The sequence below is a fragment of the Theobroma cacao genome, chromosome 9 (assembly GCF_053813885.1).
Source record: "Theobroma cacao isolate CCN51 chromosome 9, ASM5381388v1, whole genome shotgun sequence".
Classification (NCBI taxonomy): Eukaryota; Viridiplantae; Streptophyta; class Magnoliopsida; order Malvales; family Malvaceae; genus Theobroma; species Theobroma cacao.
The window spans coordinates 46,245,188-46,349,123 of NC_142647.1; the positions used below are offsets into that span (position 1 = coordinate 46,245,188).

Below are 103,936 nucleotides of genomic sequence, written 5' to 3' on the forward strand. Positions count from 1 at the left end.
AATGAGTATCTTTCTATTTTGACTACTTTTATGTTCCCTAAAGTTGGATGTGGTGGTAAAAAGAAAGAAAATGTGTTGCATGGGAGAAACCAAAGCTGGGGCAGTTGAAATTTAACGTTAACAGAGTGGCTCAAGGTTGTCTTGGACCGATTGAAATTGAGGGCATTTTGAGGAATGAGAAGGGAGAGGTGTTAATTACCTTCTCCAAACTGATTGGTATAGCTAATTCTACTACAGTTGAAGTTCTCGTTGTGAATGAGGCCTTCTTGATCTTCTCAGCCTCGAGATAGAAAGAAAGCCACTCCTTGTTGATTGAAAATGATGTGTGCAACATTGTTAGATGGATTAAAGATCTTGCGAATGTGCCTTGGAGGTTGAGATTTTGGATGATTCAAAAAAAAAAAGGTTAAAGGAGATAAGTGCAAAATGGGAAATCAGACATTCACTGAAAGAGGCAAACCAATAAGCCAATTCATTAGCTAAAGCTGCCATCCATCTTCAAAGTGAGATATTAAGAGTGTACTAACTTCCTTTTTTAATCTTGATTGTGGAGGTGAGGTTCAGTTATAGCTAACCTCTGTTTTCAGTTTGATTGGGGGTTATAGTTGTTAATAAGTCCTAATTCTCTTAGTCTGTCTAGGTCACCTAGGATGTGGGGATGCATAGTCAAGTTCGTGGGTGCTTGCAATATCCTGGGATTTTTTTTTTTTGTTTCTAGGAGGGGTGAATACAGTGGCTTTTTTTAGGGGTTTTACTTTTTTTGGTTTTTGATATGTACAGGGGACATTTCTCTTTGGCCTTTTGAAGAAGTTTTGGAAAAATATATCAGATAAAATGGATTGATATATGAACCAAAGCTTTCTACCCTAATGTTTCTGTGTAATGGTGGAGGGGTTTATTCCCCTTCATGATGAATAAATTCGATGCTATTGCTATTCAAAAAATTTTTAGTTTTTCAAACAAAATTACATGGTTTATTGAATACTCTTCCGTTAATGCTCGTTCCTTACCTATCCTTCACTAGGTATTATGTACTCACCTTTTTTAAAAATCTCATGTATTTGTTTTTAGATCTCGAGTCAGACAGAGCTTAACTTTTAGGTGGAACTTCTTTTGGGAAACTTTGGTAGGTATTTAAAAGCATTCACTAGCTGCACCAATATCATACCAAATGGGCTTTGTTGTCTTGTTCTGTTTTGTCTAATTGTAATGTCACTTTTTGTTGTTCATAGACATAGGCACCAATATGTGTAGATGTGATGAAAAGTTATTAAGTTACAGTGTGAATATGTGGAATATTAGTGTGATACTTGGATATGATGAATGGAATATAAAACATGTATTTAAGATATGAACGTTGGATTTGTACAGATGAGTAGATATGAATTTCATGTGAAATATGTACAGGTTTGAAGGCTTCTGTGGGCCTTGTGGGCTATGTCCATTGGGCCTTTGCGTCAGTCACAGTCCGGTATCGAGGTGTGACAAAATCAGGGCTTTAAGTCCCCCTTTACCTACTCGTGAAAACTGTCCACATTGCCGGATATAAATTAGGGCTTTAAGTCCTCCTCTATAATGAAATATCAATAATCAATAATCACTACTTTGTGCACAAAAACCACTAACTTGGTGTGGTAATAGGTCTTACCCTCAAGTGTCTCAATTATATTAAGAGAAAAATCAATTTAATTTCCATGTATTCCCAAAGAGTGATAAAACTGTAAGAAATATATTCATAAATCATATGTTTATGCACAAACATATTTCGGGGTATGGCATATTTATCAAAACAACATGCTTAGTGAAAATAGCAAGTTAAAACATTATATTCCATGAGTCAAATAATGGCCATTCTCAGCCTAATGCATCACACAAGCTTGCAAGGCTGATTTGAATTGAAAACTTTGTTAAAGGCTTGTTTCGCCATCTTTAAAACACATAGCTACCTATATATTTAGTTTATAGAAAATGGTTTCAAAAATCCAAGTCACGATCACAATTAACTTCGAAAATTCCTATCAACTTATGCTTTTCACAATTTTATTTCCAAACATCAAGGGTAACATATATAGATAGTATATTCCAAGAGATATAATTTGGAATTTAGCGTCCACTCACCTTTATCAGTGGGATTTCTCACCACAACTTCCTCTAACTCAATTCAATGCTCTTAAATATTTTCAACACTCTTTTAGTCAAGGTTATGAAGCAACCTGAATCTTGGACAGCCAATGCTTCAAGATTTACACATGATCTAAACTCATTCCACCTTTTTGACTCCCATTTCACTACACATAACTTTCCTAGCAACAAATATAAACACATATCAAAATTTTCAGAATCTCTTTAACACATTAACCTCATTTTAATTTCAGCGTTTTCAGATAAATTTCTAGCTATAAATTTCTAGCTTTATGTTCTAATTCCAATTATCACTCTGGCATGACTATCACATATCAATCTTTCATATTTAACTCATAACTTACCTAGTATGCCACTAGTCACAAATCTAGAACCACCTAGCACAACTCCTCCATCACTAGCTCTTGGAGCTTCAACGAGACCTAAAGCAATAAATTACGTAATTAATTTCTAACGCTCCTTTTCAGCATATCATTTACACTTAGATACTTATCAATGGTTCACTATCTATCTTCTAGCACTAGGCCTATATTTATCTAGCTTTTGCATCACCCATGCATAGCTCACATACTTGATTCCAATTCATATTTTAACACTTCAATTACAATCAAGATCTACCATCGTTTACTCAATCTCTCTCAAACGACTTAATTTGAAAGTAGCTGAGTAAACGTCAATTACACGTTATAATGTCAAACCTCTTAATTCAAGGCACAGTTTTGACAACAAAATTTTATATATATATTAAACCAGTCTCCATAACACAATTTAATTAATAATTCTTCAACATCAATAAACAATCTCATCAACACAATCTAAAAAAAAATCTGTTCAACCTCAACAACACGATTCGACAATTAATTTTCCAACCTCAATCCACAATTTCAACAATACATTTCAACCATTCCTTACCTCAATAAACAATTGAAATTAACAACCAACCAAAACTCTCAACCTATGGAGCATAACCGAGCTGCAAGCACAAAGACAAATTTTAAACCAGTTAAATTATAGCTAACAGCTCAACAAACTCAATCTCATCTAAACTCCACTTACCATTACTCAAACTAGTCTAGAAATATATAATATATATTGTTTTGTGGAGTAAGGAGGAAGACTTAAGGTTGGTCTTATGGTTTGGAGGAGGTTTGTATAAAAAACTGTTGTGCAAGTGTGTTTATCTTAGTGAACCCGAGGAGAACAAGCTTGTAAAAGTAATCTATCAAAGGAATCCGTGGAGGACTAAGCTTGGAGAAGCCAGTTTATTTGAAGAACTAAGCTTTGAAGGTGAAGGATTTGTTGTGGCTTGCTGGAATAAAGAAAGGAGAATGAAAGGAATGCTGAAAGAAAGAAAGAAAGAAGAAGAGAAAAAAAAAAGAAGCATGCAAGAACGGTGGAGGCGGGTGACCCCCCACGGGTGGACAACCTTGGGTTGTCAGCCCATGGACTATTTGCACATTGCCCCCTCCATTCTTATTTATTTTTTATATATATATGTATATATGTCATTGTTAATCGGGCCTTGAGCATTTCATTTGTTTAATTTAATCCCCCAAGCTTTATTTTTCTTACAATTTAATCCTCAAGCATATTTTTTTTCCTTTCCATTTAATGTACTAAAGATCAAATTGAGATTATTTGACTCCAAGAAATTTAAATTTGACTCTTATAAAATTCTTCTAAGTGTTAATTTATTCACTCACTTTGGAATTAACCCAATCTTCTAATCAAGAATCTGAATTTGTATAACACATATATATTTGGTTCATTATCCTTATCACTCTAATTTATTTCTGACCTTTCAACAATTTCCTTATGTCACCGACAGCTTCTTTCTCATAATTCCTCTTAATAATTTTAGTTTATAACTCTTCTACCTTATCTTATCTTCATCTTATTTCCCGTCCCTAGTTGTAGGTCTTGAGTGGTTCTAACATTCTGAGGAGGGGGATGTTACATTTATACTTTGTATGTCTGTTTAAGTTTTTGCAAGGTGCTGATTTTCAGTATGTTATACCAATTGAAAGGCAACAATTCTGTGTTTTTCTGGTCATGGTGTAAGGCTGCATGAGATATATCATTCTGCTGGAATGCAACTTCTGGGGCTGGTCTTAGGACTTCTATCAATGTTATCTGGGTTAAGCAGAGTATATTGTGTGAGCCCCTTCCGTTAATCTTATTGAAACTCAAGCTGAGCTGAGATTCTTCAATCTATGCAAAGGACTAACTCATTGTATTAACTTATTAATTATATATTGAGCCATAACTTGACCATGGAAGCTTTCGAATACAGCAGTTACCGCTTGATAGAAGCTGAACAATATTTTAGTAGTAATTTCTTTGCCAATCAAATTGCTGCTTTAGTCTGCTACTTCGTTAATTTTCCCAGGAAAATATTCCATTCTACACTTTTCCTGTTCTTGAGGCCCCTCTGTCTACAGTGGGGCATGGTCTTTGTAAATCTAAACAAAGGAAAAGGAAATTATTTTGAGTAACCAGGATTCTCGAGAGAAGATGTACATAGTTTATTAATTGTAGGGAATTTGGATCCCTAGCTTTCTTGATAAGCTTCATCAGTCAATGAATGTACCAAAATGTAGCAATACTAACGAAACTGGTAGAATTCTGTCCAAGTGTGTTAAAATGGTATTTATACTATAAATTCAATTAATAAATTAATCTTCAGTATTGGATTAATTTTTCAGTTTATCCATATATGGTGTTGAACAAGATAATGGAGTTACTGGTTTTGGTATTAGAGATGAGCACAACAAAGAGATCACTGTTCAAACCAGGAACCTAACTAATTAACTTCCCATACATGATTGATCAGTTCGAATGAATTAAGGTATGCCAAATTTATTACATAAAAAAGTTCAAAAAAAAGAAATCTAGGAGTACTGAATATCAAATTGTAGATTTACTTAAACACAGGAAATATAGGAAATTATCTCTCCCCTAACAAAATCTTTTTGTAATGATCCTAACGAAAATTTCAAACAAAAGAATTTATCAGCTCAAAGATATGATCTTAAATTTAAATTTTCAACCCTTCCCCAACCTCAAGTCTCAACCTAAATATATACAAGACAATAGAGAAGAGAATCTCACCGAAGAAAAAAAAAGTTATTGAAGGATTACTATAATCGACATGGGTCTAAACATTGTCATTTTCAGTCTCTTTGTTTCAGCTACACTTCTTCTTGTGTCATCAGGTCATGCTGCTGATGATAGCGAGAGAAAGGTGATGCAATCTTTTATGTTTCTGTCTCCTTGAATTTTGATATCTTACGTTTATGGTGTGGAATTTTTCCTTTTAAAGCTCTTTGTCTTGGATATTTAGACTTAACAAAGTTAATTTGTTTTCTTTATCTATGAACATATGCAACAGGCTTATATCGTTTATATGGGAAATGCTTTGGAAAGCAAAAGTCTAGCCGTGGAGCATCACCATTGCTTGCTTTCTGGAGTTACTCAAGAGTAAGTGATGACAAAAGTTTTGTTTCCACTTGAAAGCACAAAACTGTATATCTCTAATTTCTTACTTCATCTTCATTAGTGAGGAAGTTGCTCGACAGTCCATAATTCACAGCTATGGGAAAAGTTTCAATGGATTTGCTGCATATTTGACGCCAGATGAAGCTGCAAGACTACAAGGTTAATTTATACCAGATTTAGATTGCATATGAGAGATATAGTATTTGCAGGTTCCTGCTTTCCTGACCATATGAGTTTTTAACTAATTCTTTTGTTACATCGTTTTCAGAGAATGAAAATGTGGTTTCCGTGTTTCCAAACAGTTTCAGACAGCTTCAAACAACAAGATCATGGGATTTTCTAGGCATGCCTTTATCTGTTAAAAGAAATACCCCAAAAGAGAGTGATATAATTGTTGGTGTGCTAGACACAGGTATCGTTTGAGCATTTGAAGATGGATGCTTGAATCTTTCCTTTCTTGTTATCATGATTCTTTTGGACTAATAATTAATATGTGATTAATCAGCAAATTCTTCCGGATTTTCCAGGAATTTATATTGATGCTCCAAGCTTTGATGACAAAGGATTTGGACCACCTCCATCAAAATGGAAAGGCGTCTGCCAGACAGGAGGCAACTTTACTGGCTGCAACAAGTAACTAAATAAATTCTCTCTTCTTTCTTTTTCTATATATATATTTTTAAATTAATTTATTGAACAAATCAGATTTGACCTAACAATTATGATTTTATTTAAAATAATTGAGATCCAAAATTCCCTTATACCTCCCATACATACCAAAAGTTACCATTTACAATGTGTTGTGTTTCTAATATGAGACCTCTGCAATGGAAATCTCCAAATCTAACCATTCTTTATCTTTTCTTAATGTGCATCTCTCGATCACAGCAAGGTTATAGGAGCAAGAGCTTATAGCATTGGGGAAGCTACCAATGTATCAGCTGCTGATGACGTAGGCCATGGTTCTCACACTGCGTCGATAGTAGCAGGCGTTCCGGTAAAGGATGCAAGTCTCTTTGGTATAGGACAAGGCACAGTTCGAGGAGGGGTTCCCTCAGCACGCATTGCTGTCTATAGGATCTGTAATGATATTGGCTGTAGCGATATTAAGATCCTTGCTGCATTTGATGATGCCATTGACGATGGTGTTGACATAATATCAATGTCCGTTGGTGGGTCCGCCAGAGATTATCACTCTGACTCGATCGCAATTGGTTCGTTTCATGCCATGAAGAAAGGTGTCTTGACAAGCTGTGCCGCGGGAAACGATGGGCCGGATTTGGCTAGCTTAGCTAATGGGGCTCCTTGGATTTTGACTGTTGGTGCTACTGCTACGGACAGATTGTTTAAGACCCCAATTGAAATTGGCAAGGACATGAAAACTTTGGTAAGCATTATCTTTCTCACAATGCTTTGCATTCAAGTTCTGATCTTTATCCAAGAAAAGCTCAGGTTGCATGTTCAAATCCAACATTAGATTCCCACGTGTTTGGTTACTCATTTAATTTTGTGCAGTCAGGGCATTTTGAACATAACAAGCAATAATAAATGTCTATATAATTAGTTGTTAGTTATTACCTAGAAACCATTTGCGAGTAGCAAAATAAAAGTGCTCATGCTCTTATGATGTTGATAACGTATTGATCATTGTCTCTAAACTTTTCGGTGCTTTGCGTTAACAGGGAGTTTCTTTGAATACCTTCAACCTCGAGAAAATGTACCCTTTAACTAGTGGAGCAAAAGCAGCAAAAGCGAATAAAAAAGACACTTACTGGTAAGAATATCCATATCCAAAATCCCCATTTTTGTATCAGACGGAATTGGTGTATATTATTTACATAAGTGGCTCTAATAAAATGAGACTTTTGCAGTTCATGTGAAGCTAGTCTTTTAGATGCAAACAAGGTCAAGGGAAAAATAGTGTACTGCGATGGAGGACTCCAGGATTCTATAATCAAGGATTTGGGCGGAATAGGTGCAGTCATGAGTTGCTCACCTAACAGTTTAATCGGTGGAACTTCCTACGTTCTCCCCGGCGCATGTGTGAGTAGAGATACAGCACTCCAGATTTTACAATATCTCAACTCAACCAAGTAAGTTTTGTATGTAATGTTAATTTCAAGAAACTCATCACATAGATTTGTCATTTCTGTTATAAATGAGTAATCATCGCATTTCTGCAAATTAAAAACAAAAAATGCATGCAGAAATCCTCAGGGTGTGATACACAAGACAATACCAGTCGATACTACTGCACCTTTTGCAGCTTCCTTTTCATCTAGAGGGCCTTACTATACGTCCCTCTCTTTCTTAAAGGTACTATGCTTATGTGCGTGTGTGCGCCTATATGTATGTATGTATATATATATATATATATATATATATATATATGTTTAATTGAGCAGTATAGTTACATTTGCTTTTTGAAAGGCAGTATAGTTACATTTTAAAACAATAAAAGTTGACCTGTTTGTAATTAGTTCTCAAGCATTTTTGCTTTTTGTTAATGTTTGTATAGCCGGATATTGTTGCACCTGGAGTTGATATCCTAGCTGCTTACTCGAAACTCAAGTCTGTCACCGGGTCTGAAGGCGACGATCGTTTCAATGCGTTCTATATTATGTCTGGAACATCAATGGCTTGCCCGCATGCTAGTGCAGCTGCTGCCTATGTCAAGTCATTCCATCCTGAATGGTCTATCAGTGCAATCAAATCTGCTCTGATGACAACAGGTTAGTCTCTTCAAATATTCATGTTATCAGCATTGGACTTGTTCCTTAAACTTTTGGGAAAATAATTTTGAATTCATTTTTGACATAAAATTCATATATTGATTAGCTAACCGTACGGCATATATTTCTTCTTAAATTAATCAGCATCTGAAATGAAAGTTGGAGACAAATTTGTTGAGTTTGCCTATGGATCTGGCCAAATTGATCCTCAAAGGGCTGTCGATCCTGGCTTGGTATATGAACTGTCCGAAATTGACTACATCCGGTACTTATGCAAGGAAGGCTACTCGGGAACACGTCTAGGGTTGATCATCGATGAAGATGTTAATTGCTCAAGCATCCCCAAGTTTGGAGGCCAAGATGTTCTAAACTACCCATCCATGGCTTTGGTGCATGAGGACCCTGCGCCAAATATTTCAGCTGTTTTCAATCGAATTGTTACAAATGTAGGAGATGGAAATTCTACATACAAGGCAATCGTGAAGGGTCCGGCGGGTCTCAACATCACGGTTTCCCCTGACACGCTAGTGTTTAATAAAGTGAATGAGCGGAAATCTTTTACAGTTGAGTTGAAAGGGCCACCATTAAAGGGTAATTTTACTATTTTATCAGCATCCCTGGAATGGACTGACTCGGTTCGCAGGGTGAGGAGCCCCATCGTCATTTATCCTAACTCCTTGATAGTACGCAAGGATGACTACCCCTGAAATATTAGGCCTGATGTAAGTTTCTCGAGTTTATGTTTGATTCTCAGCTCTGCTTCAGTTATTGAGCAAGGTTGCTACTAAAACGTTCTTTATTGGTTCTAATTCGTGAACATTGACAGTGGTAGGCAAATTGTTCTTATGTTTCATTTATTTGTAATTAATTTTTATGATTTTAATAAGAGAAAATTAGTTGTATAAATTAAGGGCGTGTTTGGTTATGGAAACATTTTGTCATTTTATTTTATTTTTAATTTTTATATAAAATAGCATATATTTATTATTTTATTTTATTTTCTAAATCTCTATATGATTTTCTTGAAATCTAAATCCCTTAACATTTCACAACAGTCTTGTGTGAGCATTTCAATTTCTAATCCTAATTCTTAGCCAATATTCCCTTAACATATTTCATATACAGAACCACTTATCAAGCCCATCACTTTCATTGGGCTTCAAGCTTTGGGCCTGGTTTAGAGCCCAGTCAGCGCATAGAGGGAGAAAATTATATTCATGCATAAACTTAAATTTTTAAATTCCAATAATATTTTTCACTTAGAATTTAATTATTTTTTCGAATTATTATTTTATACATTTTTATGAAGCTTTAATGAAGCCTTTAAAATTTATATGCTAAGTTAAAATATTACTATATGTTTTTTATTTATCATATTAGCTTTATTAATTTTCTCTTTTCATTATTTGTAATTTTTTAAAAAAAGAGCGTCATTTCACAGTGGCATAGATGTTATAATAAAGAATTGTAGGGGTTCAAACATGAACATCTTTACGTTCCGACTTAAGACCGACCAAGACCATCACTGAAGCCCGTTTGTTCCATTCGCCGGTTCATTGTCTTCCCAACTGTCGGTTCACTTCACCATATGAGCAGTCAGTTCATGCAGGAAACCGTTCTTAGCAATGGCAGTGCCCATCCAGAAAGTTCTCCTTACTGGGTTCATTCACTCCATGCATTCTGAGGTGACCCATTTTCTTTCTTATACTTTTGTAGCAATTTTACTGCAACTTGGATTTTGAATTTTTCATGGTTTAACTCTGTTGTTTGATATTCTTGTTTGGTTTATGGGGACTTGATTGTGATTCTCTTATAGATTGTAATATCATCAGTAAGTTTGAACGAAATTGGTTAAGTACTTGCTTTTCTTTTTCTTTTCCCAAATGTGATATAAATGAATATGTAAGTGTTCAAAGTTCTTTATAAGCAGTCTTGTTTTAAACAAAATGCTAACCGTTTAATCATACAATTTTGTATCTTTGTAATAATTTCAGGAAATCGTTGATGACCAATTCTATCAGCCGCAGGCCATCAAGGACCCCGCCTGTTTATATTGTTGGAGAAGAGGCTGCATCATTAGTCTCAGGTTTGGAAACAGGATGTTATGACGCAGTGCGTGTTAATGCATTCCAAGTTTTTTTATTGGAATATTACTTCTTGTCTAGTGTCATGTGAACAGTTGCCTGACGACTTGTCTATAAATCTTGTTCTTTAAAGTTGAAAATGTACTGGGTGCCATAAGGTTTAAACTCCTTCATCTAAAATTTTAATTTCTAGACAATGAAGTGGTAATGAAGACTAAGGTTCAAGTGATTATGAACAACGTTTCTATGTTGTAAGAGTTTTCTGTTACAACTGCAAAATAGGAGCACATACCTTTTCAGAATTTCACCAAACTGAATTTGTCAATAAAGAATTCTTTGAGCTGGCATTGTGAGTCATTTTGTACAAACCTCTGAATTGATTATCCTAAATTTAGGGGTTTCCTGTAACAAAATATTGGGAGGTTCATACTTAATCCACAGGAGGCACATTTGAGTGGGTTACAACTTCTCTTTTTGTTTTACAGATCTTTCTTTCTTTTCACAGAAGGAAGAAAAATGTAACAATTTGCTGTTACCACCTAGTTTTCTGCATACCATGAATGGTTGTTAATTTCATTCAAGTGGTCAAGCTTGCTGAGTGTTTCTGAAGTTGGCAAAAGTTTTATGTTCCAAATATGATGTGTGTAGCAGTTATGATCTCAAGCTGCTTTCCACATGGATTGGCTGTCTTCCTGCTGCTGCTGCTGCTGCTGCTTGAAAAATCTGATTTCTCAATATTGAATCATTTCTTTGGAGCACCCTGCTCCAGGTGTTTCGTTAAGAGCCACCAAAAAGCTTATATCTTTCCAGCTTCAAAAAGTGTTTAAATAATTGTAGTAGATTCCCAAAGGAAACGATAATAATAACATTAGAAACTTGAATTTGTAATTGTTACATGAAAATTTCTGTAATACTAAAGGACATTAACATCTTTATAAAGAAACTCAAATGTATAAAGGAAAGTGGACATTAACATCTTTATAGAAACCGATGTCACCTTCACTATCTTGTGTGTAAATAAATTCGAATGTAGAGATGTATATCCACACCTTAAACTGAAAATACACATGGATGTTTACACTTTGTATGTCCATTTAAGTTTTTGCAAGTTGCTGATTTTCAACATGTTATACCAACTGAAGGGCAGCAATTCTGTGTTTTCCCGGTCATGGTGTAAGGCTGCATGAGATATATCATTCTGGTAGAATTCAACTTCTGGGGTAGGTCTTAGGACTTGTATCAATGTTATCTTGGTTAAGCTGAGTGTTGCGTGAGCCCCTTCCATCAATCTTATTGAAACTCTAGCTGAGCTGAGGTTCTTCAATCTCTGCAAAGGACTAACTCATTATATACTAGCTTAAGTTGGTTTATTGTCCAAAGTGAGCTTCCATTAGTCCAGTTAAGAGTGGCGGATAGGCTCCTGGGGAACTTGATTAGTTTTGGTCAATAAGATGTTTAAAATACAAATCTGTATTATGCTATTTTGTCTAATACAGCTACAATAAATAAGCCAACTGTATATGGACTGTTATAGTACTAGATTAAAATAATGGGACCCAGTTGACAGCCTAGTTATATCTTCAATTTGGACATGTGGCATGGACCTACAATACCACCTTATGTGTCAATAAGGTGAAAAGTGGACCCACAATGCCTGTCATCATGCAAAGCAGGATTGGATGGGAAATGCTTTATGGGGTGAGAAGTTTTGGAAGTTCCATTGGCAATCTAAAGTTGTCCTGGCGTATTTGTAGTGGATTCAGAGTTAGAGACATCTCCATTTGGTTAACTTATTATATTTTGAGTTGTATGTACTCAGTTATGAGTTAGAAACATGATCAATTCCTGGATGTGTTTGGATTTCTTGGTTTTGGTGTATGTTTCCTGATTAGCAAGGAGAAATAGTTCATTCTGTGTTGTGTGCTATAGTTGTTTATTCTCATGTGCACCATAGTGGTGTATGATCTCTGAAAAGGCTTGGCTCTCGATTTACCAGTTAATAATTTCAAAGTATCTCCATAGTTAAATGTTATTCAAATACCTTTTGATTGACAGTTCAGGTGTTTTCTCACTAATCTAAAAAAGATGTAATTTAGTGCAGGAACTCTTGCTGAAAGAGGACAAAGAGATTTTCTTGACATTTGTCATTAACAGAGACATAAGTGTTGTAGGTGTTATCATCGAAACACCATGCTAAACCCGTGGTGTCTGACACATCCTTTTTGTTTGCAACACATTTTGCTTGTTAAGTTGTCATTTGAAGGGAATACATCTCATGCAAAGTTCTTTTCTTCTCATCTTAGATTAAAAGATTCCTTCAAGTTTTGGTTCTGTTCATCTAATAGTATTCATTAAGATTGAAAATGGCTTTGTCTATTGTCAGAGGACTGTTGCAACAATATGTGCAGTCATTGTTCAATGAGGTGCAGATATAAATGAGCTCGATCTTAATTTCTCTTCTTCTTCTTCTTTCATTTTTTCTGTTTTGTGATATCTTTTGTGCTATGGGTCCCCTTTGGCTCTAATTTGCTATCTATGCCAGGGGCTTTTGGTATAAGAACTGCCATTTGATCTTTAATCAGATGTCTCTAAGCATGTATAGTTAAAATTTTATGCATAATATTTTATTTTTGAATTGTTTCTTTCAAATTGTTTTCATGCTGTTTGAATTGTAGCTTCTATGACACAGTGATGTTCTTGTTCAAGCATTTCTGGCATTTATGTAGTAACTTAGTATTGAATCTGTGTGGATTCTCATGTTGTTCTTTGCAGGGGATCATAAATGATCAGTTTTCTCATATTCAGCATTTGAAAATGGTTGGAAGGGCTGATCATTTTGTGCAGTTGATCAATACATACTGCCTCAATGTGGAAACCATTTTATCAAAACTTGAAAGCTACATGTATCTTTGTTCATGGAGCTAAAATATTTGTACTGAAAAAGCTAATTTTCATTTTTTTGGATTATCTTAATGGGTCTACGTATTTGCAGTGATCTCCCTAATGTTGATTTTTCTAACTTGGCTGCTCTGGCTACAGAAATAGAGGAGAGAAGCTCCTGGTAATGTTGACCTTAATTTTCATTAAGTTCATTGGATAATCTCACTGATTTAGTTCATTTCATATTGAATGATTTTTGGAAGGAAAATTTAATTGAAAGTTTCATCCTGATGGTGCTTGTCTTTAAAAAATCAAAGGACTAAATGAGTTCTTCATTGTATGCTATGTAACAGTATTAAAATCCACGTTGGACTTGAAATAGTGTGTTCTTATTGAAAAAAGAGCACATGCATTTATAGGTCAAGGCATGTGTTTTAGGCATGGGTTTGCCAAGGTTCCAGGTATTGTGAAGATGCACAACCAACACAACAGTAGAATCAACCCCCACCCCTTCCTTTTTTTTTTTTTTTTTTTTTGTTCTCATCTCCTGTGTGTATAATGAACAAAGCATGCAGCATATCTCCCCTGAAATAGGATGTTGAATTAAATAGAAGCATCCGAATATGCCAAAAGAAAATTCAAATGATGACTTCCAGATAAGTATATATAGCTAGCATGGGTTTTCTTACGTAATGATATATGTCATTAGACTACATGGTCGGAAGACCCGTTGGCAGAGAGAGAAACAGGAAGGTGATGAAAAGATCGGCAGTTTGTTATCATAAGAATCTTGTGATGCATCATTTTATGCCGCTTTATCTTTTTAAGAAAAATACTTATCTCTAAAATAATATTTATATTGTATTCTGATGAAATTTATGTTATGATATTGTTATGTAGTTTAGTCTTAATCTATCCAACCATCATTCACTGATTACTGATTGGATAGTTCTAACCCCCTACTTGCACAAAATTTATTTAAACAGTATTGGTGCTGAGCATGTGAGACTCGCATGCTTGGATCTTATGCGGGCTTGTGATCAGATGCAAAAGCAGAAGTATGAAACTTTCTTGTATGCACTTTCTCATTAATATTTTATCTACTTATGTTGCCATGTCAGAGTATTTTCATATGTATTCATCAATCCTGGGCTATAACCATGCTTTTACTGTTTTGGCATAGCCAATCTTATTAAGTGAAGCGGAAGGTTTTCTCACACATCCATTAACCTACCAAGTTCATTCAGTTGTTATCCCTGTATCATCTATTAATGTTTTAAAGATTGTTTGTTATTCTCCTTTTTTTCTATCTTCTTTTCTATTTAAACTTGTGTCATGTGTTCTATAAGATGCTTTTCTGTTTTATTTTATTGAAAACATCCTTGTTTCAGCTTCTGTCAGGCCTTGAGTTGGACAAAGAATGAATTCGCTCATACCTGTAACAAGTTGCAGGTCCTTGTCCAGGTATAGACTCACATTTAATTCATGTGACAGTTACATGAATTAGTAAGGACGTTATAATATCTTAGGTAATGAAAATAAACCACGCAAAATTGTAGCATAAGTTCAAAGCCAATATAGCTGTTTTGTAATCTCTTGTGTCATTGTGGTAATGCCTTTGTGTTCTAAATGGTTGCTTTTACCATGGGGAATTCCTCCTGGGATGGAATATCACTGATAAAGATTTGAGCCATAACTTGATCATGGAAGCTTTTGATTACAGCATTTAATGCTTCATAGATGCTGAACTAATATTTGAGTGATTTTAGTAGTTATTTCTTTGACAATCAAATTGCTGCTTTATTTTGCTGCTTTGTAAATTTTCTCAGGAAATTCTATTCTACACTTTTTCTTCTCTTGAGGCCCCTCTGCCTACAGTGGGGCACAGTCTTTGTAAATCTAAACAAAGGAAAAGAAAATTTATTTTGAGTAACTACCAGGATTCTCGAGAAAAGATGCAAATAGTTTATTACTTGTAGGGAATTTGGATCCCTAGCTTTCTTGATAAGCTTCATTGGTCAATGAATGTACCAAGATGTAGCAATACTAATTAAACTGGTAGAATTATTTCCAAGTGTGTCAATCTCTTAGCAAATTATGTACTGTAAGTAGTGAAGCATACCTCTTATTTCTTTCTCTGATTTCCCGTCTTTAATTATTGTTTGTCCCCATATAATGACATTAAATTGGGTGAACTAATTTATTGATGCTAATAAATTTCTTAGAAGGACATAGATTCCTGTATTTATTTATTCCTTCTGATACTTGTTATTGAAGATTTTATTCTTAGGAAAGCTGTTACATTTTAGACTCAGTTATCCACAAAGAGTAATGGTGACTAGTTAGTGACTAGTTAGATATCATATGTACTTATGGATTAACTGTAAAATATTGATTATTAGAGGCTCATCATATCATACTGAGTGTGCATGGCTAAAAAATTACACAGCTTATCATCATCATATAGCCTTGACATTTGAACTTAATTCAGCATATTTATGAGACTACTGCATGTGAAGGTTGTTTATGAGATTTGTAGCAGTATAATAATTGTCTGGTATTGATTGAAGACTATCAAACTCCTTTTCTCTTTTATAGTGGTTGTTAAATCTTTCTGCCTTGGCTGCATCGAATGCAGATGGAGCGGAAGATTATGAGGCTCGAAGCAAAACAGCAAAAATAGAATGCTATCAAGTAGTATTCTTGAATGTGCAATGAATCTTAGTGATTTCCTTGGGAAAGTGGTACTATTTACAAAACTACAACCAACAATCTAATAGTAACACTTTTATATTTCTCATTTAAAATAGTAATCAGTTTACAATTCTAGCACCTGCTGGTTCATGTATTTGGTCTGCTGTTTATACTTAAAACACTACTAAGGAGCAAATGCTTAAATCAATTGCTTGTCCTGAAAGACCAAATGTGCATATTTTTCTAAACATGGATATATTTTCCTATTGGCATCATGACATAACTTTTCCTGATTAACATACCATTGTAATCTTTTTCACAAATAACTTCATTAAAATCCCTGTCATCCCTGCCAGAAAAATACCAGGAAAACTTGTATCCTTCATAGTAAACTGATATGTTTTGATGCATGGTATTTTATTATATTTTATTTTTCTTGCCATGTTCTATGGCCTCTAATGATGCATGTGATGTCACTTCATCCTAGTAAACTTTCTTTTTCCACCTTTTTGTTTGGCCGATGTTGCAGGCTATTTTGCTTCTTTATTATACAATTAGAATGAGAAACTTGTATAAACGTCTTCGGTTGTTGTTGGTATAAAATTGAGGCAGGAGATTTCTCTAACCAGAGAACACTCTTTCATGAACTTTCATTCTAGCCTAAGACTTGTAAGCTAAAACAGACATGATAGTTTGCACCGTGGTAAGAGAAATGAGGAAGATGGCAGAAGAAAGTGATATGAATGACCATGGACTGCTAAAATAAGTTCGCATCATAGTTGCCCAGTTGCTGCTACGGTAGGCTTCGGCATCTCTGATCTGCTTGGAGAGATAACAATGCCTAATATTGAAGTCGATATTTTTCCCAAGGTGGTTGAGGAAATTAGCCACATACTGGTTGTCTTGGGAAAATCTTGTGGTGATTCCATCGGAACAGAGAAACGCAACATCTCTAGGTTGGTTGATGAGGCAATTCACGAAAGACACATAATCTGTGAAGTATTTGGAGCTATTTTCTAGACATTGTTCCAGGGCAACCCAGTTGATAAGGACAGTGCTGGTGAAGTCGTTGATAGTAATGGATGGGATCTCAATCACCCTATTTCTGAAATCAACTTCCAGGAAGCTATAAGAATTTTTTGGCTTGAATTTTATTCCTGATGGCCTAAGCTGAGTGGCACACTGTATAGACTGATCTGATGGACGATATTCTTGTTGAACCGGATAACTAGCAACTGGTTTTGGTGGCAGGATACTCAAGCGGAGCAGAACAAGAAAATGCTTGGCATTCAGGTCCTCGCCCTTGTTAATCGATTCCCAACGATTTGGAAAAACAAGGTTGAAAACTTTCAGGGCCATTGTAGGTAGAGAATCTATCCTTCCTATTTCATGACCATGGGACCCTGTAAACAATGAGTCCAGAACAAAGAGAGGAAGTTGGTTCTCCAGTTTAAGTAGGTCCCTAATCAGAACAGGGATCAGCCATGCCCTTGTGAATATGGGGTCATCATCGTCAAATACATCTCCAGCGCTACCAAGATGACATGACTTCAATTAGAAAGCAACCACCGAGTAGCATTATTTCCAAGAAGTCAAGCATTGGCATGATGACTACTTCTGAGTGACATTCTCTCGTTTTCTCTTCCAGTGCCCTTAAAACTTCAAGATAGTCCCTTAATTCCATTCCAAAAGCCCTAGTTCTAGAGAGAAATTTTTCAAGAAAGGACCATTTATGCTCTTCAAACTCCTGTAAATGTTCATTTCCACGATGGTAACGCCCTATTGGTACAAGCTCAGGCTGTTGCGCATTGTCATTGACTCCCACAAGCTTATAAGGAATTCTAAAGATGGAATTTGATAAATTCCTTCTTCCCCTTTGTATTGCTACTCCACGCCTTTCTAAGAGACTGCGCAAAATAAAAGTTAATGAGTAATCCATTGTAGTTTCAGCTCTATTTTAGTTTCATCTAGCTCAGTTTCCTCTTCCCAGTAGCTTTCACTTGCTTCGGTGGTTTCATGCTTTATTGTCACACTTGCTTGACCACTGTTAGCTTCTCTTTTCTTCTCTTCCAGTTGGTCAGAACTTGCCCCATTTTGTAAAATCCTTCTTGGTTGAGCACTCCTGGCATCCTTTTTAGTTTCACCAGTTTCAATGGCACGGTGCCACTTTTCAAAAAAAAAAAAAAAAAAAGGCACGGTGCCCTGTATCCCGTCTTGTCGCCGGTCAGATGCAGGTGAAGGAGAGAAACACCTGGCATGATCAAAGGGAAGGAAACTTAAGCGAAACAGATCAAGTAAATGCTTCCCCTCGAAATTTCTGCTCTTATTAATGGTTTCCGAGGCCGTTGGAAAGGATAGACCAAAATCTTTCAATGCTAGTATCGGTGAAGTGTATGTACCTTCTCCATCATCACATTGGGACCATGGAAACAATGATTGGAGAAGGAAGTGAGGAAGTTGGTTGTCCTCCCTAAGAAGGTCTCTTATGAGAACTCGTATCAACCATGGCCTTGGGAAGATGGAATCATCCAGGTCAACAACGTTTTCATTGCATCCGAGATGCCGCAAGAGTTCAACAACAAAGCAGCCATCGAGAAGCATCATTTCAAGAAAATCATAACTTGAAATGAGGACGTCATTCGAGTAGAACATTTTGGTTCTACTTTGCAACGTCCACATGGTATGGAGACAGCTGCTTAAATCCTTTCCAATTGGACGCAAGAATTTCTCGAGGAAGGACCATTTTTGCTCTACAAATCCAAGCAGATAATCTTTGCCTCGATGGTAAGGCCCTATTGAAACAACCTCCGGTTGCTCACCTTGGTAGTGATTTTCCTGGATACATTAGGGAACTCTGAACATGACAATGGAGGAACTCCTATTTTCTCCTCCTCTTGCCTGCTGATGTCTATTATTTCTTGGCAGACTCTCAATGAGAGTCAAATAGCGTTCAAATAAAGTTTCCTTAGTGTAAATACTTGATTTTGATTCATATTTATTTTTAAAAAAATTATTTATAATATAATATTATATAAAAAATAATAAAAATAATTATTATAAGTAAATATAATTTTATGCAGAACAATTAAAATAAGTAAAGTATTATTTCATGTAAAATAATTAAAATAAGTGAAGCATTAATCTATGTGAAACAATTAATATTATTAAATAATCACTTCATACGGATAGTAGTGAAAGCAACTCGAAATAAGTAACAAGATTTAGAGGTTACTTTCATCTTATGATATTTCAAAGAATTTAATTTAGTGGTTTAGATATAGAGGTAATTAAAAAATTTTTTTCTTAACTTTTTTTTGAAGTATAAGTGTTTCTCTCTCTTATCTTATTCTCTTATATCATTTCACATACACTTTTTTCTCTTTTATCTATTCACGTATACCTTTTTTTCGTAATTATTTCAACATTTACATAATAAGTTTCTAACCATTACTCAATATTAACTCTTAATAATGATTACTTAACATTAAAACTCTTCTTAATATCATTCAATATTTACCCTCTTGAGTAATCGATACTTCAGTATTATTTATCTTCATATGGTTGTAGAATAGATAGAGAAAAAATGGATTGAAAGGTCCAAAATTATACCAATGGAATTGCATAATACTCCTCCCGTCAGCTTCCAGAAACTCTGAAAGATATGTTACCATCAGGAAATGACTTTAGCTTTGGCCATGATGCACTTGCTTGGCCTTGGCTTGAAGCAATCTCCTGATTTTCTTTTTGGGTTATCGTTAGTTTCTTCAATTTCAATAGCATGATACTCCATTTTTTTTTTGTGTTTTGTTATTCCATGAGGCAGAAGTTCATATGAAACAAGGAGCTTAAATACATATCTGAAATTTTCATTTGCCTTGCCTTGTTATTTCATTATAACCTTAATGCCAAGTCCAATTGCTTCAACCTGGCTTGACCAAACTATATGATAAGTTGAGTGACTGAGAGGGAGGACCAAGGAAGAAATTATGAAACTTGTGGGCAATGAATACACGGAAAATATAGTGTCATAAGATAGGGAAAATCAGGTTTAAGTCGTCCACTGATGATTGGGCGTTCATAGGATTGAGGAAGGAAGCTGCATGCCTCTTCTGTTTAGGTATAGATGTCCAATTTTAGTTATCTATTAATTTTGAAGTATTAGGTGTTTGTCAAAGCAGCACGAAAGCATTCAGTGGCTTTTCAAGTGTAAAAACGTCCAAGGAGTTTCAAGCGTAAAAGCACCTAAAGGATTCCGAGCACAAAAGCATCAAGAGATTACAATCATCACCTAAGAGATTCTAAGTGCATAAGCACCTTAGGGCATTTTAAGTGCAACACCTAAGAGCATTCTAATCGTGAAAACATTCAATATCACGATTCTTACATATACGTGAATCTCATATAATCAAGATAATGCTCCATCGGGTTAAGCTATAAAATCTCACGTTAAAAATAAACTCTTATAGGAGGATGTTATGCTATTAAAGAAAATTTTATATTAATTTTAGAGAAAAAAAGGGCATAATAGTCTTTTCAGTCTATTCAAATAAATCGAAAAAAAAACCCTTATCCGTGTGGTCTGGCTCCGACAATTTCGCCAGTCTTTTGAGTTTTAACTCCTTTTACCAGGAATGGCCTCATCTATCGTCTTCACCGGTCTCCACCTTTTCAAATCCAAAAAATCCATCAAACTCACCACTTCAACTCGGTTCTCCGACTCCAGACAACAACTCAGCCCCAACTCAGTGAAATGTTGCTCAACAACAACCACAGCAACAACGGAGGAGGATACTACTCGGCGGGTCACGGTGAAGAACGGGAACGATTCGCTCGACATATGTAGGGTCCTAAACGGCATGTGGCAGACCAGTGGCGGTTGGGGCAGAATCGACCGAGACGACGCCGTCGAAGCTATGCTTCGCCACGCTGACGCTGGTCTCTCCACCTTCGACATGGCCGACCACTGTACATTCATCTCTTTATTTTTTTTGTAAACGTGGCATCTTTTTATTGGTTGGTTTCATTAATTTTCGTGACCACACGCCAAGATAGACTGGTAACATCCATGTTTGGTTTTACTGAAATGCCCTTATTGAAGGCATTTTTAGGAGAAAAGAATAAACTTTTTTAAGTAAATTTTGTGGAAAAATACAATATTGACATAAATTTTTTTAAAAAAATTGGTGATTTCAGTTATTAACAAATCTGCGTAGAAGGGTATTTTGGTAAACTCCTGAAAGGACAAAAGGTTAACTAAAGGCAATGCTCATATTATATAAAATTAAAAATAAATCCTATCAATATCTGAAAAACATTTGGAATGGCAAAATTCTTACAGAGTTCTTTAACCAACTTCACATTGAATTCAGTTAAATGGGAAACGAAAACTGGCCATACTGCAATTAGAAAATCCAATCCAATCCAAATTCAGTGTGTCATTACTGAAGATAACAGAAATAGCATAGTTAAGAATGGGAATGATTCACTGGAAATATGTAAGGTTGTGAATGGGATGTGGCAGACAAGTGGGGGTTGGGGTAGAATTGATCGAAACAATGCTGTCGATGCTATGCTTCGATATGCTGATGCTGGACTTACCACTTTTGATATGGCTGATATATGTAATCCAATTATTGCCTTTTGCAAATCAATGTCTTACTTTGAAATGTCTGTGCGCCTGAGCCTGTGTATGTGTGCATGAGCATGCTTGTTGCTACATTTGTTGCACCTGCTCTGGTAAAGTAGGAAACTTTATAATGTGGAAATGATTGTTTGAGAAATTTAGGATACCCGAATTGCTAGGGGTAAAGTTGTTTGAATGAGTCTAGACAAGTTTAGTTGATTGAGGAACTATTCTTCGTTTAGTATTGGAAGTGAGTGGAAGGTCTTTATGCGAATTTTAATAATTGAAGTTTCTTGCATTTTTTTGCAGTTTATGTGAGTTGTCTTGGTCTTTTATTATGTGGGATTTTTCTTTTTCTTTCATTATTGAGCTCCTTGGATTTTCCAGATGGACCTGCGGAAGATCTTTATGGCATCTTTATCAATAGAGTTCGTCGAGAGCGTCCACCAGAGTACTTGGATAAGGTTAGAGGGTGAGTTATGCCATATCAGATATCAGTACATGTGTTCTTGTGCTAGATTTTGGTTGACATTAGCTTTGTTTGCCACTACACTAGTTTACTGTATGTGCTAGTCTACTTCATAAGTTATTTAATAAACTTTAATTAAAGAAAAAAGTTTGGGAAGAGTAATTTTTTTTGCTTTTCCTTGCCCTGTTGTATTATTGATGCAGTCTCACTAAATGGGTGCCTCCACCGGTAAAGATGACAAGTAGCTATGTCAGGGAGAGCATCAATGTTTCACGAAAGAGGATGGATGTGCCTTCCTTGGACATGCTTCAGTTTCACTGGTACTAATAAGTAGTGCAATCTGTTACACTCTCTGTCAACTTAGAGTAATAAGGCCTTTCATTAAAACTTGATACAGTGATGCAATCTCGACTCTTAATTTCATGGAGAACCATACAGCTTTAGATAGGGAGTTAGAAGCTTCTAAAATCTTTCTGGTTTTTATTTGTTCTGATAAGGAGTGACATTAGGTAAAACCTCATTATATTTGTTACAGAATATATTCTAGAATTCATCAATGTTGTCTAAAAAGGAAGATAGAGTTGGCTGAAAGTATTTGCTTAATTTACCTTATTCTTGTTCCAAGTATATTCTCTCTTAAGAGTACTATGTATTATGTTCTAGTATTATCATGTTTCATATAGCATTCACTTTTAAATTATGTTCATGCACCTTGAACATCAACAAATCCTCTGTTGATTCTTGAAGATTTTGTTTTTGTTTGATAACGGAACTATACAAAAAAAGGCTACCTCATTAGCTTTATTTATTTATTTATTTTTTGCTCAAACCTCATTAGCTTTATGCTGGCAAGATGGGATTTTGTGTGTTTCATTCATAGGTATCAGCTAGTTTTTACCATGTTGTTTTGTTTTTTTCATTTTCTTCATATGCAACCAAAAAGCTCTTCCATTATTTAATCACACTGACCTTGTTGAACTTCATATGCATATAATTTTCTGTATCCTATTTGAAACAGGTGGGATTATTCCAATCCTGGCTACCTTGATGCACTAAAACATCTTACTGATCTGAAAGAAGAAGGTTAGAATTCATTCTTTGTTATTTTAGCTTTGGTATTCAATATTTTGCACTTCTTGATTTGATCAAACTACTTCACTGAGCATGTGCAGGGAAAATTAGAACTGTTGCTTTGACAAATTTTGATACTGAAAGGCTGCAAATAATACTAGAGAATGGAATTCCTGTTGTTAGTAATCAGGTATATATTTATTTTTTTGGACAGGCAGTAATGAAGTCATTAATTTTATTGCTTTTCTTGGCTAATCTATATTGTCTGTGATGTTGCTGATGATATATCTGAGTGGTTTCCATCAGGTGCAACATTCAATTGTTGACATGCGCCCTCAGCAAAAAATGGCAGAGCTTTGTCAGCTTACAGGAGTCAAACTCATAACGTCTCTCTCTCTCTCTCTCTCTCTCTCTCTCCAAATTGTACCACCACACACATCTTCTCTGCCTTTAGCTCAGGCATTGCAGTTCTCAAAGAGATAGAACCAGCCAACCAGGATAGTTTTCGAATGACAAGTAGCGAATTTGAGGCCAAAATATATTCTCAGTCAATATGGCCTTCTTAGATGATGCCAAATTTCTTGCTCATTCTGATTTTATGTTCACTGATCCCTGTTAGATGACAAGGCATTGCTCTACCTTATTACTGAATTTGATGAGGGTTTCAAATGCAGGTATGGAACAGTAATGGGTGGTCTATTATCTGAGAAGTTCCTTGACACCAACATAGCCATTCCCTTTTCTGGACCGCCATTAAATACCCCCTCTCTCCAGAAGTACAAAAGGGTACAAATTATTTTTCCTTTTTTCCCCTATTCTTCTTTTTCTCTGTTCTGAAGATTGAATTTCTAAATCTTAAATTCAATGAAAAGTTACCAAATTGGAAATTGTCGAATGCTGTAAACCCATTTACAAATTAGGGATCTATCTAGAAGCACCTAAAATGTTGGGAATTTTGTGAAAACTGGAGAACAAATCCTTTAAATAATTGGACGTTTCACTTTATTACGTTGTGCAATAACTTGAGGATGAAGCTAATTGTGGAGAAGAAAATTTTTTTTAAGAAAGCATATGCGTAAGTTGTCTTCTTTGTGTCATTTCTTGTCAAGATTTCATCTGGTTTGCAAACAGTTTGCAATCATAAAAAAACTATCTTGGTCGTAATTTATCTCTTGTGAGGGTGAACATTTGATATTCTTTTGCCTTTTTCTTTTCTATTTTAATCTGAATGTGGCAGATGGTTGATGCTTGGGGAGGATGGAGTTTATTCCAAACTTTACTTCAGACTTTGAACAAGGTAGCGTCTAAGCATGGAGTCTCAATCCCAACTGTTGCTGTTACATATATACTAGATCAGGTAATTACATGGTTTCTTCTTTTTACTCTTTTCTTCTGAGTTGCGGTGACTTATGATATATTCAAATATCTGTTTGATTTACTGAATGTCAGCCAGCAGTAGCAGGATCAATGATAGGTGTCAGACTTGGTTTGTCAGAACATATCCTAGACTCCAATGCTATCTTTTCACTTGTTCTTGATGAGGAAGATGTCAACAGCATACAGGAAGTTTCAGAAAGAGGGAAAGATCTGCTTGGAGTGATTGGGGATTGTGGAGATGAGTACCGGCGTGCATGAGATTCACGCTTAGTTGAGAAAAGAAGTTCTAAATTCATACCTTCTTATGAAAACAGATTGTAGTATATCTACCGCATAAAGCAGTTTCCAGGTCAGACTTATTGGAACATATGGAGAGCAGTTGCCGGGGGTCCATCCACATGTAATCAAGTCAAATATTGCAGTTTTTGTCTCTGATTAAATTCATCCTTTCATTACCAAAGTGAAAATCAGTTTGCAACTTTTACCCGTCTCTTGCTGCTGTCATCTGCTGTAATATGAATTCCACCGTTGTATGCACATCACTTCAATACATTATCTCTTGTCATTAAGAAATTCTATTCAGCCCTCATCTAAATCTCAACTTCAAAGCTTTTGGTGTGTTTCAATGAGGAATTTGTATTACATTGTATGAAATTAAAGTTACATTCCAATACAATTCTGTCATACTATTCAATGAATGAGTGGTGTTATTTGTGCATTGATCACAAGACCAAGAAGATGCCTATATATATATATAAGAATGTAATATTACAGTTGTATATTTCGTTGATAGCTGCTACCATGAATCTCGACAACTGCATCTTCCATCTCTGAAGTGGTGAAAAGTGAAAGTGTCCTTGACAACCAATTCTCGATCTACAAAGGTTGACATGAACTTGCATGCTGAATGACAAGTACCACACATCCTAACACTCTTAACCACCCTTATAGGCATTCCATGGGGTAATGATACGAGCCCAAATGCAATGGCCTTCATCTCAGTATGAGCAAGACCCACACCATCATATTCTTCCTCTTCTGCATCATGCAGCAAATGGTTTCTATCTGCTACATATCCCAACTCCTCCATCTCTCTTTCTAGTTCAGCTATTTTGTCAGAGACTTCTTCAGTTGGATTTTGGTCTGAGACAAATTCATATATTTTGTTTTGCACTTCTATCCAACTAGAAGTTGGCCCTATTCTTTTAGTTTTAACTTCCGTCTTCGATGCATCTTTCCATTTACCAAACATCACCAGGACCTTCTTAAGCAGTAGCCTTGCAAAGCAGTCACTTGAATCTAGTTCTAATAGCTTCTCTAAAGCAAATTTTGCCACCTCCATATTTCCAATAATTCGGGCAGATGAAAGAAGAGTTCTCCAAATCATTGTGCCTACTTTATTCGGAATATTCTCATTGATAAAGTTCTCAACTTCTTCTAGCATTCCAGCTCGTGCAAAAGCTTCAACAATGCAGGAATAATGCTCTTCTGATGGCTCAACTCCATAAATCACTTCCATGGACATTAATAAACTATGTGCCTCATCGACCCGACCCATTTGGGCACAAGCCTTCAAGACTGATTTTAAAGTAATTCGGTCCACTGATTTATTCCTTCTTCTCATATCATTAAACAAAGCCAGAGCTTCGGATGGATGGCCATGCTCCACTTTTGCAGAGATGATAGATGTCCAAGAAAGAGAACTCTTCTCCGGCATCAACTCAAAGACCAAATCTGCCTCTGCAATTTGTCCACATCCAGAATACATCTGAATGAGACCACTGCCACTTGTAGGATGTGAGAGAAGACCCCTTTTGGTCATGTAAGCCTGAGCTTGCATTCCCATTTGCAAAAGCACTGGGCTGGCACAGGAGCTGAAAATATCACAAACAGTGATTGGCTCAATACACCCAGAGCACGATTGAATCCTCCTGAGAAGTTTGTGAATCGTTTCATAGTCATTTGCCCTGAGGCAGGCCTGTATCAATAAATTCCACGATATCTCAGCATCCAAAATCAAGGAACATAGCTTGAGTGCTTGTTGATGATCTGATAATTCTGAATAGAGATTAATGAGCATGTTAACAACAGAAGCATTTGATCCATAACAAGTTTTGAGTATCTTTCCATGTAATTCTCTTCCCTTCCTAAGATCACCTAAAGCCATACTAGCTAAAATAACAGAAGTAAAGGTGAACTCATTTGCTTCAATACCATTAATCTGCATTTTTTGGAAACACGCTAGTGCTTCCACAAACCAACTGTTCCAAGAAAGTCCAGAAATTAAAGCTGAGCACATTGCAGTGCCAGGGTTTTCTACTCTTTCAAAAACCCTTAAAGCAGCCTCTGGCATCCCACACTTGGAATACATATCAATCAATGAGCTTATAACATATGGATCAGAATCTACAGCAAGTTTCTTGGCCAGGGAGTGGAATAGTTTCCCAGTATCAAGATTTGATAACATAGAGCACCATTTTAGCATGCTTGCAATAATAAACCCATTAGATTCTCCTCTTTCTAAGCCAACATACAACTTTAGAGGAACTTGTTTGCAGTGATCTGAGCTCTCGTGCTTAATGCACTCAATATACATATCCAAAAGTGAGCACATTGCATAGTTATTGAATACTAAACCTGTCCTAACTATATATCCATGAACCTGCCTGCCATAATCCATGTCATGTAAACTAGAAATTGCCTTGAGAATACTTGTTATAGTGAAATCATCACAATAACAAACTTCATCCATCAAAAGTCTAAAACTCCTAAGAGCTTCAAGGTAATGAAAACTATGTACATAACCCATAATTAATGTGTTCCAAGAAACCAAATCTTTCTCATACATCTGATCAAAAACTCGTCTGAATCCCTTCAAATTCTTACATTTTGCATAAAAATCCATCAAACTATTGTCCAGAAACAAACAACCCCCTCTCCCAAAACCTTTCTTAACCATTAAACCATGAATTTGAATTCCCATGTTCAAGTCCTCCAAATTGGAACATGCCTTCATAACCATTGAAAACACAAAAGCATCCAACTCAATTCCCTTAAAAACCATATCTAAGAAAACATTCAACCCTTCTTTTCCAAATCCATTTTTCACGTAGGCACTTAACATTGAACTCCAAGCAACCAAACCAGGCTTCTCAATCCCATCAAAAATCAAAACAGCATCTTCCAATACCGCACAACTTGAATACATATTCACCAAAGAATTCTCTAAAAACCCATCAAGAAAAGCCTCTCCTTTCTTCAAAACTTGGCCATGAACTCCTTTTCCAAACCCCAATTCTCTTATTTCGCCACAACTTCTCAACACAACCGCGTAAACATACGAGTCAGGACGCACAGTTTGATCACCAGACAACATCTCTTTAAACAATGCCATGGCTTCCTTAGTAGGACCATGTTTGGCATAGCCTGACATGAGGATAGTCCAAGAAATCAGAGTTCTTTCAGGCATTGAATCAAAGAGGTCACGCGCTTCTTGCATGAAACCTGCATTTATATAAAGCCGAAGGTAAAGATTGAAGTAAAAAAGGGTTGGTTTTGGATATGCATGAGGTTTAAGGAAATGGGTTGGTTTTAGCTGTTTTAAATTGTGATTAATAATGAGATTACATTGAGAAAAATGGGCTGTTTTGGGAGTTTGGTGTTTAAGAAAAAATGGAGGGAAAGATGGGATAACGGAGGAGCATGTCAGCAGGGATTGCATGGGGATTTTCCTGTGGTAGTTGGAATAGTTTTTGTAGGTTTTAGTAAGTTACAGATCGCTGCCAATACAAATTCAGGCAAAGTTTTATTGGGGTTTTGGCAGTGATGTTGTGAGAAAGCTGAGAAGCAAGAGTGTTGAAGCAATAAGCCAGGGAAGGAGCTCTTCATTGGTGGTCCATCATGCATTCCATTCCATGGATAAGGGATTGACATATGAAGGTGTAATTTTTTTTTCATATTAAAACTCGAAATGACAGAAATATTATTTGCTTTTTTTAAGTTATTTTGGTTAATGTTTCCATATTTAATAATTTTGCATCAAAAAAATTTACATAAAATTCAATTTTTAAATTTTGAAGAATTTCATCTTCTTTAAAGTTCAAACATCTAACCATTAAACTGACTTCAATTAAATGTAGATTAGAACAGTTCCAACTAGTTAATGTTTTTGTTATATATATATATATATATATATATATATATATATATATATATATTATTACTTATTTTTTATTTTCAAATAACAAAAACAAGTATAAGCTTTAAGCGAATTATGGTCTAAATTTGTAGTAATTTTTGCAATTATTTACTGATTCTTAATTTAATGAATATTTAATTATTTTTTTATATAATAGAAGACTTCCAAGTATTTACCCAAAAACAAAGCTTGATTGAGACTTGTTTGGCTGTTTTAAATTTTGGCTTTTTTTTTTTTTTCATTTTTGTAGTTTTTGAGGTGTACCGGCTTGACGGGAGGTTTTCTAAAGAAAAGGCCTACCAAACAGGTTATAAAAGAAAAAGTAACACTCATCATTTTTTCCTCTCTTACCTTGCCCTTACTGCTGTGTCTTTCTCGCTCTCTCAAAAGTCTCAAGTAAGCCACTTTTTTCCGGGGAAATCTAAGAAACCCATTTGCCTCTACTCATTCATTACTCAAAATATTCTTCTGGGTATATTTCTCTTGACCTGTTCAACAAGATGCCAACATTGAAAGCCATTTTTGCTTCTATCAGGCGCTAGCTTTGTTGTTTCAAATGTTTGAGGCCAATTCTTATAAAATTTTTGTTGATCTTCTTCTGATCTTTTTACTTCACAGGTTTTAACTGACTCTTGGAAATAATTGGATACTGAGTTTTTTGAGTGGTCGGAAAGTTAACTGGAAAGCGACGATGGATGGTATGTAGAGGCTTTGCTGTGTTAGTTTTTGCATTTACGCTAAAAATGTTGTTGATTTGTGGTTTCTAAAGTTAAAAGGAACTAAATTCTGCTTGGGATTTTACTGGAAGATGTGAAAGATTTTTCGTTTTTGTCAAATGCTAAAGTATGACTGAAGACAGTTCTACCCTTTAACACTCTTTTTATAAAACTTGGCTTTTATCAGCACACAATTTGTATAAGTGCACCGATCAACTGCCCTTAGCAGTTGAAACATGTATCCATGGTAATAGTTACTTGTTCAACATAAACATGCATACACACGTCTATGCTAAGATAATAGAAAATTCTGCTTGTTGACTTCGATGTAGATTAAGTTTGCGATATTTTTCTTGTCCTATACAATTTTGAATTCCTTATTGATTTTAGCTAACTGACAGTACTTGGTATCTTTTCAAACTTATGACTGATTAATATTCATGAGTTTGCTGTTATCTGTTGTGCGTTTCAGTTGATTCACAACCAACTATGGAGGAAACTATATTGGTTGGCGATGATCTAATGATGGGGCTACCATCTCCTGTCATCCCACAAGAAATTGCATCTCATGTGCTTCAAGGTGTTGATTTATGTGATGGGATTTTACGCAATTTATTCTTGTGTAAGTCCTGTGTTTTTACTTGAGAATCTTATATAAACTATGTATGGTATTGTTGGCTGATGTTATATATGGATTCTTATTGGTGACATGATCGATCATCTTCTCAATTATGCCAAATGATATATCAAATTCTTTTTTATGCATTTTGTGTGTAGCCGTGCATTAATTTATTGTGGCTTTATGCTGTAGGCCTGCAGATTAATGATATTGAGCCATTCTGTCAAGATGAGCTTGCATTATATCGACAATGTGCTGAAAAGAGAGTAAGATGTCTGAAGGCTTTTTTGAATGCTTGACTCAGTACTTCAAATTAGCTTTCACAAATTTGTTTGCAAATCTGGGTTCCAGGACAAGGAACTAAGGCAACGGCTTCAAGATAGTGAGAGAAAGTTGGGGTTGTCAATGCCTTTAGATCAGGCAAAGGAAAGAGCTGGTCAGCTTGAATCAGAAGTCACATCATTAGAGAGGTAATTGGTCAGAAGTGATGATTTTCTTTGGGTAATGAAGATCGGCTTATATAATGCTATTCCCTTAAATTTTGTTGTAGTTATACATGGAATTACATCCATGCAAGTGATGTGCTGTAGAAGCTGTTCTATATTTGTGTTTTTTCTCCTTGTCATCTGCCAAGTTTGTAGATGTACAAAGTAAGGGCATCTTCAGTCATGAGGGCCTTGATGTTATATTGTTTTTGCAAGAATCCCTCTATCTTTATTCCACGAGCCCTGAAGCATTGTCTTTTGTGCACTTGTTGCTTGGTTGTATCTAGTCACCTGAAATTGAATGATGATGCATTACTTGGGTGCTGCCTCTTGTGTTACTGGGTTGTATCTTTATGTGTTTGTGTAGCATAACATGTTCAGTTCCAACTATCTCAAACCTGTTTTCTAGTAGCTTCTCTCAAGATTCTTGAGTACTAAATTGCTTTCAATATTATTAACACTTTGAGTGGATGTCACAAACAACCTTCCTTTATTGATGTTTTACTACTAGCTCTAAGAAAATAAAAGATCCAAGTACAACTCTTTGAAGTACCTCACCAATGTTTTTGGTTTCATGAATATTGTTCTGCAATTGCAGCATCTTGTATGAAAATCAAACTTAGAAGAACAAAGAAAAGGCAGGGAAAGTACAGCTCATTCCTATAGAAAAAACCTTTATGTCACTAGTCAGAACTTAAAAGAGTTAGTTTACCTTTTTCCATTATAATTCTTTTCTTTTTTTCCCTTTTAACAACTGTAGTATTTTACCTTAGTGTCATATAGAATAATTTGACCATTTCTGTAATTAATTTATGTGTTACATCTCCATTGCAGGCGCTTGATTCTGGCAAGTGGAATTGAAGGCATCGAAGGATTTCGTCAGAGATGGAGCCTGCATGGACGTCTTACAGATACCAAGTAATGTTTTTGATATAAGAAAATCCTTTGTTTTATTTTCACAATTTATATTTATTAGTAAAATCTCTGTTTTGCTGTATCTATTTTTCTTCTTCACATTATGGGTTTCTCCTTGTAATTAGTGAAAGATGTGCTCTCTAGCTTTAATTGCAGAGATCCATTAGTCAGCATTAAAGCCTGAAAGAATGTCTTCACTGAACCCCTCATTTGCCCTATTCCTTTCTCTCTTTCCCTCCAGTAAATCTTACGTTGAGTTTGTGCAGGAGAAGGCTGGAGTCTTTAAAGCTGGGAATGGAGAACAGAAAAGAGGATGAACCAAGCAAAAGTCCTACTAGGAAAAGATGGTTCTTTTGGTGATATTAGTGTCGCATCTGTATGGTGCTTCAAATTAGCATACATCAGCAGCTTTTAACAAGAAGATAGACCCAGTACTCAAGCTCTGGTAATTATGCCATGAGGATCGATTCTTGATTCTTGATTCTCGACTTGCAACCCTGCTTCAAGGTTGCAGATCAAGGTCAAACATGTTGTAGTGCCTTATGAGTCAAGAAAATTGTGATGGGGATGAGTTTTTTTTGCCCAGGCTGCAAACTTCATTGAACATCTGAGGCTTATCTCTAAACCATGGGGACAGTTGTCTACGTTCTACCTTGGTCGTTCCACAAGAAATGTCCCTAATAGTCAGTGCTGATTAGACAGAAAAACGCAAGACGTTAGTATGGGAATTGTTTTTTTCTTTTGGTTCACGTTATGTTTTTTTGTTCAATTAACGAGTATGTTGATACGCACACTGGGCGTAAATCAGCATTCAACTAGGAAGAGAATTTTGATAGCTATACCACACTTATTAACAATATACCATATCGATATTAGATTGCTTGATAATAATGAAAATACTAATAAGAATATGTGAACCAAACTTCATTAATTGGGGTAGCGTATAACCTTATTTATTCGTACATTTCAAATATATATATTTAATATAAAAAAAAAAGATGTAATAAATGAATATATATATTTATATACATTTCATACGTGATATATGAAAGGTAGGGTGGACTACAAGTTGACTTCTAAAATCCATGAGGTACACTCCTGGAGGAGTAGAAACTTTTTCCGGATGGCTATGTTCAGGAATATCTGCATTTTGCTTCGAAATTCAGAGACATCTTCTTTACATCTAAATGAGCCAGCACAGGCACATTGTTCCGCTAAATGTGCAGCTTTCACCTGTCTGCACCTACAGCACAACAGATCCTGCAGATGGTACAGACGTTCTCTTTGACGTACAATTTGAAGAAGAGCATTCTCCATCACCTCGCGATCATAAGGCTGCCCACACTGGGGCACGGCACAGCGCCATTCGTCAGCCAGTAAGGCTGAGTCACGGCATAAATCCAGGTCTCTGCAATCGTTGCAGTAGCTGTCAAAAGATCATGGGCATCAGCAACAAGTTTGAGTTTCAAACAAAGGTAAACCTGATATTTTATATGGTAGAATTTCATATATTCACATTGAATGAAGGAAATGGTGAAAAAGTGTCTCTAAAAAAAGAATGGTAAGTCAGGCAAGTTAAAAAGAATTTCAGTCAAAGATGAGTAATGGGTAAAAACGTACCAAAAGCTAGAGAAAACCCTTAAACCTGTCAAAGAAGCTCTAGAGGGCACAACAAATGGAAGGTCATATAGAGAAAAATGTATCCCTTAAAAATTTGAACTATAAACAACATGTTCCTCCTTTCTTAGATTTATTTAACTAGTAAAGATATGTGGACTGTTGGATATCAAAAACTGATCCACAGATGAAAATTTCTCATGTATTTGAGGATAAGCTTTAAGAAGAACTCAAGTAACATTGCCCAAACCTTGATCAATACAAATCCTTCTATTACCCAGAAACCTTAATCTCAACCGAAATAGTAGTAAACAGATGATAAAGTAGATATCAAAAACTTCTCAAGCATGTTTGATGTGCAGCCTTAACAAAAGTTCATGGTAAAGACAGTGCAGATCCTCATTCATAAGACATGAGGAAACTTCTATCTAAGAAACTACAGAATCAACAGCATTCCATCCAAAACATCTAACACAAGCAATTGCCCATGACCATTAATAATTGAAGTTATGAATTAGTCTTACTAAAATTTAGGGGGAACAGCCATCTAGATGAGTGCCGTCGAATATATAGATATTTATAGTAAATTTGCATACCTGCAGATCACATTTGGTAAGATGAAAGAAGGGCATGGATCATGAAACTCAGCTTCTGGAGCAAACTCCCTAATGCGTGCATATTTCAGCAGATTCTTTCTTAGCACCTGTATAATAAGGGTACATGAATGAACCTATTACTTATTGTATGACAATGTAATATCAATTCAGTTAGTTCACACATCTGAAAATTGTAGAAGCATGCTAATTAGCAAGTAGTATCTCTGTGATATGATTTATATAATGAGGCATGGTGTTAAACTTTACCAGAACATCATGCTGAACATTATGGTCAAGGGCCAGAACAGCACAGACATGCTTAATAAACTCCAGTGCAGCATCCCCTCTGTTGACATTACTAGCAAGCTGAAAAATCATATGTGCACTCTGTTGATCATTTTCGGATCTGCTCAACCCTTTCATGTGAAGAACAATATCACGAACAATTCCTAGAAGTTTTTCCGTGAAGTAGGAGCTAATCTGTAGGGCAAGCAAACAAGTAAATTAATCTGATTGAGAACCTACAGGCAACAAGAAGTCAAGGCACTAAACCACCTTTGACCACATATTCCCAATTCATACCTGCTCTTTGAGATATTTCACAATATGCGCTTCAAAACTCTCAGCAGCTGTGATAGTGATGGATGGAGTGCATAAACTACCATCCAGCGAGGATGTTCTATTTGCAGCCTGGTCTTGTGCATATTTCCAGGGAGTATGCAAAAACTCGGAGACAATTAGAACAAAATGATCCTGCCAAAATCCCAGAAGATAACCGAGTGAGGTAAAATACGTGGCAAAATAAGTATGCATGATATTGTTGACACCAACAGAGTAAAGTCAATTGTCTTGCAATAATGATATTAGAAAAGTTCCACCTATCTATGAAGGGGGAAAGGGTACAAGAACAGGCATACCTGAATTTTCTCAGGTAAATACTGGGCAATATTCCAGCTTGAAACAATATCCACTTCCGACTTATCTTGTGAATTTTCATCAGATCCCGCCAGGATTCCCCCGTAGTTGTACTATCATAGATGAAGCAAGATTATCATAAATTTACATGAACAAGTAGACAAGGAACATAAAATCATCTTGACTACCGATGCAGTATGATTCAAAATTGAAAGCACTTGAACCGCTTCATTGGTGAGTTTTCTATTCCAGACTTGGCATCAAGTTTGAAATTTAGAGCAATACATCCTAAGGCATTATAAATACAATAGTCATCAGCAATACAAGTTACAATCATCTTTTTGTCACCGCTGGGCCAGATTGGCAATTCTCCAATATGGCCGAAAATACAGCTAAAAAAATAAAGTCTAGTGGAGAATTCAACGAATCTGATTTTGAGACTATCAAGACATTGAAATTTCAAAAAGGCTATACTCTCAAGATCTAAGACGTGAAGTTGTACCTCTAATTATATATAATTATAGCATACAAGAATCCTGTGTGCTGTAATGAAACTACTAAACCATAAGAAGAAACCATACCTGATCCATAAAAAGCAAGGAATGCCAGAAGTGAATCGGCTCAAGCTCGATCCATTCAAATAGTTCTCTACCAATCCACCACAGAAAAATAAAATATATAGATATATGTACCAAAAACATAAAAAGAAAAAAAAATCAACAAAATCAAAGGTCTATTCAGAAGCTTCTTGGCCAATACCAACCTATTCTGTAGAGCTTGCAGCAAGCTATCAGAATAAGCTTTGGCTGCTGAGATATCATATTTGCCTGTGTCAATGATAACCTTAGAGAAGTCTGCAAATATAATTGTTGCACCCAATTTGCGAAATTCAGCCAACAGCAAAGCAAACACCTTTTGCATGACCTGCAGATTTTATAAACAATTTAAAGAAATATAAACCATTCGATATGGCAGATGTCGATGAAGATCCAAATCACAAACCAGAAGAGTGACCACATTTTTCCAATGTAACAACCATGAGAAAGAAATTTTGATACTATTATATAAAAGAAAGCAGCTTTCATATTGTGATAAGCTCAATGCAACTTATCTTAGCCGGGAATCTTATTCTTCACAAAAATTGCTCAAATTAATAGTGCTTTTGGAAGGCGGTTATGAAGCACTTGATCAAGCACATAGAAAACAAATATATCAGACCAGAGTGACATTTTAGTCCAATTTTCCCTCCAGTAAATATTCTACTGATGAACCAAAAGCCCAGTATTCAAATGGTACATACCTTGTGAAGTATGCGATGAAGAGCTGGATCATGAAGCTTTGACTGAGGACTGTAAGATGGAAAGAACAATAAAATCATCTCAAACAACAGCAAGTGGGAAATGACAGAGGATAAAAATTTACCTGCAAAGCCACCGATATAGATGCTGCAGTATTGCATCAGCAAACACATTTCCTGATGAAACTGCATCAGCAAGACACCTCTGTATCAGTTGTTTCAAGACTCGAAATGCAGCTGCAGATGAGGTAGCTTCATCAAAACCACACTGTTCATTTCCGGAATTCACATCTTGGTCAAATCCTAATAAAGCTCCTCCTTCCATTTCATTGATTTGGTTGCTTTTTAAAAGAGCATCCACAGCCAGGTTATGAATCTGAACACAGACAATACATGTGCTTCTTACAATCAACTTGATTAAAAACCTGATGCAACCTGACTATGCCACCCGCCCATAAAAAATATAGATAAAAACATATGTTGCAATGTCTATGACAAAGAAAAGTAGAAGTAAATAATATAGATATGTTCTGAACCTTTAGCTCCACAGAAACTTTTCTATATGCTCCCGGGTATGTAATAACAGGCTGATGGACCTATTTGGAAGTAACCAACAAGTAAGTTCACCGAAAGAAATTGGCCAAACAAAAAAATTTACACTAAAGAGAATTCAAATGCACAAATATTATGTTACAGAAAATTTTCAGATAATAATGAAGTGGAGCCACTGACCAGTTAGGAGAGGAACTCAATCTATTCCCAGAGATTAACAATATAAATTACGATAAATTCTTTAGTGAGCCCAAAAGGCAAAGGTTATGACCCTGCTATGCATAAACATTAGTTGAAACTAACCTCATCAGCATAACATATGTCTTCTTCACCAGTGCCTCCTAGGTCAGGAACACCATCATCAGATATCCAGAGTACCTATGAAAACAATATTTGATTAAGTTGCAATGAGAAAGCTGATAGTAAAAATGCAAATTAAAAAAAGACAAGCATCAATAAAATGGAAAAGGCTATGAGTCGCCTAAGACATCAACCAGAAATCTTATCTAAAGTAAAATTATCACCTAACCACAAAAGGAGAAAAGTTCAAAAGGCACAGAATTTCGAAAATTTTAAACATTTAAATTATCAAGAGCACCCAATAAAAAAACCTGTTGCTGATCACGTAGAGCTCTAGAAAAGAAGACATCTGCTGTAAATAATAGCCAATCAAGTTCAAAATTGCCCAATGGTACCTGTCCCAGAAAATTTGAAATGTTACACCCATATTAACAAGCATATTTAACACTAGATACAGTTGGCATGGAGGTAAAAGTATTACATGTGCATATCTTGAGAGAGAGATCCTCTCATTCAACCACTGAGATGATGCAGCACACCGCTGCATTCCAATTTTTGCAGCTGTTTGTTGCCACACAAGCAGCTGTACCGATCATGAAAATTAAGCAATAATATGAGTTTAAACGTAGTCAAAGTCACTGAGTTAGTAACTGCAAAGCGACATGCACATCAAGTAGCTATTGACACAGAACTCCACTACCTGATAATCATTATCACGAGCGTTGGAAGGTATGCTCACACAAGGGAAATCTTCGAGAGCTCGTATACCTGACTTCATTGATTGTGTCTTTGGGCATTCAATGACAGCAACAGTAGGTCCTTGATGTTCATGTCTGTCATGCAAAATCATAGTGAGAAGAAATTCATTCAGGCTTGTGTAAACAAAAGAATGAAGTAAAACCAAAGAATGATTGTAAACAAGCTGATATAACCTCTTAGCTAAACAAGAGGTTAGACATAAAGGCTCGAATTACATAGTCACAAACATTTTTTAATGAATGGCCTAAAAAATCAGCAATTAATAAGTATATTGAAGACCTATAGGATCAAAGAAAACGAGTTAGCTTGGCCCTTGCAGTTTCTTTCCAACTTGAGGTTTTGTGTTTGGAACACAAGTAGGAGACTCCAGATTTCCTAAATTACTACCAAAATCTTAATATCAAGAGATTATGCGATAAATGCTCAATATCCTAAAATATCATCCAATAACTTCACATAACAAAAGAAAGTAAAGTTTATATCAGGACTCACTATTCCTGATATCCCCAGTGATATTTCAGCAGTATCAACAACTATTGTAAGGACAGTTTTTGTTTTTGTTATTTTTTTCTTTAATGGAGAAATCAGAGCAGGCCTCTTAAAAAAGGAAGATAAAAAAAGAGAGGTATATTTGCTACATAAATCAGGGTTAAAACATAATTAATATGAAGTAAAACCTTTGTTCACTTATAGCTCTTTGTAAAATCTTTTCAGCATCCTTGACATCTTCAACATAGTTCACCTGAGATGAGTCAATATGAGAAGAAAATAAAGATAAGAGACAAAATAACTGGGAGAAAACATCAGGAACATTTATAGTCAGAAATTATAAACTCACCTTGAAAGCTATACTATTACGAGCTGGTGGTTCAATAGACAATGCCTGGCAAGCTTCATGAAAATATTTCTCAAGGATATATGGAGATAAAATTTCATTTTCGTGGTGAGGATTAACTACCACCACGTGTACTGCTTGTGATGAAGAAAAATAGCCAGCATACATGGCACGGCCTTCACAGATACTGAAGTAAGAAGCAAAATCAACAATGTAAGAATAGCTTTTCTTCATTTTCATGAAAAGACGACATACAGAATGGAAAAGAAGCCTGAGACTATTGGATTTTGGGCTTTTCCTAATTAAGAAGTTCAGCTATACACTGACTTAAATTATAGAATGAAAGAAATTTAAAATTGAAAAGCTATTTGAGTTGACTAAATATTCTTCAGAGATGATGCTTGTAAAGTCGGGCATATCCACCACATAAAGGCATGAACATAGGTGCAAGTACATTCAAGTGCATTAAGGAACCAATTTGTCAATTGAGAGCTTTATAATTACAAGATTTCTCTGTTTTAATAGTAACCCATTACGTAGCTTTAATACAAAGCATAAATATATTTTGGGGAAAGCTATGATAAGAAAAATATGTGACCTGAAAAAAATAATGTTTGGCATCAAAATTTATGACATAATGTCTATAATCTTGTAAAATTTTCTATCTTGTGCTCATAGATTGATATTTTGACTCAAGACAGCAGAACATCTAAAATGATTTAAAGAAAAAGAAAAGAAAAGAGAATAGCGAATTTTATATTTTCAGAAAAGGTTAATCAAAATTAACAGGAAGCAAAGGCATGTCAAGGCAAAGTTAAAGTTCTAAACCATGAGTACCAATTATTAGAGCAACTTCTCTACTGCCTATAATAAAGCGTCATTCTTAGAAACATGGTACCGTAATTACCTATGATACAAGTAAAAGAAAGAGATTGCCTGCTCCAGGTAAGCACATTCTGTTGTAGTCTTCATGTGTAATTCGCTCAAACTCCAACCATCCTGAGCATTTCGTTTCTTAGCTGTCTTATCTACTTTACAAACACAACCAAGCTGGAGAATAGCATTAAACTCCAGTGGCACCTTTCTTTCATATATCCCCTGATCCAAGAGTTTCAATCTTATCAACTAGAGATTGAGATAATTAAGCCATTTAAGTAGGCATCTGACAAACAAACCTGAGATGATAAAGAGTACAAATAACAATTTTTTTTCCAACAACCAAAGAATTAAATTTAATGTTTTAACCTTCACCAAGAACATTACAAATTCTTTTGCTTTTTATTTTTCCGTGAAGCAAGTCTTAGAATACCTCACAAGAAAATGCCAAGAATATTTTAATACAAATTCAAGCAAAAATGGACAAGGAGACTAACTCATTGCTAAATAAGCTATACAATAACAGGTTTCAAGGGCACAACCACAATATTGGAAAGTGACTGATTTACTTTTCAATCCTTCGTCTGCTGATGAAGTTTCAAATTAGAAAGCTTGTTGTACTTGTTATTTGTTGGTTTAATGCAACTCAAACAATTGATGAACCAAGTCATAAGCTGCATCATATTTTCATCAGGAGTTGGAAGTTAACTGATGAATAACTTTAGCTCTTTTTGTACACAAAAGAAAAGAAGGGGAACTAACCACTCTGTGTTACTAAGCCTCTTTACCTAACACAAAGTTACCTTTATAATTTTTGTAAAGATGGAAAATCTCTAATATACCTTAAGGGCGTTATGACAAAAGCATAGTGCTAGATCTCAGCAAGTAAAGTTCTATACCATAATGTATTGCAATCCATTGTTGACTAGATTCTTGATAGTAGCATACACACAGGAGCATACCACCTACGGTTACTGCAATACAATTTTTCAATTACAATCAAAAATTGTGCCTAGTCCATCAAAATACTGTATGGAGCTCAGACTTATAAGTCGTGGACCTCACATAAATTTTTGTTTGATTGGATAATTGTAGGATTTAAGTAAATATAATTATAGGTGAAATGCTCCCCATACACACTGATGTTCTGGGTCAAATTACTTTTCACTTCTACCATAGCCTAGTTGCACGTATACACATATAGTGTATGATTACCAACAAGATATTGGCATGCTCAAGGGAAGGAGCAATATTGCCCAAGGAACTGCCTATAAAGATGCAAAATACATTACAAGTCTTTGGCCTGTGGGATAAATAGATTTCATGCCTTTCATTATAGAAAAACTTTTTGATTTGGAAAAATTTTTTGAGCTGTTTGTCTGTTTGTTAATACTTTTGTCCACAGTGGCATAAGGATACTGATGCTATTAGCTGTTAACCAAGACAACAGGCACTTTAAACTTCCTCTGATAAGCAAGAACAAGAAAAAGTAATTAGATACAACTGAGAATATATTTCTTGTTAAAAGGAAATAAATTATGATAGCACAAAATGAAAAATATAGCTCAATCATGAAACCAAAAGTTCGAAACCAGTACGAAGTTTGCTAAAAAAGGAAAATTAGCAACATAATAAGTGTCACGTAAGATGCACAAAAAAAGAAATCAAGCTTGGATGTATCTGTGTTTCCATTGTGTCCCGAAATGATTGATATACTACGAAATAGTATGCTTACCTCAATTTCAGGATCAGCGAGGAGAGCTGCGAGTTTCTTGCTCTCCCTCCTAAAATGATCTTCATCAATTATAACCTATTAAAATGCAAACAAATGACCAATAAAATTAAATCTTATTAAGCTTTTTAAATGTAAAACAACTAAAGAGAGGGATACAACTTTAAAAAGGGAAACAACAATAAGCTTGCCTCAATTAGGTTATAGCTCTGCCTCGAATGAGGAAGAGTCTTGTTTACCCGCCTTCCAGGAAAACTTTCTGATATTGTTGCTTTAGAGTTCAAATAGAACACTCTCGGAACAGTTATAGGAACCTTAAGCATAATTCCTTCAACAACGACCCAAGCAAAAAATTGGCCATTGTGTGAACCTGGGACTAGCTGTATTATCTAAAACATAACAGAAGAAGATAAAGTGGTCAAGTTCATTCCAGCCAAATTTTCTCAATGAAAGAAAACTGCACTACCTGCCAATGGGTATTTGTTAGAGATGCGTCATGCCTCCTAAAATATGAACCAACACCGGTTCTTCCCCAGGCATCTTTATGGTTTTCCACACCACGCAGCAGCTCAGAAGTGCTACTGGCATGCTGTGAAGTTCTTTGATTAGCCAACCTGCCAAAGCAACAAAAATATATTATAACATTAGAATTTAATGGTACCAACAGTAGAATACCCACGCTCCTAAAGAAAGACAACTAAAAACAGGAGGCACACTTGAAAATTATGCAACAAGATTGCATTAATTGAGCTTGATGTGTAACATCCAACGACAAAAATTATGAATTTGCTTCAATTAAAGATGTACAAAATCAATCATACACCCTTCTAGATATATACCAAGGAAAACATGTTTCTAAATTAAAGTTTTAGTCAAGCTGTAGATTCAGTCGTTATAGATAGAAGAAGCAACAATGCCTGCTCCTCTTTTGTACGAACATTGCATTAGGCAAGTTTTAGCTGGTATCTCCAAACAAGGGTCCTTTAATGGGAGCAAGGAATGAGGAAAGATGTATGAAGTAATTGTTGGATCTATGAACAATTTCCTCCACCAAATACAGCAAAAAGTAACATTCATTCAGGACCTACATGGAATTAAAATAGCCATTATCCATAAGTAACAGCAAAAAGTACCTTTGCCTCTTCCTCCTTTCCAGATTATCCTTCCATTTTCTCTTCTTCAATTCAAGCCATCCTTGATAATCAACATTTCTGTCAATGTTTTCAGTGGATTGAACATTTGGCAACAATGGCGATGAAAGCTGTTGTGCACTTCCTCTACATTCGGTTTGGTGTTGCAGAGAATTGGCTTGGACGACTTCCTTGACAGGATGTTGATCATCATTGACTTCATAACAACGAACAATTGGTGTAGGTGCTTTTTCAGACTTTCGGCTTTTATTTTGGAAGTCTTCTAAATCTCCAATAACAACATGATTGGCGGTAACAGCATCACTTGCCTTTTTCATTATATCATCTCTGCCTGATGAGCTAAAGATATCAACTAACTTTCTTTGACGAAATTTATCCTCCTTCTCACGAACCTTTTTATGCAGCCAATCAGGATGAGCTACTCTAGGAACGGGATTTGCAACCTAAAAAATTCAAAATTATTTTTGGCAGGCTACACAATGAGAGATTATTTTGGGAAGTGATGCTAAACAAACAATGGAACCTTTTGCATCGCAGCAGGAATAGTGATAATTTTCTGAATCGCTGAACTAAGGCGTTGCTTGTAATATGACCAGTCAACAATGGAACGTATGCCGACCTCTGAAAAGGTTTTGCACCACTTGCGTAGATAGAACTTCATTATTTCTGTAAACTTGAAGCCGTTAGTTATTCCATCTAGTGTACTAAAAAAGGAAAAGTAAATTGACATTAAAAATAGCAGAACTAACCAGCATCAGTTTCAAATATTGCAACAGGAATAGCACGCTCACTAACAGGTGTACCCTGCATAAATTACAATTAAAAAATATTCAAAACACAACATTCAGGGAAATTTTCTTTTAAATGCCAAGTGCATCGTGTTGACTATATAAAACATAATTAAGACCTACAAGTAACAACAGCAGAAGAAAATGCTAAACCATTGCATTAGCAATAAACTAGTTGCCTATACAAAAATTCCTTAATAAAAGTGCAAGAACTCAATAACTTGAGTATTTGGATTAATATGGCTTCTGCAATGTATAGCTGCAAGCTCTGTAGCATAGATTATGGTGAGTATTTTAACAATTTTGCAGAATAGATATGTCATGAAAAGAGTATCACAAGGCTCTAATGGTAGAAACTGGAATTACTATTGGCTTATGGTTGGTTTTTCATTGTAAAGTGGCTCCTAATTAAGACTTCTTGAGTGATCTTGCCTGCTTGTTTAACATGACACTGTTCGATACTTTTGGATGGTATGCAAAAAACCTCTCATGCTAAGGCAGCATCAAGAGATAAAAAGGTATCTTAGTAATGGCTCTCTTGTCTTAGATCACAACCATGGTTGTTGATCCTATTACTTGTTTCTTTTAGTGTTGGGAAATAACTCTCGTTGTTTCTCCACTTCCACATTAACCATGATCTTATGCTTGAATGTTCAACGTAAGTACATGTAATGTTTATTTGAGATTAAATACCCGAAAAATTCATAACATACTGAATGATAGAACTTACTCTTGGTTCACATGCCACTATATACTGGCAACGCAGTCCTTTATCTTTAACCATAGCATCACCAAGAAAATCAGCAAGACGCCTTGCCGTGGTCACTGCACATGACTTTTGCTCACCATAATCTGCCAAAGACTTGCTCATTGTGCTAGATTCTGATATGTAATCTAGTAACTCACTATCCGCAATATCCTTTCCTTGATTCTGGGAGAAAATGACAAAAAGAAAAGAATATATTAAATAAAACACATTGTTTGACCCCATATTTAATCGAAAACATTATTCAGTCAGATAAAGGAGTAAAAAATGATGATAGAAGACCAAATCTTGGAGCTTAAGAAAACCCCCAATAAAGTTTTGCATACATCAAGAAGATCAAGCCAGCGATTTGCAACAGCAGCAACAGCTGAGTAACATTCCTCCAAGCTGGACCCATTGAGGAACTTATCAAAAAGCTCAGCCTGCAAAAGAGAATGCATTTCATGTATGGAAAATGTCAGTTTAGAGGGCAGCAATCTGATTCTAAGAATATAAAAACACACAATATACTGTAATTAACATAATCAAGACAGTGGCAGAAAATACAAATATTGGATTTTAAATTAGAGACCTAGTAAAATGTACTCATTCATGGTCAGGAATGTACCTACACAAACAATGGAAGACAGCCATCATTGGGTTCTCTATGTACCTAAAGCTTTCAAATATGAACAACTGGGAACCTTCTTTCATCTTAAGCTTATTAGAAATTACATAGAATTTTCTCTAACAACATGCACACATTCAAATGCATGACTGCCCTAGCAAATAAACTTTATATTATGACAGGCACGAACTAAATTTCTGAAAATAATAATTCCAATGGTCGAAGCAATGGTCAAGCTTTTGTGACATTGGCAAAAACTATCTCAGGATGCATATTGTAAAGAGAGTATATTGAAGAGAGAGGGCACCTGAAAAACTTTGATGAGTTTCAGCTCACCTCTACGCTTTATCTCAAAACCTTTAAGTTCAGCAAGGGTTCCATCATCATTAAAAACAGCATATCTTTTCTTAATTAAAATTCCTTCTTCCTTAGAAGCAGGTAGAATCATTGCCTACATTCAAATAACCAATCTGAGCACTTGAAAAAATAATGCAAATTTAATATTCAACGGCAACTTAGTTTTCCAAATTACCTTGTATGGTCCATCCACTTCAAATTCAATTGAACATTCACTATGAGTTGCATATGTTTTATTGACGGGATCTATAAGTGTCTGTCAAAAACTATTACTTAGGAAGTTGAACAGAAAAATCAAATCCTTTCAAAATTACAAAACTGCTTGAAGAGAATGAATTGAATGCATTTGGAAGAAAACAATTTGAGAATTGATAAAGAACAAGGTTCCCTGCAAACCTGGTATTGATCATTTGTATTGTTTCTTGCCACATCAACATTAAGCATAACACACGGATAAGAGATTGTCAGCTTCTTCTTTGAGTCTCTAACAAACATTTTGTGCAGATGATGATCAACATTTTTATATAAATTGTGCAAATTAACCAATCACAAGTCTTAACTTCAGTGCACTTATTATAAAAGCTTACTTAGTTTTGAAAGTAAAGTTTTCGGGAAAAGACCCAGGAAGAGCACACCAGATACCATCTGTGTCTAGTTCAAGTGGTTTCCCAATTTTTTCAACAAGTAAGCGAGCATTCTGAATAATTTTAGCGCCAGTATATGTAACTACACCAGCCATTTCCATCGAGTACCACCTTGCACCTCTGTAGCAGAAACATTTAAAACATCATTCTAAGCAGGAAATGTATATTCTTGGCCAAAAAAAAAAGCATGATAAGTATGTTAAAACAAGTAGACAACCAACTCCAAAATTGTGAGATTTCAGAACTGATGGAAGTTTTGAAACCTCTTCCCAACCCCCTGAAAAGAACAATAAAAAAGAGTCACAGCTTACTTGCGCATAACATATCCATAGAATGAGTTCAGAATACACTTATGGGCAAGTTGTAAGGAATCATAAAGCACTACCATGTCCTGAAAATATTGAGAAGAAAAAGAAAACCCATAAGAAGTAAATTTGATGATCACAAATTGACTAAAATGTTCAACAAATTGAAGAACATTTAGCATACTTGTGCTTCTTGGATCTTCATAGGATTTCCACCAGCCTTGGCTTCTGACAACTTCCCCTTCCAAACTTTATTAAGTCCTTTGTATTCATACCTTCTATCTCGAAAGCTTGGATTCAGGTTAAAAAAATTGATTTAGTATAAGAAATCAATTTATTAAGGTCCCTTTAATAGTTCAATGTCATTCATATTTGAAGAACATATGTTCAGTCATTATTATCTATCCACAAAGAGAAGTGATAGATATCTATCACCATAAAAAGAAAAAAGGCACTATATATCAACATATATTACACAACTAACAAAATAGAAATGATTATCTTGAGGTAAAATTTAGCATATCAAATGCATGAAATAGGAAAATATAATTAGCTTACCTGCGGACAGTGTCAACATAAAAAGGGTTTTCACGCATGCAGATCCCTGCTTCTCGAAGTTCAGTAACTGGCTTGTCCAAAACTCGTTTATATACCTAAGGAAGGCACCAACCCATTATGGGAATCATTACTCAGGCAAACATGTTTATTAAAGACAACAGTTACCTTACCTTCTGACAATATTTCTTCAAACGGTCTTTCAGCCTGGATTGTTGCTCCAGCTTAGGCAGGTCAAGAAAAGATTTTGACAACTGACCCTCAGTACCATCAAAAAATTCAGACTCAATTTGCTTCTTCAAGTGGTAATAATCACTGAAACCATTCAGCATTACCATGTACAGGTGTCAATTAGATTTTGCTAATACTATAAAAAGGAAGCCACTAAGTGAGAGAAGGAAACCTTTTCTTTGCCATGAATATCTCCCCACGCCAAACCCATTCAAGTTTCCGGAGACAAGTCTTGTCTGGGCGATTGAAATCACATGCAGTACAGACCTCATCTGTAACAATTGATGGTGGCTGGAATTCAACAAGAAACCCCCCCCCCCCCCCCCCATTGCAAGTTAATTACCAAGGAATTTCTGAAGGAAAAAGATTACTTACTAAAAGAAGTGAGACAACTATCTTACATCTGAAGTCCCTAGTATTAAAATAAACAAATTTACATAGGCACTCTGTGTTTAGTGCAAACGTTAAAGACTGTATATCCATATGTGTATGCGCTATCTATATTCTAATGTCATGCCCCAAATAGCTCATACTTAATGCTTCACTGAATTCCTTCCATGATACCTAAATTGAAAGCCAGAGCAAGAATCCCCGAAAATTAATGGAATCATTGACATTGTATCACGATGCACTTAAGGCAGTTTATTGGTAGCAAACCTGAAGCCTATTTGTCAAAATAATATTTGGGTACATTGCAGCCACGTCTAAATGATAAATGAGAGGACATTCTTCACGGATAGGTTCATCTCGCAACTTTACAAGCTGCATAAAAAGAAATAATTGATAAATAAAATTATCTTACTCAAATTATATCCACATTGTTCACTAATATTCATATTATTCATAAACTGCAAGACTTTAAAACATTCAGAAGGATTTAAAAGAAAAAGCTAATACATCTATAATGACAATAGTGAAGCCTAGGATATAATGCACAATATAAATGAATCATTTTACAAAATTAGACCATATACAGGATCATAAATCAAAATTACTCCATTTTGAAAATACTAACAACATGTAAAAGTTAACTTGGAAGTAACAGCAGGAAGGAATAAAATATAAGCAAACTAAAAGTTGGAAGTTGCAGAAGTATCAAGGCAATCAGAAAACAAGAACATCTGGCTCAACCAACAAATTATCTTCACCTTTTCTATTATTTCATTCTTTACTTCATCATAATTAGAGACTGATTCCAAATCCATCTTCCCCTCAACTCTAATAGCATATTGTAGATCCCGATCAAGATTACTGATAAGTTGCTGGAGTCAAAATACACCGATGTAAGTCAATTAGATTCATAAAGTTTATATCTCAGGTACTAAGAATCCATAGAGTTGTGGATATGAAAATTAAATCTGTATGAATGGTGCAGACATGTTCCAATATGTAACACATTCACACTAAGGTTTTGCCAGAAGAAAACATAATTTATTCACCAACACAATCACATAACAGCAAAGATTAGAAATCAGCACTTCTGAGTAGAAGATAGACTAGTGCATTTGTTTTGCCAATATGGGATACATCTGACCCCTTTTGAGTTTCAACATAAATTCATTTCTCCTAAAGTTCTCTGTGACACAAATATGAACATAAAAGAAAAATACTAGACTGTGATCTTATTCCCTTTATTTTATTTTGGTTCAAGGGTGGGGAACCAAAGTAGTAGCTGAAAAAAATCCATGATATATCAACATTGGTTTCTTTCTCCAAGCTTTTACAACATTATATATTAATCACACATGACAAATTGGTTAACAACATTAAAAGAAATGCATTTCTCAGTGTTTTTATAAAATAAACTGTTGAAATTACAAATATATAGAAATCCCAACCAATTTCATCTCATTAATCAGAAAAATCACAATTTCAACTCTTATGAGTTTCCATTATTCTTTAATAGGACCAATGTAAATAGACTTGAATAGGAAAAGTTCAATATATCTAGCAACTCAACTAGTTGGGATCAATACACTATTGAATAAATCAACAGCAACCACTAATAAGATAAACCAAGTGATGCAAACTGCCAAATGGCATATGAATGCTAAAGCTAGCAAAATGAACATAACATATAAGTTACCAGATACAAGACCCATGAAAACAACAAACCTCATAGGCAGATGGATCAAGCTTAAAACTAGTTGGAAGATCAGATCTGAAGACGCCACTTTCAAGGCATTCCACATGGCCACCTATATAGGTCTCACTCTCAAGTAGGTGATTCTTATAGAACTTCTCAGGGTCAGTTTGGTGTTTGTTAGGACAGATAACATTTGCCTTGTAAGCCTGTGAAAATGTGATATCTTAATGAAAATAAAAATTTGAAAATATAAAAACGCCTCTGTTCGATTAAGTAGTAACAATGCTTTAGTACAAATGTTCACATAAAGTACCTGCACCATTAGAAGCATTTCACAAAGTGTCCCACTTCCTTTGCGCAAAACCTCATCGGGCGGCATGGGAATAATAGTCGCCAGAGAGAAAATAAAGGGATGAACATAGGTCATATACAAGTAGTAAGTTGCAACAGCATCGGAAACAGAATAGGAGGCCATCATCTGTCATAATATTGTTAGCAATGCAAACAAAAAATTGAGAGAGCACTCTAGAAAAGGACATGCCAAGTAGGCAAAAGTTTATGTGTTGGTAAAGATGTATGCTAAAAACTTAACAAATGACAGGACACATCATCAATATGATTACAATATCATTAGCATTGCAACCACAGCATAGCAGTTTGCACAAGAATAAAACATTCACTCGTCCTACAATAGCACAGTAAATAAAGTTTGTAAAGTTCTCCATACACGATAATCAAATTATCACAATAGCTTATCTACTCTTCAAGATTTCCGACATCACTTCTAAACCATCTTCAATTCCACAATCCAAAAAAGAAAGAAAACAGCAGATACATTATTTAGTTACTCATACCTGGGGCTTTTCCTTTGCAAATCGAACCATATCCTCTGGATTCACCTCCAGTGGATCATAACCCAGCTTTGCCTTTGTAACAGCCTAACAGACAATCAAAAGAAAGGTAACCCATCTCAAGTGTCATGAAACATATAAGATCATGTTTAATTGCAAATCTGAAATCATTCTACCTATATTGAACTTTTCTATGACTAATAAATAGTGATCTCAATGCTCAAAGAATGACAAGTGCTGTTTATACCACAATCCAGGTGGTTAAATGCCTTTGATGATGCTTTACAACCTGAATATTTAGTTGCATGACTTTTGCCCAAGAAAAAAAAAAGTGTATGTTTTTCTTTCAGAAAGATCATGATGCTTTCCAGAGAAGTAAGAGCTATTATTTTTCAACATATTTTACCATTAATAAAGTGAATTTTAGCAGAAAATTCTCCCAAAGCTTCGATGCATTATTATCAAGCATTGAAATTCTTTCCTCTATTTACTACAGCCAATTCTAGCACTTCACAGTTAAAAATGGACGCTCAGAGTGCATCCTTCAATCAACTGCTCTACTTTTTTTTTTTTTTTGATAAGCCAGTATTTCATTAATCTTGAAATTACATCAAGATTTCATCAGTCACGAACAATCAACTGCTCTACTCCATTTTACCATTTAACATTTCCTCCTATTACACTTTTTTTTCCACTTTACTGAACCTCCTATTAGACTTTTTTAACTCTGAAAAATGTCTATGAACATGCTGAGAAGTTTTTTAAATTTTTCTACCAAATTAATTATTCAATTGCCTCAAATATGAAACATAACTTTAATTTAAGGACTACTAATCTATCATGTGAAAGTTTAAGCGCTAACAATCACTGAAAATATTAAATTCATTGCATTTAAAAAAAATATGGCCAAGAACCTAAACCTAGATATGTTGTGTATAACATTGTAGCATTGCACCTGCTCCTACTAAGGCATGACATTAGAGGTAAATGTACCATGAGCTAAAGAGATTATACTTATTGGTTGAATAAATAATGTATGTCACCTGCCAATAACATTATGAGTATGCAGCTGCTTGTAATATGAAATTCAAGGCTACCATTTTAGATTTTGTATATTAGCCATTTCATTCCTTGAAAAAATTATGAAGATATTTTCATTCATGCAGAAACATGAAAAACAAGTACCTTCAATTCAACTAAAAGATTACCAACAAATACAGAACAAATATAATAAACAAATGAACTTAGATTACAGGTCTGAACCTTTAGGCCATGGCTCCCCTGAGGAAGATAACTATCACGTTTGACCCAAGCAAAACAATCCAAATGACAAGCAAATTTGGCTCGACATTCCCCCTGATTCTTGTCACATCGAAATCCTACCTCCTACAAAAATCACCAAAAAGAAAAGTAACAAATAGAGGGCAAATATAATTGCTTTAGGATTGAGAAATGAACATATGGGAAAAGTATACATACATCACTCATTTCAAACCCATGATAAGCAGCTCTGCTTTCTATGAATGGCCAGTCAAAGTAATCACCATTATATGTGACAAAAATACCAGGCTTCACCTTTTGCATGTGAGCAAACCACTGCCGAAGAAGTTCTACCTGCGAGAAACATCACAAAAAACAGTAAGGGAATCAGCATCAGAAAATCCTCATGAGAACAAATTTATGAAACTTAAGCTACCTCATTTTTCACATTTGTGACTTTGAAATACCCTTGAAATTCCGGTTTTGGAGTATACTCCAAGTCCTCTATATCTTGCCCTACACACTGAGGACAAGTGAAAAATCATGAATTAAAATTGAAAGGAAAAGCTCAATGAAGAATTAATATTTCTAGAAACAAATTGAATGCAGTTACACTAGAAGGAAATAGATAACAAACTGGAAAGCGTAAGATGGTGCTAGCAGAATAGAAAGCAATGGATGACTAATAGAAACTACAACAATGAAATTTTTTGGTGTGATGCAAAACATACCATTAACTATAGTTCATTGATGAATGAAAACAACTAAGCAGTGGATATATTCAAAACATGATTTAAGAAAACCCTTGGTGCAAATGCGGACTTACAAAAACAGACAAGTCATACAAGTGATAGAGATGAAGAATCACAAACCACAAATTTTTAACAAATGAATAACAAAATGAATATATATCATAAATACCTCTCTGTTAATAATCAGGTATCCTTGTCCATCAACCATGTATGATATCATCATTATTAAATCATACTCAGCATCTGGAAATTTCAACGGAAGCTTTGTCGTCTCAATATCAAATGCACAGACACGTACTTCAGCACGTTGCAGAAGATCAGTCCTCTTCTCTAGCATGACTCCTGTACTGGATACACTGACATCATACCACTGCCCACATCTCACATCTGAGTTCCATGAAATCCTCAGAGTTAGAATACGTATGTCTATATCAAGTTTATAATTATGGAAGTAATTTTTCTTACTAACAAGAATAAGTTCCAGGACCCAGAATAATAAAGAAAGAAATTACCATTGTCAATGGCAAAGCGAACATGGTAGGGAACATCAAACTCACGGAGATCAACTATATAATCTAAAAAATCTAGAGGTCTTTGTTCTCTGCAAGGCAAGCACCATTACACTATCAAAACATACATAGAAGTTTTACTCCAATAAGAAGTAAGTGGTGAATGGAATGCAAAAATAAGAGGTTCATAGAGAAATAGGTAATAGTGCTGTCAACGAATTGACCTACACAAAAAGCCAACATGAACTTCGCCGGAGGACCATGGAACCTTACCTTTTCCCTATTAATATCGACTCATATGCTTCAGCAGCTTCAAATTTTGCCTGGTTTCTTTCAACAACATGCACTAGATCTTTCTTTACGTCCATCAATTGTTGAACAGTATCAAAAGCTATTTTTAAATAACGTTTGTGTAGACCAGACAAATGGTTTTTCTGTCCATAAGCATGAAGCAATCAGAACCCATTTAGTTGGAGAAACACAACCTCTAATGAAAAGCCAAATCAAGCATGAACAACCATATCGATTCGCCAAATATATGGTAATTCATATAACCAACATAAGGAACCCTAGAATAAAGCACTGGTAAATAATATATTGAGGTATTAATATGGCAGTATATATATAAAAGAATTTGAATTACGGGAAAGTATTAAACAAGTTATTAGCAATATGCTTAAGCCAAATAATGCAACAATCTCAACATTAATTCAACCAGATGAAAGTTTGAGCAGAGTAATCAAAAATAAATAAATAAAAGACCAGGGCACCTAATGCTTACTTTATTAAACTCCAACCACAACTAGACCAAAAAAAATGAGATAATCTGATCCGACTAAACAAAAAAAAAAATCAAAACACCATAGAACCAAATGCTCTCTTTTGTCAAATCAAACGCTAAGAATTCTTTACAACTGTAATTTGAACATTAAGAACTAGTTTTATTGGAAAAGCTAATTTTAAAGCAATAGATGACAGAATAACTTACAAGATCAAGATCTTCCTTCTCCACAATTTCAATCTCTGCAATCTGACTTTCATAACGTCGTCTCAAATATGCTTCCACATCCATTTCTGCTCTGTCCTGTCAGATTAACATAACCACTCATCATCACCACCACAGCATTAGCACCTCTTAATAGAAAAACAACACTAGAAAGAGAAGAAAAACATAGAAAGTATACCTTCGCAGCCACGTAAAAGTAAGGACGAAATTTGAACTTTGACTTAAAACAAGAGCCATCCTACATTTCAACAAAATTTAAAGTTTAACCAAATGAATAATTTCTCAAAATAGAAACAATTTTCAAAATGAATTTAATCAACAAATGGTAATTTTCTTTTTCACCTGAGAAACAAAATAAAGATCAACGCAGCTATATACTTTTCCTGTATCCGCATCCTCACAAGATGACTGCAAATTTAAAATTATGAGTTTTTTTAAAACAAAAAAGCAATATTTATAAAATGTTGAATCTATTTATTTAAATGGTAGATATGGTGAAGAGATTGACTTACGGAAGCGATAGTAAGTAACCATCCGAGGCGCTTTTCCCCTTCGGAGAAGAGATCGAAGCCGAGCTTGGACTCGAGCTCCTCTTCTGCGCTGCGGATCAGCTTCTTCTGCTTCTTCGAGCTTCGAAGGTCTCGGCGGTCCCGCCGTCGGTTATCTCCGCCGTTCATTTTGGGTCGAGGAGTTTTAGATTTCGCGAGTAACCGATTCCAAAACAGAAATCAAAAAATGAATTTTATTATTTTTCTTAGCTTTCCCTCTCCTATTTTTTACTTCAAGACAGAAGGAAGGAGGGAGAGAGAGAGAGAGAGAGAGAGAGGGGTTTTCTGCAAAACCCGCAGGCATGTGACGGGGGAAGGGATAAAGCGTTTTCCCGCGCTCTGATTTTGGTGTGAGAAATTAAATGACCTAAATGCCCTTGGCCTATGAGCTTCGGCCCATTTAAGCTGGGTTGAAATTGAGCGCCCATCAAAGACTAACATGTAGGGCCTCGCCTCTGCAGTTTGGGCCTTTTGTTTTATGAGAAAAATGAACGGCCACGATTGAAATGAAACGGCCCGCACCAAAATCAAAAACCCTAGCTACGTCGACATTTTATCATCCTCTTTCTGAAAGCCTAGCTTGCTCCCCCCGCGGCTCCTTGTCTGCTTCCTCTCTCGCGCTGTAAGTTTTTTGATCGGATAGAAATGAAGGTGATCGCTGCCTACTTGCTTGCCGTCTTGGGAGGGAACGCTAACCCTTCTGCCGATGATTTGAAGGATATTCTCGGATCAGGTAATTTTCCCTCTTTTTCCCTAACTATCTGCTATGGTGATTTAACAATTTACTACTACTATATTTAACTTCGGGAAATTGTTTGTTCTTCCGATGTGGGATTGATTTTTTAATATATATTGCAGTTGGAGCTGAGGCTGATGATGACAGGATAGAGTTGCTCTTGTCCGAAGTCAAGGGCAAGGATATTACCGAGTTAATTGCAGCTGGAAGGGAGAAGTTGGCTTCAGTCCCTTGTGGCGGTGGTGCTGTCGCCGTTGCTGTTCCTGCTGCTGGTGGCGGCGGTGGTGCTGCACCTGCTGCTGAGGCCAAGAAGGAGGAGAAGGTCGAGGAGAAGGAAGAGTCTGATGATGTAATTATTTTGCCCCTAAAGTTGACTTGTGTCTATTCTTTGTTAGCCTGTTGTTTAATGTTTACTAATGTAACTTCTACATTGTTGCAGGATATGGGTTTCAGCCTCTTTGACTAAAAGCCTGAAATGCAGGCATGTTTGCATTCAAGAGTTGTTATATGCAGTTAGTGCTTTTATTTTGAGTCCTACAATATTTTATATGTCTTTTTTGGTCTGTTGAAATTAGAGCTTGGAACTCTTGAAGTTTTGTTTAGAAAACATTAACATTTCAATTATAATTGTGAATTTTTGGATCTTATGGTTCATTTGGCTCTATTAGTTTGATTATTGCTAAACAATTAAGTGTTTATGATTTCTGGTATATTGATGTAAAATATTTTAATGGCAGTTGATTTTGTCTTAAGCTCTCTAGTAACTAGTAAGTTTCTAGACATCAGTAATTGATGTCAAGAGTAATTGGGAAATCCCGTTATGTTCTCCATAGACTTAGGAAATGCTAGTTGAGCCATTGTCGATTGTGTCATGTCCTTAGCCGGTGTGTTGCTGATGGCAATGTTAGTGGCATCTGACAGCCAGACCTCTTGTGCTAATGTAGTTGTTTGTTTTCTTTTGATAGCACATTAGCCAGTGCCTGGCTTATATCTGTTGCCTATAGGAATTTCGATCTCAATTTAGGGCTTATTAAGCAAACAAGGCTACCCTTAGTACCTTGATGCATCAATTCACACAATTGATTTTGGGGAGCTGATTTTAGTTTTTGCTACTTTACTTCCATATATTAATCATCTGAGCTGATACCATATTGCAGAGGAATGTTTGTTTGCAAATCTGTTTTGTGATTCCAACATATCGCCAAGAGGCTTGGGTGAATCTTGATGCTGGTGCTTGCTTGGTTAAAGTTTGAAAATGCTTTCTGCTCATGTTAAAACTACAGATGGTGTATTGTTGGGTGTGGCATAGCCAAGCTCAATTGTTTTCTTTAACAATATTATCAGCAACGAAGACCAAGGTGCTAGCTAATGTTTGATGAATGTATAACCTCCTCTGTGGGTGGATTCATGTATAACCTCCTCTGTGGGTGGATTCATGTATAACCTGCATGTTTCTTCACTTGCTTTAATACCTCTTTCTTGTGAAAAATTTAAATGATGCAAAAACCTGTTGTTTCTGGGATATTTCGTAAGGTTGCCTATGGCGACCAGCGTTGTCAGCTTTGGGTCCAACCTCGAAATGGGCTTATAATATAGAAGAAGAAATGAATTAAAGGTACTGAAATAAACTTATAAATTACACCATGTTATCTGTTGGAAAAGGTGAGGGGGTACTCGTGTTGCAGTGTTTATGCATTCCAAATTTGCAATTGAACAAAGTCAATGTATTAAAGTGGTTTAAATCCAAACTTTAGACCTTCCGACTCAGAAACTATTGTTAATAGGTATATTGAGCTTCAGTTGTTGCACTACGTTAACATTGTTACGATAGAGTATTAGGCATTTGAATCAAACCAATTACAAAATGATAAGAATGCCCAGAACAATAAAGTGTTGATCTTATCCTTTTTGCCAAATTAAATGTCGCAAAAAAATGAAAATCACAATATTTTATTCCTATATCGTAGATAAATAAAGAGAAAAGGATAAATTCTAATAAAAATACACTGACTTACCACTTCTTCCATTTTATCCCCTAATCTTTTTAGTTAGAGGTGACTAATTTATATTAATCTTTCTAACTGGGATATCCTATTCTTATTCTGGATCAAGGGCAAATGGCTTCACCGCATGTTACTCATTGACCGTGGCAAGAACTAACAGTCCCACGTAACCAAACAGCAAAAGAAAGCAAGGCTAATATCTAGTCCTCGTTAAACAAAATAAAACTGAGCGGCAACAATTGCAATCAGACGACGGCCCAAAACTAGAAACCCTAAACTACACATAGAATCTTCCCCTTTCTGGAAAACCCTAGCTTTCAGCATCCTCCGCAGCCGTCGCAAGTTTTGAATTGAGCAGAAATGAAGGTAATCGCCGCCTACTTGCTCGCCGTCTTGGGAGGGAACACTTGCCCTTCCGCGGATGATTTGAAGGATATTCTCGGATCAGGTCGTTTCTTACTCTTTTCTTTCTTTGATTTGTATTTTTAAACTGTATCTTTGATGCGATGGTGTTTCGCTTAGAGTCTTATGGTTAATTTAGCTATGATGATTCGTTTATCTGTCATTTTTATCTTTTTGTTGGATTTGAATGGAATTTAGGGGAATCTTCATATCGAAATTGTGTACTCTCAATTTTTGGTGGGTAACTATTTGGTTTATGAACATTTTTCCATTATATGTTATTGTATGAATTGGAAATTGTAAATACTCGCAAATAGCAACAAAAGTAGCAAAATAACGAGACTAAACGTAAATTTAGAACATTGAATTAAATACTTGGAAAACTGTGTAGCGTTCTGACAGGAAGGCCATTTTTTTTCTAATACGTTGCAGTTGGAGCTGAGGCTGATGATGATAAGATAGAGTTGCTCTTGTCTGAAGTCAAAGGTAAAGATATCACCGAGCTAATTGCAGCTGGAAGGGAGAAGTTGGCTTCAGTTCCTTCTGGTGGTGGTGCTGTTGCCGTTGCTGCTCCTGCAGCTGGTGGTGCTGCTGCTGCACCCGCTGCTGAGGCGAAGAAAGAGGAGAAAGTTGAGGAGAAGGAAGAGTCTGATGATGTAATCGTTTCTTTTACCCTGAAGTTGATTCATATCCATTCTTTATTGATGTGTTATTTACTAGTACAATTTCTGAATGATGCAGGATATGGGTTTCAGCCTCTTCGACTAAGCTAGCAATGCAAATATCAAGGCTTGTGATACGCAGTTAGTGCTTTTATTGAGTGTTGTAAGGGATTATATGTTTTTGGTCTGTAGTTGGACATGGTTTTAGATCTTCTTGGAACTTTAAGTTTTGTTTGGAAAATTTAGTTAAAAGATGCTAACATTTCAGTTATAATCGTGGATTTTTGGATTACCCACAATACCACTACTTATGGTTGAGTTCAACTGAATGACTCTAATACTTAATAATTCTAGCTAGATAATGTGGTGGATTGTGATTTTTCAGTAATTTGATGGCGTTTTGGTTGGTATTATACTCTTGGGTAGTTTTTCTTTTTAAACTCTATCAGGCTTAACTCCCAAAAAAATTTCTAGGCTTGAGATGTAACTGTAAAATGCTGTCTTCTTTTCTGTATATTCGTGGGAATTGCTGAGATATTGATGATTACATGGCTTCTTTAAACCTATGACTTTGAGGCTTCTTTCTTTTGTTTTTATTTATTTTGTTCCTGGGTTAGGGCTTAAGCAAAGCTGCTCCTTCATGCATCAAGTTACACAATCAGACTAGTTGCCTAGGGCTGGTTTGGCTTCCTGTCCAGTTCCTCTTTTAATTTTATACTCCGAAGCTGTTTCATGGTTCATGAATCACTGCAGGCAAAATCAAACTGCAGAAGAATGGCTGCAAGTTGTGCAGATCCATATTAATTGCTGTTGGTTTTGTTAGTCGAGCATAGGGTAGAGTATGAAGATATGCTTTTAATTCATGTTAGATCATTGTCATTGCATTTGGTCGTATGAAACAGCAAAGCCTTTGTAGCTATCATGCATGCTAGGTTGAAGTAGTTCTTCAATCTTTAACAAAACACAAATTTTTGTTGGCTTGGTCCAAAACAAAAGGTAAACCAAGTGCTCATCAGTCTTTAAATAGATAGTTACGGATTGTACAGCATCCAAATGTTATCTAATCTCTCTTAGAAAATACTACTGAAAAGAATTCAGTGTGCATAAGCCTGTAAAGGTTACGCATGCTAAGGGAAGTAAGCCTCTCGCCCGGATCGATTCAGCACTCCTTGGCCGGTATCTTTCATTTCTACACTTGTGTCAACGCCATTTTATTGGCAAACCAAAATAAGGACGCAGTCTAAGCTGCCTTGGACAAGGCTGGGAGCGGAATAATCTATGTGCGCTTCAATCAAGACTACATGCACATCTAACATATTCTGATCCGTGGGCTTCTCGTAGCTTTTCTTCCTTTTCGATCTCTGATACTGATAAGTGCGACAGCTAAAAGTCCAATACAACACAAATCCTGTAGCATAGCATATCTTTTTTCAATAAAAAAAAATAATATAGCTCAAATCTCTCTTCTTGATTGGACTCTCATATATGCCAAAATGAAAGAAAAAATGGTTCTATTAGATTGAACTTCGATGCTTTTATTATATTAGATATACTAAATGCATCGGATCTCCTAACTTATTTAAGATAAATACTTGTGTATGCGATAAAATAACAACCGCTATGGATACAAATCAAATATCATAAGCTTGAAAGGATAAAGTATTAAAATTGGTAAAGAATAGCTATACTTGTCAAAATGGGCCTAGCACATTGATTTGGTCCATTTTTTATAAAATATGAGATGAGTTGGGTTTAAAAATTTAGGTCCTTATTAAAATCGGGTTTAAATGGGTCAACTCACCAAATCAGAGGATTGGGGTGGGCCGGGGCGGGTCAGTCTTATGAGACAAAAAAATTAGTAATTTTAATTAATTTAATAATTTTATATATTTAACTATATAAAATTAATAATCTAATTACCAATATATATTGCTTATTTTATATATTTCAATGTGTTTCTTTACTTATCAAATTAATAATTTTAATTTATAAATTAAATCATAAAATAATTTTATTAATAAAAAATTTATTAAATAAAATTATAAAAATAAATTTTTTTAAAAAAATGGACTGACCCAACCCAACCCATAGGCTAACAAGGGGTGAGCTGAGTTGAGATTTTAATAGGCCATATAAAAAATGGGTTGGCCCGACCCAACTCATATTTTCTTAACCCATAAGGGCATAGGTTGGGCTGGGTCGGGCCAGCCCATATTGACAGCTTTAATAATAGCTAAAACTGAATAATAAAAATTAAAAAAAAAAAGATAAGCAAGCCTAGATGTCACGAGCTTATATTTTCAACTTAGTACATGTTTAGTTTGATTTTTTTTTAGTTGATCTATTTTTTAAAAGTAGAAGTCGGATCAAGATTTTGAAAACTCTTAAAAAATAGTTTTTTATCTAAAAAAACAGTTTTTGAAAAAATTCCTTCTTTTTTTTTAAAACATACCAGCTTTTCAAAAGAATTTTTCTAAAAATATTTTCATCTATTAAAAATAATCTCAACATTATCCTCTTAAAAAATACCCTTCTCTTCCAATCAATGCTCCTCTCCCTCTCTCTGCAAATCACCTCTCTCTAACGTAAATGGTGATCTCTCTCTTCTCTACCTCTCCCTACAAAGACTACCAAAAAAAGCAGAAAACCCAATAACAAAATAACAAAATTTAGGATTTTTTTATTCTTACAAAAATTAAGAAAAAAGAAGACCAAAAATTTAAAGCTGGTAATTTTTATTCTTTTTCTTATGGATTTGTTTTTCATTTTCTTTCTATTGTTCTTTTTTGTTTTTTTTTTTTAGAATCTCTCTTTATTTTTTAGTTAATTATCTTTTAATTTTGAAATATACATTTAAGTTCTTGTTAAATAGCTTAGAAAATCAAAGCTATCGTTTTCGATTCCTAGTAAAGATCTTAGATCCATTAAAATTGTTGAAAGATCATGATTGAGTGGTTTCCTATTTTGGGTTTAGATCACTATTTGGTTAATGAACTAGTATGGATAGTTCTACATCCCAATAGTCTTATCTGGTTACTTTTGTTTCAATATTGTCTTTTTTCTATTCCAAAGTATAGATAAATATATTGAGGTTTGATCTTTATTGGACTTTATTAAAATTGCAAATGATTAGAAATGTATCCAAATAATTAACTGTCAGTTTCTTAAAAACTATTGTCTTTTTGTGGATATGACTCATGGTAATTTGTCTATTTTCAAGTTTTGCTTAAAGTGTTGGATGATTTGTGAGTGACATATACTTGTGTGAATTTCGAGGATCTTTTACCTTGTTATGCATCTTAGTCTAATTGTATTTGGTGTAATACGTATGCTGTCCTAATGGACCATTTTGGCCAAATGATCAGTTCTTAGATAGTAATGACACAAGATTTATTGTTCTATGTCTTGTTACAGTTTATGGCTAGCCAAGAAACACCTCTACCTAATTATAAAATTTCAGAAAATCAAAACATAATGCAAAGTGGGATTTGATTACTATCAAAATCTTACTTCAAGTTTGTACGGATAAGATTTGTAAGTGTAGAAAACCAAGAATTTCATTCACAACTAAAAGATGGGAAGTTGTAGTAGAAGAATTTAATACTTGTGCTAATAACAACTATACCGAAAAGCAATTGAAAAAAAGACTGAATAGTCTAAGGAATGAATGAACTTTATGAAAATAATTGAAGGGTAAAGAAACATGTTTGGGTTGTAACCATGAGACGGGAAACATCGAAGCTGATACCACATGGTGGGAAGCTAAAATAAAAGTAAGTATTTTAAATTTTTATGTTTCAACTACTAAAAATTATTTTATATATGCACATAATTTAAAAGTTTCTTATTATTTAATGTTCGTGTAAGCCAATCTAAAATATGTTAAATTTCGGTATCACGGGCTAGAACAGGATGATGAATTGGAATTTATATTTAGGGATACAATAGTTACCAATTAAATAGCATGGACACCAGCGATGGGTGTACCAATTGAAGATAATGCCAAATTTGCAAATTTAACTCCATCACAATATAATGTTGAATCTAATGTTAAAGAGATCAACTGTGATAAAGATGGCAGTCTTATAGTAAACATCCAAATCAAGAGGAAAAGAATGATGCCAGAAGAAATAGGGAAAAAAGTGGCAAGGGTAAGGCAAAAGCTGAGACTACAGCAAACTTGCTAAGAACATTATAACGATTGTATGAGGCAGCAGCAAGTCATAACATAACTGAAAGTGCAAAAATTTCAGTGTCATCTCAAGCCACAGGACAATATACTATGCCAGAGTGCATCCGAGCATTGAAATCTCTGCAAAATGAAGGTGGATTAAGTGCAGAAGAATTTAATTTTGCATTACAATTAATTAAAAAGGAAGAAAATAGACTCATTTTTATTTCTTTGCTAGATTTAAGTGATGAGTTAAAATGGATTCTATATGAGAATAATATATAAAAAAACTATGGTGGGAATAATTGATTAGTTTAGGATTTGATTTGTTTATTTTAGATTGATGTTGAACTTTAAACTACTTTCTTTTTTGCATTTGTATTACTTGTTATGTGTAATTGAATTGATGTTTGAAAGAATTTGCTATTGTCCATATTATATTTATTTGAATTGTTATTTATACTATTTGATTTGTTTGAAATAATATTTGTTTTTTGAGTTAATATAATTGGATTTATACTTATGTATTTTGATATTGTCAAATAGATGTCTTCTAATGAAATCTAAGCATTAGTACAAGTTGTAAAAAGAAGAAAATGTGTAAGGTTTTATCAAAACATTTGTAATTGTATATAACATGAAATATTTAACGAAACAATGAAACGGACTCAATTATTCTAATGGATGAAATTGGGTACGTGAAACTTTACAAATTCTAGGTGAAAGTTATAGAAAATCTTTGCAATTGCGCCTCCAATGCCCTAGTTTGTCATAGAAATGACATTTTTCATTATCCCTGTTTTTTTTCACTTCTCTAGTAGGCTTTATACTTTTCGAAGTTAATGCCTTTTCACCATTGTCTTTCTTAGAAAATTTTCCTTTTCTTATTTTTATTTTCTTAGAAGAGACAAGATGAACTGAAGGCTTCTCCTTCGCAATGGTGTTCTCTGCCTGTGTGAGTATATTCAATAAGCACGAAAGAGTTACCTCAATCTTGTTCATGTTGAAGTTCAACACAAACTGCGAATAGCTCTTTGGCAACAAAAAAAATACAAAGTCTATGCTCAAATCATGATCCACAACTCAACCTAATTGCTCAAATCGAGTAATATATCTTATCATCTTAAGCACATGAGGCCTTACTAGGCTTCCTTCAGACATCTTACATCAAAACAATTCTCTTGAAATGTCGCATCTTTCTCTGTGACTTTCTTTATCAAACATTTCTCTAAGGTTTAGGATAATATCCAAGGCATTCATAGCTTTATGTTGCTTTTGAAGATCTTGAGCCATACTAGCCAACATCACACATGTGACTTGATTGAGATCATCTATATAAACTTTATAGGTCTCTTTTACCTTATTTGTAGCATCATCGCTAAGTTCCTTGAGAACAAGATCATCTAAGACATAAACTTTTTTCTCTTGTTTGAAGACAATCTTGATATTACGAAACCAGTTAATGAAATTTGAGCCTGTCAACTTGTTTGTATCAAGTATGCTTCTAAGTGATAAACTATTCGCCATGATCGATTTATATTCTATATAAATCAACATATATAAAGCTTAGTCATTAACACAAATTATGTAATCATAAAGACAAAGTTTTAGAATCTTATATGATTATTCTCAATATTTTATCAAAATAATAACCCTTCTCTAATATTTCGAGAAATTTACCTTTTAAACTCTTTATTGAACTAGGACTCCTTTCATCCCACCATGACTTTGAGTAACTCAACAAGCCATAATTCAACTCTTAAATCAGTTAGGTGACAACTCTTTGTCTAAATGCATCATATACATTGTACCTAACTATACTTCTAATACTATGTGGTCATGTGTGACACATCTGAACAACATGGTACTAATTGAGTAAGACTTAGCAATAACTCAAATGTACTCGTGTAGAAGTTTGGCCTTTAGTGACTCAACAAACCTCCAATTAAAAGATTAGTTTCGTTATTTTGTTATATAGTGGAAGGTAACTTTTTGACTTAATATATTAATGAGAGATTTTATTTAGTAATTTATTAATTGAGGTCTCATTGATTTCACATTGTTGACTTGCATTGCATTTGTCACATTTCATATATATCTCATATAAATATATATAGTGAAAAATAAATCTATCACATGTCAACTACTAGAATGATTATGGACTTTACTAATTCTAATTTCCTCAAGCCATTAAGAAAATTAGTTGGTCAAATTCCTAGGAGATTTACACAAACATCATCTTCAAGCTTTGCTTGTAATCTCCTTGTATCTCCATGGCACCTTTGGATCTCCATCTTCAAGTTACATAAATTTTTCTATCTAACCTTAGTTTTACACTTTAATGTAACTAATTACATTCTATAATCAAGAAACCTCGAGTTACATTCGAGGAGAGTTTGGTGATAAAAGAATTTTATAATCTAGAGAAAATAAAGAAAATGCAAGGTGCGCAGACCCTATTTTAAAATAAATACCATGAGAAATAAATTTAATCACCCATGACCTAATATTCTAAGGTCTAAGTCCATAATCATCCTCATGTTTTATAATCACAATCAAAAGTGTAAAAATAAATGCAAACTTTATATCACTTGGTGATCTTGTGTGTTATTTGAGAAAAGTATCAATTAATTCACTTAAAGGGCTAGACTCAAATTATTTAGTATTGTTTTATTTCAATTTAGTGTTTAAGAAATTCTCATTTTCAAAACACTTAAAGTAAACCTTTTACTTCTTATTTCTTATTAGAAATTCATTGAAATAAAATTTTCCTTACTAAGACTTTCCATTTTAATTCTTTCTATAATTAAAACTCCTTTCATTTTTTAAAACCTCTTTATTTTAAGTAAACTTCCTAAAATATATCCAAGACAACATTTTATTTTCTAACATTTAGAACATGGATTAGTTTCTTAAATTGTATTGTGTTCAAGTTACCTAAATGATAACTTAACAAATTTTGTCAACTTCTAGTCAAACAAAAATTTTAAGAAAAGTTCAATGCTATCACATAACTTTAGGAATTTCTTTTAAAGTAGGAAACTATTTCCTTTGAATTTTCCAAATTAAAATGCTATCCTTAATTTTAGTAATTTTTTTTAAAGTAGAATACTATTTCCTATGAATTTCTCAAATTAAAATGCTATTCTTAATTTTAAGAATTTCTTTTAAAGTAGGAAACTATTTTCTATTCTTTATGAATCACCTGAAATTAAAATTATATCCTTAATTTTAAGAATTGCTTTTAAAGTAGGAAACAATTTCCTATTCTTTATAAATCACCCAAAATTAAAATTTTATCCTTAATTTTAGGAATTCACTTTAAAGTAGGAAATAATTTCTTATTTTTTATGAATAATCAAAAATTAAAATAGATGGCATTTAAGTACTTTTAAAACTCTATAAATCATGAGTTAAACGCATGAAAAAAACTGTTGAAAATTTTCAGCAAGTGTGTTTAACAATTAAACACAAAATTCATGGAGAATTAAGCCACCAAAACCGATCATAGTTGCTCAAAATTTTTTGCATTAAATTTTTGTTGTTTTGGAATTCGAAAACATGATTTTATGATTCTTTTCATACTAAATCAAGTTCGTCGAAACATGTAATAATTTAATTTGATAAAACTAATTTTAAACAATTAAAAACTGCTCATAATGCTTGCCCAATGTTAGCAAAATAATCGACATATTAGTCTCCAAAGCACCTCGAAACTATTTGGTTTTAACTTGGTTTTGCAAGTCTTTTAATCCATTCATTAATTCTGCAACTAAACATGATTTTAAACCTTTTAAAATATGTTTTAATAAATTAATTACATACGGTCCAAATTTGAATTAAAACAGAAAAACAGATTTTAACGAAAATCTTCAAAATCGATATATATCAAATCAACACACAAATAATCCTATTGATTATTACCAAGAATCAAGTATGCAAATTACATGAAAACATCAAATAAAGGCTCTGATACCATTGTTGGGATTCGACGTTATGCTTAAACATGAAATTAATCAAGAAATTAAAAATATAACGCAGCGAAGAAATAAAATATGTATTTAATCAAAGAAACAATCAAATCTTACAAGATCAATGTTTGTGTTTTTCATGTAATTTTCAAATAAATTATAAATATTCATAATTTTAAGAGTTACATACTTTACTCTAGATATTATAATTAAAAGCCAATTAAATCCAAAAGGCTTGTGATAAAGCAAGTAACCCGAAAAAAGAACAAATCAACGTGAAATCCTATAGCCGAAATCCTCTAGTCAATTAAAAAAATTGACAAAGCCTTTCAATGATAAACCTTTCAGTGCAATACGATCTTTTCATCAAATATCCCAAATATGCCATAAAGCATGGCTCCGTGTCTACTTATGATATTCCATATTAGTTCTCATAATTCATGGCAAACCTTATGAATTGAGGAAACTAACTTTTCTTAAATTCATCATACTTTGGCTAAAGACTTTATACAAATTAATCAAGAATTGAAAACAATTGAGATACATCCCCTCATATCACTTGGGGTGATGAATTCTCTCTTGACAACTCATTCACCTTCGTATGCTTCATAGCATACCCAAAAACACCTTATTTAGGCATATGATCGCCTCCAAACTCGTAAGAGTGAAATCAAAATATGTCATGTCTTATATAAGATAACCCAGTGTCTTAAGTCCAGGGACTAGTTGCACAACTATCACATGAGAACATATTCTATAAACACTTGAGTGAAATACCAAATGGAGTTCTCATAGCAGGTCATGTTTAGTGAACTTGTTCTTTGACAAGCACCCACATGTTGTTCTCAAATATCCAATATCCTTCAATCTATGAGATCGATTGCTTACTTCTCAAGGAATAAGACTTAACATGTATTTGTCTTTGAGTATTGTCAATGCCCTGTCTTAACAATATAATGACTCGGAACAATTTTAAGAACATAGCTCTGATGCATAGTGATCTCATGATTATAATAACTTTACAATTCTCTTACAAGGCCTTTATGTTTCATGGACTTCATCCAATTAGTACTTAATAACTTCTTATTATTGCACTAACATGAAGGAAAACCTCTATCACATATAGTTATGTAATAAAATATGCATTAAATGACAATATATATTATTCATTGACCAATCTAATTGGGTCAATGACATATACCAACAATATCCTAGCAATGTGCCTAGTTGAGTTTTTTTCCTATTGTTTAAAAGAAACATGATTTTCTTATGGATTCATTTTATTATACTTGATATTTTTGTTTTGTTAAGTCATTGATGAAATTGCACAAGTACAACCAGTTAAGCCGCAACACAACACCAGCAAACAACTCCCTTTCAAATACCAAGATGTCGGAGTTTTGCTTATCATTACAGTGGTAAATTTCAGTAGGCGACCCAGAAAAACACGTCACCAACATGTAAAAAGTGTTTTATCTTACAGCCATAAACACATAACACTAACCGAGGCTTTACAGCCAAAAACACATAGCACAATACAGCCAGGCAATGAACAAATTACAGCGGTTTACACCCTGTTTTGCAAGCTGATCGGCACATTGTGATTACCCTCCCCGAAAACGCGCTTAAATGCTACACTCCCCGATTGCGTCACATAATAAATCAATGTACTGAAATATTTAATTTCCAGCATTTCCATGGCCTCTCCAAGTGGTTTTGCACTCATGAAGTTGCAGTCTTTTAGAATCAGACTCTACAATCAAATGCTTGTGTCCTATCCATGGTGATTTAAAGAATAATTCCAAGGCAGTGGACATACCTTAGCGGTGTTGGCATCGAAGAGACCATTAAGACCGGAGAAGAGAACAATGATGTTACCTTCCGCAGTTCGTAGGACTGCCCCGCAACTCCCGAGGGGCCCGGTTATATCTTCGTTTACTTATGCATAAGAGCAACTCGAAGTGGAACTTTTTCTGTTAAACCAGATTTAAGTCGAAGTTTTTCATACAATTTGTTAAGGGAGCTTTTGGAAGAAGCCTACTTGATAAGATCATCAATGGAGATCTGGTTTTACATTCTAAGGATGAGAAAATTACTGTAGGATGGGGGTGTTTCCGGTTTGACGTAGCCAAGAAGGCCAAGGACTCTTTTTGTTTCTTTTAAGGGAAGAAGGCTAAGGAATTTCTTTGTCTTTCTTGCCAGAGAAGAAAGCTAAAAACTTGGTGTCAAATTTAGGGTGGTGCATGACTACATATCTATTATATTCAGCAAATTAAATGTCGCAGCTAACCTTTACGACTCATCATTAACCTCTACAGCCAGTTGCTCTGATAATATATAGGTGCGGACAAGTCAGCCATGTTCGCGAGGGAGGGTGGATTTGATATCAGAAACTGACACAACAAAAAGGACATCTAGTTTATTATTAATTTAGGTACCAACACAACAGAGCCACATATATAAAAGACACGATAAAGAGCAAACACGCAATACCAGATAATGTTTAAAAAAAGCATAAAACAAGTCCCGCAAAAGCAGTCTGAAATTAAAAGACACCACCTCCCACTTCTAAAATGGTACCTAAAGCCTAAAGCAGCAAGCACAGATCAGGAGCTTGCTATGGGTTACGGCGTCTGGTCTCATTCTCGAGGATGGTTCTCTCCATCTATTAGCAAGAAAAAAACCATTGTTAGGGTGAGGATACATATATCTACGTACATACATACATATATATATATTAACATGTTAACTAGATAGAAATGTATTGACTTTATCAAAAGTATGCTTGATGATGAAGAATAATGTTGTGATTTAGGCCTCTAGTGATTCTTTTTTTTTTTTTTTTCTCTTGTATGTTTCTTGAGAGATGCTTTTTAACCCTAATCCAAAAGCATACCACCTAAACCAGCCAAACTTAAAATAAATCCTCATATCACCTTATAGTCTCTAAACAAATATCATAATTTGGTAAAAAAACTATTGTTAAAAAAAAAATTGGGATGAAAATGATTGTTCCCCTTTTGTTTGGTGATAAAAGGTACATTCTTTACAGCTCATTACTATTTCAAAGTTTTTACCAAATATATCACATTATAATTAGGCATTACCTGGGATATGGCATTGAGGCATCCCCGCAGAGTATTGTACTCCTGTTTCATCCTCTCAAAGATTTCAAGGCACCTACATAAAAGCATATATAGCAAAAATCTTAATTAAAAAGATTATGATTTTATGTATATAATTAAAATAACAATTTGGTAAGATAACAAATTAATTTAACACTTTTTACCTCTCCTTGTCCCTGTTTTCACTAGCTTGTCGAAGCTCGCGACAAGCGAGGGCCATCCTCTGACCGCCGATACTATATGATTTCATGCGTAACATAATATTAATACATACATTTATCATTAAATAAATTCGGTGTATATAATTATTTGAGAAATGCAATAGAATAATAAGGAACTTCTATGTGGGCAAAAATTGCAGGAGTGGAAGTTAAGATCGATGCTGTGTAATTTATTCTATTAAAATGCATCGTATATTATAAGAGGTAATTAAATTATTATCCATAGAAAAATATGATGAGACCAGTTAATAGACATGAAAGGAAAAAAATTGTAGATCTTCATAACCTTTTGTGTTATGAGCAATGATAATAAGTATTTACTTTATATAAATATAGTTTTAATTTCAAATGTTTTTAGATTTAAATCATTAATTATATCTCATGTATACTAATTACAAATGATCGATTTTATTCAAATTTTTAATGATTTAAATAATACATGTCACCACACGCGTTATAAGCGCGTGTTTAAATTTTTAAAGAGACTTTCAATTCCAAACAGTTTGGATTTAAATCATTTACGACATGTTCATCAATTGTAAAAGATCGATCTTGTTGAGATATTTATAACCTCTAATTAAACTCCCCATGCACAAACACGTCCAAACTAGAAAGAATATACATAATTAGTGATTGCCTTGAGAAAATTTACTATATGTCACGTGTGTGTGTGTGTGTATATATATATATTTAAATATGAATGTCATTGCTATTTTACGTAGATATACCTCATACTATGAATAGACATGTAAGTATTCTAGATAAGAAGCATGATCATATGAATAGACCCGTAAATATTCTCGTTAGGATGCATGATCATAGTTACATCCTTATCACGTACATATATATATATTCTTTTTGTTAAAGAACTGAAAAAAAGGCATAATATAATTAGCTATGGAAATCCCTTCTCATTTATGGAATAAATCTGAGATACCTTGAGCTGCTGCCTTTGAGCTGGTGAACAAAGTTGATCACCTTGGCAAAGTCCACAACGGGTGCATTCCTGTTCATATATAGATCAAATGCATATTAGTTATATATATATATATAGATCGAAACCAGTTACTGTAAAAACTATGAAATCTGTGAAGTAAAACATACAGAAATCTGGTGATTTCGGCGACCCCAATCTCAGCATCCTGGCAGAACATGGAGATGACTTCCATAACAAACTGAGGATTTTCTTCGTTTTGCAACGCCTTCACATGGTCGAAGTGATGATCAAGCACGCCCTACAAGGAACCAAACCAAAACAAAGTGAAGATCTTTCAAACGAGTTTATTACTCTTTATTTTACTTCAGTTCCTAACATTAACATCATTAAAATAACCAGCCTTATTCATTAATGATTTCTATATTTACTACTTCCTTCAGTCGATCTAGTTAGGTCCAAAGAACACCTAAAAACATAAACATCTCTGGGGCCTTGTTTTCGCTTTGTCTATGGTTTTTCCCATGGTAGAACACAGCCGTGTAAGGGAGAGCAACATGCAACGGCAAATCCCTTGATTTTTTCAACAAGGAAACGAAAGCAAAGCGAAGTAAACCCAAAAACATCTTTTAAAACGGATAATCAATGAAGAGAACACATAAAAAAAAAAAAAGAAAAAAAAAACCAACGAAAAAACCATTAAAAAAAAGAGAAAAAAACTTTTAAACCTTTTTCTAGCAGAATATATATATATAGATAGATAGATAAAAGGAAAACAGAAACACAACCTGATCATGCATGGACTGGATGTAGTTTTTGAGCTCTTGGGAAAGAGTAGTCCCCACCATTTTTTCTTCTTCTGCTTCTTTTTAGCAGAGAGAAAGAGATAGATACAAAGAAACGTGAAAGGCCAGAACAGACAAATATAGAGAGAAAGGGTAAACGTTTCTCTCTGTAAAGCTTAAAGTAAGTCTCAGCCTCTCTCTTGCTTTTTCCCTGAAGTACACACCACCAGTCAGAGGGTTGAGGAACTATGTGAGGGTATTAAGGATATATATACATGAAGAAAGAGAGAATCATACATGTACAAGCGTATAGGTGCAGAGACATTTGTGGTGAGAATGCTGAAATCAAAACTGGCAGCGTCGTCTTGGTTTGGCAGTCATAGCTGCACTACTACTCAGGTCAGTTACAAACAAAATGACAGATAAGACAACAAAAAACAATAACCACGCGCCTCTGTACAGGGATTATTGGCACCACGCGCCCTTAAAACCCTAGCCTACGCCAACGAATACTAGGCCCACAAATAAAACATTCCTAACGACCCTAATCTTATAATTTATCCGCCTATTTCTTCTAGGCTATGGGGTAAACGAAGAAGAGGGAGAGAAAGCACTTGGGGCAATTAATAGAATTACATATGCCATTATTTTCTAAAGTTAAGTTATAATGAAATTAATTGGTAAATTAACAATTTGACAATGCATTTTAGTTGTATGCATGTCCTGTACCACATTTAACTGTTGGAATAAAACATGTGTGTGTGTGGGGGGAGTGGGGGTAGATAAATATATGCAATTATGTCAAAGGGAAAAATAGTATTGGAGAAGCAGTCATGTAGTTCAATCATTACTTCAATCACTAGTTGTCCATAATGTCTTCCCTTTGCACCATACACTTAATAAAAAACCTGCCACATTGATGCCAATTTATACTGAATTAGGAGGAACGGAACCCGAAGAAAAACGGCTCGAAGCAAATGAAAAGCATGTTTATAATTAATTATTTGGACAGTTTTTACATTGATTAAAAAGGTAAGTGATTAATTTTTGAACAGAGAGGCTACCATATTTGGCATGGTCAAAGAGAAGTGTGTTGAAATTTTTAATATAATAATTTTGCTTCTGTTAAAGGAAAGGTATATAAATTAATTTAAACGGCACAAGTACACCATTATAATATATATTTTATGTCAGTCAGATGCAAAATAATGGCAAAGTCTTAGCAAAGAGACAACTAAATTCCTCCAATTTTTGGCACTCCTAGCCCTATTGTGAAAATGAAATGGACAGCTAGCGAGCAGTCTCCCTGGATGGTTGGATAAGTCATTCGTCAAATTGAAAATGATGTCTCTTTTTTTTTTTTTTTTGCCATTCAAAGCTTATCCTCTAAGGGTTGGGTTCAACTTAGACCTCACCTAGAAATAGGAACAATTTTCGTTTACGTCTCAAATGTTAATCCGAATGAAAAAGTGTGGTGCGCCGAAGTTGTCCAATGTTAGTGAGATTAGGACGAGCCGACTGCATGCCTCTTTACCCCACTCACCTCTCTCATACTAATAATATTCCATTTTATAAGAAAAATCTATTCACTATCTATTTCCAACCATAGATGCAGTTGAGGCTTTGAATGCAGGCTTTTGTCTTTCCATGTACAGTATTGCTGATACGCAAAAATTCCTACGCTGTACGCATTTAGAGGTATAATAGCTCTCAGCCTGTCCTGTCTCTACACTTTTGCAATGTGATTGAAAACGCCAGTTCTGCTTCTGCACTTGCCTTGAACTCACCATTTGTCAGATAACAATAGTGACAACAAACTGAAAAGATTGAAAAATGCAGACTGCATGTCTTTCAGTGAATGCCAAACTAGTGACTGGTTCGGAAGAAACGTCATTTCGATTTTCCTTCAATTCCATCTGTACACAGACACTCTCTTCTCTCTTTTAGTCCATTATTTATCTACACCCCCCACCCCAAGAAAAAAAAAATAATTACAATGGCAAAAAAAAAAAAAAAAGTATACCACATCAGATGCAAAATCATGTCAAAGTTTTCGAAAGAGACAACTAAATTCCTCCATTTAACTCAAGGTAATTGTCACCAGGCTAAAAATAACCTATACCCAAATTTGGTACCAATACCATGAAATATTGAACATCAATTCTACAGGGAAACTATTGTACATTGACCAAAAGTCAAAATTCAGTGACGTTACACAACACTGAAGATCAAGAGCTCTTGGTCCAATGACTACATAAAAGGGGGGAAAACCTCAAATTCCAATCATGTGTAAGCCTGATGAACCTGGCAATGTAATACAAAATGTGAGCCAACAGCAAAATTTTGGACTGATAAATTGTGCTAGCATGGAGTTAGTTGAAACAAATTAGCATATGTATATACATGGAAGATGAACATTATAGAAATGAAAAAATTAACACGGATCAGTAATAAAAGGAATAACAGCAAAACAAACAAAAACCTTGCCTGAGACAGTCTCCTGTGGCCAATATTGTCAATGCAGGTCACAAACAATATCTAGAAAGACTCACCACAGACATGAACTCTTAGGATTTTGGGACAGTAACATTTAAGATTTTTACATCTTGATATGGCCTGTCAGCTTTGTCTGTCTTCACTTTCTCAATAGCCTGCCAACAGTGCATGAGAATCACGTATGTTGGTCAATCTATATTAAACATACCAAGACACTGTGCATCCTAAGGTTCCAAAGCTCGACATATGGAGCCTATTAACCCTAAACCTATAATTTATATTTTTTTCATCTTTTCAAGAAAAGTAGAGTCAATAAAACATATAGAATCCTCCTCTCATGTGTACCCATGTGTGCGCAAAGAAGAATGTAATAAACTACAACACATATAATACTCACTGCAGAGATGTAGGCTCAAATATATACCTGCACAACATCCATTCCCTTAATGACTCTCCCAAATACCGTATGCTTATTGTCCAGCCACGGAGTAGCCACAGTAGTTATAAAGAACTGAGAACCATTTGTATTAGGGCCAGCATTAGCCATCGACACAGTGAAAGGCCTGTCATGTCGTAAGCTGCAGGGACAGAATGTTTCATCCAACAGTCAGTTGAGCTATAATGCACCTTAGAAATCAAATATATGACACAAACCATAGTATGCCATAAGACTAATGATCCTAATAACCTCAAGAGTAGCATCACAAGTAAACAGGCAGGTAGTCTATAAATTCAAAGATACTTGCATCCTTGTTTATCATAAAAATTCCAGCCTAATGCCAAATCATCTGTATCTACAATAACATCTGTAGAAAGCCAAAATGGTTACCTTTTGTGAAACTCATCCTCAAATTCCCTTCCCCAAATAGACTGTCCACCAGTGCCATCTCCCAATGGATCTCCTGTTTGTATCATGAATCCTTTGATTACACGGTGAAAGATGAGATTATCATAATAGCCATTCCGACAGTGTGTTGTAAAGTTCTCCACAGTTTTTGGACATTCTTCTGGGTAGAGTCTCATGTGAACATCACCCATTGTGGTGTGCAGTACCTGGAAGAACAGAGCTAATCAAGAAAGAATGCAAGACATGCACATAAAGTAGATAAAATAAACTAAAATATGTCAGAAATGAAAAAACTTAATCTAACCCTACCCTGGGAAAAAAAAAAAAGAGGGAAGAAAAAGAGGAGGATGGTAAAACTAGCACTGATTTTGGCAAAACTATTTTCAAACCTCATTTTATATTATTTTTCTGGGCCATTTTCAGGAAAATTAGAAAATGTTGACACCATCCAATAAAGATTTTCTACTAATTAACTGTTTCCTACATGCCAGTAACCTTTTAACTTCAAGGACACTAATGATTTGGTTAAGTCCATGGAGAGAAAAAGGAGAAGAAAAAGAGAAGGAGGGATATAAAGAAGTTCCTTTGGTCCCCTGTGATAACATTGTTCTTAAAAGAGTTTTCAAACTAAACCATTCTTAGGTAAACTTTAAAAATGTTTTTGAATGTTATTCATTTTATTTATGCTCTCAAAGATTCAAACAACACTCTCTCATTTTTTATTAAATTTTGTTTTATTAAACTTTCTTATTGTTATCGTAATGAATGGAACTACAGAGGTCATAAACATTTCTTGTCTGCCCTTCCCATGCACATTACAGAAAGAAAACTCACCACATTGTCAGGAAGAGATGTTGTAACTGATTTTCCAATGTCAGATACAGCCAGAAGCTCATCAGCTGGTGGCTTTTCATTGAACACATCCCTTCCTTTTGTTGCATCTTCAGGTTCTTCTGGTTCTCGTCGACTATATAAACCATTAAAAACCATCAAAGTTAATCAAATGTATTCAAAAGGTAAATCACAACTTTAACCAGAAAAAGTAAACAGGCACCTCAACTGTCATGGTGAAGTTTATTTTCAAAGAAACAACCAGTGCAAAGGCACACAAACCAAACATGTTACAATGTCTTCAATATAGATGTCAATACACTATCAAGCTCAATTTGTTATCCAAATTTACGTATTGCTATGAGCCTATGACATCAATAATCCAACATCAATTCAGACTTCAATAACATGAATATATCTATGCTGATTCAACCATGTAGTGTTTAGAACTCAGCCTTTGCAGCATGATGCATTATAAGGAAAATTCTAAATTCAAACATGCCATTATCAGTCAGTAGAAGTCTTATAGCATATTCTTGTACCTGAATAAATAGATCCTATGTTTCTTGAAAGCACAACACAAGAGTGTTGGATCAGTTAATGGCTCTTTGCTCTCATTGACATTTGCTGCGGCAGCAGGAATTTTTCTTACTTTCTTGCTGCTTCGATCTCCTTGATATAATGCAATTCTCAAGAATCTGTCATTGCTCTCCACCTTCCCAAGTATTCGAGCAACTTTGTTGGTGTGTAAATTTACCATCTATCAAAAATGATATACAAGGAAAAAAACAAGAATTATAAGAGAACGAAGAGAGTATAAAACATTTATACTTATTGCTGGTTACAAAAATGGCTCAGCTAGTTATTTTTTGTAGAATCTATTATCAATAAATTAACTTCTTACTTTTATCCCAAGAAGAGTAGCATATATGAGGAAATTAGAGCTTTCATCAAAAACTGCATTGGGTTGTGGTGCAGTTTCAGTTTTCTCCATTTCCTTTTCAACAGCCATTCTTCTACCGAAGTCGATAGCTTCCAGCCGATACATGGGAGAGTCACTTCTTTGAAGATCTTGGGCGACCTAATCAGAAGAGTTTTGAACATCATAAAAAATTCCAAAAGCATCTATATAAAAAAACAACCATTCAATAATTTTACCTCAAGCGATTCATCATAAACTCGCCTTAATTTACCAGTTCTGAACCAAAAGACTCGTATCCTACGATCAGGTGAGGTAATAGAAAATTGCTTACCATCTGGGCTCACCTGAACAGGAATAAAATACAGTATTCATAGCAATCTCCTTTAAAATGAGAATTTAAAATCAAAAATTGTAAATTTACAAAAGCATACAAAAAAAGAATTATAGCCATAAAATCCACAAAAAACCAACTTCAATCATGGGTATAGATTGTACCTCAATGGAAGAAATGGTGGTCTTGCATTTTGCAATTTCGAAGAGATTAGTATCACTTTTTAATCTAAAATTGACCCTGCATGCACCACATCTTAAAATCAAGAAATGGAAAACTGATGTGCATCTACAAATGATATGCTCAACATGTCTATACCATAATCAGACTACAGCATTGGTCTATTCTCTGTAGCAATGGAAAGAAATTTTCTAGAGTAATCCAAACAATAAATAGAAGTTCATCTGTAAATGGTTGTTGAAAAATGTAACTCAACCCTGTAATAAAAGTACATTGCTAATGGTAATATGTGAACATCAGCACATACTCGTTTTCTGGGAACTGAAGTGTGGCAGGGCTCCAATACTCGATAATTCCCTTCTCATCGGCAGATATTACACTGTCGAATACAGAATTGTACCTCATTACTTTTACTGGGCCCAGGTGTATCTGGAAATTATGAGTTCAAACAGGGAAAACAAAGCAGAAATTGTTAAACATACAAATAAATGTAAATATATAATAAATATAAGTGCAAATGCATGGCTATATAGACATTTTCATGGATGATAAATTAAACAAAAGGTGGAAGAGTTTTAAAAATTCTAAATCGTGCAAGCTTTCAACATAGTTTCAGATACCTCTCTTGAGTTGATAGGTTCGTTTGAACCAGCTCGTGCATCATATATATGAACAAATGATGAATTTCTATCACTAATGGCAAGCTTAGCTTTGACATCCCCTTGCTTGTAGACCCATTCAACAGCACCAGGAACATAAGGTAGTCGAAGCATGACCATCATGTCATAGTTGACCACATCATATACCTTCACAGAACGGTCATTGGAAATTGTACAGCAAAGCAAACCATCTGCACTAACCTGCATAGCTGAACAAGTCATGGTTGATGACCGCAACAAGCTAACAGAAAATCGAATAAAGAATGATAAAGACTAAAGAAAGCTAAAGGATGTGCTGCTTCAAATGAAAAAACTTTTGAATGATAAAACAAATCAAGCAAACCACAACCACAAAATGCACAAACATCCATAGAATTCAACCATTCACTTAGGAGAAATGTATCTTTCACATCAAAGCCACATATATAGGAATTATTGAGAGAGAGGTAAGTAAAAGCTAAACCATACTGATTAAAAGTCTTTAATTGTTGTATTTTTGAATTTTGAGGCAACATTTGCTTTCATATTATAATAACAAAACACTTAAAAATCTTACAGCTGAAGTTGTTGGTAAATTCATGACTCTTGAAGAAATGAACGATTAAAACAATAATTAAGTCAGTATAGTCCTCTAAATTGAGTATGTTGAAAATCTCTTTAAACAACAATCATGGGACCAACATAAAGATCAACAAACCCATAGAAAGCAAAAGTCATAGTATTACAGAAGATAATAAATAGACCATGCAAAGACTAGGTGGACTTGCAACCTAAGGTAACCATGGGCACATTATCCACAAAATAAGGATTCACTATTTAATAAGAAAGCTGTGACAAATGAAATTGGACAGAGAAATTAGAAATTACTTAACACAATTCATAGCGGCTGCCATAACAGATCAAATTAACACCAATGTTTACTTCAACTTTTCATAGTAGTTCTATATAATAATAAAGGCTAAACAATGATGCAGGCCTATCAGCAGTACGCAATTATTAATGTACATGTAAAATACCTATATTAAGCTACATGCAATAATACTATCAACTAAAGCGTGGATCAATTGAAGAAAAAAAGAAACAAAGAAACAAAGAAGTTTAAACAAAACATTCATACAGTCCAACAAGGAGAAAAGCTCACCGCTAAACCTTCAATGGGACCCAGGTGGGATCTAAAATGCTTTGCAAACTCGATCCCAATAGCCTTTTTCTTCCAAAATTTCAAATGCCCTGGTTTAAAATAATAAATAAATAATTTGAAGGACAATCACCAAGTAGTCAGCAAAGGTATAAGCTAAATTCTTTATGTCAGCAATCAATGAGGAATTCATATTAGTACTAGTACCCAAAAACCCTACATGGAGAAAGCGTCAAATTTTACTAATAAAATTAAACCAAAAAAACTTATATTACAAAAGAGGAAACATTTTTTCTCGAAGTAAACATGAGAAATGGGTCTTTTAGACATTGTTTATCGATGTTGACATCATATAACTCACCATCAACACTTCCAGTAATGAAAAAATCTGCAGATGATACAGCGACATGTGTAACCACGTCACGATGCATATAACTTTTCTCGTACCTGCAAAGCACAATAAAGACATAAGTCAAGAATTCTTACCTCTGTTCACAACTTCAATCTATTAACTTGCCTTATAGTGGTAAGAAATCAAGTCTTGCTATTTGCTTCTTCTTCTTTTTTTTTAACTTCAGGAAACAAAAAGCACAAAGCTAGAATTCTAAAACCCTAAACCCCACAGAAATGAAAATAATACGGAATTTATAAAACACTCATTAATCCATAATAAAACTTCAAAATTCCACCAAATAAATAGATAATTGCTTCAAAAAAAATAGAGAGTTACTGAAGACGCGGAGAATGGAGATAGTTACATGTTAGCTGAAGGAAGGGAATCGAGATATGCTTGTTCAAACAGGAGCGGACGCTTGGGTCGAGCACGAGGGGCGGGTCCTGGTCCTATTACCGGATCCTCGTCCTCCCCGGCTGTACTCAAATTCGCGTTGCCGTTTTGTGGTTCTTCCATCTGCGTTTTTTCCTCTTCACCCTTTTCCTCTTTTTTCTCTTCTGAGATACGTAGAGAGAGAGAGAGAGAGAGAGAGAAGAAGATGAAGAAGAGAGAATTTAGCTCAATGGGCTCAACTGATGGGTCCAAACCAGGATCCGCTAAGCCAAATCTTAGCTCAATGGGTTTAACATTAGCCCATATGTTTCTCTACTTGAAAGAAACTAGCCCAATGGCAATTTGAAATGCTAAAAGCATTTAATTTTGTGTGGTGGGTATTGATTTGACTTAGCGTGGTAGAAAATTCCAGGGAGACAAGAATTAGAAAGTCATTGTTGACGATGGAAGCATAGATAAGACTGCTTTGCAGAAGAAAAGAATAACAAAACCCATCCGAAGGAACGACCGATCAAAGGCTAAAAGTGAAATGAGGTACGGGGGGGAAACAGATCTGCATGAGATGTCAGTGTCACTTCCATCTCTCATTTTTCTTCTTGAGGTGATTGTTTTCTAATTTGAAGTGAATGGAGTTTTGTTGCATGGCCCATTACGAAAAAAACAATTCAGACATGCTGAAGAAGAAAAAAGAGAGAGAGTTAGGCATGCGTGCTTCCTTCTCATGCTATAGAACCATTACTCACATCTTAAATTTTTATAATTAGAAAGAGCCCTCATCATTAGATAATTTTTCATGCTTAAAATGTGGGTATTTGGAAATGAACAATGCTAAACCGAAGGTAGAAGTTGAAACTAAATTCTGCTATGACGGAAGAAAAAGACAAAAGCAAACTACTCATTAAAAACATCTGACAAGGAAATAGTTCCAACTTTCAGACTAAGTTGTAAAGATAAAGTAGTATTACTATTAACTGCTTAGATACCCCAGTATGGTTCGATTGCACAATGTGCCAATAAAAAGAGTAACACGAGAAAGAAAAATTAAACCTTTTGATGGCATCATGTAATGGAAAGTACGCGGGGATCATGTGAGAGAGCCCTATCTAAGGGGAAAACTGAATTTTCCCTCATGCCAAAGACCCACATTTTCCCTACGCTGTAAACAAGATCACATGGTGGGGGCAATGCTCTTTCACAACCAAACACACACAAACAAAGCAACAATTCCCCTCCCTCATGGTTATGCCCATTCTCCGGTCCCCCACCCGTGATCGGTGGACAGCCTATCAAGCGGCGCCACCGGCTTTCCCCTCCCCAAGTCAATATGGGTATTTGTTTTCATTTGCATTGTCGGGATCCAATGCTGCGGCATTGACCTCAACACATAGATGACCTAAAAACGGATTTATAAGATTATCTCATTTTTATGTATCCATCACTAAGCTGCCATGAAATATGAAATATGGGACAATGCTGCGAGTGAAAATCGGATACAAAACGCAATTTAACAATACAAAGAGTTTTGATGAATATGTTAGGGGTAGTTGTCATGGCAACAAATCTTACAAACCTGAATCATTTGTCCCCCTAGCCAATGATATCCTGCCACGTTAGTAGAGATGAAGCTTTCAGTCTTTTTATCTCATCTCATATATAATATATAAGTGAATTTACATATGCCTGCGCTAAAGATGGCCCCAATTGGCGGCATGAGCAGTTGGCAACGTGCTTTGCCAAAAGAGGATGATTCCAAAAGTCATTATCACCGGTTATATGAATGCTATAGGGATTCTTCAATTTTTCTTATTTACTAATTTCTTTACTTCACCTAATAATAGTCCACTGGGGTCTCTGGACAGCTTTCGTCTGATACAACTTCTCTACTAAATGGTGGTGGTACATATGGTGGGTGAGTGCATCTTAGCAATGCCCAGTTCACCCCTTGGAAAAATGGGTGGTGCTTGATGGCTGATGCACCCATCGTGGACCCTAACCGCCTTGCAGGATCCTTGACCAGTAGCTGGGAAATTAGATCCTTAGCCGCCGCAGGAACTATGGGTTCCTTAGGGAACTCAAGGGCTCGAGCTACAATGTTAGCTAAGGTTAACTCATGGTCCACACCCTTAAATGGTGTTACCCCATAAAACAGTTCATACATAAAGATCCCCAGTGTCCACCAATCCACAGGGCTGCCATGGCCCTCACCGGACACAATTTCCGGTGCCAAGTACTCGTGGGTCCCGACGAAAGACATGGACCGGACATCAATGGGCTCGGCCACAAACTCAGGTCCACCGCGGTGGCCAGTCTTCTTTTTGCGTTTGCGTTTTGGGTGGAAACATGACACAGCAGGTACTATACAATTTGGGATAATGCATGAAGAGGATGTGAAAGGAGGATGGTCAATAGGATAGTCGCTTTGCGGAGCTGGAACTGGTGGTTTCTGGCCAGAAATAATCTGGGGTGTTGGTGTGGAATCATCGCATTTTAACGAGAGGTCAAAATCCGTCAGCATAATATGACCGTCTGATCGAACAAGCACGTTTTCAGGCTTTAGATCACGGTAAACAATCCCCAACATATGAAGGTACTCTAGAGCTACCAACACCTCTGACGCGTAGAACCTGCAGACACCAAGAAATATAATCTTGTATTAAATATCAGAACCAACCAACAAAAGCAACCAACAACCTATAATTTATTCAGTCTCATCATTGTTTCATTAGACTAATCAAGATCAACAACTTCATAATACTACAATCTTGAGCCAGGGTCCACGGATACCTGGAGATTAAGAGACAGATATACCCTTTTTCTTTTCCTTTACCGATAACAATTGTAGACAAGAAAATATTTGAGATGCTCAGAGTGTCATGTACTTTTTGATCACATTAGCCAAGGGGCATGAGGACCTTCTACGATTATTATTTATCCACTGCGAGTTTAAACTTGATTTACACACTAAACTTAGACAAGAAATTATCTTGCTTCTACCTCTACTACATTATGCATACTACGAGGGACCTACGTGTCTCTTTTTCAAGCTCCCCTCAGAATCTTTTCATGCAACACATGAATGTTATGAGCCAAGAATCTTTCAAATCAAGAGTGGAGAAGCATATAAAGCAATCAAAAGTTCCTCTAACTTGTGTCCTTATCTTGCAGCATATTCACATTGCTCTCTTCCTAGATGTTCCCTAGTATTTGCGTGTGTCTTAGAATGGCATAATGCTCACAAAAGTATAGAACATATCTGAATCTGATTCGTTTTCAGTGGAATACTAATAAAAGATATAGTGGGAGTGAGTATCAAATAACAATTGAATTTATTTATGAATCTACTAGAAATAGAACTAGGAATATATGGTAAATAAGATTACAGTATAAATATAAAGAATATTTCCTTATCAATCATATGTATTATTGTATAATGCATACCCAAACATTTGCTATCAATTATGCATGTAACTACTCATTATCAAAGCGAAAAGATTTGCAAGAAGATTTGTTGTCCTCTCTTTAACCTTATTTTGCTGAATATAAATCCTTTGAAAGTCCAGTTAAAAATTGGTTGGTTATATAAGCATCTTATCATCGTCGTCATTATTAGTATTGAATGGTTAGGTGGCACGGACAGGAGACTAACAAGAGAGGGTCAGGAGGGCCAGAGAGCTATATGAAAAAAACAGGGTCTACCGTCATCAAAGCTTAAACTTATAAAAACAAATCCCAGAAATCCAGCAAAAGAAAAGGGAATTCAGATTACTTGATTCAGATTTCCTGGGATCAAACAAAAGGAAAAGAAAAATTCTTGTTTGATCACAACTAAGAGACATGCATCATGCATGTATGGCCTCACTAGTCACTAGTTACTCCCACTAACATAGCCGCCGAAAGAGAAACTGCTGGGTACTTTTTTATCATGAAATGCATATTAAGGATAATACTACTATAAGATGCACAACTTGCTCTAGTGGTAATCCTATTCTCATTAATTTCTCATTTTCTGGACTACCAAATAGTGCTAATTACAGTCCAGCCCCATATCATTCGTGTAACAATTTCCTTAACATAACTACTGCAATATATCTTCTTTTCCCGAAATTTTAACCAAAATAAATTCGGGCGCTTTATTTATAAATTTTAGAAACGTGCACCCTAATTTCTTAATAAGTACTACACATGCAAACCTTGGTAACATTTGTATTAATTAATACATTCTTAAAGGAGTACCAAAGTTAAGCCCCAAAAAATAATCGAACTAGCACATAGTACAAGAGTAATAATTAATCAAGCAAGAAGCTAAATCATCGGCTCATCATATGACCCTGCCGTGCGATTGAGCTGGCTCTCTCGAAGACAAATCTAATCTAAAATAAGTACTTAACTCCTTCCAAAATTCACCATTTCGCATTTGGGCACGAGAAAGGAAGCATGTGCATTAATTGGCCCTCGTACCCAAAAACTAAACGGTGGCATTGATGCGATATTGTAGGCACAAAAGTCAATATCTGTACTTAAAATACGCGTCCCCAAATTATTGGCTTACAGGCAAAAATAGTCAAATCTAAAACACGTTTTGACCAAAATAGCCAACCCGGATCTACCGTCAATCATAACGAGAATAACGAAATGATCTGATCCGAATTACAGCGAGAAACAATCAACGGGACCCCACCCCCCCTGACACTCCACCAGGTTGTGAGCCCATTTCCACCCGATCAATCACTCTCAAAAATCCATAAACGAAAATTTAAAAAAATATATGGTTTTTTAAAAAATAAAAAAGACGTTAACGGTTAACGGAGAAGTTGTACCTGACGGCGGATTCAGGGAAACGTTTTAGAGGTTGACGTTGACGGAGGACGTGCAGATCGCCACCTGGACAAAACTCCGTCAATAAACAGAGCCATTTAGGAGAATCAATAGCGGCGTAAAGCGAGGGTAAAAAAGGATGGTCAAGTAATTCGAGTATTTCCCTCTCAGTCCTGGCTCTCCCTTCTTTACTCCTGGACGCTAGCTCTTTCTTGTCCATCACTTTCGCCGCAAAAACGACTTCGCTTTTGTTGTTGTTGATGTTGTTGTTGTTGTTGTTGCCGTTGTTTTTGTTTGTGTTGGTGGCATTGGTGTCTGGAGGTGGAGGTGGCGATTTGAGTTCGGCTAAGTAGACGGAACCGATGTCGCCGGAGCCGAGGCGGAGGGCAAAGCGTAGGTCGGCGAGGGAGAGGGAGCCGGAGCGGAGGGGTTTGGAAGAAAAGGACCCGTGAGCTGAGGGAGCGAGAGAGGAAGAGCCGGAGTTTGAGGCGGAGCCAGAGCTGGTGCTGCGGTTTATAGTTGTGGTGGAAGTGGAGGTGAAGCTTAGGCTTTGGAGATCGTCGGCCAAGTCGTCTAGCCACGGCTCCATTGTTTACAGCGAGAGAGAGAGGGGTTGGGCGAGAGAAATGAAGTGAGTGAGAGAAAGCCGGAGAACTGTGTTTGATATTTGAAGGGCTGATGGGTCGGGTTTGGACTTGGGAATTGGGTTGATAGGGGGCCCAGATTATAGGTTGGATCTTGATTCGCTGCCTCCTCTGGAAATGGGGGCCCTCTTAAAAGCAGCGCTTGGGGATCAAATAAACAGGCCGAAGTCTGTATTTCTTTTTTAAGAAATAGTTTTTTGACAGAAATTAAAAAACCTTTTATTTTTTTAAGTAATTTCTTTTTTGACTCCCGGAAAATAATGAATAAAAAATGAAAGAAAATCGAGCAAGGATGAGATTAATGCTGGATTTATGTCCCAAATTCTCACGATTGGCTGCCAGCGTGAAGCTGAGTTGTATAGACAACCCTATTTTAAGGATTATGATTAGGAATATATGGTTTTTTATAGTTAGGTCCTCAGTCAATATTCAATATCTAAACTTGGAATTAAAAACTTGTACTAATTAATTAGTTCATTATAATAAAATTATTTTTTCAACTACAAAAGATAGAAAATAGGAATATGAAAAAAGAAGAAGTTAAAATCAAATTTCCGTATCATGTTCTAAATTGTTAGTTTCAATTGAATTAATGTTTTCTTTCCCTTTTGCTTCCACAAATTGAATAGATTAATAATTGTGTAATTGGGTGTAAGGCTAATAAAAATATTAACAAAACTATATATATATATATACACCATATAACATCAATCACAAATTTCATAAATTTCAAGTTAATAATTGCGTAATTGGGTTATGGTTTTGCTACAGAAATTAAGTGAGAGGTAAGGTCACCGTCGTGCAAATTATATCTTTCACCTTCCTTTTCCTTTTCAATCGTATGGAACCTTTACTACCTTCAACTAATCCTCTGTCCCCCCACTGTACTTATCCCCTTCTGCCTTACTCACCAATATTATGAGGTGAATTACAACCATTCATTAATTTCACTGGGATTACAAACTGAGATATTGTGTAAGTAACAAATAACTTCTTTTAGAATGTCAATAACTAAACTCACCTACCTAATTAATCGTCTAATCCCCATTCCCTCAATCCAAAAAAAAAAAATTATGCATTTTCTTCTTCATGTTAATTACTATTAAAAGATATAAAAATAGTGTAATTATCATCTATTAATGGAAGTTTCTTAATTAAACAATTTTTTCGCAAACTTGCTTGTCCATAAATAATAGTATATAAATGTTAGCATCAATGCTCCGACAAAGACAGTGTTCTAGAAAGCCATTTCTTAATTATCTTCTTATTCACCGCTACCACCAGCACCACTAATAGCGAGTTGTTGACTCAGATATAGATAATATGTACTGATAAGCATCCTCTTCACCATTATTACTAATTAACTTGTTCACCTTTTTAATCCTTTTTTTAATGTTTTTTCTGATTTGGAAGCGATAGACACCCTATTCAAACCACCACCAGCGCTCCTTGATTACGGTCACCTGCAGACCTAGCTTGTTTCACATCAAAGCGGGGTAGGCTGTATGATTAGTACAAATATACCAGGACAAAGAGCTCAGTTGTGGATTGAAAAGCTTGAATAGTCCATGTCGAATTAATGCTTTGATTGATCTGCTCGGCTTATCTTACCCTCGGGAATATTTTTCCAGCATTTATAGCAGAGGTTTCCCTATTATTTTCATTCATGTTTGTATATGAAAATGACCCATGATAAGTAATCGGATTTAACGTATGGATAACCGATCAGATATCTGTAATAGACGAGTAATTAACGTGTCGAATATCAACACTACTTGTAAAACCAAGGAGAAGAAAGATAGCACATTTGTCATTGTATCAAAAGGGCCCTTCCATCTTGCTGTCATGCAACATGGAATTTAAAATTTATGCTTTCTGGTTGTTAGTCATCTTAACAACGAAATGCGTGCTCCTCAGCGCATTACTGTTAGCTATGGTTTTTGTTTTTTTTTTTCTTTTTCCTTTTTTGAAGTAATGGGTCAACTGATATATGATGGTATCTGAGTTACTAACAATTCAGGTGTGCTGCCATGATTACAACCAAGAGAAATTGAGTGAAGGAGGGCTCCTACCCTTTATGTAGACGCAGGGTTTCAATCTTTGGGTCCTCTATAGCTCGAGCTCAGACTTAATTATTATGAATGTAGGGTTTATGGTGACGCATAAGGATAAAAGGGTAACGATCATCAAAGAAGTTTACTTTTCAAACTCCACCTATATATTAATTTGATCACACTGACTGAATTCTGATGATCCATTGGTTTCTGTCAAACATGGGAGAAAGAGAGATAATAGAAAACTTACACCACACCATGTTTAGTAGGAAGGAAGGAAAAGATGGAAAGAATTTAAGTAGGTAATTTTTACTTCCTTTCCTCTTTTCCTCCTACACAGTGTTTAGCTCATGTATTCCACTACACTTCCTGCAAGTGCATGTTCTCTAGAAGATTATCAAGATTGAAGTACATGCTAAAGCTTTAACCAGTGACTGCAATTCATATATATGTTGTTGATTTGGGATACCTAGCTTGACGGTTTATTTAAGGAAGTATTGAAACACATAATCAAAGCCTATAATAAGCTGATATATACTACTATATGAGGAGGTGAATGTTATCCAATCTGAAGCAAGCAGCCTTAATTATTGGATTAATGATGCAGGAAGTTGGCTTTCTCAGCCTGACTTAATTAATTTGATGATGTAGTTATCGTTGTAATTGCTTGTCATGCAAGTGTGTTCCTACCCCAAAAATGAAACCAGCTTAATGAAGGAACGGTTCAGGTGGGAACCTAAAAGTTGGGGCAGTAAGTTCTTTTACTGGTAATCTCTTCTAGGCCAAACATTGAACTTGGATCTTAGTCTATTTGATGCCCCATCGACAGCGTGATTGATCCAAATTAAGTCATCTGTTTCCGAACATGAACTCTTGTTCCATCTCCTCATAAGAACTCAACTTTTCACTAGATTTTTCGGTTGATCCTCCATCAAAGAGACAGACTGATGATTTGTTCTTCATCTTCTTTATACCTAAAACGCAATCATCACATGATAGTTGGAGGTACATGACCAAAAACCCAAAACATTTGGGAAACCACCTTTTAAAGAAATTGCCGCCCATTCAAACCCCATAAAACCAATATATTCTTGGCTTGATCATCCGTCAAAGTTCCATGATGATGGTTAAAACAACAAGACTTATCTACCAAACGAGTAAAAGCAAGAGAAACCCACACTTGAATTTACGTTTTAAATCTCCATCTAAAGCAACATTCGCCTTTCTTTTTCTTTTCTTTTCCTTTTTTTTTTTTTTTAATTTGCTGTTGTTGTTGTTGTTGTGGTTGTGGTGTTATCATTATTAGAAGATAATCAAAAGTCCTTTTCATTGTAAAGTATCATTGCCTTCAATTGTAATGCATTTGGTCGAGCACCAATTAATCCATGACAAATTTTCTTGTGTTCCCCTTTAACCTTTGCCCACTCACATGTCCTTCACTTAATGTTCATCAACTTTTTGTTTATTATAATAAAATATAACACCTTGAAAAGTGCAAGAAAAGGAGAATTTTACTGTCAAATGTAAAAAGTGGTTGATTTTGAAGTCATAGCACTAAAAAGAATCTAATGAGGCTGATTATAGCTAAGTTATTACAATTTTCATATAAAAAAATAATTAAAAGCACACACAGATGAATTTTTATATCACATGATCCAAAACATATTCTTAATTATTATTTAATACAAAATTAATTCTTTTTTTAGAGTATATAATGCATAGAGAAAAAAAAAAAGGTTATCAACATACTATATTCTAGGTTTCTACTGTTATATGTATAAACCACAGCTTTTAAAGGGGCTTTAAGGTTTAATGAATGGGTCAAGGACCATATGCCGATATGTATCCCGAATATCATAAAAAAAGGGGGCCTTGGTCTTTGGTACCTCTTTATGTATCCAAAGACCCAAGGCCAAGTCCCAACTCAACTTATGTCCATTATTGCCATGGCCCTGGAATTAAAACTTCCTAAAATTTGCCATTAACTTCTTCTAACAACATATTAAGTTTCAGGTTTTTGTTTTTAATTGAAAGAAAAGGATTTCGATTTAACTTTTTAAGTAAGAGATTATGTATCAATTAATGAATCAAATGTTCGAGTATAATCATTCATAAATTTTGAATTAAAAATATTTTTTCAAAATAATTTAAAGACATGACAAATTATTATTAAGACACTTAGTAAATTTTCATGTTTTTTTTGAATGAAAATTTTGATTTGTTATTTATTCAAAATAAAAAATAAAAAAAGAAAATTTCTAATTGTGGACACGAGTATAACCCTTGACCTAAATAGTCGGGGCAATTACCCTTATTACGCATAGATTGGATAAGAACACCGAATAAACATCTACCATTAATTAATTTAATTAGCAAAACGGTTTGTTTCGACGTAAATTATTATGAATTTAAAACTTTAGTTCATGATTTGTTTTGATATTATCTCGATAAAAGGAAAAGTAATTTTCAATACATGGACTCTAATTAAAAAGTTGGAACAACTTATGTTTTTTTCCAAATTATTACTCACACGCAAAAAAGAAAATGGACAAAAGGGCAACTTCATGCAAACAGTACAATAACATGATATATGGGTTTGAAATGAAAAGGTGGTAGGTACTGGTAGATAACAATTCAACTTTACATAAAAAAGTAAAAGAAAAAATTATAAAACCTCTGCAGAAGCTTTGACTATATCCATTGTTCAAAGGACAAGGAGTGAAGGAGTTTTGATTGATTTTGCATATTTTTGACGTGCTTTGTCTCTTAGCCTCTTAGGGGGACAATCATGCCTCTTCTGAATCAAAGTGCAATCACCGAACCAGACCCCATATTTGCTCTTACACTTCGGATTTCATGCACAATGTTGTCTTGTTTGTGTTTTTTTTTTTGGGTATAGTTGATTTGATGTGCAAATGGGAATACATTGATGGTCACAAATTTTTTCAATTTTCAGTATTTGGATTTTTTCCTTTTTTTTTTTTCTTCTTAATCACCATTACAATGCTAAGCTAAGCTTAAACTATTATCATCAAATTTGAATTAAGACTAAAGAAAAGCAAGAAAGCTACTATTGGTAGTAAAAGTTGTTCATGTCACAATTTCTTTCCAATGGGAGGCTTTGTTTAATGTTTTCTCTTTTCTTTTAGAACAGTAATAATATGAGTTACAATCAGAATTTTTGGTAGTTATAACACGAAGTATTTTTATTTTTCCGCCATTACAGAGGAAAAGAAACAGTAGAGCAGTAGTAGTCTAGTAGTAGAAGAAGGGAAACTTCTCGTGATTTGCATATCTAACTTTTCCTTTCCTTTCCCCCTCTCCCTCTCTTTCTCTCTCTCTTCATTCACTCAATGCACAATTTTCTCTTCTTTCCTTTCTCTTTCCCTCCTTTCTCCTAACCCTAATTATACCCCTTCTCTTTCCCTAGCTGCCCAAAATTTTCTTCCTTTCTCTCGTTTTCTTTTTTATTTGGTATCTTCAAAGCCAACTCTTTTTGAGGTTCTACGTATTTCCCAGTTTCATAGGTACCCTTTTGATCATGCTCTGTTTTTTTTTTTTTAATTTATTAAAACTTTTCTGTTTGGGTTTTTTGAGTTGAACTGTTACCGTGCTTTGCTTTTTGATTGAAATTCATCTGCCATGAAAATAATCTTTAATACTTTTAGATTTTTTTGCATCTGGGATTTTTGCTCTTGCTAGTTTTGAGGAGGTAAAAGTTATTTGATTCTGTAAAGTTATGCTTTTTGTTTTTTTTTTTTTTAGGTTTGAAAGCTTAAGTTTTTATGCTCCTTTTAGGTATGAAAAATTGTTGTTAGCACGTGGTGGTGGGTTGTGTTCATTAAGCCAAAAGCCTTGATGTGGGCGTGAGATTTTAGTTGGAACTCAAAGTTCAGAGTTTGTTCTCTTGTGGGCTATCAATAGAATTTAATTGTTGATATAAAGTCAGTTGTTGTATGGCTTTTAATGTATTCTACAAAATTGTCGGTAGTCTTATGCGTCTTTAATTTCAAAGAAGAACATGAACCTTGACAGAACTTATAACTTCATTTGTTTGATGAAGTTTAGTCATTTCCTTAATTGCTTTTAGTGCAAAAGGGAGTGAGTGTTGGATCATTCACGTCCTTTTTGAAATTGTGCAGGATTTTGAATGCTTTGTTTTGAAATTATAAACTGGGGTTTGACTGGCCATTCGAATTTGAGAACCAGTATGTTCCTAAATTATCTGGAGGGATATGTGGGGTTGTCGTATTGCTCAGTTTTACTCTATCTCCGAAATACTTCTTCAGAAATGGGTTAGAGTAACTTTGCAAAGCCATATCTGTCTTGTGTAGTCTTTGAGTTGAATCGCAGAAAAGATGGATTTTGTACCTAGTACTTCTGAAATTGTTGAATCCACTGATGAATTAGATGCTGAATTGAAAATGAGTGAGCATGCTAAGAACCACTGTATGCCAAAATCAGGAAATAAGTATTCTATAGAGGATGATATTAATCGTCTTTTTGAAGCAATCGACATTAGGACATCTTCTAGGGTTTCTGGTTTCTCAAGCGAAATTGGTAGAGATGCTTTGCGAAAGAGTGCCATGAAAAGACCAGTTAGAGTGGGTTCTTCTCAAGCTTCAGGGATTGGGATTTCTGAACCTGTGAGTTTGAAGCAAGCACTTAGAAGGTTGTGCATCTCTCAGGCATCAGAGATGGCTGCTATGAAGAAGCGGCTATCAAAGCCAGCAGGTTCTTCAGGGGTGTCAGAAGCAGGAACTATCAAAAGATTGTACAGGGCAGTAGTAGTTGAAGCAAATGGATCTGGTATTCCACTAAATGAAGGTAAAGGGAATGTAGTGGAAATCTCCCTTGTTCCTGAAAAGATTACGTCCAATTCTTCTGACAAGATGCCTGAATCTTTGCCTGTGCCAAACAAGGAGGTTTTCAACCAAAATTCCAATCTTTTAGATAATGCAACAACAGAAAAGGCAATAATCACCAGATTACCGTCCCCAGATCAGATTGTTCCTTTGGTCACTGAGTCTGAAAGTGAAGTATCAAAGGCAGAACTCAAGAAACTAAATTCTATAGATTCTTCCTCTGTTAATCATGCTGCCGAGGAAGTGGAAATTGGTTCTTCCTCAATCCAGGTTTGCGTTGAAACTCCTGTGCCTGGTAAGGAGCCAAAGGGCAAGTTGCATGCTGAATCTTGTCTGTCTGTTTCTAGTGCTGCTGGCAGGGTGAAATCTGTTTGCGAAACTCCTCGTCTAATCAAGCCAGTGTTTAGGAACAAGAGCTTTATGAGAAAGAAAGCAAAGCACGAATCAACTCCTGCTGTCAGCAGTTCCAATTCCTGTAATGGTTGTGTCAGCAATGATCTTGGTCCTAGTACTAGTTATACAGATAGCCAAGCACAGAAACATGCTTCAGACAATGGAAGGAAAGAAAATATGAAAGTTTCTCCTGTTTCCAGCAGTACAAATCGCAGCATTGAAGTTAACTCAAGCATTGTGGGTACAAGTTCCAAATCAACTTTGAGTTCAAACTGTAATAACAAATCCAAAGCCATGTTGACCAAAGCTGATGACAGATCAAGATCAAGGGAAAAGGGTGAGTTTTCCCAGAGCTCGAAAAGTAGCATTGGGGAATATAGTAGTAGCACAACCACTAGTGAAGAAAGCAATGTTAGTGGATCTAGTCGGACTGGTAGCAGACCTCACATGTCAAAAGATTTGAGGTGGGAAGCTATTCGCACTGTTCAGAAGCAGCATGGAAGCTTGTTGAGTTTGAGGCACTTCAAGCTCCTCAAGAAGCTTGGTTGTGGGGACATTGGGACTGTTTATCTTGCTGAGCTAACTGGTACGAACTGCTTATTTGCTTTGAAGGTGATGGACAATGATTTTTTGTTGAGCCGCAAGAAGATGCCTAGGGCACAAACAGAAAAGGAGATAATGCAAATGCTGGATCATCCTTTTCTTCCTACGCTATATGCCTATTTTGCAACAGAAAAACTTTCTTGCTTGGTTATGGAGTATTGTCCAGGTGGAGATTTGCATGTGTTGCGACAGAAGCAACCTGGCAGGAGTTTCTCAGAACAAGCAGCAAGGTGAAATCTATCTCTTAATGATGTTCAGATATGCTTTTAGTTTTGGTGGACAATTTGTGGTGTTTATTGTACCTTGTTTTTAATTTATCTATTCTGATTCTGTACAACTAACAGGACATATGGGAAAGTATTAATTACACATTTGTTACTTGAATTATGGTCAAATTCTCGATTTGGTACTTAAAGTTTAGAATTTCATAATTAGGTACTCAAACTTTGCTTCTGTCCATCATTTTGCACACAAGACTAATACTGTTATTCAAATGGATGATGTGGCCAAAAGCAACCAATAAAAGGATGCTATGTGTCTCAAAATGCCACATCAACATGCCACATGTCATAATTATATTTGATGTTTTGAGCACATCACCATGAAACTAGTGGTTTTAAGTATCGTGTGCAAACTGATGGATGGAAGCAAAGTTTTGTGAATTTCTAAATTTTAGGTACCAAATTGAGATGTTGACTATAGTTCGGATATCAAATGTGTAATTAACCCTATGGGAAAATAGGTAAGAGAAAATACTGTTGTTGTTTTGTCTGAAATAGATCAATTCATCTTAGTTCTCATTCTTCTCGTCATTAGTTGTTTGTAATTTCAGCATAAATCTACCTTTCATGTTTAAGAAGTCACAACCTAAATGGAGAAGGAAAAAATGCAAAAAATGATTGTCAGACTGCTTTGATATCTTAGGATGATTGTTAATTGGCAATTGCCATCATGAGAACTCATATACCTCAGGAAAGGAAAGAAATGTTCCACTCAAGTGAAAGCATTATACATTTAAAGTGATAGTAATTTATAGGGAGTACATCTTAATTATAATTCTCAACTTGAGATTCCTTTATATTGGTTTAATGTTTATGCAGAGCCATTTTCTTGTTTTCGATGTCCCTCAGAAGATCATGCAAGTTATGGAGCTTGAAGTCAAATTCATAACAATAGATATCTGAGGTTTTAAATATAATTAAATTGATCTCTGTGAGTATACTGGAATTAGATGTGAATGAACATTGTTATGGTCTTTTTAGGCCTTGCAATGGCCAAAATTAGGTTGGATGTGGTGGAAGATACAATATACTTTAATAGTTTTGATGCTGTGATCAGCACTGAGTTCAATAGAATTGTGTGCTTTGAGCAGGTGTTGAATTCCATTTGCTTTGTTCCTATGCCTTTGCTTTTTTTCTTTCTAATTGGACCTGATGCACAACTTCAATGCAAAGAGAGGACCAATTTGTCTATATTAAGCTGTATAAAATTGAAGAATTTCTGGATGCTTTATTCATCCACAGTTTCTTATCAGCCAATTTCTCCGATGTCCTTAATTCATGCTTTCATATATGCAGGTTTTATGTTGCTGAAGTCCTCCTTGCATTGGAGTACCTACACATGCTTGGTGTTGTATATCGAGATCTAAAACCAGAAAATATCTTGGTTAGAGAAGATGGTCACATCATGCTTACAGATTTTGACTTGTCACTCAGATGTGCCGTTAATCCAGTGCTTCTTAAATCGGCTTCACCTGTTGCTGAGCCTGCAGAGAAGATGTCAAGTCCTTGCTCTGAATCTAGCTGTATTGAGCCTTTCTGCCTCAATCCATCCTTTCAAGTCCCATGCTTCACTCCCAGGCTTTTATCGCTTGCTTCCAAGTCAAGGAAGATAAAGTCTGACCTAGCTACTCAGATTAGCCCCATGCCACAGCTTGTAGTGGAGCCAACTAGTGCCCGGTCAAACTCATTTGTTGGAACGCATGAATACCTTGCTCCAGAAATCATCAAGGGTGAGGGTCATGGGAATGCTGTTGATTGGTGGACTTTTGGAATCTTTCTGTTTGAGCTTTTGTATGGTAAAACGCCCTTCAAGGGCTCAGGAAATGATGAAACACTATCCAATGTGGTGTCACATAGCCTCAGGTTTCCTAGTAGCCCTATAGTTAGTTTTCATGCAAGAGATCTGATCAGAGGGCTTTTAGTTAAGGAACCTGAGAATCGGTTAGGATCAGTGAAAGGAGCTGCAGAGATCAAACAACATCCTTTTTTTGAAGGCTTAAATTGGGCTCTGATACGTTGTGCAACACCACCTGAGATGCCAAGGTTTTTTGAAACTGGTATCTGTGTGCCAACCGCAGCTTTGCAGAAAAAAGACAGCTCCAGGGGCGAAGAATTGCAAGGCACAGAAGACCATATGGAGTTTGATATGTTTTAGCTATAGCTTATCTGATGTGGGCAAAGGAAGATGTTTTGGTTCTCTTTTCAACAGTGAGGTTTCTGATCCTGTTGTAACTGATATATAATATATATAGCATATATAGTGTAAATGTAATTCAGAAAATTGGCGGCAAGTTATTATGATATAAATATACGGGTAGAGCTAGTTGAGTCTTGAGAAAGTGCAGCGGTATCTGGATTCTTGATTTTCATAGCATTCAAGCTTGAGCACCACTATATTGAAACTGAATGCTGTATGGAATACTTGCATATTCATAATTCATCGATTTATCAGGTTGTCTGTTGATTTACTTCAACCAAAGGTGTGAAAAGGTAATTCTCTTCATTTCTCCACAAGAAGGTATGACAGCCACATCGGCAATTGCATCAAACGGCATTTTTGTTCACTCTTTGTAAAAGTGATTTCCTTTTGGTAATGATAAACTGTTGAATAATTTATATGGTATTGAACTTCATGGAAAGAACAAATATTTCAACATTTTTATGGCACTTGCCCTGATCTTTACTAGCTTCTGTAGTTCGATTCTCTTTCAAAAATTAAAACCAAGCAAGCTCAAGCTGCCTGTCCAACCAGCTTTAAGACACTGTCTTAACGGTCTAGAGCAAATTCTTTCACTGGGGAAAATACATTCGAACACCTCCATGAACGTATGAACCCAACCCATGGCTGGAAGGCCAAATCCATTAAACCAATATCCATAATCTCTTTCTGTTTTTCATATATCTATAATTCTATAACTTTTTACTACTTTTCTTTTAGTTCGACACAGCCTCCAACTCTGTTAAAAGCCAATCCAGTTCCAACAAAAGGCCTATTGCTCCCAACTCCGCTACACTTGCAGAAGTTATGAGGCCATCTCTGAGCAATACCACCACTAGACTATCATCATCCACAGTCCCTCTATATTTACAATTTTGCCACCACTCCCATTTGCTTTCTCCTAGAGCCTCATTTTTTATTCCGCTCTTTCCATCAACCAAATACCCATCTCTCCAAAACCCAAAATCCCCTGCATATCCCCACCAAGACCCCAGTATTTCTCCTGCTTTTGGGTCGCTGGTAAAAGCATCAATGGCCTCTTCAGAACCATCCACGGGGGCTGCCACTGAGACCAAACCTTTCTCTGTTCTGTTTGTTTGCCTCGGCAACATCTGCAGGAGTCCAGCTGCTGAAGGTGTCTTTAGAGATATTGTCAAAAAGAAAGGCCTTGACTCCAAGTTTAACATTGACTCTGCTGGCACCATTAATTACCATGAGGTATATGCACTTTAGATATGCAAATAAAAATGGTATTTTGGAGTGACTTTTTTAGATTATGTATGGAAAAATATCTGCCTGATTTGGTCATGATTTTGGTAATAGGTCAGTATTAGTAAAGATTGATGCTTTCTGGGATAGCAAGGAATTTAAATGATAATGATAAATATTGATCTTTTCTAGGATTCCAAGCAATGTGAATAATAAAATTATAGGCCTTTTTTCTTTTTAACTTTCTAATCTTTTGATTGTCAGCGGCCAATGGCTTTCACAGAGGGGAAAATGGGAATTTTTTTTTAAAATTTAATTAATCACTTTGTTGTTTGTGAAGGGAAATTTGTCAGACCCAAGAATGAGGGCAGCCTCAAAAAGGCGTGGTATTGAGATAACATCTATTTCAAGGCCAATCCGGCCATCTGACTTTAGAGATTTTGATCTTATTCTTGCGATGGACAAGCAAAATAGAGGTACTATTCATGGGTTGCCAGTTAATTTAGCTTTCCGGAAGTCTTATTAATTAAATTGAACTCGTTGGTGCTCTGTCACTTTTGATTGTCCAGCTTTAGGTAAATGTACTGAATAGTATTAAATATCGCACATTATTAGTTTTCTTTGTTTCATGCAGAGGATATATTGGAGGCTTTCAATAGATGGAAATTTAGAGACACACTTCCCGCTGATGCACATAAAAAGGTTGGTAGAATATTTAGGGTGAAGATTTGTCAATTGTGTGGTTTTTGACATTGAAGTTCATACTAATTATGCAGGTTCGACTGATGTGCTCTTATTGTAAGAAACATGATGAAACAGAAGTCCCAGATCCATACTATGGCGGACCGCAAGGTTTTGAGAAGGTAATGCATGAGGATTTTCATTTTTAAAGGTGGATTTCTAAACTGGACATAGGAATCAGTTAATAAGTTTTCCATTGCATAGTTTTGGAATCAGGGGAATGTTTCATGGACTTTGTTGAACCATGAGCTGTTTAGGTCAGAGGGCTTTGTTTTGGGCAGGGAGGGAGGGAGGAAGCATGTGGGTGTGGTGAGGTAGAAAAGGATGACAGGATAAGAAACAAGGGAGAACATGGGAAGTTCTGCACAAAACTTTCTTCTTATTCTTCTTCTGGAAGGAAGGGAGGGAGAGATAGAGAGAGCATGCAGATGTTTTGTGATTTTGAAAGAAGATGAGGAAGGAAGAATGGAAGATGTAAGGGAGGAAAGGGGAAGTTCTGTCTAAAAAAGTCTTCTCCCACTTCTTTTCTTTGTTTTATTTAATTTTGTTTGGCCTAGGTTTTGTTTGTTAATTCTACCTCCAGTATTGGGATGAATTTCCAAAAATTTTGGTTCTGGATTATTAAAGGAGAAACATTTTGTTCCCTCTTTTCCACCCACCCTTTTTATCTTCTCACTTGTCTTTCTTACTAAGCATGGCCTAAAATTTACAGCCATATACAAATATTCGTTTGGGTAATGGAAAATAGGCCAAAATTTTCCAACTCGTGTTCTTACAACTATTGGACCTTTGTGTTTTATAACCCAAAACCAACTTGGAAATTCAAATTCAATTAGCAAATGACAGTCAAACCCCAGGAGAGAGAAGCAGCATCTTATTGTGAGGTTGAAAGAAGCAAGGAGGAAGGAATAATAAATGAGGGACATGTGCAATGTCAATGCGAAATGCACCTTAAAAACAACGGGGCAAAAATATCTTCTCACACTTCTTTTTCGTTAGGTGTGAGTTTTGTGTTTTAATTACATTTTGTAATATTGGGTTATAATTTCCCAAATTTTTATCTAGGGCTAAGACATAAAGCCTTGAAAGTTTTAGAAACTACTAGATCCATTTAAAATTTTGGCCTAATTTTCATTACCCAAGGACTTTTTTATGGCTTAAAATTTAGGCTATGCTTGGTAGGAAAGAAAAGTGGAAAGATGCTAAGGAATGATGGAAAAGGGGGAAAATGTTATGTTGGGTAGGGAAGCTTATAGGGGAAATTGACATTCTCTTTGGGCTCACAAAACCAATATTTCCAAATTGAGAATATTAGGGGGAGAAACTGCGAGGAAGACCTGGTGCTGTAGTGGCAAGTTTTGAATATTGGTGGCGGTCGTAATAGTGATGGCATGGTATGGCAATGCTAAGGGTTGCAATGGTGGTGATTACAACTTTGTTCAATGCAAAGAGGAAAAGAGGTTAATGTGCCGGATCTATAAAAATTATGCCATCTCCTGGCATGCCCCACATAGTAATCTATTTGATAAGCAGGCAAACCTAATTTGTTATACTAAAAATGTCAACCAAAATGAGCATGCTGAATGCTGCATATGGGTTATTGTGTTTGAAAGATGTAGTAGCATTTGGTGCTTCAGTCTGATAAAATACAGTTGATTCTTGGTTTTATCTTTTGAAGTTAGAAAGCTTCCTGCCTTTGTTCCTTTTTCTTTCTTGTCATCCTTGAACTCTTGTATACATCAGGATGTGCTTTATGGCTTTTACTGACTTTCTGCTGCAGTAAGTATTAGTCTTTGTGCTACAGCCACCTTATTATGTTGCTCCTTTTGTTTAACACATTATTCTCTGTTCTCTGTTATCAAATATTCAATTATGTCCTTGAACTTCCTACACAATGTATTGGGCATTAATTTGCCTCATATGAGTTTTGACAATCTTCTGTACTGGAACAAGTACTAGTTTTCTGTGTGATATAACATTTTTAATATTGCCTTCATCCTGTCACCTAGTAATGTTACCTCCCTCTAGTTGTCTAACACATCTCTCTCTGGGTAAAGAAGACATGTTTCTCCAATCTGTGTAATCAACTCATTTTAACTCCCCTTGTTTTGGTGCATTCATCATTTTATGAAAACCAACCATTTATTTGAAAAAAAAAAAGAATTTCCCCCTCTTTCCTATAATGCTGGAATACCAGTTAAAATGGGATATAGGTCTATGTACTCTAAAGTTCTTGATGAGCTCAAACAAAATTGGTTAGTGTATCTTTTAGTTACATTCCGCTGAGCCTACCATGTTTTGATTTTGTTCAGCATGTTATGGCAATTTTGTTCTGCATATAAATTGGCATGGCAAAGCTAACGAGTTCTGTTACCATAGCAGGTTTTAGACTTACTTGAAGATGCGTGTGAATCATTACTGGACAACATCCTGGCAGAAAACAGTGACATTCGCGGTTCTTAACTTCTACGTAAAAGCTCTGGTTAATCCAGTCCAGGCCTTGATATTGCTGGGAAAATGTCAATATATACCCACAGTATCTATTATGTGGCTTGAAAAGGGACTTCCATCCGTTGCCAATACATGAAATTGGAGTTTGTATGTATATTATTACTGTGTTTGACCTGCCAAAATGTATGAATGAAAAGTAACATCCGAATTCGAGCCTTGAGGTAGAGATTGTTAAATAACAATGTCGGATTTCATGATTTACACAGATTTCTCACTGGTGGAAAGTCTTGTTCTTCCTTTAACCTGTATTGTTTTACAATTTTTAGATAAAAGCTCAAATCAATAATAGTTCTCAATGGAGATCTCCTTTAATGTGAAGATACAGATTGAAGATTTTAATGCTTGAACACCCTCACACAGATCCACATACAGAAGTCTGTTGCTGCTCCAGATTCCAGAGCAGATGGCCTAAAAAAGCAAAAAGGTAACATTCATTTGTTTTTGTTTATCCACAATATTCAAACAAGGAAAAGAAGTGTTACCTTGCATATGTATAATTATACATGGATACCTGAAAACCAGAAAGTGGACAGGACATGCTTACAGCAACTACACTTGCCAAAACAGAACTATGTTACAATGTCTGTATAGTATAGAAATACAATGTATGAACTTAGTTACGTATGGAACAATCTCACTTTCAAAAGATTCAGAGAGCTGAATTCTCCATGGGAAACTTTAAAAGTATCATTCAAGCTCATATGAGGAAGGGCTGTTTGAATCCCTTTTGGCCACGTTTCTTCCTTGGGTTGGCACTGAGCATGCAACAAAACGCATTTACTAGGTCCGCGTCCTCCTCATTTATAAGAATCTTTGCTGCACTAGGGTTAGCAAGGAGGAGCTTTGCCACAAGGTATCCAGCAATAGACCATGTTTGAAACAACCGCGACTGCTTTCCTATAAATCTTGCTCTTCTAGTGTCATAATATTCTGGCCACTTGTCTCTACATATGCGTCTCTCAGCAAGCATGACAGCTTTTTCAGCAACCTCTGGTCTATTCATCTTTATGCATGCCACAGTGAGCTGGAACAGCACCATAATTATGTTTATAACAAGAAACATAGTTCTAATCATCACTTTAATAAAGTCAAATTCAGATTGGAAGGGGAGGTCAATGAATCTGTTGCATACTACAACATACTGTATAGGTATATAAAATTTTCATAAATCAAGATGAAAGTACAGTAAAATATACAGCACTGTCAAGATAACAGTATAGTATAGACAACAATGGCATAAGATCATTCTTTACTGCAGTAAATGAAATTTGGAAAGAATAAACTAACCTGCCACAACAAAGTTGGCCAAGAACCTCCATTATGGTATGACCAGGGACTGCAATTGAAAAATAATGTCAAGTATAGGTGGAAGAACTAGGAATGAGTTGCCATGGTAAATTACTTAAAAGTAAGAAAATCATAATCATATAGGAAAAGACAATACGTGTTCTTGGGATCACTGCCTGTGATAATTCGCCATTCCTGGCCCTCAAGAGCAGGATAACAAATTTTCAATGGCATATCTGCCACCAATTCTGACCATTTTGCTTCAACAAGATCCAATATGGCATGTGATTGATCAACTGTTGCAAGACTGCCTACAATAGACCATAAATTTCCCAGTGAAAAGAAACGGAAATCCATGTGAGCTGGCTGCAGATTTCCAATCAAATAACCTCCTCTGGCAGGCATAAATTCCACCAACCAGGGAGGGATCTGATCTGGGTAGATGTTGAACTTATTAACAGCATCAAATGAGTATTCCTCTGTCTTGTAACGGTAGATTTCATTAAGCTTTTTCATGTCAATCCAGTAATATTCTCTGATGTGAAACGATAATGCAACTAAACGATTGTTAAGGGCTCTTATAAGGTCAGCTGAACCATCCTCAGAAGCAAGCATCTCACGTGCACAGAGTAATGCCGAATAAAAAAGTGCCTGCAAGAACATATAATTTTTATGCAAAAGAGTGCCTTCATATCTCCGTGTAACAATGAACATGCCTACAATCACAAAGCTTCAGCTTCTGTAAGATAAAAGCATTGATAAACCCTAAAAACCTATCGAGTGTAGAAGAGTAAAGAAGTGTTTTCACTCTAAAAAAATGAAAACAGGAGAGGTGGAGGTTCACAGTTGAGAAAAGAACACAAATATCAATATATCATGTTTCCCGGATTATGTGCAAGTATAGAGAGGTTATACATTTACTCCTTGACAGTTTTGAAACTACAGAAAACATCATTCATTCCTCTAAAAAACAACTCAATGAAAAATTCAAGTCAAACATGTAAAAGGAACTAAACCTGAATTTCCAAAGGATGGCCATGGATTCCCATGCGACGATCTATCATGCAAGAACCATCTGTCACTAATAAAGTTGGAAACATGTCAAAGCCATCAGCAAGACAGAGCTTTAAGATCATTTTGATCCCAGTTTGCACATCAACCCTCTCTTGCACTGAAAGATCTCCTGTGCATTTTCCATATGCTCGTAATAGTATAATCCACCATAATCCTTGAAGTGAAATCCAAAGTTGAACCATTAATCTCTTAGGTTAAATATGAATAAACGTACACCAAGATGTAACTCAGGAGATAGTTTACTGCAACATTCTCTTACCAGAATCAACTGGAGCAACACGCCCGATTGCTGCTTCACCAAAGTCAGGGTCTAAGACATCTTCAGTCACAGAATCATCACCATCACGTGGAACAGTGCGCACTTTGAAACTGGCAGGCATCAGTCCCTGATCAGGACTATGACAATCCATGGTTTTCTCCCAGCTCTGTCAATTTAACAAGTAAATCAGTGGAGATGTGACATTCATGCTTCAGACAAGTAATCCAACTGTAATGCTTAATCAGGGTAACAAGATCAGAAACATTATGTTACCTGCAACTGAAGTGTGTATAGAATGAAATTCCGAACAATATCATACTCTCCCTTCAAAAGAAAAGCTATCCCCGAAGGTATGAAATCACGGATAAAGACTTGATCATAGTTCAGAATGCTGGAGCTGCTTGTATCACTTGCAGCAATTGTTCCAATTGGATTACCACAATAGTAAACAACAGACTCCTTCAGCAGATCCCACGCTTCTTCCTCAATCGACTTCCTACTATCTATAACTGTTCCAACCCCATTTGTGTCACCATTGGCAAACCCTTCCTTATCAGATTTCAAGAGTTGGTTCAACTCAAACTCTTGAGCATTATTCACATTAGTCCTACCATTTATGGAAAGTGAAGTGGGCCTTCCATCATCCGCTGTTACTTCACTAATACTATCAGCCTTTTGGCATTTGCATCTCGAAAAACATGATCTTTTTGTTCTGTTCATTCTATCAGTACTATAATAACCAACGCTCGAAAAAGCATAGCTCTTTATTCCATTTTGCGATGTTCCTAAACTATAATGGAATTCTACCAACCCTAAATTTCTTTGTTTTCCAAAATTTGCACCAGATTTAAATAAAAGCATAGGATCTAAATGTAGAAATGCTTCTGACACAGCCATCGGTCTTAAATTGTAAACTGAATTCAATTAATTTCTTCAACCAACTACCTTATCAACACAAAAAGAAAAGAAATTATGAACTAAAATGAATAATAATAGTAATACAAGTAATGATGGAAAAATTAAAGCATAGAATAATTTTCTTCGAGTAATAAAAAAAATTATTTTCTTATAATGAAGTTAAAGAAAAGAATCAATCATTTTCCTTTCTATGATAGTGAAAATTGAAAATATAAAAAAATGAAAAATAAAGCAGGATTGTCTCAGTTCCTTGGGAAGCTAACGTAAGTGGTGAATTAAACTCACCTCTGCACCATCAAAGGATTTCTATCAGTTCATTTGAAGCAAAAGAAAGCACCATGTCCTGCTTTTTCTCGGGGAAAATGCAGGGTTTTGTATGAGGTTTGCTAGAATTTTCTAGGCATCCAAACAACGGTTTTTTACACTTCTGGCTTATGACACTATGCGTGGACGGAACGAGGAGAGAAGACAAATTACAACGCACCGTTTTGATCTGAAAGGGAATTAAATAAAACAAAACGGGGAGCATTGGATAATTTTTTTTTTCTCCAAAAGAGAATAAATAATTATGAGCAGTGGACGTGAGGTTTGCACGTGTGGGATAAGGTGGTGCGCCATTGTCGTGGCTTTTCAGCTGATTCATCACCTGGAAAGGGAAAGAAAACTATATCTGATGCTGACACAAACATGGAAATCAAATCACCAAATAATTTCCAATATTTTAATTGTAAAAATACTTCTGTATTTACGTGTACAATACCATTTCATTAAGGAGAAGCTCGCCGGCCTCTGCCATGCATGGGGAAATACATATAAGATTATATTACAAGCTAAAAACCAAAGAAGCGCCTACAAGCTTCAAGGATCTTGTTTCTTTTCTTATCTGATTCTGCTTCAGCCTGGAGCATGACTGTGTTTTCTTCATCTCCAACTGGAACTGGATCATAGTGGTGATCCATCCTGCGATAAACTTGGTTCACCGAAGCTGAAGCTCTCATTGAAAAGGCTCTCCTCACAGCCCTCTCAACCGCTGATGAACTTTGTTTCTCCTCCTGATCAGCTCTCATTGAAAACGTTTTCCTCACCTTGCCATCTAGTTCACGGTTTTGTTTCTCTGCCCGGAACCCATCAAAACATGTTGATAAACCCGATGGGTTTCGCCTCAATACCACCCTGATAAGCTCTTCTTCCTCGTCTTGCTCCTCCTCCTCTTCACGTCCTTGATGAAGAAATGAATCATGGAGATGATCTAGATCAGTACTTATGGTGTTGACACTGATCTGGATCCCTTGTTTTGTGTCTTGGAATTTGTAGTTTGGGACGGACGACATAGGTGTTTGAGGATGAAAACAAAAAAGAAATCAACCAACCTCGTTTTATCCATGGAACTCTTTCTTGTCTCTTCTGTCTTAGGCTTTATATAAAATGTTTTGCAAGAGATAACTGTTTCTCGATCAGTCACGAT

General features: G+C 35.4%; 15 protein-coding genes across 28 annotated transcripts; 8 read left to right on the forward strand and 7 right to left on the reverse strand.

The window, feature by feature from the left end:
• The first annotated feature begins 5,293 nt into the window (after positions 1–5,293).
• On the forward strand, positions 5,294–9,198 carry LOC18590356 (subtilisin-like protease SBT4.15). The gene is made up of 11 exons (XM_018126925.2): positions 5,294–5,386; positions 5,534–5,622; positions 5,702–5,799; positions 5,909–6,052; positions 6,168–6,273; positions 6,529–7,027; positions 7,323–7,414; positions 7,512–7,733; positions 7,848–7,956; positions 8,159–8,372; positions 8,517–9,198. Exons 1-11 carry the CDS (start codon positions 5,294–5,296, stop codon positions 9,077–9,079), a joined length of 2,229 nt encoding a protein of 742 aa, XP_017982414.2. The 3' UTR covers positions 9,080–9,198.
• Positions 9,199–9,874: 676 nt separating this feature from the next.
• LOC108663169 (histidine-containing phosphotransfer protein 2-like) lies at positions 9,875–16,260 on the forward strand. 5 transcript variants are annotated; one of them, XM_018126551.2, is made up of 7 exons: positions 9,875–10,057; positions 10,367–10,458; positions 13,229–13,359; positions 13,449–13,517; positions 14,323–14,409; positions 14,728–14,800; positions 15,935–16,260. In XM_018126551.2, the coding sequence occupies exons 3-7, from the start codon at positions 13,271–13,273 to the stop codon at positions 16,052–16,054; spliced, it is 438 nt and encodes a 145-aa protein (XP_017982040.2). In that variant the 5' UTR covers positions 9,875–10,057; positions 10,367–10,458; positions 13,229–13,270; the 3' UTR covers positions 16,055–16,260. The 5 variants fall into 5 exon arrangements, with proteins under 5 accessions (XP_017982040.2, XP_017982038.2, XP_017982042.2 ...); XM_018126549.2 differs by lacking the exon at positions 13,229–13,359; XM_018126553.2 differs by lacking the exon at positions 13,229–13,359 and having other exon boundaries at positions 15,975–16,260.
• A 430-nt stretch (positions 16,261–16,690) lies between these two features.
• Positions 16,691–18,682, reverse strand: LOC18590357 (UPF0481 protein At3g47200-like). Its single transcript, XM_088809737.1, has 3 exons — positions 18,282–18,682; positions 17,646–17,937; positions 16,691–17,578 (listed from the first exon to the last, which is right to left on the reverse strand). The coding sequence occupies exons 1-3, from the start codon at positions 18,680–18,682 to the stop codon at positions 16,691–16,693; spliced, it is 1,581 nt and encodes a 526-aa protein (XP_088665863.1).
• A 1,892-nt stretch (positions 18,683–20,574) lies between these two features.
• On the forward strand, positions 20,575–25,143 carry LOC18590358 (NAD(P)-linked oxidoreductase superfamily protein). Its single transcript, XM_007015813.3, has 9 exons — positions 20,575–20,995; positions 22,041–22,125; positions 22,326–22,442; positions 23,141–23,205; positions 23,295–23,383; positions 23,500–23,579; positions 23,868–23,979; positions 24,431–24,550; positions 24,643–25,143. The coding sequence occupies exons 1-9, from the start codon at positions 20,662–20,664 to the stop codon at positions 24,826–24,828; spliced, it is 1,188 nt and encodes a 395-aa protein (XP_007015875.2). The 5' UTR covers positions 20,575–20,661; the 3' UTR covers positions 24,829–25,143.
• A 25-nt stretch (positions 25,144–25,168) lies between these two features.
• LOC18590359 (putative pentatricopeptide repeat-containing protein At3g23330) lies at positions 25,169–28,501 on the reverse strand. The gene has a single exon (XM_018127972.2). The coding sequence runs from the start codon at positions 28,289–28,291 to the stop codon at positions 25,367–25,369; it is 2,925 nt and encodes a 974-aa protein (XP_017983461.2). The 5' UTR covers positions 28,292–28,501; the 3' UTR covers positions 25,169–25,366.
• A 582-nt stretch (positions 28,502–29,083) lies between these two features.
• On the forward strand, positions 29,084–34,074 carry LOC18590360 (uncharacterized). 3 transcript variants are annotated; one of them, XM_007015815.3, is made up of 8 exons: positions 29,084–29,240; positions 29,387–29,466; positions 29,957–30,106; positions 30,296–30,369; positions 30,455–30,573; positions 31,423–31,506; positions 31,770–32,978; positions 33,723–34,074. In XM_007015815.3, exons 2-7 carry the CDS (start codon positions 29,460–29,462, stop codon positions 31,861–31,863), a joined length of 528 nt encoding a protein of 175 aa, XP_007015877.3. In that variant the 5' UTR covers positions 29,084–29,240; positions 29,387–29,459; the 3' UTR covers positions 31,864–32,978; positions 33,723–34,074. The 3 variants fall into 3 exon arrangements, with proteins under 3 accessions (XP_007015877.3, XP_017983365.2, XP_017983364.2); XM_018127876.2 differs by having other exon boundaries at positions 29,957–30,064; XM_018127875.2 differs by having other exon boundaries at positions 29,103–29,164.
• LOC18590361 (DNA polymerase epsilon catalytic subunit A-like) lies at positions 32,413–53,727 on the reverse strand. The gene is made up of 49 exons (XM_007015816.3): positions 53,363–53,727; positions 53,193–53,258; positions 53,029–53,088; positions 52,833–52,928; positions 52,118–52,278; positions 51,848–51,936; positions 51,505–51,722; positions 51,020–51,106; positions 50,803–50,937; positions 50,587–50,709; positions 49,327–49,410; positions 48,786–48,950; positions 48,502–48,678; positions 47,535–47,648; positions 47,044–47,148; positions 46,559–46,677; positions 46,329–46,470; positions 46,159–46,253; positions 45,785–45,890; positions 45,607–45,686; positions 45,239–45,415; positions 45,048–45,135; positions 44,827–44,907; positions 44,602–44,745; positions 44,014–44,109; positions 43,652–43,852; positions 42,883–42,937; positions 42,657–42,799; positions 42,116–42,576; positions 41,449–41,596; positions 41,174–41,371; positions 40,986–41,060; positions 39,282–39,472; positions 38,378–38,561; positions 38,217–38,281; positions 37,481–37,613; positions 37,262–37,363; positions 37,092–37,175; positions 36,784–36,858; positions 36,465–36,524; positions 36,054–36,304; positions 35,932–35,980; positions 35,395–35,555; positions 35,213–35,279; positions 34,634–34,744; positions 34,299–34,469; positions 33,984–34,196; positions 33,717–33,823; positions 32,413–32,929 (listed from the first exon to the last, which is right to left on the reverse strand). Exons 1-49 carry the CDS (start codon positions 53,525–53,527, stop codon positions 32,566–32,568), a joined length of 6,642 nt encoding a protein of 2,213 aa, XP_007015878.3. The 5' UTR covers positions 53,528–53,727; the 3' UTR covers positions 32,413–32,565.
• Positions 53,728–53,943: 216 nt separating this feature from the next.
• Positions 53,944–55,658, forward strand: LOC18590362 (large ribosomal subunit protein P2B-like). Of its 2 annotated transcripts, XM_088810243.1 has the most exons (4): positions 53,944–54,131; positions 54,257–54,483; positions 54,574–54,615; positions 55,292–55,658. In XM_088810243.1, the coding sequence occupies exons 1-3, from the start codon at positions 54,044–54,046 to the stop codon at positions 54,598–54,600; spliced, it is 342 nt and encodes a 113-aa protein (XP_088666369.1). In that variant the 5' UTR covers positions 53,944–54,043; the 3' UTR covers positions 54,601–54,615; positions 55,292–55,658. The 2 variants fall into 2 exon arrangements, with proteins under 2 accessions (XP_088666369.1, XP_007015883.1); XM_007015821.3 differs by lacking the exon at positions 55,292–55,658 and having other exon boundaries at positions 53,946–54,131; positions 54,574–54,781.
• A 700-nt stretch (positions 55,659–56,358) lies between these two features.
• LOC18590363 (large ribosomal subunit protein P2A-like) lies at positions 56,359–57,525 on the forward strand. Its single transcript, XM_007015822.3, has 3 exons — positions 56,359–56,585; positions 56,972–57,195; positions 57,281–57,525. Exons 1-3 carry the CDS (start codon positions 56,498–56,500, stop codon positions 57,305–57,307), a joined length of 339 nt encoding a protein of 112 aa, XP_007015884.1. The 5' UTR covers positions 56,359–56,497; the 3' UTR covers positions 57,308–57,525.
• A 10,212-nt stretch (positions 57,526–67,737) lies between these two features.
• On the reverse strand, positions 67,738–70,606 carry LOC18590364 (histidine-containing phosphotransfer protein 1-like). Its single transcript, XM_007015823.3, has 6 exons — positions 70,412–70,606; positions 69,794–69,924; positions 69,627–69,695; positions 68,633–68,704; positions 68,451–68,523; positions 67,738–68,008 (listed from the first exon to the last, which is right to left on the reverse strand). The coding sequence occupies exons 1-6, from the start codon at positions 70,469–70,471 to the stop codon at positions 67,961–67,963; spliced, it is 453 nt and encodes a 150-aa protein (XP_007015885.1). The 5' UTR covers positions 70,472–70,606; the 3' UTR covers positions 67,738–67,960.
• Positions 70,607–72,450: 1,844 nt separating this feature from the next.
• Positions 72,451–78,790, reverse strand: CYP71 (cyclophilin71). 5 transcript variants are annotated; one of them, XR_016028460.1, is made up of 14 exons: positions 78,571–78,789; positions 78,174–78,259; positions 77,816–77,904; positions 76,636–76,875; positions 76,323–76,444; positions 76,000–76,075; positions 75,741–75,848; positions 75,487–75,663; positions 75,125–75,342; positions 74,586–74,718; positions 73,734–73,957; positions 73,329–73,482; positions 72,896–73,059; positions 72,451–72,712 (listed from the first exon to the last, which is right to left on the reverse strand). XR_016028460.1 is itself a non-coding variant. In XM_088810115.1 (14 exons), the coding sequence occupies exons 1-13, from the start codon at positions 78,720–78,722 to the stop codon at positions 72,976–72,978; spliced, it is 1,863 nt and encodes a 620-aa protein (XP_088666241.1). In that variant the 5' UTR covers positions 78,723–78,789; the 3' UTR covers positions 72,451–72,712; positions 72,961–72,975. The 5 variants fall into 5 exon arrangements, 2 of the variants coding, with proteins under 2 accessions (XP_088666241.1, XP_007015888.3); XR_016028461.1 differs by having other exon boundaries at positions 72,891–73,059; XM_088810115.1 differs by having other exon boundaries at positions 72,961–73,059.
• A 1,423-nt stretch (positions 78,791–80,213) lies between these two features.
• LOC18590366 (Protein kinase superfamily protein) lies at positions 80,214–84,111 on the reverse strand. The gene is made up of 2 exons (XM_018128254.2): positions 83,417–84,111; positions 80,214–81,223 (listed from the first exon to the last, which is right to left on the reverse strand). The coding sequence occupies exons 1-2, from the start codon at positions 84,001–84,003 to the stop codon at positions 80,428–80,430; spliced, it is 1,383 nt and encodes a 460-aa protein (XP_017983743.1). The 5' UTR covers positions 84,004–84,111; the 3' UTR covers positions 80,214–80,427.
• A 5,173-nt stretch (positions 84,112–89,284) lies between these two features.
• Positions 89,285–94,593, forward strand: LOC18590367 (serine/threonine-protein kinase D6PK-like). Its single transcript, XM_018127257.2, has 3 exons — positions 89,285–89,639; positions 90,255–92,203; positions 93,551–94,593. Exons 2-3 carry the CDS (start codon positions 90,471–90,473, stop codon positions 94,407–94,409), a joined length of 2,592 nt encoding a protein of 863 aa, XP_017982746.2. The 5' UTR covers positions 89,285–89,639; positions 90,255–90,470; the 3' UTR covers positions 94,410–94,593.
• Positions 94,594–95,060: 467 nt separating this feature from the next.
• LOC18590368 (protein-tyrosine phosphatase) lies at positions 95,061–99,134 on the forward strand. Its single transcript, XM_007015830.3, has 5 exons — positions 95,061–95,690; positions 96,022–96,157; positions 96,316–96,383; positions 96,458–96,544; positions 98,805–99,134. The coding sequence occupies exons 1-5, from the start codon at positions 95,280–95,282 to the stop codon at positions 98,883–98,885; spliced, it is 783 nt and encodes a 260-aa protein (XP_007015892.3). The 5' UTR covers positions 95,061–95,279; the 3' UTR covers positions 98,886–99,134.
• An 85-nt stretch (positions 99,135–99,219) lies between these two features.
• LOC18590369 (alkaline/neutral invertase E, chloroplastic-like) lies at positions 99,220–102,926 on the reverse strand. 3 transcript variants are annotated; one of them, XR_016028363.1, is made up of 8 exons: positions 102,757–102,926; positions 101,827–102,498; positions 101,554–101,719; positions 101,237–101,448; positions 100,378–100,871; positions 100,221–100,269; positions 99,445–99,957; positions 99,220–99,341 (listed from the first exon to the last, which is right to left on the reverse strand). XR_016028363.1 is itself a non-coding variant. In XM_007015831.3 (7 exons), exons 2-7 carry the CDS (start codon positions 102,448–102,450, stop codon positions 99,631–99,633), a joined length of 1,872 nt encoding a protein of 623 aa, XP_007015893.2. In that variant the 5' UTR covers positions 102,451–102,494; positions 102,757–102,926; the 3' UTR covers positions 99,348–99,630. The 3 variants fall into 3 exon arrangements, 2 of the variants coding, with proteins under 2 accessions (XP_007015893.2, XP_017982747.2); XM_007015831.3 differs by lacking the exon at positions 99,220–99,341 and having other exon boundaries at positions 99,348–99,957; positions 101,827–102,494; XM_018127258.2 differs by lacking the exon at positions 99,220–99,341 and having other exon boundaries at positions 99,348–99,957.
• Between the last annotated feature and the right edge of the window lie 1,010 nt (positions 102,927–103,936).

Bases quoted from the DNA above. Each gene is read 5' to 3' on its own strand.
- LOC18590360 (XM_007015815.3), top strand. The intron at 30,107-30,295 runs GTAAGTCCTGTG...TTTATGCTGTAG, and splicing joins TTTACGCAATTTATTCTTGT to GCCTGCAGATTAATGATATT. The intron at 31,507-31,769 runs GTAATGTTTTTG...GAGTTTGTGCAG, and splicing joins GGACGTCTTACAGATACCAA to GAGAAGGCTGGAGTCTTTAA.
- LOC18590368 (XM_007015830.3), top strand. From the start codon at position 95,280: ATGAGGCCATCTCTGAGCAATACCACCACTAGACTATCATCATCCACA. The intron at 95,691-96,021 runs GTATATGCACTT...TTGTTTGTGAAG, and splicing joins GCACCATTAATTACCATGAG to GGAAATTTGTCAGACCCAAG. The intron at 96,158-96,315 runs GTACTATTCATG...TGTTTCATGCAG, and splicing joins GATGGACAAGCAAAATAGAG to AGGATATATTGGAGGCTTTC.
- LOC18590364 (XM_007015823.3), bottom strand. From the start codon at position 70,471: ATGGTGGGGACTACTCTTTCCCAAGAGCTCAAAAACTACATCCAGTCC. The intron at 69,696-69,793 runs GTATGTTTTACT...ATATATGAACAG, and splicing joins GCCGAAATCACCAGATTTCT to GAATGCACCCGTTGTGGACT. The intron at 68,009-68,450 runs GTAATGCCTAAT...TCTTGCTAATAG, and splicing joins GCCTCAATGCCATATCCCAG to ATGGAGAGAACCATCCTCGA.
- LOC18590357 (XM_088809737.1), bottom strand. From the start codon at position 18,682: ATGTTCTACTCGAATGACGTCCTCATTTCAAGTTATGATTTTCTTGAA. The intron at 17,938-18,281 runs GTGTTTCTCTCC...TATTTTGCGCAG, and splicing joins CTTCCCTTTGATCATGCCAG to TCTCTTAGAAAGGCGTGGAG. The intron at 17,579-17,645 runs GTAGTCATCATG...TTCTAATTGAAG, and splicing joins CGAGAGAATGTCACTCAGAA to TCATGTCATCTTGGTAGCGC.
- LOC18590363 (XM_007015822.3), top strand. From the start codon at position 56,498: ATGAAGGTAATCGCCGCCTACTTGCTCGCCGTCTTGGGAGGGAACACT. The intron at 56,586-56,971 runs GTCGTTTCTTAC...AATACGTTGCAG, and splicing joins GAAGGATATTCTCGGATCAG to TTGGAGCTGAGGCTGATGAT. The intron at 57,196-57,280 runs GTAATCGTTTCT...TGAATGATGCAG, and splicing joins AGAAGGAAGAGTCTGATGAT to GATATGGGTTTCAGCCTCTT.
- CYP71 (XM_088810115.1), bottom strand. From the start codon at position 78,722: ATGGAAGAACCACAAAACGGCAACGCGAATTTGAGTACAGCCGGGGAG. The intron at 75,664-75,740 runs GTAAAATTATTG...TCTTCTGATTAG, and splicing joins TTTATGATGAATCGCTTGAG to GTCGCCCAAGATCTTCAAAG. The intron at 74,719-75,124 runs GTACAAGAATAT...TGGTTTATATAG, and splicing joins CATAGGATCTATTTATTCAG to TCGACGAGAACCAGAAGAAC.
- LOC18590359 (XM_018127972.2), bottom strand. From the start codon at position 28,291: ATGCAATCCCTGCTGACATGCTCCTCCGTTATCCCATCTTTCCCTCCA.
- LOC18590356 (XM_018126925.2), top strand. From the start codon at position 5,294: ATGGGTCTAAACATTGTCATTTTCAGTCTCTTTGTTTCAGCTACACTT. The intron at 5,387-5,533 runs GTGATGCAATCT...CATATGCAACAG, and splicing joins CTGATGATAGCGAGAGAAAG to GCTTATATCGTTTATATGGG. The intron at 8,373-8,516 runs GTTAGTCTCTTC...TAAATTAATCAG, and splicing joins ATCTGCTCTGATGACAACAG to CATCTGAAATGAAAGTTGGA.
- LOC108663169 (XM_018126549.2), top strand. From the start codon at position 9,998: ATGGCAGTGCCCATCCAGAAAGTTCTCCTTACTGGGTTCATTCACTCC. The intron at 10,058-10,366 runs GTGACCCATTTT...TAATAATTTCAG, and splicing joins TTCACTCCATGCATTCTGAG to GAAATCGTTGATGACCAATT. The intron at 14,801-15,934 runs GTATAGACTCAC...TCTCTTTTATAG, and splicing joins AGTTGCAGGTCCTTGTCCAG to TGGTTGTTAAATCTTTCTGC.
- LOC18590366 (XM_018128254.2), bottom strand. From the start codon at position 84,003: ATGGAGCCGTGGCTAGACGACTTGGCCGACGATCTCCAAAGCCTAAGC. The intron at 81,224-83,416 runs GTACAACTTCTC...TGGTGTCTGCAG, and splicing joins TTCCCTGAATCCGCCGTCAG to GTTCTACGCGTCAGAGGTGT.
- LOC18590358 (XM_007015813.3), top strand. From the start codon at position 20,662: ATGGCCTCATCTATCGTCTTCACCGGTCTCCACCTTTTCAAATCCAAA. The intron at 23,980-24,430 runs GTACAAATTATT...TGAATGTGGCAG, and splicing joins CTCTCCAGAAGTACAAAAGG to ATGGTTGATGCTTGGGGAGG. The intron at 24,551-24,642 runs GTAATTACATGG...ACTGAATGTCAG, and splicing joins TTACATATATACTAGATCAG to CCAGCAGTAGCAGGATCAAT.
- LOC18590361 (XM_007015816.3), bottom strand. From the start codon at position 53,527: ATGAACGGCGGAGATAACCGACGGCGGGACCGCCGAGACCTTCGAAGC. The intron at 46,254-46,328 runs GTAAGGTAACTG...TGCCTTCCTTAG, and splicing joins TGAAGAAATATTGTCAGAAG to GTATATAAACGAGTTTTGGA. The intron at 44,746-44,826 runs GTAATTTGGAAA...ATTTGAATGTAG, and splicing joins AAGTGGATGGACCATACAAG to GCAATGATTCTACCTGCTTC.
- LOC18590369 (XM_007015831.3), bottom strand. From the start codon at position 102,450: ATGGCTGTGTCAGAAGCATTTCTACATTTAGATCCTATGCTTTTATTT. The intron at 101,449-101,553 runs GTAAGAGAATGT...TTTCACTTCAAG, and splicing joins TGTTGCTCCAGTTGATTCTG to GATTATGGTGGATTATACTA. The intron at 100,270-100,377 runs GTATTGTCTTTT...TTTCAATTGCAG, and splicing joins GGCAGTGATCCCAAGAACAC to TCCCTGGTCATACCATAATG.
- LOC18590362 (XM_088810243.1), top strand. From the start codon at position 54,044: ATGAAGGTGATCGCTGCCTACTTGCTTGCCGTCTTGGGAGGGAACGCT. The intron at 54,132-54,256 runs GTAATTTTCCCT...TATATATTGCAG, and splicing joins GAAGGATATTCTCGGATCAG to TTGGAGCTGAGGCTGATGAT. The intron at 54,484-54,573 runs GTAATTATTTTG...ACATTGTTGCAG, and splicing joins AGAAGGAAGAGTCTGATGAT to GATATGGGTTTCAGCCTCTT.
- LOC18590367 (XM_018127257.2), top strand. From the start codon at position 90,471: ATGGATTTTGTACCTAGTACTTCTGAAATTGTTGAATCCACTGATGAA. The intron at 92,204-93,550 runs GTGAAATCTATC...TCATATATGCAG, and splicing joins TTCTCAGAACAAGCAGCAAG to GTTTTATGTTGCTGAAGTCC.